Source organism: Choloepus didactylus, chromosome 2 (genome assembly GCF_015220235.1).
Source record: "Choloepus didactylus isolate mChoDid1 chromosome 2, mChoDid1.pri, whole genome shotgun sequence".
Classification (NCBI taxonomy): Eukaryota; Metazoa; Chordata; class Mammalia; order Pilosa; family Megalonychidae; genus Choloepus; species Choloepus didactylus.
In genome coordinates this window covers 98,712,743-98,856,089 of record NC_051308.1, presented here as the reverse complement: position 1 = coordinate 98,856,089, position 143,347 = coordinate 98,712,743, and the positions used below count along the sequence as shown (strand labels likewise).

Here is a 143,347-nt window from a genome sequence, read left to right as displayed (position 1 = left end):
TACTTCTAGCTATTCCAATACATTAAAACTTAAGAGGTGTTATCTATATAGTGCATAAGAATGTCCACCAGAGTGACCTCTCGACTCTGTTTGGAATCTCTCAGCCACCGAAACTATTTCATCTCATTTTGCATCCCCCTTTTGGTCAAGAAGATACTCTCAGTCCCACGATGCCGGGTCCACATTCATCCCCGGGAGTCATAGTCTGCATTGCCAGGGAGATTTACAACCCTGGGAGTCGGGGTCCCACGTAGAGGGAGGGCAGCAGCGAGTTCACCTGTCGAGATGGTTCAGTTAGAGAGAGAGGGCCACATCTGAGCAACAAAGAGGTACCTGGGGGAGACTCTTAGGTACAATTATATGCAAGTTTAGACACTTCTTTGCAATAACGAGCTTCATAAGGGCAAGTCCCATGATCGAGGGCTCAGCACATCAAACCGCCAGTCCCAATGTTTGTGACAACATCAACACCAGTCCAGGTGAGGATGTCCAACACATCCGCAGCTTCCCCCAGATCCTCGGGGCTGGGGAGGGGGAGGCTGTAAATATATTTTTTATTATCTGCCCAAATTACTCTGGGATGCGTCACTATTTCACTCCAGCCTATACTAACCTACCGTATCTCACTTCCTATTCAAAGTTCCATGCAACTGTGGTGTTTGAACAAATCGACTGTAGAGTTGTACCATTTAGAAAATTTTGGTCCTGTAGGTTTGATTCCTTTTTAAAATTGCTATCTCTTTATTGATGTTCTCATATTGTTCCTTCCCCATTTTTCTGATATACTTTAGTTCTTTATCTGTGTTTTCCTTTTTTTATTTATCTTCTTGAACATATTGGAGATCATTTTTTAAAATCTTTGTTCGGTTTATCCAAAATCTGGTCCTCTTCATTGATGGTTTCTGGATTTTTATTGTTTTTCCTTTGGATGAGCCATCATTTCCTGTTTCTTTCTTTGTCTTGTAAGACTTGTAATCTTTTCGTACACACTATACATGATAATATTTTAATGTGCTAACCCTGGAATTTAGTTCCAGGGATGTTTATTCCTTAAATTTGTAGGCAGCCAGTAATACGACAGAGGTTTCTTTGAGTACCAGAAGGTAACAAAACAAAGAAATGCAAAAAACAGCAACCACAAACACACACACACACACACACACACACACACACAAGAAAAACAAAAAACCCACCTTTCACAGTCTTTGAAAATTGGCTCTGTGATGGCTAGTGCTCTCCTTTAGAGTTTAGTCCTCCTATAAAGAAAGTCAGCCTGAGGCAAAAGTGAAGTCTTTTCTGATCCTGCATCTTGTGCTGGATTTGTGCTTGCTTGTGGCCTTAGGAATTCCCCTGTTTTCAGGAATGGGAATGTTAATAGTCCTTTGCTCCAGGCCACTTTGACTTAATTGTTTCTTAAACTGCTTTGGCTGTCTGCAGGCTGCATCTGCCTGCAGGGCAAGTTCTGGGAAGACAAGCCAGAGACAAGTTTCTTGGTTCAGTCTTTCAGGTTGCCATCCAAAAGACTGGTCTCAATGTACAAGAATTCCAGCACGTGCAAAGGAAAACTCTGCTTCCTCCAGGGCCCACAATGAGCACACCGGCCAGTTCACACTGCAGCAGGAAGGGGGTGACAGAGGGGCCAGCAATAGCACTGTGAACTTCTCCTACTGTTTTTAATGCTGCATTTCTTGATCTGGCACTTGCCCAGTTATTGCAAGCCTTTAACTATTTTCCAGAGTTTTGAGGAAGATGCTTTGCATTTTTGCTAGTTGTTCAAAGATTCTGTGGGAGCACAGCACCCAGGAGTGTCTTATGCCACCATCCTGGTTGAGTGGAAATTTCAGTCTCTTTTAATGACTCTTTCTCTTTTCCCTAATCTCTTCATGCTGGAGCCCCCACACTCAATCCTTGATCTTTCCTCTACCTATACTCAGTCTCATGGCTTTGAAGACCATCCAATTGCTGATGATTTTCAAATTTATATCTCCAACCCAGAACTCCCTCCTGAACAGAACCCCAGATTCATATCCAATGGCCAACTCAACCTCTCCACTTGGATGTTGTTTTAGTTTCCTTGGCTGCTCAAGCAAATACCATGAAATGGGTCAGGTTAAACAATGGGAATTTGTTCCCTCACAGTGTGAGTCTGGGAAAAAGACCAAATCAAGGTGTCATCGAGGCCATGCTTTCTTCCCAAAGACTAATGTTCTGGGGCCAGTGATCCTTGGTTCAACAGCAAGACACATGCAGCATCTCCAGGTCTCTCCATTCTCTTCTGGATTCTGCTGATGTCCATCTTCTGGCTGCTCACCTGTGGCTTTCTCTCTGTGTGTCTGAATTTCATTGTCTTATAAAGCACTCCAGTAAGAAGATTATGAGCCATCCTGAGTCACACTTTAACTGAAATAAACTCATCAAAAGGTCCTACTTACAATGGGTTCACACCCACAGGAATGGATTAGATTTAAGGACATGTTTTTCTGGAGTGCAAACAGCTTCAAACCACCACAAAAGTCTAATAGTTGTCAAATTTAACGTGCCCAAGACTGAACACCAAACATCTCCCAATCCTTGCCCCACCTGAAGTCCTTCTAGTTTCTCAGACTAAAACCTTCATGTATCTCATACTCACATCCAATCCATTGGCCCTATCTTCAAACTACATTTAGAAGCTGACTGCTCTAACTACCTCTACAACTACCACCCTAGTCAAACCCACTATCTTCTCTTGCCTGGATTATTGCAGTAGTCTCCTCAATACTGCTCTCCCTGCTTCTACCACTGTCCCCAGGCAGTCTCTTTTCAACACAAGCAATGATCCTTTTAAAGTGTTGGTTAGATTACATTCTTCTTCAGTCCAAAATTTGGTAATGGCTCTGTATCAGTCAAGTTGAGCCTGGTTATGCTATGGTAAAAAACAACCCTAATATTTGAGTGACTTAAAATACCTATCATTTCTTACTCCTGTACCATGTCTGTCTGAAGCATGCGTTAGAACCTGCTCTTCAACATCACTGCTCAAGGGCTTGAGCTTTCAGCTCAGAACACCACCTTTAATGCTTCTGGTCACTTGCAGAGGGGTAAAAAGCTCTAGAAGATTTATCACTGGCAATTAAGTGCTCTACTATGGTGATGTCACAAAAACTTTGTGGCCAAACTAGTCAAGTGGCCTCATTCATCCTTAGGAAAGCCAGAAAGTGTCATACTACTTAGTGCTCAGAGGGAAGTTTGCAAGAAATATGTGGTGAACCCCAGGCTCCCGCTTCTTAAAATGGCCTAAGAAACCCTGCATTACCAACCCTCCCCCCTTCCCCCAGCCCATCGCCTCCTCTCACCCAGGCACAATCACACTTGAGAGCTTATTTCCTCTACCTGGACCTCTTTTCCTTTCAGAAAGTGACTAATTCCCTCACTTCCTACCCTGACCACTTTATTTAAAATTGTAATCCACTCCTTCTCCATTCCTAAGCTGCCACCATGCCCCCCCCCATATACACACACATACCACAATGAAAGCTTCATGAGTGAAGAGTGGATAGGCACTTTGTCTATTTTGTTCACTGATGTATCCCATGAGCCAAGGACAACACTTTGTACATGGCAGGGACTCGAGAAGTATTGGTTGAATGAATGAACCTCAATAGTAGGTCAGGAAAAATACAAATTAAATCCATCAAAGCACCATTTCTCACCCACTAGCAAAAGTTAAAAGTCTGACAATGCCAAGCCCTGCTAAGTTTGCAAGGATATGGAATCCTCCTAGGTTGTTGGAGGGAGTAAAATGTGACAACCACTTTGGAGAGCAATTTGACATGCAGAGCAGTCACATCAAAGAAAGCACACACTCTCGCAGTTCAGTAATTCCACTTCTCAAGCGTTTACTTTGGAAAAGCTCTTCCACATGTGCCCAAGGAGACATGGATAAAGATGTTGATAACAGTATTGTTTATAAGAGAAAAAATCTGAAAACAACTAGAATGTCCACCATCAGGACAAGAGAGGAATAACTGTAATATACAAGGGAATACCATCTAGCAGTTAAAGTGAATGAACTTAATATAGTGTACCATACAAAAAAATCTAAGAAACATAAAGATGAAGGAAAAAGGCAATTTGCAAAAGGATATGAATAGAAGAACACTATTCTGTTTGCTAATGCTGCCATTATGCAAAGTACCAGAAATAGATAGGCTTTTTTATAAAGGGGGTTTATTTGGCTACAAATTTACAGCCCTGTGGCTCCAAAAGTGTCCAAACTAAGGCATCAACAGGAGGGTGCCTTCACTGAAGAATGGCCAATGGCATCTGGAACACCTGTGTTAGCTGGGAAGGCACATGGCTGGCATCTGCTCCAGGGTTCTGGTTTCAAAATGGCTTTCTCCAGAATGTCTCTGGACTTGTCTCTCTTAGCTTCTCTGGAGCAAACTCTGGGCTAGCATCTCCAAAGCATCAGCAATCGTCTGCTTTCAACGGCCGTCTCCAAAATGTCTCCCTCAGCTGCAGCACGGAGCTCCTTCTGTCTGTGTGTTCTTAATAGGATTTCATTGATTTAATTAAGACCCACACGGACTGGGCAGGGTAACACCTCCATGGAAATAATCTAATTAAAGGTATTTCCCACACTTGGGTGAGTCACATCTCCATGGAAACCATCAAAATGTTCTACCCAACAAGATTGGATTGAAAGATCACAGCTTTGTGGGGGACATAATATATCTAAACCAGCACAGACACCATTACGTAAATTATAAAAACATACTAAACAATGCCATATATATTTTATGGATACATACATAGAAAGTGAAAATATAAAAACATTCACTAAAAAGAGCCAAACCATGATGAAAGAAATGAACTATCAAGCCAAGAAAAACCATGGAGGAACCCTATTGCTAAGTGAAAGAAATCAGTCCCTAAAAGATTGGAGATTGCCATGGGTTGTGGGGTAGGGTGGAGGGAAGGGATTAAGAGGTGGAGCAGAGGGCATTTATAGGGCAGTGAAACTGTTCCGTATGATACTGTAACGGTGGATACATGCACTTGTCAAAACCCATAGAACTGTAAACTCAAAGAAGAACCCTAATGTAAACTATGAACTTAAATTACTATGATTGTATCAATGTTGGCTCATCAATTATAACAAATGTACCACACCAATGCAAGATGTTAATAATAGGGAAAGCTATGTATGGGGGTGGGGGGAGAAAGTACATAGAAACTCTTTATACTTTCTTTGCAATTTTTCTGTAAACCTAACATCACTCCAAAAATAAAGGCTATTATTTCTTAAAAATAGTCAAACCAACTATAGGATAGGTTACTTTGAGAGTGGGTGGCAGGGATGCTTCATGAGAAGTCTTTCAGCTGTAGTTGTATACTTTATTTCTTAAAAAAATATCTGAAGCAAATACAAAAGAACATTTTCAGAATCTACTGGTCCATTATTTTCCATTCTTAACTTGTTAATGAAATTTTTTTTAAATAGTCAAGAAAGCAAATAGTAGGGGAAGGATCCTTATAAAATTACAAAAAGCCACTTTATCTTTCTCCTCCGTGTTTTTAGACAAATCCCTGGCACTCAATTCACAAAGAATTTTTCACCAGCGGAGATAAGCTCAGCAACATTAGAGAAGTGACAAGTGCCCTTTACCCAGTAAACACAGTTTTAATTTGCTTTGCATAGGATCTCATATTATCAAAGCTGAATTTAATGGGATTTGAGAACCAGTTTAGCTAACAAGTCTTTCAAATACACCCCTTGTTCAGCACTGAGAAAATTTTCAACTACCCTCAATCCCCAGGAAAAAGGTTTAGGTTTTGGTATTGCTGCTTCTGATGGGTTCTGGATGGACTGTTAAAAGTTGATACTTTTTTTCAACTGATATTTTGACTCTTAGGAGACATAAACATATTAATATCTGCAAGTCTGAATATCTGCAAATCCCTTCTTTTCACAGGTGAGGAAACTGGGGCCCAACGGGGGAAGTGAGCTCCCTGGCTCTCTTACAGGAGGTCCTAAGAATCAGTCCCAGAAGGAACGTTTCAGAGAGGGGTAGAGGCAAGCTGGGGTGAACCAGCCAGTTCCTCTAGACCAGTTACTGCTCTAGACTTTGTTACTTCGTTCAGTGCTTGTCCTTTAAACTGGCTTGTACGTATGTAGCACTCACTTATTTTTAAAAGCGATTTAAAGAGTGTCGTCCACATTTTAAGAAAAACAAATAACCTCTTTTCCCAAACTTCTAAGGCAAAGTTTCTTAATCTGATTCCAAGGGCTCGCAGGATTCCTATGAAGCCCTCTGAAATTGTACGAAGAAAACGTGAGTGTGTGTGTGTGAGAGTGTGTGCATGTGCACGAGGACCTGACAAGCACACTTTTTTTGCAGAGAGGAGGAGCCCCAGCTCTCACCAAGTTTTCTAAGGGGGTCCATGACTCAAAAGAAGGTTACGACCCGCTGTTCTAAGGCAAGGGTCATCCGAGGAACAGCGACTCAGCAGCGTTCCCTCTCTGCTGGATGTGGACTTTGAAATGCTTCTTGCATCTCCCTTTTCTGCCTGGTGGATGAGCCTTCTGCACAGCTGCTGCTCCCCATTGGCGAAGGGGTGGGGTCTCCCGCAGCCTGGAAACTGTCCTTCCCCGTTTCATGACATGAAAACAGATGGGCACGAAACAGCCAATCCTTTAACAAGTCATGCCAAGAATGACCTCCACCTGCGGTAGCCATCGTAGCCATCAAACAAGAGACTAATTCAGGGGTGGAGGAGCGGGGAGGGGAGACTACGATGTACAGAGCTCATTAGCCTTTTTGGTTTCTCAGATTGGCCCGAAAGGACAAAATGTCCGTGCAAATACGAACCCTGTAAAATGACATTCAAAATTCTAAATATTTTAACACTTGGATATATATTGGATGGATCTTGATCGACCAAATTCAGCACTAGGAAATTAAAGTAAGATTTTTTCCCAGTAGAACTAAATAGTAATATATATATATATATATATGTGAGAAAAAGAAAATCTGCTCTTTTTATTCCTCCAACTATCTAAAGTTCAATTTCGTAATAACCAGATTCTTATTTGTCTTTGCATGTTCGTGTTGATTCATCAGTTGCACCTTCTAAAATCACATTATTTTTGGAGGATTCTGAGTAGGGAAAATTAATGGACTGAATTCTCTTTGGAACACTAAAAGTAAGCAGCATAAGAAAATCAATAAAAATTAATTCAATTGAACAGTGTTCGAAATAACTCGTTTATTTTTGTATATTTTGCATTACAATATAAAAATGGAGCAGCCATTTATGAAAAAGGAAATGTATCTTCCGAGAGGTGTATTTGTTCACCTCAAATTCACAAATGCTGAAACTGCCAATGAAAGTTCTTCCCCCAGAGTAGGATTTAATTGCATTCTTCACCAGCTCTGTCCTTAGATACAGTGTTTATAACTTGGAGCAATAAAATGCAGTTCATTTTTAGCTGGTAAAGTATCACAGTTTAATTAAATTATTTTGGTCTGAGTCCAAAACAGTTTCATCTCAATGTCATAGAAGTTATAGGTTTCTTGATGGATGCCAAGACTATTGTGCTACATTATTATGATCACTATACCTTCATGTATTATGTCCATCTATATTTTACTGTTCATTATTTGTGCTCATTTAAAAGGTTAAAGACTTTATAGGATAATTTGGCTGATTTTTAACTTGACTAATTTACAAATAATTTCACAAATATCTTTGTGTCACCATTATCTGTCTACAAAGAGCTGATTAAGGGTAAGGAGTCTTTAGATTATAACTTCTTTGTTGCCTTAACCAGATACCCTTCACCATTTCTTGATATCAAATACTTACCATCAATTTAACAAAGGATTATGAATACTGAATCGTTATATAATTTTCGTTTTCTTAGTTGCTAGGGCACTAGAATAGCTGGAAGGAAATAATTGAAATGGTGGAAATGTAACTTGTAGCTTTCTTTGAAATTTGATCTATAGCTACTTGCTAAATTGTAATCTGAAAGTTATCCCCTTTTTGTATATATGTTATATTTCACAATTAGGAAATAACTGAAACTATGGTGCTGTGACTCATAACATTTTTGGAAATTTTCTATGTGACTACTTGTTAAATTGTACTTTGAAAGTCAAAAAAAATTACTTATCATCTTATCAAAATAAATGTGATACATATTTGTCATGTGGTAAACATTATTTAAATCACTTTGCCTTCATTATAAATCTGAGAAACCAGTAGTCTAAATTGTATCTCCTCGTCATTAATGTACATTAAAAAGAGTCTTCATATAAAAAAGGAAAGGCAAAGAAATGGAAAAACTGTAAAAGACATCATCATAAAATATTATGTGTTTCTAATGGGACTAATTGAAAGCACAAAAATTCTAAAAGGATTATATAAATGTGAATAAATTATTCCAAAAATTAAAAAGCATTTAATGTTCACAGAGCTGTTTCCTGCACTAGGGGATCCAAAAGCCAAATCTCGGTTTACCTATCCCTTACCGAGGAACACAGCAATTTTCATTCAAAACAACAAAGTTATTCTTTCATTCACATCTGAAATTAAAATTTAAGCCTTTTCATTTATTAACAAAGAATAAGAACATCAAAGTTATGTGTAATGATTAGGTCACCATGGAAATATTTGTTCCCTTCCTATGCAAGATTTTGCCTGGGAGCACAGTATCACTTTGAATTTATCAAGCACCTTAGAAGCCCCCATAATACTTCATATTTCATTGATGGCATAACATTGCTTTGAGGTTGGTAAGCAGGCTGTGATTTCTGAGAACAGGTTTGAATATGTCATCTTGAATTACTTCGGTCCGGTAGTGCCATTTTGCCAGTGAAGCCCTGGATACATGGCAGAATGGCTAATCAACAGTTATCAAGCAGGGGATTAGATCAGGAAGGGCTGCTCCCAATAAAACAGCTATGTACTGCGACTACCTGGGGTGGGGAATCAATGTAGAACCTAACTTCTCACTGTACACAAAATAAATCTTCAATTATTTATAGAGCTAAATATAGTACATAAAGCCATTTAAAGAGAGGGGGGAATGTAGGTGACTGCTCACCTTTTCAGTCTTCCAACCCCCAATGTTGGTTCAGCCGTCAGCTCTCCTCTTCTCCCTACACTCTCTGTTTGGATGCCTTGTCTTGGCGCCCAACCTTAAATGGACCACCATGCTGGCAACTCCCAAATGTGTCTACAGTCCAGATCTCTTTCCCCAATGCCAGACCCATAGTCTAAATGCCTACATGGACATTGTTCTAGTTTGCTAATGCTGCCAGAATGCGAAACACCAGAAATAGACCGTCTTTTATAAAAAGGGGGTTTATTTGGTTATGCAGTTATAGTCTTAAGGCCATAAAGTATCCGAGGTAAGGCATCAACAATCGGGTTCCTTCCCTGGAGGATGGCCAATGGTGTCCAGAAAACCTCTGTTAGCTGGGAAGGCATGTGCTGGCGTCTGCTCCAAGTTCTGGTTTCAAAATGGCTTTCTCCCAGGACTTTCCTCTCTAGGCTTCAGCTTCTCTCCAAAATGTCACTCTCAGTTGCTCTTGGGGTGTTTGTCCTCTCTTAGCTTCTCCGGAGCAAAAGTCTGCTTTCAAAGGCCATCTCCACAATGTCTCTGTAAGTTGCAGCGCCTCTCTCAGCTTATGTGCGTTCTTCAAAGTGTCCCTCTTTGTCGGAAATAAAGCGGTGCCTGTAAGGGAATAAACGCTCTCTCGGTTCTGGAGGAGAAAAGAATTTATTTACAATCTTGCAAGATGGGGCGTCCAGCCAAACACGCGGGAGGCTGGCGCGCCAGAGGAAGAGAATGGCGATGTTTAAATCCCCTACTCCTAATTCGCAAGTCCCTCCCCTGTTTCCCCATTGACTGGGTACTACAGAGGTTACAGCCTATCCGAGAACACTAACTAATTCATCTTTTGAGATTTTAATTTGTACAGCCAATCCCAGAGAGCCAACTAGCTCATTATTGAAATTTTGAACTGATTAGCCAATGCCCCCCAAATTTTTATTTTTTGCTGTGAGTTCCCGCCTCTGATACTACCTCATGTCTCTTTACATCAGGCAGATTCTCTCTTCTCTTTGTCTGGGGCTTGTTTAAACTGGTTTTGCCTCCATTTCCCTTATTCCATGCTGTCTCTATGTGAAAACGAAACTTATTCCTTTCTTACACTCTTGGCTGTAGCAAGCTCACTCCTGTCTGAGCTTACATAGTGCTCCAGTAAACTAATCAAGGCCCATGCTGAATGGGTGGGGCCACACCTCCATGGAAATTATCCAATGAAAGATCTCTCCCACAGTTGAGTGATCACATCTCCATGGAAACATCCAATCAAAAGTCTCCAACCCAATCAACACCAATATGTTTCCTGCCCACACAAGACTGCATTAAAGATAACGGCATTTTGGGGGACATGATACATCCAAACCAGCACAGACATCTAATGGATGTCTGAAACTTTTGGTTTGCTAAACCGCCAGAATGCAATGTACCAGAAATGGTTGGTTTTACAACGGGGATTTATTAGCTTACAGATTTACAGTTCTAAGGCTGTGAAAATGTCCAAATTAAGGCATCATCTGAAGACAGGCTGCTGGTATTCAGGGCGACTCTGTCACATGAGAAGACAAATGACTGGAGTCTTCAGGTCCTTCACTCCCGGGTTTTATTGCTTTCAGCTTCTGGCTTCAGTGGCTTCCTCTCACCTCCTCTGTAGGTCCTCTCTTAGCTTCTCTGGGACTTTTCTCTAAGCTTCTCTGGGGCTTCTCAGCTCTCAGGCTTTCTCTGTGTGTCCTTTATCCTTTTTATAAAGTACTCCAGTAAGTGGATTAAGATCCATGTTGAATGAGTTGGGTCATATCTCAACTGAAATATCCTAATCAAAAGTTCCTACCCACAATAGATCTGCACTCACAGGAATGGATTAAAAGAACATGGCCTTTCTGGGGTGCATAAAAGCTTCAAACCAGCACACAGGTCTAAGACCAAACTTCTCTCCCTCAAATCTGCTCCTTTCCCAGAGCTCCCCGTCTCTGTTGATGACAGCTACATCCTTCCAAGAACCTCACAATCATCCTTGGTCCCCTACTTTAACATACCTCACACCCAATCTGTCAGCAAATCCTATTGGTTCTACCTGCAAAACAGATCCCAGACTGACCACTTCTAACCACCTTCATCGCTACCTCCCTGATCCAAAAAGCCATCCCCTCTGATCTGGTGGTTCTGTGAGCTTCCTCACTTCTCGCCTCACCCTCTGACGGCTCGTTCTCAGTACAGTGAGCTGAGCGATTGTTTTAAAACTAAGCGATTGTTTTAAAACTTAAGTCAGATTTTCCTTTCTCCCCTTGAACCCTCCACAGGCTCCCATCTCCTTCAGAGCAAACCCAGAGAATCTGCCAGGACCAATAAAGTCCTACGTGAATTTCCTCCAACTTCATTCCCCAGGACTCTTCTCTTGACTCATTTTGCTTCAGCCCCGTTGGCCTCAGGGTTGTTACAGAGCCACATCTATCCTGCTCTCACCCCTGGGTATTGCCACTTGCCATCTTCTGCCTGAAGATCAAATGGCCTGTCTTAGTTTGCCAGGCTGCTATGACAAATACCACACATGGGGTTGGCGTAAACAACAAGTGTTTATTGACTCACAGTTTAAGAGGCTAGAAGACCAGGAATTGGGCGTCGGCAAGGCTTTGCTTCTCCCAGAAGTTTGTAGCGTCCTGGTGCTGGTTTGCTGCAATCCTTGGGGTCCCTGGGCTTACATCTCTACATCCCATCACCTGGCGCTGTCCTTCATCTCCTCCTGTGTCTTTCTCTGACTTCTGGCTTTTTATACAGTCTCTAGTAATATGGATTAAAATCCACCCTGATTCAGTGATGTGAAATGAGTCTACACCTTAACTGACAGAACAACTTCAAAGAGACCCATTTACATAATTCATTTTGCCACCCACCTCCGTCTAGGAGGCCTCATGCTGTCACTTAGTAAGTCAGAGGATACATTTGTCATATGATAAATTGATTTTTAAATCATTTTTTCCTTCATTATAAATCTCAGAAATCAGTAATCTAAATTATAGCTCCTTGTTATTAATGCACACCAATAAAAAGTCTTCATATAAACAAGGAAAAAATGGAAAAATTTGAAAAGATATTTTTCATAGTAAAGTACTTAGAAAGCAGCCTGCCAGGGCTAACCTGTCCTCAGGTGCCCCAGCTCCATTCTTCTCTCCTGCCACAGCCCAGGAGTCTCCCAAGGCCTCCAGCAGGGGTGGAAGGGGATCTCCTCTTTCCCTATTCTCTTTCCAGTTCTCCTAGTGTGATATAAATGCTGCTTTTCCCCGGGTTTTCCCTATTGAGTCACAAAGAAAGTGGATATCGATTGCTTCTTGACCTTTACGTTTTCCCTGTGGCCCTCACACTCTTGAAGCAGTGTAGATGCTTCTCACTAGAGGGAGGAATCCCAAAGGAAGCGGGTGGGAAAGCACGAGTATTGATAGTTCAAGATTTTCAGGATATTATCTTGCTTCCTAACTAGCGGATGAGTCAGGTTCACCCAAAGGCAATGCTAGAGAGAACTTAACCTTAACCCACTCAGAAAAACCCAACCTCAACCCATCTTCTCTCTCCTATCTTCCACATACCATTCCTTCAGCCAGTCTGCCATGAAAAAGAAGCAAAAAAGACAGGAACTTATGATATCAATGGGATAAGCAGGATCAAGTAATAGAATGGACTTTTTGTGCTGCAAAGATCTGAGCTAATGTAAGTCATCCTGGCTGATGTAACCGGCTCCGAACCTCTGGCTCCCAGCTCTGATGTTCACAGTTAGTGTTGGTTACAGGGATGGAGCCACTGCCGCTCACCCCCCTACCCACTGCACCCCCTCTGTGGGGTGATGGCTCTGGTAGCAGAGGGCTGCTGGCAGGCAACAGGTGGAAAGCTGTGAAGATGGCCACAAAGACCAACAATCGGAGGGACTGAGGGGTGAGTCCTCTCGTGGGAAGTGTTCCAGGGACTGACACAGAGAACTCGGCAAGGGAGGACCCTTAGTGATGGGGAACGGAAGGTTGATAGCATCAAGAGAAAGTGAGAAAATGAGTCATTATATACAGAGAATCACAATACAAGTAACAGCTAATTTCTTGTTATAAACAATGGAGGCCAGAAAGACAGTGGGATGACATTCAAAATGCTGAAAGAAAAAAAAATCAACCAAGAATTCTATATTCATATCTAATAAAATCATCCTTTAAAAAGGAAATTGAAATGAAGCCATTAACAAATAAACAAAAACTGAGAGAACTTGTTGCTGGCATTGTCAGACTACTAAAAAGCAAGATTCACTATATTATGCCCAAAGACACACTCAGGATTCAAATGCACAAATAGGTTAAAAATAAAAAGATGGAAAAATAAGTACTATGCAAACAATAATCATAAGAGAGCCGGAGAGGCTATATCTGTATCAGGCAAAATGTATTTTAAGATATGGAATATTAGTAAAAACAAATAGGGGTATTTCATAATGATAAAAGACAACATATCCAAAGTTATAACAATTATAAATGCATATGCACCTAACCAATGTGTCCCAAAATATATGAAGCAAAATACTGACAGAATTGAAAGGTGAAATAGACAATTCAATATTTTAGTTGAAGATTCCAGTGGCCAGGAAAAGCACCGTAAAGACCTCCTTGTACAAGGAACGTAATTTACCAAGGGCCCCAACAATGTGCTCTGAAATCAATTGCTTAATTTGCCCCTTGGCCATGCTTCCCATTGGCTATTCCCAGTCCATGACTCAGTGTAGTCAGGATACTAAGGCATTCCCATTCCTGGGAGATACAGGGCTCTTCTAATAATCAAAAAATTTGATTTGAGGACTCTCAACAGCTTGGCTGAACCTTTTTTAAAAATATATATATATTTTTAATTAGAGTTATAGGTTTTCAGAAAATTCATGCAGAAAGTACAGAGTTCCCATATACTTCCTACTATTAACACCCTGCATTAGCATGGAACATTTGTTTCAATTGATGAAAGAGTATTATTATAATTGTACTTTTTAGTCCTTAGTTTGCATTAAGGTTCACTGTTTGTGTTGTACAGTCCTATTTTTTAAAAAAATTTATTCTAGTAACATATACAACCTAAAATTTCCCATTTTAACCATATTCAAATATATAATACAGTGCTGGTAATTATGTCCACAGTGTTGTGCTAAACTCACCACCAATCATTATCAAAACTTTTTCATCACCCCAAATTGAAATTCTGTACCATTTAATCATTAACTCCCCATTCCCTACCCCACCCTGGCCCCTGGTAACCTGTATCCTAGTTTCTGAATTTCCTTGTTGTAATTATTTCATATCAGTGAGATCATACAATGTGTTTCCTTTTTTATCTGGCTTATTTCTCTCAACATGATGTCTTCAAGTTGCTGAACCTTTCTTAATCTGCACAGTAGTCTAGGATGCTTCTATCCAACCTTCCTTGCTTTTCTCCTTCACTTGGAGTTAGGCCTATATCGCAGTCTGATGGCTCTCCTTGGTTTCTGCAGCTCCCCTTATTTCCTCTCCCCATCATTTCCCATAATAAAATCTTTGTATGTTTAATCTCATCTTGGATTTTTCCTCTTGGGGGACCCAGACTCATCCAGTTTGCTAATTCTACCATTATGCAAACTACTAGAAATGGATTGGCTTTTATAAAGGGGTTTTTTTTGGTTACAAAGTTACCTTCTTAAGGCCACGAAGTGTCCAAGGTAAGGCATCAACAACAGGGTACCTTCAGTGGAGAAAGGCCATTGGCATCCAGAAAACCTCTGTTAGCTGGGAAGGCATGTGGCTGGTGCCTGCTTGCTCCCAGGATGTGTTTCAAAATGGGGTTCTCCAAAATGTCTCTGTGTCAGCTTCTTGGGGCAAACTCTGGGCTAGTACCTCCAAAGCATCAGCAAAACTCTGCTTTCAACGCTATCTACAAAATGTTTCTGTAAGTTGCAGCAGCAAGGTCCTTCTGTTTAAGCTCTTATATAGGGCTCTAGTAAACTAATCAAGGCCCACACTGAATAGGTGGGGCCATGCCTCCTTGGGAATTATCTAATCAGAGTTATCACCTAGAGTTGGGTGGGTCACATCTCCATGGAAACAACCCAATCCAAAGGTTCCAACTTAATCAACACTAATACATCTGCCCCAACAAGACCATCAAAGAACATGGCTTATTCTGGGGGACATAATATATACAAACCGGTACACAGACTAACACAAGTGATACCAGGAGTGGTTCAAGAAAACAATGGTAAGATTGGGATTTGAGGCTGGCTCACATACTGCCCAGCATATGAAAAGGATGCTGTCCTGATTGAGAAGTGGGACATGGAACAAGGTTGCAACTCAATTACTAAAAATTGACCTGGGAGATTGTCCTTATTGGAGGAGAATGCTGTGTCAGGTATAATGTTTCCGGCCTTTCAAAATGCCTGCAAACACAGTGGTGTTGGTTAGTTGCTATTTAGTTGTGGTGATAACTTCACAGAAGGATAATGAGAAACTGAGGGCTATTAACAAGCAGTGAATAGTTAAGTGTGAGAGCCGGAGAGCCTCTGTGGTAAACCTCTTAAAGTAGAAGGGCAGACACATTTAAGTGGCAGGCTGAAAACCTAATTGTTAAGAGTAGCTGTTCTGTGGGGAGGCCTGTAATATACACCATTCACCAAGGCCACTGGAATTTGTTGCTAAGAAAGGCACAAGCATCTGTTATAAGTTTGATGGTGGCTCTCCTTTGCAGGTCAGGGCTGATGGTAGAAGAGGTCATAGAGCTGGGCTTGTTAACATCCAAAGTAATAGAGGTGCATGTACGTTAAGGAATGGAGGAATGGGGCTGTTCTAGTTTGCTAATGCTGCCAGAATGCAAAATACCAGAGATGGATTGGCTTTATAAAGGGGGTTTATCTGGTTACACAGTTAGTCTTAAGGCCATAAACTGTCCATCAACAAAGGGTACTTTCATTGGAGAAAGGCCATTGGCATCCAGAAAACCTCTGTTAGCTGGGAAGGCCTGTGGCTGGCGTCTGCTTGCTCTCAAGTTGCATTTCAAAATGGCATTCTCCAAAATGTCTGCATCACCTTCCAATGGCCATCTTCAAAATGTCTGTCTCAGCTCCAACTCACTCTGAGCTCCTTCTGTCTGAGCTTATATAGTGCTCCAGTAAATTAAACAAGGCCCAAGGTGAATGGGCGGGGTCACAACTTATGGAAATTATCCAATCAGAGTTATCACCTACAGTTGGGTGGGTCACATGTCCATGTACACTGAACCAATAGGTTCTAATAAAATCCACACTAATACGTCTGCCCCCACAAGAATGCATTAAAGAATATGGCTTTTTCTGGGGGGCATAAATATACAAACCAGCATAGGAGCATTCTTTCTTTTATTTTTTCTTCTTATTATTTCAGGTTATTTGTTACAGATTCTGAAGGTTGAATAGAAAAAGGAATCTGGAGAGGAAAAAATAGGAATAGTCTCTATAAGAATTATTCAACTTTAACTAGAGCTGATTAAGCTATTTAATATTTATTTAAAAACTGAGATTCTTACATTCTATTGTATCCTTATCCTAATTCAATGTAATCTTAAATTTATTCTCTCTTGTGTTCTGCTTTATGAATATCCAGTGTGGGACTAGCAAAAATGCTGTTGAAATGATATCCTAGAACTTTTAGTTAAAAGTATAATTGGGCCTATCATGCTCTTTCAGCTACAATAGCTTGACATTTATAATACTCTCTCTCTTAAGATATCTATATCTTTAGGCCTATAAATCTATATGTAAGTAAATTTTTGTTGTATTTCATTTCTCCAAGCCTGATGACCTAACCAACTGAAGATTTTGCATCTCTCTCAGGAGGTCCTTACAGGGACCAAACCAGTCTCTTCCATCACCACAAGAGGACTTGCTCAACCTGACCCTCAGTCTGGGAAGGCTTCTTGGGGCTTACTGGATTTCTGAAGTTTGACCAACTAAAATTTAATGGCCTTTGTATGACTATTATATTTGGGGGAGGGGGGTACAAAAAACAATATGTTGAAATCAACAAAATTATTAACTTGCAGTAGTGTAATGATTTATAGGTTATAGAGTCCTCTGCCACTGTCTTTTTAATTCTCAGTCTTTTCTCTGCCTTTGCCTATTTCTGTTCCTAATTCCTAAAAATCTCTTTCCCCTCCTAGCATGCTGTTTGACACCTGCTTTTTTATTGAGATACAATTCACATACTGTACAATTCAATAATTTAAATTGTTCAGTTCAATGGCTTTTAGTATATTCACAGAAAAGTACAACCCTCACAATGACCAATTTTAGAACATTCCCCTCACTCCAAAAAGAAACCCTATACTTGTTAGCAGTCACTCCCCATTCTCCCGCAAACCCTCCTGTGCATAGTGTTCTGGTTTACTAGTACTGCCATTATGCAAAATACCAGAAATGGATTGGCTTCTATAAAGGGGATTTATAAGGTTACGGATTTACAGTTCTGAGGCCATAAAGGTGTCCAAACCAAGGCATCAACAAGAGGATATCTTCACTGAAGAATGGCTGATGGTGTCTGGAACACTTCTGTCATTTGGGAAGGCACATGGCTGGAGTCTGCTTGTCCTTTGCTCCTGGGTTGCATTTCAAAATGGCATTTTCCAAAATGTCTCTGAGTCTTTCTTACTGTCTTCAGGGCAAACTCTGGGCTTCATCTCCAAATGTCCTTCTATCCGCATCTCCAAGCATCTCTAAGCATCCCTGTCAGCTCCTAACATTTCTGTCGACTCTCAAGTGTCTCTTAAAGGACTCCAGTGATCTAAATTAAGACCCACCCTGAATGGGCAGGGCCACATCTCCATGGATATATCTAACCAAAATGTTTCATCTACAGTTGGGTGAGTCACATCTCCATGGAAACAACCTAATCCAAATATCCCATAAGATTGGATTAAAACATGGCTTTTGTGGGACATAATATATCCAAACCAGCACACATAGGAAACTACTAATAGATTTACCTTTTCTGAACCTTATCTTTTCATTTTTACTTGAAAGTGCCCTTGGGCATTAGGCGTTCCTAACTCCAAAAACCTAAGTGGTGGGCTTCTGTGATAAATCAGAGAGCTGTGTCCAGATTAGGAGGGGAAGGGAATTGATATTTATTTAACAACTATTATGTGCTAATGCATTTTCATTATTTTCACAGCCATCCTATGAGGCAGGTATCATTTAACAGTTGAAAAAGGGAAGTTTATAAAAATTAGGTAACTTGTCAATGGAAGTGTACTGGTTTGTATATATTATGTCCCCCAGAAAAAGCCATATTCTTTGATGCAGTCTTGTAGGGGCAGACATATTAGTGGGGATTAAGTTCAAACGTTTGGATTAGGGTGTTTCTGTGGAGATGCGCCCCACCTAACTGTGGGTGATGACTCTGATTGGATAATTTCCATGGAGGTGTTACCCCACCCATTCAGGGTGGGTCTAAATTAAATCAATGGAGCCATATAAATGAGCTGACAAACAGAAGGAACTCAGTGCAGCTGTGAGTGACATTTTGAAGAGGAGCTACAGCCAAGAGGGACACTTTGAAGAATGAACAGAAGCTGAGAGAATAGCTGCAGATGAGAGACAGTTTGAAGTCAGCCGTTGAAGGCAGACTCTTACTCCGGAGAAGCTAAGAGAGGACAAACACCCCAAGAGCAACAGAGTGACATTTTTGAGGAACTGCAGCCTAGAGAGGAACATCCTGCGAGAAAGCCATTTTGAAACCAGAACTTTGGAGCAGACGCCAGCCATGTGCCTTCCCAGCTAACAGAGGTTTTCCGGATACCATTGGCCATCCTCCAGTGAAGGTACTTGATTGCTGATATGTTACCTTGGACACTTTATGGCTTTAAGACTGTAACTGTGTAATCAAATAAACCCCCTTTATAAAAGCCAATTAATTTCTGGTGGTTTGCATTCTGGCAGCATTAGCAAACTAGAACAGGAAGTAAACTTTGATTTTCTGACTAGAGCTCATTCATATTCTTTCCACTAGATCAGGACTTCTCAAACTTCATTGGGCACCTGAATCACCTGGATGCCTTACCAAACAGATTGCTGGGCCCCACCCACAGAATTCTGATTCACTATTTCTGTTCACTATTTGCCTTCCCAGATGTTGCTGCTGCTGGTCTGGGGACTGCCTTAATTATGCTGCCAAACAACATCTGAGAACATGATTAATTAAGAGCACAGAGCTAGTTGTTGAAGCACCTTTTATATAATCTGTTTATCTTTTCAGAACAGTTCTTATGACCTGTCAAAGCAATTGCTGATTGATAAAAAGTGGAAAGTAGTTAGGACAGAAATAGAGTTACAATGCTTCAGAGACATGCTGAAGTATGATAACATCTATTTTTTTTTTTTCGGTTGGGAAATTAGATAAACAAATAGAGAATACACCACGGTGCATAAAACACCTGGAAGTAAAACATTTCAATTGGAGGCAAAAATCTAATGTTCCTTGTCTAGTTCACAACTACTCCTAAGCTACTCAGGGGAGAAGATAGGCAAACAAAGGACTGTCAACAGCAATGTTTCTTGTTTGGGGACAGCTGCAATTGTATACTCATGCTGACTTCATCCCTAAACATTAACTGGCCAGAAGTTGGTCAGACTGAAATCTGTATAAAATAATCCATATAACATAGAAGAAAGAAAATTATTATGGATATTGAGAAAATGAAATTCCTTGATTCTGGTCCAACTCTGAATTTTATTGAACACATTTTATTTGTTTCTTAGTGGGAGGAGGAGGACAGCTCAAAATCACAATTCAGAATCTGCAGTGTAATTGCTCTGGTAGGCTCAAATGTGATTTGAACATCGCTAGCTGTGGGATTTAGTGACTAGGCTCCCAAGAGAGAATGACACAGCATAGGGAATAGCACAGGCGGCTTGTCTTGCTTTCCAGAGAGCAGAGATTCAAAAGTCCTTGTTGAAGTCATCAGTGCTGACAGTACTCTTAATAATTTAAATGAACATGTGTACCTTCCTTATGTGTTAGTAAACCAGACCTGGAGATGGAAAGGAGAAAGAAAAAGAGCAAGGTGAAAACAAGGAGAGCAGACTGCAGCTGGATGTCCTTTGCTATTTAGGCCTTACCTTTACATAGAGGGATTTAAATTTTTTTCAGAGCACTTTTATGTATATTAACTTATGTACAGAGGTCGAATATTATTATTAAACAAGGTGCAGATAAGTTTAATGAGTTAGCTCATTTAATGAGTTAACTTATCTGGTTAATAAATAAATGCCCTAGGGCTTGATGTAGACAGTTAACTCTGGACAGTATAATAGAACATTCAGAAATAAGACATGACCACATCAGTACAATCAAGGGAACACCACTGTTCCATCCAAAATTGAAGTGAAGTCTACTATTGGTGCCTTCCTATCTCTTCCATATTCGCTCATTTGTTCATTCATGCATTCAACGGACATATTGAATCCTCCCTGTTAGTCATTCTGCTCAGTGCGTCTTGGGATTGTAGAAATGAGACATGGTTTCTCTTCATTCTTTCAAAAAATATTTATTGAGGGCCTACTATGTGCCAGAAGCTGTTCTGGGTGCTGGGGATATAGAAATAATAATAATAAAAAAACAAGAAATGGATAATCCAGTTTGGAGTAAACCACTTAAAACTAACAAAGCAAAGGGAAATAAGTACTTTAATAAAAACATTGTGATGGATAGAGGGATGGGTAGATGAAAAGATGTGGCATAATGCAAGTACAATATAATGTTACACAGTGGGTGTATGGATGTTCGCTATAAATTCTTTCAGCTTCGTGTTTGAAAATGTTGTGGGAAAAAGTTATAGGAATGGTTAAGGAAGGTGGGCATCTGGGAAGCGTTCATGGAGGATGTGGTATTCTTTTATCCTCTTCTTCCCTTCAACTACCTAATATTTCCATGCTAATCCTTAGCTTTGGGGCCATCAAGTCCCAAATTCCAATAGGCCCTCTCTTGGGCTACAGAGTCCTGCAAAAGCCCTTGAAGACTGTTAGATCTCTTCAGCAGGGAAAAAACTGTTGGGAGAAGGGGCCAACTCAAGGACGAGGTCCTCTCCTATCCCCGAGCCATTTGGTAAGTCGCCCTTCTAGCAAACCTCTCCCAAACATCTCTGACTACCTGGGAGCCACTCTCCCCATCTTAGTTTCTTGTCTGAGCTTCTGAGGAGTTTGGTTTGAGATGGTTATATGACATATTTCAAAAGTGAAAAGAACATTTGTTTTCTGATACTCTTAATTTTCTTCAGTAATTTTTTCAAAATAATTTTGAATTTAGGTAATTAAGATTTAAAAAGAGAATGCTACAGATTTAAGTTCTTTTTTTTTTAGATGGTAAGTCCCCATCAGGTCATTGATACCAGTCTCAGGTTCACTGGAGTAGAGACTGGTAGTTACTACCTCTCTCCTATGTGTACTTCCAAAACTTCAGTTTCCAGTTTCAGCCCTTTAGGAGACTTTTCTCTTCAAATACATACATGGCCTGGACTGGGCCAGGTACTGTTCTCAGGATTTTACACACAATAATTCACTTAATCCTTACAACAATCCTGGGATATGAATACCCTTATTATTCCCATTTAACAGAAAAGAACCTTGAGGCCCAGGGAATTTAAGTAACTTATTCATGAAGCTTGATATGAATACAGAAATCTGGCTCCAGAGGCGGAGGCTGCTCTTAGTCACTAGCTGATACTGCCTTTCTAACCAAGTGACTAATTGCCAATCTCTGAAAAACCAGTTCAGTTGAAAGTATTACTGGGTCAAAATGGCATTAAGTGTTATTTAAATGTTTCCACAAATCCTCACTTCACAGGACCCTCAGTATTTGGAATTTGACTTCTGTGGCTTGGAAGGGCAGCTGGATTCAGATCCTTCAGATACACCCCTAAAATTACCCTTCTCTAGGAAGGTCAGGTCACAGGAGGTCAGGCCTGTTAAGGAGGATGGTGTTTGGGGGTTTCCAAGACAGGAAATATCTAAAACCAGCCGCTGACATATTATTTGGCAAACGAGAGGGGGAAACAGCTCCTTTTCTGAAAATACAAGTGTTTAGGCTGGATAGTAATTAGGTAAATGAGTCTTTGTTTCATCTTAACCTTCTCAGTTTGATCTAATATTGCATTCCCAGAGTATTTGATCTTGCTTTTTCTGCTTTGTTTTTCCTTCTGAAATAGGTGACAACATACCAAATTAAAACAGCATGTTTCTTTTCTCTTCGGTCCGCCTAAGATCGCTCGGGAAAGGGGTAACAACAGGGTTGGAGGAGGGTCGGGCTCACACCTTTCCCAGAGACCTTGGGCGGTGGCGGGGCCAGGGAGGGGCGAAGGCTGGGGCCAGAAGACTCGCCGCCTCCGCCTCGGCGAATAGCAATGCGGTGCCCGCCCGGATTGGAGCAGCAGCATCACGCTGACCTCTGCCTGGGATGTAAACCCGGACGGCCGCTGCGGGGAGAGGCAGGCTCTCGGTTCCTCTGAGAAAGCCAGTACCACCCAGGGCTCCGAGTGGCTCTAAGCGGAGCGGCGGCGACCGCCTCCACCTCAGCACGGCTCGGCGGCGGCTCAGGAAGCCTGACGCGGGCGCAGGCGGGGCGCGTGCGTCCGTTCGCACAGGCAGCGAGGAGGAGGGGCGGCGCGAGCCATGGCTGGAGACAGCGAGCAGACCCTGCAGAACCACCAGCAACCCAACGGCGGCGAGCCTTTCCTGATCGGCGTCAGCGGGGGCACGGCGAGCGGCAAGGTACGGCGTGGCCCGCGGGACCGCGCCGCGCTCCCCCTTCCCGGCCCCGCGGCGGCGGCGCATGTGGTTGCGGCGGGCGCGGGCGCGGGCAGTGTTAATTGCTGCAGCCACCGCGTGGCCCGCGCGCCTCCGCTCCCTGCCAAGCTCCAGCATGGAGCTTTCCCATCGCGATCTCGGGACGCTGTGGTGGGGCGCAGGTGGGGTTTCAGGATATCGAGGTTCCAGGGGTACGCCGGCCGCCGACCACATGGCTGGCGGATTCCCTCTCCGCTCGCCCCACCCCCGCACCCGAGCGGCGGTAACTTGTGGCCGGGGTCCTATGGGGGAGGGGCAGAGAGCAGATGCTTATTGTTTTGCAAGTCCGATGGGGGCCAAGAGTGCTTTAAACAGAATCTTGAATGTGCCCCCGATGCACCCCCTTCCCCCGGCCTCGCACTAACATGTTCGCCCAGCCGCGCGGCCTGGTGCCAAGGGTGGAGCGAACCAGGAAAGTAGACCGCGAGGGCTGCGGGGGTGGCGGGAATCCGCTAGGCGGCGACCGGGGGTTGGGGAGCCCCACCTGGGGCTGGAGGCGAAGACTGGGTTTTCCAGGGGTTTCCGGGTAAAAGTCTGAAAGCCAGATAGGTTCAGTGAGATCAATGAAATTACAATAGCAGCTTCTGGTTTTATTATTTTATTATTATTTTTTACTTCATGGTTTCAGAGGAAACGTGGTCGGCTTCAATGAGAAAGTTGTAGCGGCCTCATGCTCTCCGGTCTCCGGGGCTTATGTGTCATAGATTCATGGAAAGGGGTCATCTTATGGGTGTCTGACTTTCCTAGGAGCATGTCTTTATTTTATTGGCAAAACAAGAAAAGACAGGGAATGACTTAGCTTTACCCCGGGCTTTTTCTGCAGGTGGAGTCTTTCCAGATGGTTTTTCTCTTCGCTCCTCTAACTGCTTTTAAGATGTGGCTACTTATTTCTCCGTTTAACAGTCTCCCGGAGCAAGGGGCTCCTTAACGGGAGCCCGCGAGAGATGGATGCTCTGTGCTGGGTTTGGCGACGGAGGGTGATGCCTCCAACAGCTGGGGAGAGCTGAGCAGGAAGGCTGGTTGGCGCCATGAGAAGCGAGCCACGAGATTTTCTCTCCGGAGCCGACTCTTCCGTAGCCCCTCCATTTTGGTTTTACATTTTCCCTCCAGGCCTGGACTACTTTGGCACAAGGAGCCCTGACGGCCTCTGTTGCTGTGGACTTCTATATTGACCAAGTTAATCTCGTCTCTCGCTCTCAGAGTTAGGATTTTATTACTGCTTTAGATCCCTGAAGTTTATGTTGCGTTTGCCTCCTGGTTGCATGCCTTTTTTTTTTTTTAATCCCTTTAACATGGGAATAATCCTCTACTAGTAATATAGAGCAAAACCGGATGCTACCTCCAGGAATTTTAGTTGTCTTTTAGAATCCTTCTTGCCCACCTGTGTCCATATTTCTGTTGCATGGAACCTTTTTGTTTTTTTGTTTTTGATCATGGTTATAGTCCCATTAACTCCTAGCACAATGCCTAGCATATAGTTGGGACCCAAATATTAACTTACGACCCGAGGTCCAGTTGTCTTAGGGCCGAGGAGACTTAAACTTGCAGCTAAGTGTAGCTTTTAGGAATAAAACGACCTTGGTGATTATCTAAATAATTTAGTCACTACAGAGGTGAAATCTGAGACCCTAAAAGGTGAAATGACTCAGTTCTCCTTATTCTTGTGGGCTTCCCAGTCATCACCTGTTGTCAGTTGATAATCAGTATAAGATTGTGTTATGTAAGGTGTCAAATGGGAGAGTAGTGAAGCATTATAGAAAATCTAACTGCTGTCCCGGTTTCTCATCAAGAAGGAAGGTGTGTGGAAACTCCCAAGAAAGGCTCTGTTTTCAAAGCATGTTGTATATTTTGGGCATATAATAAATACTGTGTCATTGTTTAAGATTATGTTATAATTTTTTTGATTATTAAAAAAAGTCCAAAGGGACCATTAGACTTTTAAAACTGCATATTGTACTCAGTTTGCTGTAATTATGTCCTGATTCTGTTAGTCCAGTCCTTAGTACCTTTTCTCTAAGGAATTCAAAGTTTTTTTTTTTCTTTAGCATGGTCAGCATCAATAAACTGTACCTCATTTGGAAGTCTCAAGCCTGAACACTGACTGATGCAATAGGGTTTGGAAGCAAGGCCTACACTGGTTGTCTTTCAACTTCTGAGTGAAACTTGGTAAAGGAATTTGGGGGAAGGCAAGGGTCTAAGAGCATCATAAAAAATGACAACTTTAAGAGCTAGAAGGAATCCTAGAACCTCTAGAGTCCCATGCTTAGGTTGTGTAATGAAGAAAATAAGGCTGGAGTTAAAAACATGCTGTTCCTTCCAGTGCTGTTTCCTGGTTTTAGAAGTATTGACTAAGATAAGGCATGCAGTGAGAGTAAATGCTTACTTACATCCTGCACTTGGAAAGGGCTGTGGCATTAGTGTTGGGTTCCAGAGGTTCTTCCCTGAAGTAAATGGAAATGCAGATTGCTTAGTACCCACACCAGTGGTATAGATCTTTATTGTTTTCTACCTTCCCCCTCCCACCTTTACAAGAAAAAACTCCTTGTTCAGCTTCTCTTGAGGGAGCTGAGGGCTTTTCCTGTGGCTCTAATTTGTCTCAATGTTGTGGCTGCCCTGAGTACAAGTATTTTATCTCAGACTAAATTATTTTGGTCGCGGGAGGCAAGAATGGTGATTGCAGCGCCATATGGCACATTTTCTAGTTTGTTTTATAAATCAAGATCGATTAGAACTTCAGAAGAAGTTGTGCTCGGTTAACAGGTAGTAGGGTAGATCATTGTTAGAAACTCAGTTAAAAGTTTTAGTGGGTTGAGAAAATTATTCTGATTTGGTTAAGAATCAGATTCTTGCATTTCTTCCTGAATGGCAGGTCTAGGGATAGCAAGAAGTAGCACTGGCAGGAAAAAAAGTTTAAACTTTTTTGCCTGTGTATGCATGGCTTTAGATGCATTCCCTCTCTTCCTTTTCATCTTTGCTGTTACTGTCTTTGAACCCTCTTCTTTGCTGATTAAAATAACATCTGTGTCTGGTCTTGCTTCATGCAGCCACCAGAGTGGTCTTCCTTAGGTATAGCTCTGTCAGTATTTGGAAAACTTAGATGACTCCCCTTTGCTCACAGAGTAAAGGTCAAATACATCAGCACAGCCCACTTTCCCTGGGCCCCCCAAATGTGGTCCTGGACTGTTTATTTTTCCACCCTTGTCTCCCTGAATAATACTCTCTCCCACACCTAAGTTATACAGACACATCTCATTGAAACTGCTTTCACTTAGACTTTTGCTACTGGTCTTCTATTTGGAATGGCCTCTAGTCCTTTTAAGAATCAGCTCTGTTAATACATCTTCCAGGAAGCTTTGTTTTCCACTTCCAGAGCCAGAATTATCTTTTCCCTCTTCTGCTTTCATTGATTTTTTTTTTAAACCACATTTTGCCTTGTATTGTGGTTGATGAGGTCATCTTGTTTGTTTGTGCCTTCATGCCAATGTTTGATGTACAGTTTGTGTTCATTATAATTTATAATGCCCTTCATTTTATTTTTTAATTCATAAGACTGAATTAGGATTTGAAGCTACATTTGAAACCATATTCAATCATAAGTGTTATTCATGTTGCATTGACCAAAAAACACAACATTTCCTCATCCCAGATAGGTTGTTTAGTGTTTATTCAGTGCCTAGAATTTCTTAAGTAGATACTAAACAGGTATTTGTTGAATGAGTGTCAAGGGAAATACATGAGAAGGTCTCTGACCTTAGTATTTTAGTTATGAGCGGTTTTCTTGTCCACTAGGCCATTTTATCTGAAAGTCAACTTATCATGAAAGCTTTTGATCCTTTCTTCCCTTTGAGGTCTGCTGGGCAGGCCTCATCTCCATTTTATAGAGGGAAGATGAGATTAGGAGAACTTTGGACTTTGTAAGGTCACAGAACTAGTAAGTGATAGAACTGGGGTTGGAATCCAGGTTTTTCCTTTTCTAAATCTATACCTGTTTTGAACTTTCTCCGTAAACCAAGACCCACTCCTCCTTTTAGAAATATTTTTAGGGAGGTTGGTCTGTGTATGAATAGTATGGGCCGAGAAACAATTGCACTCCACTCAGAGGTATGGGCCGTTACCTCAGCTCAGCTTGACCATGAATCAGCATCTGATTTTGGTGTGCTCCGGAATGTGCTCTGGACCTGGGCCCCTGTTCCTCAGCAAGTCACCCCCCCGTTGAGCCACATCACTCATCCATACCCTCCTATCAGGTGTCCTCAGAACTGTGGACCTGGTTTGGTCCTTCTGCTCTGTTTTTCTCAGAGCTGGCATTGATGCTTTCTACCACACCAACTGCTGCCGTGGCCTGGCCCGAATGACCTCCTACCACTCTGCCTCTTGCTCTGTCTGTTCTAGCCACACTAGCTGCTTGGCATGCCATTCTTCCCTCCTGCCCACATCCTGTCTAAGTCCATGGTACTTGCTGTTTGATCTGCCAGGAATTCTCTTGTCTTGACTGTGCCTGAGCCTAGCACAGTGCCTGGTAGAGTGAAGAAGAAACAGCAGGTCCTGCAGCCTCCAGTGCTAGTCCCCCTACTGCTGCTGCTGCTTTTCCTCAGGTTATGGTTATACTTAGCTGCCTCCCTTCTTTATTCCGTGTTTGTCTTTGAAATCCGGCTTCTGACGCCCACTCTGTCTTGTGGGTCATCTGACTCCAGCTCACTGTATAGCATTTGCTTAGTTATTCTGCCTAATGTCATCAGTTCTTTGTTGAGTCTTGCTTTTATGAGGTGCTGTACTTGGGGATGGATCGCATTTGGGACTCATTGCTGAGGAGCTGACCTTTTTTGCTGGTGGTCTCTTAAGATAGTGCTGGATGGATCGCATTTGGGACTCATTGCTGAGGAGCTGACCTTTTTCGCTGGTGGTCTCTTAAGATAGTGCTGTTGGAACTGCTCAAGGTCTCTAAATCTTTTAGAACTGGGTTCATAAAATTTGCCATTTTAACCATTTTTTAAGTGTACAATTCATTGCATTAATTATGTCTCAGTTTTTAAAATCAATAAAAAAGCTTTGAGAGTACTCCTAATATGTATATATGTATTATAGAAGTCTAATCCATGTATGTAACTATACAACACAGAAATAGGAATTATAAAAGTGTGAAATAAAATAAAACTTAAAACTTGATTTATTTAGTGATATAAAACCTTTGAATTTCAAATTTTCAAAAAAATATTTTTATTTGCAGTTAAAGAAAGTTTTATTTTTATAAATCTTACTTAGTGCTTGGTGATAGTACAGTCTTGGTGATAATGCAGATCTGAAGGTCTGGTTCTAAGTTTAGTCTTTTGAATATTGTTTGACTGTTATTGACTATCATATTTTACCCCATAAAAAGATCCATACAGGAAAAAACACATCATTTGCAGTGCCTTACTAAATCATGCTATTGCCATTGCCCAGTTATGCAGTGGCTTTTGTTAAAAATCAGCTAGGAAATTTTCATCTTTCCTGTTGTCCATCAGTTTTTGCAAACCAAAGTGTTTTAACTAGTAGATTCAAAACCCGTTGTACATCCTCATTTGGAATATTTTGAAACAGGTTAGAAATTTCAGTTTACAAGTTTTTTAAAGTACAGGAGTTTTAGAGGTATACAGTTTCTGGTAATGAAGTTAATGATGGAAACATTTGCAAATATCTTTTAAACAGCACATTTGATTTTGATAAAATGTATTGTTTCTTTAAATTCTATATAAAACAATAGTAGATCAGAACTTTATTTTTGAAAGGGAAATATTTACATATGAACAAGTAACTGCAAAATTCAGATGAAAATAAAAAGACCGGGATTTCCTGAAAGATTAATTAAAAGATATAACAGTTGTTAGGTGTTGATAGAAAATACTGAAAAGCATGCAGTTCGCATGTATGCAAGAGTTAAAAGGCTAACATGAAGAGTTCACACAGAAAAAGCGCGATACTTACTATGAGCATAAAAAGTAGTATCATCAATAGATAATTTAATACAATAACCTTGGAAGAATATAAAAGAACCATATAAAGCCTTCCAGCATTGGGCTTTCAGGCAGTAATTTGGTTAGATATGGGGGCAGTGACTCAAATGAATTGCATATGCTTTGAGAATTTTGAATGATGATGTGAGGGAGGAAGGTAATTAGAAAAACAGTTTGCTTTGCTAACTGGCCTTTTAAAATATGCTTTCCATGGTATCATGGGGTTTCTTTTAAAAAGCAGTTATTTTCACACGGTTACTCCCTATGACACTGCAGGAAAAGCGTCAGGGTACCTCTGAATCCCCCTTCCTCACAACAGGTGACCTGTGATATCTTTTCTTCCCACGTGGTGCCACACTTCACTTTGGTAGAACATTCATTTTCACCGTTACAGTGATAGAAGGTTTTGCCATGTGCCCTTTCTGTGACGTGTGCTTGTTATTACTGTAAGGCTTTTGCAAAAGAGTTGCCTGTTAAATACAGACTGGGAGTATAAGAAATTTGTGTATGTAGTTGAAGTAGAGTTGTGTTTCCCTATTGCTTTAATCAGTCTATGTATACTTATGTAAGTATGCTCTCTGGTCTGGCATTTTGACATTTTTCCTTATCTGGCGTGGAGCAAGGCGCGATGTCATTATCTTGGCAAATTGCTGTTTGTCTTTGCCATCCTATAGGAAGCCCAAAGATGTCCATAGGATTGTCTCCTCATTTATACTGGAGGGTGAGTACCCTCTTTGTCGTGTGTAGGCTCATAGTCTTGCTCAGGCTTTCTAGAGAGCTGCAGTTGAGTGGCATGATGGCAACAGTGATGACCTGTAATTTTGGACTGTGGTCTTCAAACATGTTTGTACTCATAGCTGCCATAGAAGAATTCTTTATCCTATTTTTAAGTTGACACCATTTTTTTCATAATATGAGTAAAGAGTTGCAAAGGATGTAGTTTGTGATACATTGTAAATATTGGTATTTTGAAATAATGTTTCATTACTCTTGTAAGTGTATCCATTGAGCTCTAAATACTGTCATGACTTCACCTATGCCATCCATTAAAAAATACCTGAACTAGATCTTATTTGAGTCAGAAATGTTCTTAGTTCCTTTATTCTCCTTGAAATCATATTTAAATTCACCTCCCCCCACAACCTTTTCATTTCATTTCATTTATTTTTATACTTGAAAATCTTGATCATTCTCTTGTACCTGTGCAACAAAAATATGTACTATATATTGAAATGATTCATTTCCTGTTCTCATGTCTTTTAAGTGGTAATTTCTTCTGCACTATGTTACTACTATAGTGATTAATATAAAATTAGTCAAAGCAAATAGATATTCTATCTGTTTTGATAAGTAATTAAGCATAAAAAGTGAATTTCGTTGGAAAGCATTTTGATGAGATAGATGGAACTTTTTCCCCAATTATTTCATTATCTGTGGATGATTACTACTTAATGTTAGAATAAGACTTCATTTTTATAGATGTAAACTTTGAGAAAGCCTGTTGACGTAAATGTGTAGAAGGAAATGGAAGGACTTTGGTTATAGCAAGATCACTCAGTTTTTACCTTCCAAGTTATACGTCAGATCTTACGTAGTGTTCTGTTATCAAAGATGATTTTTATGACTCAGCTTGCCACTCACTTCCTTCAGTTTTGTTGAAGGCAGAAAACTGGAAACGACCAAACTTGCAAAACGATATGCTCCCCAGTTATTCCTTTTCTAGTAGCAACACTAGTATTTGAAATCACCCCTTTGTATGGCCTCTGGAGGCCATGCATTGGGGTTAGAGTCAAGATGGAGGAGATGATAGAGGCCTTTCTTTTGTATAGTGGGAGAAGCATGATTGTGAAAGGGGAAGTAGGAAAGAAGACAGCTCCCTGATGTGATCTTGGGAAAGACCACTTTAAGGAGAGAGTACATGTGAAACTTGGAGATCTGGGAATTGGTTGATTCCCTTAAAACAATCCGTGCATGCCCTTATATGCTATGAGAAGTTTTCATGTATCCTAGTTTGAGGATCATTAATTTAGGAAACTTGGGTTCTAGTCTACCTTTGCCAGTTACTTACTGGCTATCTATATATTTACCTATAGAAAGAGAGTCCCTTCAGCCCTTAAAATTTCTCATTTCTATAACTAGCAGTGAATATCCCTTAATTGTTTTCTCCCAACACATACTGAGTACTTCTCAAATTTGAGCCTGCATAACGTGGCATGTGTAAGCTTCTTTTGACCACTAGTCCTGGAAGACTGACAGTCTTTGCCACTTCCCACCATCCACCTCAACTGAATACCAGCTGGATTTCCTGTAGGTTCTTGAACCCTGTGTGCTTAGTCTCACTTCTAGCACTTTGCAGAGGTTTGCCCTTTTTTGCCCAGAGTCCATCTCTCCACTCAACTTCGTTTTCCTTGCCAGGATAACTGCTGCTTATCATAATTTTCATATGCATTCTAGCATAGCCTTTCTTGGGAAGTCTTCCCTGGAACCCCAGGCAGCATTGGGTGTTCCTCTTTGAGTATTGTTAAGGCATCCTAAGCAGACCTTAATCATACAACTTTTCCCCCACTCTATATTTGCTTGTTTAGTCTGTCTTCCTCTCTAGACTGAGCTCTTAGGGTCAGGGACTATGTTTTTCTTCACTTTTTCCAGAGGTTAACACATAGTCTAAAATCAGGTAAGTAGGTTCTCAATAAGTGTTTGTTGAATAACCAAATATTAAGGACCTCTTTCTCAAACTCTCAATATGTTCAACATGCAGCCTTCTCCATCTCAGTTGATGACAGCTTTATCCATCTAGTTGCTCAATCCTAAAACCTTGGGGCTATCCTTGACTACTCTCTCTCACTTGCATTCAGTCCATCAAAAAACCATGTTGGCCCTACCTTCAAAACATACCCAGAATCTGACCACTTTTCACTTCCTCTGCTTCCACCCTTGTCCTCGTCACCATCAACATGTTTAGAGAGGAACCATCTATGCTTTGGGCTGCTTGTGTCAGTCTGAATATGGACTGGACTTGGGAAAGTGCTGAGCAGTACAGCACGGTGGGTTTTTAGCTTCTTACAAGCTTAGTGTGGCTTGTTGGGAATAGGGCTTGTCCTCATTGAATAAGAAACTTTAAAAAGACATGACAGAAACACTTTCCAAAACTGTATGTGTTGTCCCATTTGGATTATCAGTTTTCTTCATTAGCATGGATATGTAATTATATGTATCACAAACTTTAAAGTTTTCTGCTGTAAAGCAGCAGCGTTAAGACCCAAGACAGTGCTATGGTAACATTCCTTTGATTTTGGTAAAAGAAGTGCAGAAACTCTGTAAACTGTGGGGCAGTTACGGTCCTTGCTTTTCTATCCCAGTAAGTTTATGTGGGGTTGATAGCATGAAGTAGTTCTGAGCAGAAATAGAACTCAGACCCAGTACAAATATTGTGGGCTGCACTTAGCCTACCCAGTCTATCAGCGTTGGCATCTCTGCCAACAAGTACATTGAAATCAGCGTGTCGTTTATTGAAGTTACCAAGGCCAGACTATCCTGTGTCTCGGTAAAGAGCTTCTGAGGGTATGTTCTATCGTCTGGCATATTGATTGTCTGAGGGGGCTTTCCAGAAGTTGGGTATGGTGTGGGAAGAGGCTGAGAGGCGTGCTCCTCCTCACTCTGCCTTTTTGGATGAGGCACATCTCCTGGAGACCTAAGAATACTGCGTTGATTTTTCTATTGAGGTAGATTTTTCTCTTGAGGTAGAACGTGCATTTTTCTCCACCTCCTTTGCAGAGAAGTTAAACTTTTGAAACCAGAAGGAGCAGAATGTTGAGAGACTCAATGTTTGAACAAGAGAGGCAGTGAATACGCTCTGGAAGGAAGCACAGGTGGAACCCTGCCTGTCTGGAGACATGAACTGCAGTGTGCACTGGATCGGCCTTTTGGTTTCTGAAGGAAAAGAAATCATGAGACCTCCATCCTTGAGGTGGAAAAGCTTGTGTTTTTGACGTCCTCTGAGAAAAATGACAAAATTCCAGACCTGCCATAGGCTCCATTTGCTGGATCTTGGTGGGATGCAAGGTCTTTTTTGGTGTGATAGGTTGAAGCTATTTGATATCACTGCCTCAAGCCAGGATTTAGGGCCCCTGGTTTGTTTGGAACATTCTTTCTCCTTCCTTTCTTAATTTTTTCTTTACTTTTCTTTTTTTTTTTTTTTTTTTTTTTTTACTGTGGTAACATAGACAACACACAATTCCCCATTTTAACCACTTATATATGTACAATTAAGTTATATCATTTGCATTCACAATACTGTTCTACCATCATCACCATCCATTACCAAAACTTTTTCATCCGGAAAATGCTCTCTGGATGAAGTCCAGACAGCTTGATGGGTGGGAAAAAATGGGCTTTGGAGTCAGCCCAGCTTGTGTTAACCTCCTGGCTCAACCATTTCGAAATCTCGTTTTCTTCTAAAGCTGTTTCTGTGTCTGTGAAAAGGGGATAATATCTAGTTTGGAGAGGTGTCAGGATTAAATAAGAAAATGCATTCAAATGTATATACATAGCAGTGTTTGTGCAGTGGGCAGAAGTCACCCATACATGATTCGTGCTCTGCAGATGTGCTGTCACAACAGGCTCTTTGGTCCATCTTGCTGTCCGATTCTAACCAACACCGTTCCTGTGGTGTGCAAGCCTGATTCATTGTTCAGGCCAAGTGCCAGTGTCCAGGGATGTGGATGGTGATAAGGACCCGCTAGTTAAAGTTTGAATCCCGCTTACTAACTTGCTAGTTACTTAAGGTAGTGATCTTTCTTCTTTGCCGATAAGGCCCATAGGTAGTCAGATTTTGGGCACTGTCTTCTCTGGTTGACCCTGCAGTTTTCTCATCCTTTTGTTAGCAGCTTGCAGTAAGCCTTAAATATCCTTTTCTGTAGATGTTAAGTTGGCTCTTTTTCTTTAAAATAGTTAGGGTGACTTGTTTTATAATGGGTAGTTAGGGGAAGAAAAGGTAGTTTATTACTTAAAAATTTTTTAAATCTTTTAATTAAAAATAGAGCACATAGAAGAGTGAACAAATTTAGATGTGTGGTTCAGTGAATTATCACAATGTGAGCATAACTATATAACTACCATCCAAGTCAAGAAATAGATTATTACCAGCACCAGAGAAGGCCTTCTCTCCCAATCACATCCCCTGCAATAGACTATTTCTTGATACCTGCTAGAGACAAGGCAGTGTTTAATAGCCTTACTTTAGGAATAGTCGGGTATAGGAGAAACATATATATGAAAATAAAGTCTCCATGTGCCTAGCAAAATCCTCCTGGTCCTTTCACCCAGATAACAGATCATCCCCTCTGAAGCTTTCGTCCTTCTCTGTCCCTGAAAGGAAAGGTCCATGTCTTCATTTATTCACTCGTTTATTCAGTCAATATTGATGATTTGCAGTGTGCCAGGCACTCTGTAGGTGCTGGGAATACAGCAGTGCATTAGATAAGGCCCCTGACCTCATGGAGGTTATATTCTAAGTCTAACTAATCTTTGTTTACCTAGTGCCTAATGTAGTACCTGACCACATAGTGGGTGCTTAAGAGATGTCTGCCACAACTGAGCTAAATATACTACCTTTGCTGTTCTCCTGTGTAGATGTGTAGGTGAATGTGTAGCAGTCAGTCTTTGTATCATGGTCACCTGCTTACGCCTCTGTGCCGGTTTGAGTGTATTGTGTCCCCCAAATGCCATTATCTTTGTGGTCTTGTGTGGGGCAGAAGTTTTGGTGCTGGTTGGATTTGCTTGGAATGTGCCCCACCCAGCTGTGGGCGGTGATTCTGATGAGATGTTCTCATGGAGGCGTGGCCCCACCCATTCGGGGTGGGCCTTGATCGGTGGAGCTACATAAATGAACTGACTCGGGGGCGGGAGGAAGAGAGTGCAGCTGGGAGTGATGTTTTGAAGAGGAGCAAGCTTGCTAGAGAGGAACGTCCTGGGAGAAAGCCGTTTTGAGGCTGGAGCTTTGGAGCAGATGCCAGCTGCCTTCCTAGCTAACAGAGGTTTTCTGGAGGCCATTGGCCATCCTCCGGTGAGGGTACCCGATTGCTGATGTGTTGCCTTGGACGCTTTGTGGCCTTAAGACTGTAACTGTGTAGCGAAATAAATCCCCGTTTTATAAAAGCCAATCCTTCTCTGGTGTTTTGCATTCTGCAGCATTAGCAAACTAGGACAGCCTCTGACTTCTGGATTCCAGGGTCCTATCTTCGTATCCCTAGTGCCTTGAATAGGGAGGGATTCAATCTGTATTGGAGGAGTGGGAAGTGCCAAGCAAGTGGTGCACTCAGCAGATGCTGTCATAGGTGCAGAGGAGTTGGTAGAACGTGTTAATGGCCCTGGTAAAATTTTTCCTGCTGAAAGTCACCAATATTCTTCTAGTCATTAAATCCCATTAGAGCTATTTGATTCCGTATCTTGCTTTTTTGTAACATTTGACAGTGGCCATTTTCTCTGGGTAACTTCTTTTCTTTGTTTCACCACTCTTGGCTGGTTTTGTTTCTACTTCTCTCTCGCTGTTCTTTCTTGGTTGTCTCTCTGAGTTCTTCTTCCGTGCAGCTTTGTGTCATCATGCCAAGAAATCCCTTCTTGTTTCACTGGTTTTCTCCTCCATGCTCGGGATCTCCCTCCATTTGTTGATGATCACCCAGTCAGTTATTTCCTTCTCTGAGTCCTTTCCTGGGTTGCTTTCCCATGTATTCAATTGTCTCCTGGATATTTCCACTTGATATTTTTGAACTAAGTTTATCTAGAACTAGACTTTTAATACCCAGCCTTCCCCTGCTCTCAACCACAGGTCTGCTGAACAATCTGTATTTTCTCTCTTTCCATCTTTTTTTTTTTTTTTTATTGTGGTAGAATATATACAGCACAACGTTTCCCATTTTAAATACTTTTAAATATACAATTCAGTGATATTGAGTACATTCACAATGCTATGCTACCATCATCACCACTGTATTTTCTCTTTACATGGATGTACAGGACAGAAACCTTGCATCATCTCTGCCACATCTCCCATGTCCTCCCACATCCATCCAGACTCCTGGTCCTGTTGGTTCTACTTTCTGAATTTCTCTGCTACTTCTCTCCTATCCTGCATTCATCATTTCTTGCCTGGATAACTCTCTAATGGCCAGTTTCTGACCATCCATTTGGACCTCCTCCAAAACATTCTCCACGTTGCTGTTGGAGTGATCTTTTTAAAAAATGCAGCTCTGGTCATGCCTGCTACTTCCCTAAAATTCTTTTAGTGGCTCTTCTTTGCCTTCAGCCTTGCTGTCAGCATTGCCTCTCAGTTAAACCATATTTAATTTCTCCAGCCTCATCTGTCACTCTCCTTGCCATCCTTTCCCACCCTTACTGCCTACTACTTCCAGTTACCTGATCCCAGAGAGAACTTGCCTCCACCTTTATACATCCCACAGCTTCTGCTTGACATGTCACCCCCTCCCCTTTGGTCTGGTGCATTTTTTTACTCATCCTTTAAAACCCTTTTCAGCTGTCCCCTCCTCTAGGACAGTCCGCTGCCATCAGAATTGGGGTCCCCATCCTATGTTTTTCTTCCTCTACCACCCTCTGCTGCTTTCTGTTTGTCTTCCTGGTGCAACTTGAGTTTTCAGGACAATGTCTTATCTCTGTCCATTATGTCTAGAATAGGTTCTCAAAAATAAAAGAATGTCATGAGATTTTTTTTTTTTCTTTGCCATGAGCACAGGATCAGAGCACGTGGGAGTTCATCTGGGAAATTTTTTTCTCATTGTAACATTGGAGTTTGAGGTCTGGAAAAGTTATTCTCACATGTGTTGTCTTTGGTTGATAATGGTATTTGTCACAAGAGTTGCTCTTTACGGAAGGGAACATTAGACTAGTGTTGCTAAGACATGTCCCTGCAGGAGGCACACTTGATTATGATGATGGATAAATTTTCCCCTCTGCCCTGCCTTCCCTGGTATTGGGCCATGTGGGTGGGCAGGTGTGTTGGAGGGTGGGAGGAGTTGGTACAGGGAGTATGGACAGCAGGTGGACTGTGAAGTGATGTCTTTGAACAAGGGACTAGTGCAGAATACTGTACCCCATGAGTTTAAAAACTACTAGTTTGTCAAGGTTTATTCTCTGTAAGTGTGGAAAAGCCAACTTTAAATAAACCTTGAATTTATAGCAAAACTGTTGCTTTTCTATTGAGCTGTAAGGCAGATGCTTGAGTTTCAATAAGTAGTTTGGCCAGTTTTTTGGGGGAGTAGCATGGATTTTTATTTATTAGAAAGAACTGTTATTACATGGGAATATTATTGCATGGGAATAGTTTTTTTTCCCTTAAAAGTACATGCCCTGTAAAATATGGAAATAGTAGTTAGAGCGCCTACAATCACTTCTGTCCTTGCGCCTTATTTTATTTTCCTTACATCACTTAATATTACCTGTGTTTATTACCTGTTTTCTTTAGTAACAGTAGTAATGATAACAGTATTTCCTGAACACTGACTATGGGCTGGACACAAAGTATCTTACCTGTGTAAGCTCCTTTAACTCCTCTGAGAACCCTGTGAGGTAAGTTGGTAGAATTACCCCATTTTGCAGATGCGAAGACAGCACTCAGAGAAATGATGTTGAGATGGTGTTCTGGTTTGCTAATGCTGCCAGAATGCAAAACACTAGAGATGGATTGGTTTTTTTTTTTTTTTTTTCAATTGTGGAAAGATATATATAGCCTAAATCTTCCTCTTCCACCCCTCCCTAGCATTCCCTTAGTGGGATTAATCACACTTAGAATGTTGCAATGCTGTCACCTTCCGACCATCCATTTCTAGACGTTTCCCTTTACCCCAAACCAAAACCCCTACTCTCATTTCTTAACTCCCCATTGCCCCTTCCCCCACTTCTTGGAACCCCCACTCTACTTTTCATCTCTTTGATCATATTCTCTGATACTTTCTTTGTGTTTACCATGGGGCTTAAATTTAACCTCTTAAATCTATAACAATCTTGTTTTTCTTTGATACCAACTTAACTTCAATAGGACACATAAACTGTGTTCCTATACTCCTCCATTCCCCCACCTTTATGTAGTTCTTGTCAAGAATTACTCATTTTACATTGAGTCCAAAACCACCGATTTATCATTACAGTTTTTGTATTTTAGATCCTGTAGGAAGTAAACAGTGGAGTTATAAATCAACAATACAGTAGTATTGGTCTTTATATTTACCATGTGATCTTTACTGGAAATCTTTATTTCTTCATGTGGTTTCAGTCAATTGTTTAGTGTCCCTTCCTTTCAGCCTGCTTAGGATTGATCTACTGGTGATGAAGTTCCTCAGCATTTGATTATCCGGAAATGTTTTCATCTCCCCCTCATTTTTATCCTTCAGGTGTTTGTGAATTCTCCAAGTCTCTGATGGTTATTGACTTCTATTTGTATTCCATTGTGGTCAGAGAATGTGCTTTGAACAAATTCATTTTTTTATTTTTTATTTTATTGAGGCTTGTTTTTATGTCCCCGCATACAGTCCATTCTGGAGAAAGATCCGTGATCACTAGTGAAGAACGTGTGTCCCAGTGACCTGGGCTGTAATATTCTGTATATGTCTGTTAAAAGTCTCTATATCTCTCTCTCATTTCTTTGTTTCTCTGTTGGTAGGGCTCGCTTTAGTATCTGAAGTAGGGCAGGTCTTTTATTAGCAAACTCTCTCCGCATTTGTTTGTCTGTGAAAAATTTAAGCTCTCCCTCAAATTTGAAGGAGAGTTTTGCTGGATAAAGTATTCTTGGTTGGAAATTTTCCTCTCTCAGAATTTTAAATATGTCATGCCACTGCCTTCTTGCCTCCATGGTGGCCGCTGAGTAGTCATTACTTAGTCTTACGTTGTTTCCTTTGTATGTGGTGAATTGCTTTTCTCTTGCTGCTTTCAGAACTTGCTCCTTCTCTTCAGTATTTGAGAGTCTAATCAGAATATGTCTTGGAGTGGGTTTGTTTGAGTTTATTCTATCTGGAGTTCGCTGGGCATTTATGCTTTGTGTATTTATATTGTGTAGAAGGTTTGGGAAGTTTTCCCCAACAATTTCTTTGAATACTCTTTCTAGACCTTTACCCTTCTCTTCCCCTTCTGGGACATCAATGAGTCTTAATTTGGATGTTTTTTTTTTATCTATCATATCCCTGAGATCCATTTCAATTTTTTCAATTTTTTTCCCCATTCTTTCTTTTGTTCTTTCATTTTCTGTTCTGTGGTCCTCGAGGAGGCTGAGTTGTTGTTCAGCTTCCTCTAATCTTGTATTATGAATATCCAGAGTCTTTTTAATTTGGCCTACAGTTTCTTTAATTTCCATAAGATCTTCTATTTTTTTATTTACTCTTGCAATATCTTCTTTATGCTCTTCTAGGGTCTTCTTTATGTCTTTTATATTCTGTGCCGTGCTCTTCTTCAAGTCTTTTATATTCCATGCCATGCTCTCATTGCCTGTCTGTAGTTCTTTGATTAATTCTGCCAGGAACTGTGTGTCTTCAGATCTTTTGATTTGAGTGTTTGGGTTCAGGTTCTCCATGTAGTCTGGTTTTATCATACGCTTTAAGATTTTCTGTTGTTTTTGGCCTCTTGGCATTTGCTTTACTTGGTCTTTAATTTGTTAGAATTGCAGCTTGGTGACATACACTTTCTCTAACTAACCAGCAGACGGTGTCCGTGAGTCACTTATTCCCCTGAAGTCAGTTCTCCCCAACTTTGCGGTCCAATTGGTGCACTTAATTTGGGTGTGTTGTCGGTGCTGTCTGCCCTCAATGAGGGGCGTGTGCCTGAGCGGTTAGGGAGGAAGGGCAGGTTTAACAATCAAACCTCCCAGGTGTTCCCAGAGATTTAAGGCTGTTCTCTGCCGCTGACACAAAAGTTCTTGGTATTGGAGTAGGTTCCCTGGGATTTCTGAGCAGTTCCCCCCTCCCTGCTGTGCTTTTCCAGGACCTCTGCTAAGGGGGTAGGGCTGTGCCACGTCACAAGTGAGCGCCGGCCTCCAGGGAAGCCCTGGGCTGCCGGGCTGTGTAGGGGCGTTCCCAGCCCGCTTCAAAGATGGTTGAATGGGACGCGTTAACTTCCCCCTTTCTGCACAGCTCCGCTCTCCCAGCTACAGGACAATCATCCGTGGGTGTATTCAAGGCCACTGTTCACGGCCGATATTGTGTCGTGTGAGCGGTGCTGCAGGAAAGACTCCCTGTTAGGCTCAGTCCTTTGCTCGGCTCTGTGTTCTGTGTTTGGCCCCGGGCAGGAGTAGCCCCACCTGCTGGGGAGACGGCTGCAAGTCGTGCATCTCCCCTTTGCTCCCCTGGACCCGAGACAATCAGCAGTGGGTGTGGGAAGGGGTATCCTCCACCCCAGACACCGAGGCGTTAGTCCAGACCGCTCCCGTCTTATCTGCAGCTGTTCCCGGGCTTCTTTTATTTTTTTAAAATCTCCAACCCACCGTTTCCCCCCAACACAGCGTGGCCGAGGGATTCAGCCTACTCACTCACTCGTTTCAGAATGCAGACTCCTGGTTTCACCAAACGCACATTCCCTGTGGCTTTAGCAGAACTTGTCTGGCTGGTGCTACTCTGGAAGTGGTGTTCTGGGTCCTTTCTGGTTTTTTATCTAGTGTTTTCCACGGAGTTGTTTTTTTCTCTGTCTCACCTAGTCGCCATCTTAGGGTCCCCTCAGATTGACTTTTATAAAAGGGGGTTTATTTGGTTACACAGTTACAGTCTTAAGGCCATAAAGTGTCCAAGGTAACACATCAGCAATCGGATACCTTCACTGGAGGATGGCCAATGGTGTCCGGAAAACCGGGGAAGGCATGTGGCTGGCATCTGCTCCAAAGTTCTGGTTTCAAAATGGCTTTCCCCCAGGACGTTCCTCTCTAGGCTGCAGTTCCTCAAAAATGTCACTCTTAATTGCACTTGGGATATTTGTCCTCCCTCAGCTTCTCTGTAGCAAGAGTCTGCTTTCAATGGCCGTCTTCAAACTGTCTCCCATCTGCAGCTCCTGTGCTTTCTTCAAAGTATCTCTCTTGGCTGTAGCAGCTTGCTCCTTCTGTCTGATCTTATATAGTGCTCCAGTAATTTAATTCAGACCCACCCTGAATGGGCGGGCCAACACCTCCATGGAAATTATCCAGTCAGAGTCATCACCCACAGTTGGGTTGGGCATATTCCATGGAAACACTCAAAGAATTACGATCTAATTAACACTGATAGGTCTGCCCACACAAGAGTACATCAAAGATAATGGCGTTTGGGGGACATAATACATTCAAACAGGCACAGATGGTGAGACTAGAATTGAAACCCAGGCAGCCTGGCTCCAGAATATGAAAATCTCACTCTGCTATGCTGGTTCTCAGTGTGGACTTGATGAAGGCAGGGGCTCGCATTCTCTCTTCCTGCAGAATGTGTGTACCCGGAAAGGTGCCTGGCACGCAGGCGGCCTGCAGTGTGAGTGAAAATGGAAATGACCAAGTGAAAAAGTGAAAATAGCATCTTTCTTCCGCATCTTTCCTCAGGGGTTAGTGCAATTTGGTTGTTTTCCTCATAAAGCTTTTTCTTTTCAATTACTAACATTGACTTACGCATGTAGGTAATGCTTTTTTCATAAACGCCACTCCTCTTGGGAAGCACATTTTCTTCTCCATGACTCCTTGGGGACCATGTCCCTTGAGATGTAACATTAGTTTAGCTATGTAACAATTAACTGTATCTGAGGTTGTTGTACATTAGTAAAATGCCAGTCACCTTGAGATTTGGGAAAAACTGTAGCCTCACTCACCAGCAATGGGGTAGGGGGTTATTGGTGGTCACTACTGCAGATGGCTGCTGCCACCCATTTTCTGTTGATTCTTAATAGAAGATGTTAACCCCTGAAAAGAAGGAACGGTAATGCTCCTAAATTCTTAGGGTATATGTTATTTGGGGTTTTGAACATCCTGGTAACTGACTATGGTCTTTTCCTACTCTGTAACTGTACTGATGAGAAAAGACTGCCTTTTTGTTTTTTAAGTATCTGGGATTTGGTTAAAGTCATGTCTCCTTTTATTCCCCACTAGTGGGAGCAGAGAGTTGCCCTAAAGGGTTCTTAAATTATCTAGGTCCATTGATGGGCTCCAGAGGGGCCATGCATCTCTTGAAACTGTATGTAGCATTTTGTAAATGTGCACATTTTGCTGGGGAGAACAGCCCATCTCAGGCACTAGCATGAGGACAACAAATGGCCCAGTTTGATATAGGTATTAGCATAGTGTTGGTTTCCTTGGCAACAAGGCTCTTGGAAGCTGCCTTGATTTAGTGATTTGAAATGTTTTTTTTCTAGTCCTGAAAAATGATGTGGACATGAATAAACCTCCCAAGAGGACAGTTTGGACTTTTCTTCATTATGGCATAGTATTCTCCCTAATTGGGTGGCCATATGTGGTCAGCATACAGAGGACACCTATTCAGATTTAACAGTCAGGCTTTTTAAATGACCACAGTGACCTACCTATTTTTTTCACATTCTGAGCCTTATATCATTTGTAGTAGAAATAGCTCACACTCTCAGCTGGTCATATTTTTTTTCCAGATGCTGCTGCTCTGAGCTGTGTGTGCACATGCATGATTAAAAATTTAATCTGTAAATTTTTACTTCGGTAAAAGTAAAAAAAAAATGAATTATGGTATAAAAAGACATTAAGTGTTGTCTCAGCTCTGCCACTTCCTAATGCAGTGACCGTTGGCAGAATTACTTGCTGTGCCTCAGTTTCCTCATCTGTAAAATGGGGATTAAAATAGACCTTGGTTTCTTTAGAGATCCTTTATTCTCTCTGTTTTGGTCTCTGATCTTCTGAAGATACAGGTTCTCCTGACCATCCTTTCCTATTTAAATGTGAGGCTCTAAAGTGAGTACAAGTCAGTGTGGGCATGGGCTCACAGTGGTTGACCACGTGAAACCTCCTAAAGTCCCTGCCTGTGGAGTTCTTTCTCCTGCCTTCCCCCTTCGGTCATGGGGTGGCTAATAAGCCTGGCTGCCAGCTCTCTGGGGGCCCTTCTGGTACCTGGGACTGGTGGGCTCGCCCTTGACCTCTGCAGACTTGGATGCATTCCCCTTACCTTTAGTGTAGTGTCTCCCTAGGAGTGCTTGGTGTCCCTGCACCCAAAAGGTCTCCAGGGAAATGACTTCCGCACTAATATTTGGGAATAAAATATGACCCTTAAATAAGGGTGTGTGATTTTCACACTAGGTTGTGAAGTCAATTTAACCATATTCAAAAACTGATACTGTTTTAAAATGGCATAAACTAGATTAGAAAATACCAGAGCACATCAAGCGAAGTGAGGGACAATATTGTTTTGTGAAACTTTGCATGTAACCATATACATTTAACTATAAATGTACGTGTGTATTGGGTTGCAGTGTAAACTGGTCTCCTGTTCTACCCTTCCTTCAGAGAGATCTGGTGCTTAACCCTTCTGGGGTTCTGCAGCACAAATTGGCCCATTTCTTTTAGCTTTTCAGTACTCTTAGTAAAATGTGGAAAAAGCAAAAACCAAAAGTCAGTTTAATACCATTCCATCTATTTTTCATCTTCCAGAATTGTGTTTCTGTCTCTTACCTGCTATTACTTTTTCTGTTCTCACTGACCTTATAAATTTTTATCTGTTTTATTCATTTACTGTCCTTTCAGAAATGCTTTTTGAGGGAGCTGAAATGCTGCATTAGTTGATCCATCACATTTTTCTGGAAGCTCTTTTATATTATATGTATATGTGTGTGTGTATATATATGTATGTTTTATTCTTTCATTCTTAAATAAGGGCTAATATGTACACATGATGAATTCAACTATTATAAAAAGGTTTGGAGTGAAATCCTTCCCTCACCCTGGTAACCTCTGTTGAGTTTCTTAGTATCTTTCTAGATAGAAAATTACCCCAATATTAATGTGTACTTGTGCATGTGTCATTGCAGGTTTAGTAGTGAAATTGCTCAGTCAAAATGTATGTGCATTTAAAATTATTAGATATTCCCAAATTGGCCTCCAGAAAGTTTGTTCCAATTTCTACTCCCACCTATAATGTATGAGTACCTCCTTCAGAACACTAGGTGTTCCTGAACATTTTAACTGCTTGCTAATTTGAGTTGAAAAAAATGAATGGGATATTCTTGATTTGTCTTTAATTATGAGTAAAGTTAAAGGTTGTTACACGATTGCTCATTTCTTATTTAGAGATCTTATTTTGGGTCTTCTCATTTTTCTCCTTGTTTTTTCAGTTTTCTCCCTATTGGTTTGTACAAACAATCTGGAACCTTAGAAAGAATTGGTAGATGGTAGCTTCTAGAAGTAACATTGGGCTTTATCCAGTGGGAAGATTGGAATAGAAATGGATGACCTGTAGGTACGTTGTCAGCTTTTATGCTAGCTACTCTTCTTGTCTTTAACCTCTTAGGCTAATGTCATTTGTGGATTGAAAACCTTAATTACTTTCCAAAAATATGGTGGTTCACATGAAAGCACAAAGATGGGAATGTCTAATTGGATGTGGAACAAAATGAGCCCAATGTGGGAAAAGGCAAATTAATGTGATTCTGAAAAGTAAGTGAGAATGATAGGGAAAATCAGTCAGAGTTTTCTTGAATGTGTGCTTAACAAAAGAATTACGCAGATTCTTGAAGTTGTATTGTCAATATTGATTTACTTTCACTTGATATAGTTTGCCCAGGTTAGGGGGAGGGGCAGAGGGTAAGGAAAAAGTGGGAGTTATCGTTTTGTGGATCTCAGGTGGTTACCAGTGGATCAGATAGAGTCTAGTGGAGTCCCCCTCTGAGAATCACAACTGGCAGCAAAACTTGGTCTTTGTGTCATGCATGGCAGAAGTGTGGGTTCTGGATCTGAGAGAGGCAGGGGAAATGCAGAACCAGCTCAAAGCTTCTAATGTCAGAGGCTGCAGCTCATGTACTATTCCTGAAGTGATCTAGCCTCTGAAATTTAGAGGGAAGGGGGTCAGGGCAGGGCCAAGGGGCTGGGGAGGTGAAGACGTGAGATAAGGAAGCCTTTTCTTCGAACTGAAGTGGCCAGTGTTTGAGTGCTAATTATAGTTTTATATAGAATGATAATATCTGGCATTGGTAGAGAAACCTGAGATTTCTGCTTAAAACAGAGTTCCTTTCCCCATCTTTAGCTTTTTTGGGTAGCAGAGGCATCTGGAAAACCTGTGAAAACTAGAAAAGCTAGTTTTAGAGCAGGACAGCTTGTCTCTTGGAGTGAGTAACAGAGGGTTTTCTTGTCTGAGGTTGTTTTTTCTTCCTGTACCCTTCTTGATGCGTCACATAACTCCTCCCATTTTCCGTTCTGCCTTTTCCAGGTTTTGCTGAGTAGCTACTGGCAAGTCATAAGCCTCTGTGACTTCGTCATCTTCTAGGTAAAGTAGGTACAGTTAATGACACCCATTACTCAGACTTGGACTGGAAGAACAGGTAGGTGATTTGGCTAGTGACCCAGAACTAGTGTGATAGAGTGAAAAGAACCTTCCTCATGTGTCAAGTGAGGGGATTGGGTTAAGATGGTCTTCAAGTCTCTTTCAAATCACACAGCCTGAATCTTTGGAAGGCAAATACAAGATTCTCTTCTCCCCCACCCCTGTTTTTCATCTCATACTCTGAGATCACTGCCCCCAGGGAGTAGCAGGAGAGAGAGAGAGAGGGTGCCAAAGATGATATTGTGATGATCTTTGGTTTCTTGGCTCTTTCGGGGTGACCTCAGCCTGGCCTGGCCCAGACACCTGGTATGGTTCAGCGTACTTTGGGCATTTTGATGGGTCCTCCTATAGACTGATGAGTAGTCAGGGGAGAGTAAAAATCAAAGTGGTAAAGCTGCTGCTGTGGCTCTGCCTTTTTTGCTTCAGGTATTTATTAAATGGCAAACCTCTCAGGACAGGCCTGATGCTGCTTATGATCTTTTAAAGGCTCATAGGGCAGGGGGCCCATATGTTAATTCCATCAGATCCCATTACCTTCCTTTGATCATGTCATCTGTCCCGATGGGGATGGGGCCTTTCTCCTGGACTTGGAAAAGGAGGAGGCTGGTTATGTGGGTAGGAGGGAGAAAGAATGGATGATATGTGGACAAATTGGGTGGGAGACAGATGGCATGGGAAATGTTACCATAGCTCTCTGGAAACCCCTGGGAATGTATGTGATTAGTGAATGATTTGATATCCCAGATATCAAAGGGAAGTTTTGGTCTTCAAGGTTATTGGTCCCAAAGCCTAGCCCCCTCCCAGGGCCTTGGTGTGCATGTCTTTTCTTCCACGTTGCTCCTTTTCCTTGTAGCTTATTTGTCATAGAATATCAGGGCCCGAATCCTACCTCTCAGTGGGGGTTGAGGAGCCATCTTCCAGCAGTTTCTCAAGACCGCATGGCCATAGAGAATAGGCTTTGCAGCTGCGCTCTGCTGCCAGGCTTCCGGGCTGGGGCCAGGAGGCACCAGGGGGAGCCGGCCCACTCACCTGGTCTCTCTTCCTGGACCCAGTCAGGCAGAAAGCAACTCAGGGTAGAGCAGATTATCTCAGTGATTTTGATGTCCTCCTGCATTTGACAAATACAAGAAAGATGTGCCCCTATTGTATTTTCCATCCTTAATTTGTCAGGTGTACTTATGAGTTTTTTTTTGGGGGGGGTCATCATAAGAAATAAACAAAATATGCCAAATATATCAAATATTTATTTTCTTACAAGTATGCCAAGTATTAGGTCTGCTATATTCAGTGGGTTCTCTTTTATCCTACCTCTCTTCTCCAACCAGGTATTTGCAGCAATGATCTTTATCAAAAAAGGAATGTCACACATCAGAGTTAAAGTGCTTTTGCTTCACCTTCATGACTCTCTGAGTGTCATTCCTTTGTCAGAATACATTTCATAGCTATTGTTTCTTTGCTTCTCTGTTGCTCTGCTTTGGAGCAAATTACCAGTGAAAATAATGGAAAGTCTTTTTTTGTTTGTCTTTTTGTTTTGGGGGGTTTCCTAGTATTACCAGGTTTATGTACTTAATGGTATGGTAGAACTTGTTCATTCTTATCTCCACACCATTCTTGAGTATTTCACAACTGGGGACAAGTGAGTTACTTCCTTGGAAGCTCTGAAGTTGCACCCAGTATAAGACTGGAAAATGCTCAGGGCTTTTGGAATTTCTATTAATGGGCAGCTGTATTTAGTTACTTGAATGTAAAGCTCTCATCTTCCGCATTGTCTTTCTTAGCAATTTTAAATTCATGGGTGCTGAAGTTTCCCAGTCTCCTCAGCCAGAGGTGTGTAGTCAGAGTAGGAAAGCTGAAGTGCCATTCATATCTCCCTTGATTTTGGGGTTCAGGCGGAGGGGCAGAATGCCCATCGAGAGTTCCTGAGGGAGGGAGACGGTGGGCAGCCTGCAGGTAGCTCCTGGCAGAGGTATCTGGAATGGCTTCACTCAGGCACCTTGTTGGGGCCTGGGGTGGTGCTGGCACTGAGGATGTCTGTATGATCCCACACAAACTTGGCTCTGCCTCCCCAGCCGCTCCTGCTGCTGTGTTATCTCCTGTTACTGAATATTTGTCTGGTGTGTAGTGGTGCCACAGCAGGGAAGGATGGAGAACAAACTGTCTGCTTCTTGCATGTTAACTTCATCCCAGTGATTTCCAGGAAAATAAACCTTGGTGTCTCTGGTTTACCTGTAGGTTCTGATTCCTCAAAAAATACAGAGAACTACCAGACAGCGAAGGCCCCATTACCAACCCAATCTCATGTGTGGCCTTTTCACGAACTGTGCTCCCCTCCCCTAATGCCAACCCCATCTCTTTAGAGTTGCGTTGCTAACTCAGCCTTTTTACAATTTTTAAAAATCGTTTTAATCTCTTTAGATTAAAAAACAAAATCTGTATTTGATTTTCCCATGCTTATGTCCTGATTTTTGTTTGTTTTTTACCTCAGTCCTTCAGAAATCCCTCACCTTTTCCACTTAGCTCTTCATTCGCCATATCTTTTCTAGTCCATAAATTCTTCCTTACATTATTTAATCCAGCCTCAAACTCTTTTCTTTGTACTTCTGTTTTTCTTACAGATACCAAGACTAACTGAACCCTGTTTTAGGTGAACATAATTGAAGATTTAAAAATTTACTGGGTTTGAAAAATTTTCCTTATGGAAGTGTAACTGATTTAAAAATTTACTGGGTTTGAAAAATTTTCCTTATGGAAGTGTAACTAACAGTTTGCTAGGTTCTTTGCACAAGTGGTCACTGAAAAGAGAAGGGACAGATTCTATAAAGTAGCTCACCGGGGGGGGGGAGGAATACCATTGCCACTTTTTCTGCTTTAAACAATAGTGTAGAATGTATGCCAGCCTATTTTTTTCCTCCCTTTTTTAACCTATCTTATGCTAGAGGGATGAATATTTGAAAATTAGGTGAAGTGGACCTTTATCTCTGGAATGACAGGAATTGACAGAGTCCAATGAGTACTCTTCAGTACATCTTTCTAAAAGTACAAGGCCTTACTATGTGAAGGTTGTTGCAATATGAGTCCCAAGCTTTCTGAATTCATTCCATAAATACCTATTCCTAGTTCCATTTATTTTGCAGCAAAAATGTCCCAAAATAAGACACCTATAGAATAGATCCAGTTTGCCTTGCATCATGTTTTAGAACAGCTCAAGACAGTTTATCATGTTTCGATAGGCAAGGAATCCACGGTGGTGGGAAGTAAAACTTTTTACATCTGTATTCAGTCACTTCCCATTTATTGCATTTTCTCTTGTAAGTTCCTTTTGTCCTGTCCTACCAGATCCATGTATCCTCTGTCAGCCGAATTGCACATTCCAAGGTTTCTTTTCTAGTCCATCAATTCTTCCTTACATGATTTAATCCAGCCTCAAACTCTTTCCTTTATACGTCTGTTTTTCTTACATATACCAGGACTTACTGAACCTTCCTAACACTTCAGCTTTGAGTTATCTAGTGAACCAGAATGCTTTCATAGGTAAATTAATTGGAATATACTTCCAGAGGTAAATGTCACTCTTGGCAGCTGCAGATTTCAACTGGGACAAGTATTCAGAGCCTGTGAATGCAAATTATGCATTAAATACAACCCTTGTAACCTTTGGAATTTTCTTTGGTAAAGTGAAGACACAGATGAGACTCAGAAGGCAGTCACACATGTGCATGCCACTTTATTTGCAGAGAGAACATTTTAGGGGATTGAGAAGCGCTAACAGTTACAGACTTATATCTGTTAACTCAGGTTGATCCTGAAGTCAACAATAATCTTATAAGGAAGATGGTATTATTCCCTCCCACCCCCTTTAATAGATGGTAAAACTAAGGTTCAGAAATAAGTGTCTTCCCTCAGCTCATACAGCGAATAAATGGCATAATCAGTATGAACCTGTTTTCCCTGAATCCTGGTTTCTTCTAAGTTGATCAAGGTCCATTGCAGCATTAGACAGCCTATGATACTGAGTACTGCCTGAGTCATTAATTTATTCAACGGCATTTAGTTCTTGCTATATCCTTAGTACCTGGCATACAAAGATGAATAAAGCAAAAGGAGAAGACAGATAACTGATATAACCGATGACAATGTAATTGAATAAGTGCCATGATAATGTAGTGCATGGGAATACCCATGGAGGAGATGCAACTGCCTTGGGTGGGGAGTTGGAGAAGGTACACCAGGGGAGGTGATGACAGCTTGAATTCGAAGGATGAGCAGGAGTTCACCATACTAGAAAGGGGGATAGGAGCATGTGCAGGGCGGCTTTCCAGACAGAACAATCTGCAGAAATGCAGAAGTGCAAGGGCTCAAACGGCCATGTGTTCTCTTGCCTGGTCCATGGCAGGATAGAGGCAGGAAGAGCAGTTTGTGGCCAACCTGACAGTCCTCTGTGCCAAGGTGATTGATGTCCCATAACCACTGTACATCATGTCCTTCACCTGCTGCTCTGGCTTCATCTCACCGTTATTCTGCTCCTCCCTCCTGTTGCCTTTCCCCCTTTTATCCCTCTCAGCTTTTTTTTTTCCTTTGCCTTAAACTGTCAACCCTCACACGTTAAAGGAAAAGATGCTCTCACCAGACCTGATCTGTCTTCTAGGAGAAATTTCCCTGTGTCTTATCTACTGGAGGGATTGAGAGAGTGGTAGAGGGATTTTGAGAATCTTGGCATCTAGAATTACCACTCTGAGACGGTAGTAAGATTGGAGATAGGTTTGTGGCATTCAGGCTATTAGAAAAACTCATGAGTTAAGGGTGTGTCAGTTAGGTGTGTGAGGAACCACCAGCATTTTTAGAGTGTTCTAGCCACTGTGCAAGGTATACAACAAGTTTGATAGCTCCTTTATGTCTCATGAGGTTGGAGGTATTTGTCCTCTGTACAGAGGAGGGATTGGAGGCCCAAGAGGTTAAGTAACCTTCCCAGGGTTGCTCAATTAATAAAAGGATGGAACTGAGGATTCACATGTGGGTCTTTCTGTGCTCTCTGCCTCCCACATGTGTAAGTGGATCTGTTGGTCTGTCTCCAGGTGTCACAGAATGGCTGTGGCTCCCAATCTGATCTCTTGACAGCCTTGCCTACATTAATTTGCTGACCAATAAACAAGCAAGCAGCCAACTGCTCTGATATGCCTGGGAACTTATCTCTGGAGAGAGTGGTCAAGTTCAGGAAGGTTACACCAGGCCTTGCAGCAGAATGTCTGGACACGTCCAGGAATCTGCTGAGCCAGCAGCAGCACACACATCATATCCCATTCTGTAGAGTTTAGAGGTATCCCTTTTGTGCACTCCCTGCCCGGTGCTCATATCTCAGCCCAGGAGAGGCCCAGTTGGAAGAGAGTTTCAGCAACTTTGGCACCTGTACCATAGGAAGTCTACCTTCCATTCATTTCTCTTTTCCAAGAAGAGGTTCACAGTGGCCAGCCAGGGACCATGAAGCAAGGCTGTGCGCGACTAACCATGCATTCCAGTTGTGTACAAAGCTGTTTTATTTGTTCATTCTGAGGCTGTCAGGGATTGTTTTGGTAGCCACACAAATGTTGAAGGGGCTGGGTAAACTATGAATAAGATTCTCTGGACTAGCATCTGTTGGCTAAATCCTCTGCAAGATGAATCCTGCCAGGATTGCTTTTTGTTACTACAGCATGTTTAATAATTGTGTATATTGAGGAATGAAATAGATAAGACAGTTCACTGTGGTGCAAAATTTATTACACAGGGACTGGAGGGCTGTAATTCAATCTACGGAACAAGGCCATGGTTTCCACGTGTACTTTGAACTTTCCTCTGAGTGGGAGCCATCCTCACATCTTCCCTTCCTGAGGAGGCTGTCAGCAACTGGAGAGTGGAGTTCAGCACCAGTTGTTACACCTGAATTTTCCTAATGTCTAGAAAAGGAATCCCTCTAATCCAGAGCTATCTGCTTTCCCCTGTGTTGAAGATTCTAATCACCACTGCTGCGGCTGTCTGAATTGGTTAACTTAAGCTGGACCTCTGCTGTGATCTCTTTCTTCCTCTCCTTGTTACATGGATTCCGGCTCTTGGTGAAGTGTCATTCTGCCCTCTTTGCACGTGTCCCTGAACCTTCCTCTGCATCTTGGACCTCAGTAGCTCCCTGTCAACAAGATCAGTTGGATTAAAAATGAAAGTTGCCTCCCAACTTCAGTCTGGGTAGAGGCCCCCATGCCTTGTTGTGAACACTGCTGCCCTCCCCTGCCCACCCTGCCTTGCCTGTCACAGCAGGCCTCCCATTCAGGCCTTCTAGTCCACCGCAGCACCCCCTACTCACCCTCCAGTCTTCCTATGGGTGACCAGTTGCTGCTTGGGGCCAGGACCTTCAGTGTTCATTACTCACAGCTTGAGGGCAGCTCAAGTCGCCATCATCTTGCTGCAACTATTACAGACTCCTCCTCTCCCACAGGATGCCTGGACTTTGATCATTTCTCCGCCCCTCCCTTAACCTCCTGCATTGCCCTAGTTGATTCCTACTGTATGTAGGTCCAGTTTGAGATGTTCACCCTCTGTCCCTATGTCTGTTTTCAGGCTGTGTTGACCACATGCCTTTGCTTCCCCTTCGGGATCAACTTCCCAGTTGCTTTTTTTATCTGCCTTTGTCTTTGTCCCCCTCCTCCTTCAGCACTGTTTCTGAGGTCACATACCTCCACCATTTTGAGCCGCCTTTTTCTTGAAGTCTTCCCTTACTTTCCACTCTTGATAAAAGGACAGGGAGACTGTGACCATAGGACTCTAGCTCCCATCCCTGCAATTATGCATGACATATATGTAAATTAAGTTCTTAATCTTATCTAATATCTACTCTTTTACTCCCTTGTTCCTTGTTTCTGTTAATATCCTTGGGGCTGTGATGATAAACCCAAGAGAGGAAGAACTATGCCTACATAATTTGCTTCAAATGCCTAATACTTTACCAGTCATAAGTAGGTGCTTGAAACTGCTTTTTGTTTTTTTAGAAAAAAGAAAAGGGGGAAAGAGGAAGAAAGGGAGAGAGAAAGAAGAAAAGGAATTTCATGATAGTACTTTCATAATTTCAGTACATTATTTCATCATTGTCAGTAAAATGACAATTATTAGGTAGTCCTTGAGAGACAGTTCTGATGGAGGCCCTCATCATCTTTATGTCCTTTAATGATTCCTTCTTGAAAAGGCTTGCTTATTGAAAAGAGAATCATTAGTTCTGTTATCACCCCTTATAGAAATCTTGACAATGTGCTTGACTGAGCTTGTTGAAGCCACCTGGTTAGCACTCATAAATTTCTTTGTTCATATTCATGGTCTCTTAATCTCTGTTTTCCCTTCCCTTTGGTATGATTTCATGATAAATCTCTGAAGCTAACACCTTCATATGCACTCTGGAGAGTCTTTTCCTGCTGTGAAGTTGCCTTTCTTAAGCAACCCAGCTGGGACAGTGCTGCATCAGAAAATATCCCTAGGCCTGCAGTTCATGCAGCTCATCGCTGCCCAGAGTCTTAACGCATGAGATCATAGCGAATTGAGGTCACTGCCTGGAACCTCAAGATTACCAGTGTTTCAGCAGCCCCTTTTAAATTGCAACACTTGGAAAAACTCAGTTTAGAGCAGAATTATTGAGCACGCCTTTGTTTACTTAAGGAGCAGTTAGTGAATGAAACTGCTATGATCTTATGTCAGTTTGTTAACTTCCTTAAAAGTGTAGGTCAGGTGTCTCCTGGCTGCTGGTGGTGAATCTCCTCCACTGACTTTAGAGCCAGTCAGGTGGGGTCTACTTTCAGCTCACTCGGGCCATATGTCCTTGCTGAGTGACCTTGACCAGACACTTAAACCCTTAACATCCTCTTGTAAGTGAGAATAAAAAAGTGCCTGGTACAGAAGCACTCAACAAATGTTAGTTACTCCCCTTTCACTTCCTGTTTTATGGTTTTTGAAATCTGGAAGAGAAGCTTGTTATACTTTGCATGTATAAGTAAAAAGTAAACTATGATTGAGGATCTCCCTGTGTAGAAAAAGCAAAGCTCTATTTAAATCGGGTTTGGAATGGTGGATGGCTTCTTAGAGATCATTTTTACTGTTGGGGTTTCGGCTGTCCCCAACCAGATTAGGAAAATGGAAAATGTGATTTTGTGTGAGCCTGTGGTCCCAGAGAAAAATGTACAGCTGTCCCGATGTCATTCTGGAGGGCGGGTACCACCATCTCCCCATTGCTGGGGGCCTAGGTGTGCTAGAGATCTGCTTTGCAATTGATCTTAGACTTATGCATTTGAGGACTCATCTCTGGGGACACACAGTGGGGCAGAGAAGTTAGAGTAGAGAAGTTGGAGGGGGCGGGCAGGTTGTGTGTTGGAGAACAAGCCACCTGGGCTGTTTTCTGTGAATGACGTTAAGAAAAAATCTTGAAACAGGCCTTTCTATATCCTTAAGCACCAGCATTTGCTCAATTATACAGGTATTCTTTTGCTTAAATTTTAAAATTCCAAGAACATTGTTTTCTCTTTTCAAAACACTATTTCATCGGCAGTTTGGGTTAATTTGGCATTGGAAGCTGTGCTGGAAACCTCATCCTCACTCGTTTCTTATGGGAGAATGTTCCCAGTTTAGCTCAGCCGAGGAACCTTTGGATGGCAGTGTGTTTGTAAGTTGGGGACTGCCTGCAGGGTATTTTGTAGAGAAGGCACCATTCTTTTCAAGCCTGGGGCTTGAGTTAAGGAGAGTTGTCATTGGAACCAGATGCATGCTTAAAATTAATTTTGGACTTGACCTTAGTACAGTTGAGCCTCAATAAGCTGCAGAAGAGTGTTGTAAGAAATATGAATCTTAGTAGCAGAGCCATAGTGATCATCTAGTGGTCCTGATGGCTGGTTTGCAGCCTGGTTTGGTCTGTGATGGTGGCTTTGAAAGTTTAAAAAGAAAGAATATATGATATACATCAGTACACTAGGTATGTTATATATGGCAATCATCTTAAATTTTTTAATAGTTTCTGCCTAATTTTCTAACAACCACATTAGTGACCCCATATCTCAGGGTCCTGGATCTGCCACCTCTTTGAACCTTCTTTGGCTGTTGTAGTGGTTAGACTTAGTGCCAAGAGAGGATAGGAAACCATAGAATTATTTTCCATTTCTGCCTGAGCATTACTTGTTTTAATGATAAGGGATTTTAAACATCACTGAGTGCACAGCTTTTCCTCTTAGCAGCCATTTTTAAGCACCATAAGTAAGACTGACTTTGATATTTCACAAATAAATGACATCTCTTGTGTGGGTTTTTGGTTGGACCTCTTACTATTGGGTCCTTATTATTAGGTATATGAAAAATAATTAGGGTAGTGTAGAGAAGAAAACAAAATGATTCATACTTCTGTCACCCAGATATAACCATTTTTAATGCTTATATTTGTCTGAATTTCTTTATATATGAAAGTCTACAGAACTTTTGTTTTTGGACACAATTGAGATAGTTTATGTAGTTTTGTGTTTTTGCTTTTTTCACTTAATGTATCCTGAGCATTTTTCTGTATTACCAAATATTCTTTGCAGAGTTGACTTTTGGCGCTTGTATAACATTACCTTATATATGTGATGTACCAAGATTTATTTAACCAACCCCCCCTCCCCCTACCAAATTGTTGACTATATAGGTGGTTTTCAGCTTTCCGGCAGTGGTGGAAAATCTTCATAAATAAATGTTGTGTTCCACTTTAATTATTTCCTTAGGATAAATTCCTAGCAGTGAAATAATTGGTTAAAAGGATGAACACTTGTATAATTTTGCCAAATTGGTGGGCACAGATTTTTGATGTTGGCAGTGTTGTGAGTAGCTTCCCAGGACACCTGTGTCCCAGGTGCAGCGTGTGTTGCTGGCGAGGCGGTGTTGTATGGGTCCCAGTAGGCCTGATGAACGCAGCAGCGAGAGCTGCAGTAGGAAAGCTGTTGTTCGCAACATCTTCTGCTCTTGCCTTTTCCGCCCTTTTCATCCTTTGGGACAATTGGTATTCTTTCTCACTCAGCCTTTATATTTTCCTTATGTTTTTTCCTTGGGGATATCATTTATATTATACTTGTCCTTTTTAATCTCTCTCACACCCAAAAGAGCCACTGACAGGCTGTCCGTTCCATTTCAGTAGGAAGCTCTTCAAACAAAGGATCTGCCATGGAGGACAGTAAAGGGTGATCTGAAGTGATCTAGCTCAGTATCTTGATGAGTGAGCATGGCAAGGGTGGGGGGCTAACCTTAACTAGGTTAACCACAGCCATAATGACTAGTTACAGAACAACACCCATTTAACCAGCCTTTACTTCCATCAATAGTGATAGAACCCACTCCAGGCTTCTTGAGTGTATAAAGAGGTGAGACCAATCCTAATTGCTCGCTGCCTGCTTCACAGAAAGATCTAGTTCTTCTTCACTAACTTGGGCTTTGTTATTTTGTGCCAGAAGGGCTGCTGGAAATTGAGTGGTAGGCCAGTCTGGGGAGTAGGGAGCAGAGGTGTACTATCAGGGAGCATTCTTTTAAATCTTACTGGAAGAGGAAGTTAACTTGGGAAGACTGGAGTATATGCTGTGTTTCGAGCATATACTAGGAAGTAAGCAGCTCTTAAGAGCCTGGCTCGAAATCGGTAACTAGTAATGCAAGCTATTGATTCTTTTTATTAAGTATTTATTAATGAGTGAATTGAGTTCTATAACTGACATGCAGGAGGGTTATGTGACAAGGATCTTGATTTCAGGTGCTACTTTGAGCAATCTAAACCTCGAAGACATCCACCTGAGAAGTGTCACTTAGGTTCAATACACTCTTATTTGAGGGCTTGGCACTGGGCTAGGTGTACAAAGATAAATAAGATAAGAGTTCCTGCCCTTGAGATTATGGGGTTTAGCAGTGGAGAAGGGAGCAGTAATAAAAGTAGATACTTTTAATATAATATGAAAGGAGATGCTTAGCTCTGCTACTCACAAAAGAGTAATTGAACTAAATTCCCTGGCAAGAAGGGTTCTGCTTGAACTATACAGGAAGTAGAGATTCAAGCCTCTCACTTGGTTATGGATAGACTGCACACTACAGGAAACCGTACTGAAGGAACTTTCCCTACTGTTTCCTGGAAATCTGCAGGTAGCTTTTTATGTGAGATGGGGGAAGGAGAAGGGGATTATCAAGGTGGAATTAGAAACACATGGTATTTAATGGGCTTTGTAATTTCCTGTCTCCAAATTTTGTGTGTGTATACACGTACGCACACACACACACAAGAAACGAAATAATAACAGTAAAACTATATATATATAGTTTTGTTTTATATTATTACTGTTATTATTTTGTTTAAGAACTGTTTGTTTGGACTGAAATTCCCCATTTCTCTCTCTCTTTTTTTTTTTCAAACTTTTTATTCTGAAATACTTTCAAACTTACAAGAATAATGCTACCCCATACAGAAAACTCCACCATACCCCTACTCCCCCAGATACCCAACAATTTTAACATTTTGCTACATTTGCCATATCATTCTATCTGTCCGTCTACCTACCTACCTATCTATCCATTGTTCTGAACACTGGAGTGTAGGTTGTATATATCATGCTCCCTGAACACTTACTATCACCATGTACCTTTCCTAAGAACAAGGACATTCATTTAAGTAACCACCTTAATTGCAGTTATCAAGTTCAAGAAAGGTAATGTTCTCATAAAGCTTGGTCTATATTCCAATTTTTTCCTATGTTCCAATAATGTCCTTTTTTTAAAAATTCAGTTTTACTGAGATATATTCACATACCATACAGTCATCCATGGTGTACAATCAACTGTTCACAGTGCCATCCATTTCTCTTTTTTATTATTGTTGGTGCTTATTTTTTAGTTATTTGTCAGGGTAGGGAGAAACACAATTTCATACTCTTAACGAAACTTATTTTACCTGGGGTGCAAAATATGTTTTAAAGAAAAATACCCTTAAAAATGGCCTTCCTCTGTGCTACAAACTTGTTGATTTCGGCTACAAAGCCTGATCATCCCTTAGGATGTGTACAGCTGTGGACCAGAGGGTTGAAAGCAGATCCTGTGTCTCTTTCCTGATGAATTCCAGAAGAAACACAGCTGCAAGTTTTTCTGAAGCTTTTTGTATACACTATACACAGGAAGTTTCTTACCACCCACTCCCTTAGATCTCATTTCCTTTCAGCTCTTTGCGCTCAGTACTCCCCGGGTGTCTGCTGTCATTTCAGGGTTCAGAGAGCTGCTGGATTGGTGCCCTCTTGTGGTCCTCCTTTGATCTGGTCAAAATCTTGGGAATTTAAGGCAAAGAAAGAGAGCCACAGGAGAAAAGATGGCATGAAACAGAGAAGAAAACATAGGGAATTTATTAAAAATCTCTGTTAGGAAGTCCTTTCTAAATGTAAGGTGCTAACAGCATTAGGAGATTATTAATCTAACTGCTTACAAATAGAAATTTTCTTCAGGAAATATCACTTTAAAATAAAAAGACAGTTAACTGGAAAGACTATTTGTGATATGTGTGTGAAAGGGCTGGTTTTCTTAATATATAAAGAGCTTTTGTAAATCAGTAAGAAATAAATCAGTAAGAAATAAAACAAAGAAATAGGCAAAGGATATCAACAGACCAGTTTCAGAACAAGAAAAACAGACACTTTTAGGAGTATGAAAGATGTTCATTCTCACTTAAAAGTGCAAAAGACAAATTAAAATAATATGGGGAAACAGGCTAACTTTTGAACTACCTTGTAAAGGGTAATAGAGATAAGAAAAATTATATTTATAAAGGGCTACATTAATAGCAAAAAGTAAAAATAAATAGGAAAAATACCCCTGCAAAAAAATAAACCCAGAATTTCATCTTGTGTTTCAGAGCACCAAGATTTAAATTTAACAGTGAAACATGGACAAATCATAGAATTCTGAGATAGTGAAAAATGAAAATTTACTTATCTTTCTTAAAAGAAGTCAGTGCTGTGACCACATCTCAGTGGAGGAATAGGTTGACCTTACAGGGAGGGAAGAAACTGCAGCCACCTGTGGAAACAGGCTACCACATATGCATATAAAGAAGTAAGGGGAAATGTTTGCCTGAATATTGACCAGGTTTATCTTGGGTGGTACCATTTAGCCAGTTGTTTCTTTGTTTTACTTATCTGTGCTTTGCTTTATAGTTATTTTGCATTACTTTTTTTTTTTTTTTTAATCATCATTTTATTGAGATATATTCACATACCACGCAGTCATACAAAACAAATTGTACTTTCGATTGTTTACAGTACCATTACATAGTTGTAGATTCATCACCTAAATCAATCCCTGACACCTTCATTAGCACACACACAAAAATAACAAGAATAATAATTAGAGTGAAAAAGAGCAATTGAAGTAAAAAAGAACACTGGGTACCTTTGTCTGTTTGTTTGCTTCCCCTACTTTTCTACACATCCATCCATAAACTAGACAAAGTGGAGTTTGGTCCTTATGGCATTCCCAATCCCACTGTCACCCCTCATAAGCTACATTTTTATACAACTGTCTTCGAGATTCATGGGTTCTGGGTTGTAGTTTAATAGTTTCAGGTATCCACCACCAGCTACCCCAATTCTTTAGAACCTAAAAAAGGTTGTCTAAAGTGTGCGTAAGAGTGCCCACCAGAGTGATCTCTCGGCTCGTTTTGGAATCTCTCTGCCACTGAAGCTTATTTCATTTCCTTTCACATCCCCCTTTTGGTCAAGAAGATGTTCTCCATCCCACGATGCCGGGTCTACATTCCTCCCCGGGAGTCATATTCCACGTTGCCAGAGAGATTCACTTCCCTGGGTGTCTGATCCCACGTAGGGGGGAGGGCAGTGATTTCACCTTTCAAGTTGGCTTAGCCAGAGAGAGAGGGCCACATCTGAGCAACAAAGAGGCATTCAGGAGGAGACTCTTAGGCACAAATACAGGGGGCCTAGCCTCTCCTTTGCAGCAACCGTCTTCCCAAGGGTAAAACTTATGGTAGAGGGCTCAACCCATCAAACCACCAGTCCCCTATGTCTGTGGTCATGTTAGCAACCATGGAGGTGGGGTAGGCGAATACCCCTGCATTCTCCACAGGCTCCTCAAGGGGGCACTACATCTTTTTTTTTTTTTTTTCCTTGTTTGTCTTTTTTCTTTTTTTTTTTTTTTTTAACTTTCCCTTCTTTTTTAAATCAACTGTATGAAAAAAAAAGTTAAAAAGAAAACAAACATACAATAAAAGAACATTTCAAAGAGACCATAACAAGGGAGTAAGAAAAAGACAACTAACCTAAGGTAACTGCTTAACTTCCAACATGTTCCTACTTTACCCCAAGAAAGTTACATAATATAGCAACATTTCAGTGAACTTGTTCCTACTACATCCATCAGAAATTAACAGACCATAGTCATTTCTGGGCATCCCCAGAACGTTAAATAGCTTATCTGTTCTTCTTGGATTATTGGTCCCCCTTCCTTAATTGCTCTCTACTGCTAGTTCCCCTACATTCTACATTATAAACCATTTGTTTTACATTTTTCAAAGTTCACATTAGTGGTAGCATATAATATTTCTCTTTTTGTGCCTGGCTTATTTCGCTCAGCATTATGTCTTCAAGGTTCATCCATGTTGTCATATGTTTCACCAGATCGTTCCTTCTTACTGCCGCGTAGTATTCCATCGTGTGTATATACCACATTTTATTTATCCACTCATCTGTTGAAGGACATTTGGGTTGTTTCCATCTCTTGGCAATTGTGAATAATGCTGCTATGAACATTGGCGTGCAGATATCTGTTCGTGTCACTGCTTTCCGATCTTCCGGGTATATACCGAGAAGTGCAATCGCTGGATCGAATGGTAGCTCTATATCTAGTTTTCTAAGGAACTGCCAGACTGACTTCCAGAGTGGCTGAACCATTATACAGTCCCACCAACAATGAATAAGAGTTCCAATTTCTCCACATCCCCTCCAGCATTTGTAGTTTCCTGTTTGTTTAATGGCAGCCATTCTAACCGGTGTTAGATGGTATCTCATTGTGGTCTTAATTTGCATCTCTCTAATAGCTAGTGAAGCTGAACATTTTTTCATGTGTTTCTTGGCCATTTGTATTTCCTCTTCAGAGAACTGTCTTTTCATATCTTTTGCCCATTTTATAATTGGGCTGTCTGTACTATTGTCATTGAGTTGTAGGATTTCTTTGTATATGCAAGATATCAGTCTTTTGTCAGATACATGGTTTCCAAAAATTTTTTCCCATTGAGTTGGCTGCCTCTTTACCTTTTTGAGAAATTCCTTTGAGGTGCAGAAACTTCTAAGCTTGAGGAGTTCCCATTTATCTATTTTCTCTTTTGTTGCTTGTGCTTTGGGTGTAAAGTCTAGGAAGTGGCCTCCTACTGCAAGGTCTTGAAGATGTTTTCCTACATTATCTTCTAGGAGTTTTATGGTACTTTCTTTTATATTGAGATCTTTGGTCCATTTTGAGTTAATTTTTGTGTAGGGGGTGAGGTAGGGGTCCTCTTTCATTCTTTTGGATATGGATATCCAACTCTCCCAGCCCCATTTGTTGAAAAGACCATTATGGCTCAGTTCGGTGACTTTGGGGGCCTTATCAAAGATCAGTCGGCCATAGATCTGAGGGTCTATCTCTGAATTCTCAATTCGATTCCATTGATCTATATGTCTATCTTTGTGCCAGTACCATGCTGTTTTGGCAACTGTGGCTTTATAATAAGCTTCAAAGTCAGGGAGTGTAAGTCCTCCCACTTCGTTTTTCTTTTTTAGAGTGTCTTTCGCAATTCGAGGCATCTTCCCTTTCCAAATAAATTTGATAACTAGCTTTTCCAAGTCTGCAAAGTAGGTTGTTGGAATTTTGATTGGGATTGCATTGAATCTGTAGATGAGTTTCGGTAGAATTGACATCTTAATGACATTTAGCCTTCCTATCCATGAACATGGAATATTTTTCCATCTTTTAAGGTCCCCTTCTATTTCTTTTAGTAGAGTTATGTAGTTTTCTTTGTATAGGTCTTTTACATCTTTGGTTAAGTTTATTCCTAGGTACTTGATTTTTTTAGTTGCTATTGAAAATGGTATCTTTTTCTTGAGTGTCTCTTCAGTTTGTTCATTTCTAGCATATAGAAAGATTACTGACTTATGTGCATTAATCTTGTATCCCGCTACTTTGCTAAATTTGTTTATTAGCTCTAGTAGGTGTATCGTTGATTTCTCAGGGTTTTCTAGATATAAGATCATATCATCTGCAAACAATGAGAGTTTTACTTCTTCTTTTCCAATTTGGATGCCTTTTATTTCTTTGTCTTGCCGGATTGCCCTGGCTAGCACTTCCAGCACAATGTTGAATAACAGTGGTGACAGCGGGCATCCTTGTCTTGTTCCTGATCTTAGAGGGAAGGCTTTCAGTCTCTCACCATTGAGTACTATGCTGGCTGTGGGTTTTTCATATATGCTCTTTATCATGTTGAGGAAGTTTCCTTCAATTCCTACCTTTTGAAGTGTTTTTATCAAAAAGGGATGTTGGATTTTGTCAAATGCTTTTTCAGCATCTATTGAGATGATCAATTGATTTTTCCCTTTCGAGTTTTTAATGTGTTGTAATACATTGATTGTTTTTCTTATGTTGAACCATCCTTGCATGCCTGGAATGAACCCCACTTGGTCATGGTGTATGATTTTTTTAATGTGTCTTTGGATTCGATTTGCAAGTATTTTGTTGAGGATTTTTGCATCTATATTCATTAGGGAGATTGGCCGGTAGTTTTCCTTTTTTGTAGCATCTTTGCCTGGTTTTGGTATTAGATTGATGTTAGCTTCATAAAATGAGTTAGGTAGTGTTCCATTTTTTTCAATGTTTTGAAAGAGTTTGAGTAAGATTGGTGTCAGTTCTTTCTGGAAAGTTTGGTAGAATTCCCCTGTGAAGCCATCTGGCCCTGGGCATTTATTTGTGGGAAGATTTTTGATGACTGATTGGATCTCTTTGCTTGTGATGGGTTGGTTGAGGTCTTCTATTTCTTCTCTGGTCAGTCTAGGTTGTTCATATGTTTCCAGGAAATTGTCCATTTCTTCTACATTATCCAGTTTGTTGCCATACAGTTGTTCATAATATCCTCTTATAATTTTGTTAATTTCTTCAGGATCTGCAGTTATGTCACCTTTTTCATTCATTATTTTGTTTATATGGGTCTTCTCTCTTTTTGATTTTGTCAGTCTAGCTAGGGGCTTGTCAATCTTGTTGATCTTCTCAAAGAACCAACTTTTGGTGATATTTATCCTTTCTATTGTTTTTTTGTTCTCTATGTCATTTATTTCTGCTTTAATCCTTGTTATTTCTTTTCTTGTACTTGGTTTAGGATTGGTTTGCTGTTCATTTTCTAGCTTCTTCAGTTGATCCATTAGTTCTTTGATTTTGGCTCTTTCTTCCTTTTTAATATATGCGTTTAGTGCTATAAATTTCCCCCTTAGCACTGCTTTTGCTGCATCCCATAGGTTTTGGTATGTTGTGTTCTCATTTTCATTCGTCTCTATATATTTAGCAATTTCTCTTGCTATTTCTTCTTTAACCCACTGATTGTTTAGGAGTGTGTTGTTTAACCTCCAGGTATTTGTGAATTTTCTAAGTCTCTGATGGTTATTGACTTCTAATTGTATTCCATTGTGGTCAGAGAATGTGCTTTGAATAATTTCAATCTTTTTAAATTTATTGAGGCTTGTTTTATGTCCCAGCATATGATCTATTCTGGAGAAAGTTCCGTGAGCACTAGAAAAGTATGTGTATCCTGGTGATTTGGGATGTAATGTCCTGTAGATGTCTGTTAAATCTAATTCATTTATCAGATTGTTTAGGTTTTCAATTTCCTTATTGGTCTTCTGTCTGGTTGATCTATCTATAGGAGAGAGTGATGTGTTGAAGTCTCCCACAATTATTGTGGAAACATCAATTGCTTCCTTTAGTTTTGCCAGTGTTTCTCTCATGTATTTTGTGGCACCTTGATTGGGTGCATAGACATTTACGATTGTTATTTCTTCTTGCTGAATTACCCCTTTTATTAGTATGTAGTGGCCTTCTTTGTCTCTCAAAACATCCCTGCATTTGAAGTCTATTTTATCTGAGATTAATATTGCTACACCTGCTTTCTTTTGGCTGTAGCTTGCATGAAATATTTTTTTCCATCCTTTCACTTTCAGTTTCTTTGTGTCCCTGTGTCTAAGATGAGTCTCTTGTATGCAACATATTGATGGTTCATTTTTTTTGATCCATTCTGCGAATCTATATCTTTTAATTGGGGAGTTTAATCCATTTACATTCAACGTTAAAACCGTGAAGGCATTTCTTGAATCGGCCATCTTATCCTTTGGATTATGTTTGCCATATTTTTCCCTCTCTCTATTAATATCCTTTATTGTACCCATACCGAATCTCTTTAGTACTGAACCTTTCTCCAGGTCTCTCTGTCCTGTCTTTGTTTCTCTGTCTGTAGGGCTCCCTTTAGTATCTCCAGTAGGGCAGGTCTCTTGTTAGCAAATTCTCTCAGCATTTCTTTGTCTGTGAAAAATTTAAGCTCTCCCTCAAATTTGAAGGAGAGCTTTGCTGGATAAAGTATTCTTGGCTGGAAATTCCTCTCACTCAGAATTTTAAATATATCGTGCCACTGCCTTCTTGCCTCCATGGTGGCTGCTGAGTAGTCACTACTTAGTCTTATGCTGTTTCCTTTGTATGTGGTGAATTGCTTTTCTCTTGCTGCTTTCAGAACTTGCTCCTTCTCTTCTATGTTTGACAGTGTGATCAGTATATGTCTCGGAGTGGGTTTTTTTGGATTTATTCTATTTGGAGTTCGCTGAGCATTTATGATTTGTGTATTTATGTTGTTTAGAAGATTTGGGAAGTTTTCCCCAACAATTTCTTTGAATACTCTTCCTAGACCTTTACCCTTTTCTTCCCCCTTCTGGGACACCAATGAGTCTTATATTCGGACGTTTCATATTATCTATCATATCCCTGAGGTCCATTTCGAGTTTTTCAATTTTTTTCCCCATTCTTTCTTTTATGCTTTCATTTTCCATTCTGTCATCTTCCAGGTCACTGATTCGTTGTTCAACTTCCTCTAGTCTTGTACTATGAGTGTCCAGAATCTTTTTAATTTGGTCAACAGTTTCTTTAATTTCCATAAGATCATCCATTTTTTTATTTAGTCTTGCAATGTCTTCTTTATGCTCTTCTAGGGTCTTCTTGATTTCCTTCATATCCCGTAGTAGGGTCTCATTGTTCATCTTTAGTTCTTTGAGTAGCTGCTCTAGGTGGTGTGTCTCTTCTGGTCTTTTGATTTGGGTGCTTGGGCTTGGGTTATCCATATCGTCTGGTTTTTTCATATGCTTTATAATTTTCTGTTGTTTTTGGCCTCGTGGCATTTGCTGAACTTGATAGGGTTCTTTTAGGGTTTGTAGACCAGTTGAAGTCCTTATCTCTAATTTATCAGATCTACAGCTTCGTGGAGTACACTTTCTCTAACTAACCAGCAGGTGGCGTCCACGAGCCACCTGTTCTCCACAAGCCAGATCTCCCCTGCTTAGCCTTTTTGGTGAGTGGGGGAGTGAGTCTTGTGGGGCCCAATTGGTGTACCAAGCTTGCGTGTGTAGTTGGTGTTGCCTGCCCTGTATGTGAGGCGTGTTTCTGGGCAGTCGGGGAGGGGGGGTGGCCCCAACAATCAAATCTCCCTGATGATCCTAGAGTTTTAAAGCTGCTGCAATAGTCTAATCCTTCAGTTCAGTCCTGCCACAGTTTGTCTCTGCCACTGACCCACAAGTCTTTGGTATTGGCGTATGGCTCCTGAGACTTGCAAGTGGGCCCCTCTTCCAGGCCGTGCACCCCGGGTCCTCTGTTGAGGGATGACTGTGCTATGTCCCAGGTGAGTGCTGTCCCCCCAGGGCAGTTCTGGGCTGCTGGGCTGTGTTGGGAGGCTCCCAGTCTGCTCAAATGATGGCTGAATGGGGCTCTGTTAATTCACACTGCTCCCCCTTCCCAGCTCTGGACATTCAGCTGAGGTTGCAGGGAAGGCTATTGTCCACGCCCAGTTTTGTGGTGTGTGCCTGTTATTTGAAGCACTTCCGTCACACTGGGTTGTCTGGGGCAGCTCTGGGCTATGGGGCTGGCGATGGGCAGGAGTGTTTCCTGTCCACCAGGATGGTGGCTGTGAGCGGACACCCCCTTTTCTTGGGAAGTTGTGTTGTTTAGTGAATTTTCTCAGCCACTGGATTATTGCCTTTTGTCTCAGAGCTCTCTTAGTTCTGCTCTTGACTTGACGTGCCCAAATTTCAATTCTTTGAAGCTTTCTGTATTGAGCTTCTTAGAGTAATTGTTTTAGAAAAAGCAAAAAGGATTTAAAAAAAAAAAAAAAAAAACGGCCCTCCTCAGAGATCTAATGGGTTATTGAAATGCTAATAGACAAAGCAAGCAGGGCCATTAAGGAAAGGTGCACAGGGCAGAGAGATCAGCTTTGCTTCGGGATTTGAATATGCGCCTCAAGGCCTGATCTCCGCCCTTCCCCTTTCTGTGTTCACCAGAACTCCAAAAATCCTCTGCTTTTATTTTGGAGTTTTTCGTGTTGTTTTTTTTCTATGCCTGTCTCCTCTCTGCTGGGCTGGCTGCTCTCAGAGTCTCTGGTGTCTGGTCTCAGTCTATCTATGGTTGGAGTTTGAATCAGTAGAATGAGTTTCCGATAAGAGCAGCCACTGCAATTCTTCCTTCTCCTTCCCGGAGCTGACAGCCCCTCCTCCCCCGGGACTGAGCCTGGCAGGGAGGGGCGCGGGTCCCCTGGCCGCAAAAACTTACAGATTTCGCTGATCTCAGCAGTTCCACGTTTTCATGAGTGTTGTATGAAGTATGCCCAAAGACAGATTGCTCTGTGGTGTCCAGTCCACGCAGTTCCTGGGTTTTTACCTACTTTCCTGGAGGAGTAACTAAAACATACAGCTCACCAGTCTGCCATCTTGCCCCGCCCTCTGCATTACTTTTTATAAGCTGCTCTTTTCCAGTGAATTCTTTGTATCTTTTGTAGTCTTCCACCCTTCCCAGAGTGGAAACCCTCTCATTTTGCCTCTTGGTCTAGCATCAGTTTAAACACTCCTCCCTACCCCCATGTTCTCAACCTGTTCCTTTGCATGTTCTTTTACTCACCTGCTTTCCCCTGATTTCACGTTTGCCCTGCAGCCAGCCCTTAAGAGGAGGCTCTGTTTTCTTTCCTTTCGGCCTGGAGGTGGGACTGGTGCTCTCTCCTGGCTCCTTCTTGTTACCTTCTGCCCATTCTCCCTCCGTGCTTAAAAGCCCCAGCTTCAAATCTCAGATCATTAGATTATAGCAATGCTACCCTCCTTGTTGCTTTCTGTTGGCCTGAGTCATTCTATATCATTTCTCCATGATTTTAACTCCTGCCTTGTTTCTTTCCAGTATCACTCCTGCCTGTAATTGTTGGCAATTTCTATGTAATTTCCTCTACCTCAGACTTTGTCATTACCATCGTTATCAATCGATAACTGTCATTCCTTCATAACGTCAGTTCTCATTGCATTCCATTCTCTGAGCACAGCCTTCTGTCTTTCCTATTTACTTCTCTCTAGTATCTTTGTTAAAAAAAAAGGAAAAAAGATGGGCCTGTGTGTGGGTGGCGGCATAAGTTCTGTGATTACTTTTCTGCCCTCTTTAGTGGTTCTCAAACTCTCCAGTACTTCAGCATCATCAAAGGCCATTGTTAAAAATGTGGTTTCCTGGGCCCCATCTGCTTCTGAACAGAATGCTTTGTGACTTGATTATATGTAGAAAGATTTTTTTGTTGTTGTTTAAGAAGTCCTTTTCTCCCCGCTATGTATTGTTTAATGGAGGAGTCCAAGCAAAGTGCTGAATGGCATTGCCCTTACTTGGTAGAAGTGGCGTTAGAGGAGAGGGTTCTTGCATTGAGAGGTACTGGCTCCTGCCCAGGTGTTTTCTCAGGTGACTGCCCCAGGAACATTGACTACAAGGGAGTGGATAATAATTCTTTCCTGGAACAAAAGATATAGTCACTGGTGTGCTTCTTTTCGCTGTGTAGTATGGTTCAGTGATGTGATGCAGTTTTGTACAGTTAGCTGTGAAGAAGGAAAAAAATGGAACATCCATGAATTGTGACCTTTTCCAAGTGAGTTATAAAAAAGCCTTCCAGTGGAGTGTTTGCAGAAGATTGGTATAAATGAAACTTTAGGCAGTTTTAGAGAGGAGAATCATTTTTGTTGAACGTCTGTTTTGTGCTAGCCACTGTCTTAAGCGTACTATCCCAGTAACACATTCAGCATCTTTGTGGAATGGTTACCATTACATTGGAGGATAGCAATGTTTTAAGAGGTTGAGTTGCCTGAGATCAAACTCAGATGTGGTAGGGTCAGGAATCAAGCCAGGACCTGTTTTCCCAGCCTGATTCTAAAGGGCCCATATTTAAGCTTTTAGGACTTTTTGGTAAGTAGGTAGTTTTTTTCCATCTTGAGTGTTTCCTTTTTTTCATCCGTGTTTTCTAACGAAATCGGAAAGCCCTATTAAATGGTACCTTGACACAGTGCAGCCTAATCACTGCCACTCATTTTGAAGAACCTGAGGTGCACACTGCTGCATCTGGGGGCAGAATTTCTTGGTCACCAAGGAAACAGTAGATTAAATCCCGTGCTCAGTGTAGTTTTATTTTTAGGCATAGTTGAAGTCTCTAAAAATGCTTGAGTCTGTTTAACATGAATGGTAATTATTAACCAGGATATTTGATGAAATAGACACAGCCACATGCCAGTTATCAACAGTTAACTATTAGAGCAAATAAACAAACAAAAAAAACCACCAGGGAAAGTTCTCCAGGAAAGGTTTGTAAAATGGAATGATACATCTTTATGGCATATATCCTCTGGAAGGAGTTTAAAAATGTGTGTACAGGAGTATGCATAAATAGAAATTGAAGAAAGAGCTCATGCTGTCTGTGATTCAAAAAAAAAAAGTGAACTCACCCATCAAAAAAAATGCCAGGTGTTATTACAACGTCCTAGGATTGTTGTAACAAATCAGCACAAACTTGATGGCTTAAAATAGGAGAAATTCATTCTCTTACAGCTCTGGAAGCCCGAAGTCTGAAATTGAAATAGTCAGCAGGGTTGGTTCCTTTTGGAGCCTCTGAGAAAGAATTTGTTCCATGCCTTTCTCCTAGCTTCTGGCGGTTTCACAGTCATTGCCATTTCTTGGCTTGTAGATGTATCACTACAATCTCTACCTCTGTCTTCTCGTGGCTTTCACCCTGTGTCTTCCTTTTTCTGTCTCTTATAAAGATACTTGTCATTGGTTTTAGGGCCCACCCTAATCCTGGGTGATCTTTATCTTGAGATCTTTACCTTAATTGCCTCTACAAAGACCTTTATTCCAAATAAGGTTAATTTTGAGGTTCTGGGAGTTAGCACATGGACATATAATTTTGGGGCCACAGTTCAACCCACCACAGCCCATCCTCTGGCCACCAAAAGTTTATGTCTGTCCCTTGTGCAAAATCCATTCATCCCATCCCAATTAATGATTAATTAATAATACTTTTTGAGGAAAAAAGAATTATGAAAGGTGAGAGGTTGAATTTCTGGAATATTTATAAAAGAGAGGGACCAAATAGCAGAAGATGGGTGGTCATTAATCTTTTTTAAAAATTAAACAAGATAATTGTAGATTCACATGCAGTTCTAAGAAATAATAGAATCCTTTATGCCCTTCACTCAGTTTTCCCCAATGGTAACCTCTTACAAAACTAGAGGACAAGTTCACAACCAGGATGTTGACCTTAATATTGTGAAGACACAGAACATTTCCATCATCACAGGGTCACCCATGTTGTCCTTTAATAGCCACCCTCACCTCCTTCTACCACTGCCATTCCATCTTTTTCCTAACCCTGTCAGTCACCAATTGTTCTCTGCCTCCGTAATTTTGTTATGTCTAGAATGTTATATTTATGAAATTATATGGTGTGGTACCTTTTGGAATTGGCTTTTTTCACTTGGCACACTTTGCTGGAGATTCATCCAGGTTGTCGTGTGTAACAGTTCTTTTTGATTGCTGAGTAGTGTTCCATGTGTGGGTGTAACACAGTTTGTTTAACCATCACCCCTTGAAGGACATCTGGGTAGTTTCCCATTTGGGGCTATTATGAATAAAGCCACTATGAAATATGAGTACAGGTTTTTGAGTGAACATCAGTTTTCAGTTCTCTGAGATAAATGCCCAGGAGTACATTGCTGAATTGAATGGTAGTTGCATATTTAGTTTTTAAAGAAACTGCTGATCTGTTTTCCATAATGGTCGTACCATTTTACATTCCACCAGCAGTGTAGGAGTGATCCAGTTTCTCCACATTATCTTTGGCATTTGGTGTTGTCCTTATTTTTTATTTTGGCCACTCTGATATGTTTGTAGTTCTTCTTGTGGTTTTAGTTTCCATTTTCCTAATGGTTAATGATGCCAAACATCTTTTGTGTGCTTATTTGCCATCTGTTCATGTCTTTTTCCTATTTTTTAGTTTTTTTTTTTTTTTTTAACTGAGTTTTGAGATTTCTTTATATATTTAGGATACAGGACCTTTGTCAGATATGTGGTTTGTAAATATTTTCTCCCGGTCCATAGCTTGTTTTTTCATCCTTTTTGAACAGAGTGTTTGGCAGAATGAGTTTTAATTTTGGTGAAGTACAGTTTATCGACTTTTCCTTTTATGGATCATGTCTTTGATGTCAAGTCCAAGAACTCTTTGCCTAGCCCTAGAGCCTGAAGACTGTCTCCCATATATATATATATATTTTTTTTTTAATTCAGTTTTATTGAAATATATTCACATAGCATACAATCATCCATGGTGTACAATCAGCTGTTCACAGTACTATCATATAGTTATGCATTCATCACCACAATCTATTTCTGAACATTTTTCTTACATTAGAAAGAATCAGAATAAGAATAAAAGTAAAAAAAGAACACCCAAACCATCCTCCCCCTCCCACCCTATTTGTCATTTAGTTTTTGTCCCTACTTTTCTACCCATTAGACAAAGGGAGTGTGATCCACAAGGCTTCACAATCACAATGTCACCACTTGTAATTCTCCCATATTTTTTTTTCTAAAAAGCTTTAGTTTCACATTTTACATTTAAGTCTGTGATTCATTTTGAGTGAATTTTTATATAAAGTGTGAGATTTAGGTTGAGCCTCATTTCTTTTGCCTGTGGATGTCCAGTTGCTCCACCGCCATTTCTTGAAAAGGCAAGGCTATCCTTTCATTGACTTGCTTTTGTACCTTTGTCAAAAGTCAGTTGGACATATTTGTGTGGGTCTTAAATTAAAGTTTGGCCTGTATCTGCTGTTAGTTGCGTCAGTGTCACAAATTAGTAAAAGAAAAACATTGTATTCAAAGGATATTTGCTTTAAACTCTGCCCCCAAGATTAGATTAGCCCTATTACTGTATGATGGCATCCGGTGTGGTAAACTCACCAGCCTTTATATAGTAACATGGTCTGTGTGAAGGCTACTTCGAGAGTTCTTTTATTTATTTTTTATCTTCTGATTCCAGAGTGAGTTTTGAGGCCTAGGTGGCAATGAATGAATCAAGCTAGCAAAATCTAGAAAGAAGCATGTAAGGGAATTAAGGCTGCTGACAGAGCGTTAAACCCCAATGTCTACAAATGCTATGAGGAATAATTAATAAATTGTGTTTTCAAAGATAGAATAGGCTCTCAAAAGGAAAGGGAAGTGGCCACTTGGCACATGCTTTTGGTTTCCTGCCCCTGCTGCTCTCTAGTTGGGCATTAGACATGGGTGTTGGAGATCTAAAGAAGAAATAAAAAAAAAAACCCAAAACTTGATAACCAGATATTATTCACCCCCCCCGTGGTTTATTTTTATTATTTTTGTGTTTATTGATATTTCTGTTTATATTTGTTTTTATTTTATTTATATTTTTATTGACATTTTACTTTTAGAGCAGTTTTAGGTTTACTGAAAAATTGTTGGAAGTATAGAGTTCCCATATACTTGTGCTGCCAAACCACCCACCCCAGTTTCCCCTATAAACATCTTGCATTTGTTTGTTACAGTAGATAAACCAGTACTGATACATTGTTATTAACTGGAGCCCACTGCTTACATTAGGGTTCACTGTGTCAAACATTTCTATGGGTTTCCACAAATGACAAATGCACCATTATAGTAGGGGACAGAATAGTTTCACTGGCCTAAAAAGCCCCATACTCCACCTATTCTTCCCTCTTTCCCACCCCCCCACCCTCCCTGTACCCCCGTCAGCCACCCATATTTTTACTGAGTCTACAGTTTTGCCTTTTCCAGAATGTCACATAGTTGGAAGCATACACTATATTGCCTTTCACTTAGCAATATGCATTTATGGTTCCTTCATGTTTTTTTCGTGACTTGATAGCTCATTTCTTTTCATTGCTGAATAATATTCCATTGTGTGGCCGTGTCACAGTTTGGCCATTCACATCTTGGTTGCATCCAGTTTGGGGTGATTATGAAAAAGCTGCTATAAAAGAAACATTTGTGTGTAGAAAGTTTTGTGTGGACCCAAGTTTCCAACTCCTTTGGGTAGATACCTAGGAGTACAATTGCTGGGTTGTATGGCAAGCCTATGTTTAGTTTTGTAAGAAACTGCCAACTGTCTGTGCCAGTGGCAAAGTGCTTTACCACTTTGCGTTCCTGCCAGCAAGAGTGAGAGTTTCTGCTGCTCCGTATCCTCGCCAGTACTGCCTGGTTTGTAGGGGTCTCTCATTGTAGTTTTGATTTGCGGTTCCCCCTAATGACATGATGTTAAGCATTTTCTCATGTGCTTTTTGCCGTCTGTATATCTTATTTGGTGAGGGTCTGGTCAGAACTTTTGCCCGTGTTTTAATTGTTTTTCTATTGTTGAGTTTTAATTTACTTTGGATGCAAGTCCAAGTTTTGCAAATAGTTTCTTCCAGTCTGTGCCTTGTAACCAGATATTCTTTTGATATCAAATCTTTTGATAGCCAGGTATTCTGACTTCTGGTTTTCCACAGTTTGGATACAGATTATTGGAAGAGTTAACTAAAATACACCTTGTAAAATAAAACACTGTTGTGCTGTTAAGTCCACACGAAATGTTTACCCATGGGTGGCCTTCAATTTGGAAAAGATTCAGTGGAGGATCCAACTGGTACATCATGGTTTTCTTTTTTTGTTGTTCATTTTTTTTTTTTTAAATGAGAAAATGTCAGCTTTCTTTTTTTGTCTCTTACCCGGAACAACTTCAAGTCCTAGACCATTATTTCTGTAATAGGCATATTACCCTTGCTCAGAAGGCCACACTGTAGCAGGTGGGCGGGTTTTGGTATGCCCCCATTCTGGTTCAAGGGGCTTGGTTTGCTGAGCATCACCCTCCCAACCTGCCCCTTCCCTAACCCTCAAGTACAAGGGAAAGGAAACGGGTCCAAACTCACCCCTGGGTGCTCTTCCAGCAGGCCTCCTCTTCTCTTCTACTTTTGGGAGAGGAGTTCATAAGCAGCAAACTCACCAAAGCTAGCAATAAACCCAGATTTATTCGTTTGTGTGTGTGCATGTGCCTTTTGTGGTTGTCCTGTGGAGAGTACAAAGAAGTATCCACAGATGCCACATTCAGGTTCAGATTAAGCAAGAGGATGATGAAATTAATCATCATTTTATAGAATGATTTAAATTCAGTTGTGAGACCTACCATCTTCACTTGAATACCAAGCACAGCTCCATCTTGATGTTCTACCTTTGGCAACTGGGCTGTGGATGGACGTCAAGATTTGCTTTACATGAGGGGTATGCTGCCACTCCCCCTTTTCTGTTAAAGATATGCAGAAGAGCTACAGCACTTTTTATTTTCCACCAGTGTACCACATGCAGTATTTCCTCCTCCCGTATCTTTTTTGTGGTTGAAGTCATAGTATACACAGCAATTTATATTCTTCCTGTTTCTCTTGCATGTTTACTTGTATTTCTGTAACCTTTATTGTAAGTTTGTTACTTGGTAAGACAGTAGGAATGTTGTTAAGATTCTTTTCTATACTGCTTTCTAAAAATTTTGCCAGAGCGTACAGCAACGGCTGGTATGAGTGTACCAGTTTTAATGTGGTGAGGTGTTCTTTTTTTTTAATGTGGTGAGGTTTTGAAGCATTTCTTTGCTCATTTCTCCTCCCAGACACCTGCACTGGGCTGCCCTGTTTCCTGAAGCATATACTTACTCACCATTTTCTCTCAAAGAATGAGTAGTAGGGCATCAGAAGTGAATTGTTATCTTACTGTTTGCCTGGTAGAATATTTATCAGAAACATTTATCAGGACCTGCAGAGAGTATAAATAGCAGTCTTGCTGAGCATCTTCTGCTCCAGGGAGCTCCTGTATATTCAGATTAAACATTGTTGGCACTTCATCGCTGATGTTTTTAGGGTCGTTTGTGGCTCTTGGGAGGAGAAGAGGTTTCTACCTCCCTCTCGTGTTGTGTCAAGGAAAAGCAGGCAGTATGTATAGTGCTTAAGCTTAAGCCCAGCAGCCTTACTAGCTGGGTGATCTTTCTTGGGCCAAGTCACTTAATATTACCTTCCTGTGCCTCAGTTTCCTGCTGTGTAAAATGTGGGGTAATAAGAATACGCACCTCATATGGTTTGAGGATTTCAAGTACTTTATACTATACATAAAGTACTTAGAACAGTTCCTCACATAAAGTATGCTCTGGGTAAGGATGAGCTATTGTACGTTATCCCTCAGTTGATTCTGAACCAGTCTTATTTCATGAGTTAGTCCTCTTTGGGGATTTCTCATAAGTGCTTGGTGACTCTAAAAGAGCAGAGCCAATCATGTAATTTTATGAACCCAGAAGTGAACTTTAAAAATGTCTTTCCTAGGAATAGAGCTTAATGAGATTAGTAATTCACCTGTATAAATCCTGGAACATGTTTATGTTGGGAATTGTTGATCAATCCGAATTTTTCTCAAATGCAGTCTAACACTTGGATTTTTCCAGGCTGGACTACATTTGCAGCCCCAGCATATGGATCAGGAGTTACAATTAAGGGCCTCTGTTGTCCAGAATTTTAGATCTTATACTAGCTATGGTTCTTCTTTTGTCTTACCGCTCCTTCCCCCCCAAGTACTGCTTCCCCTGGGAGAATCTGGCCTAAAGCACAGGCTAGTGCTGAAAGGTGGGGAGGGAATGTCTAGTTTACTCTGATGCTTTAAGGAAAATACCTGTAGGCTGGCAGGTAGGTGGCAGAGTGCCTAGCAATCTGGAGATATTGAGCCCAGGCAGTGTTCCTCATCCCGCCTTTTAAAACTTACATGGAAATGAATTGGCTGATGAGTTACTTGTGGTTCCCTTGATGAATTATCTGGGACACAAGGATTTTCCCACTTTCAAGGGAACATTTATACCCGGAAGCTTATACCAAGTTATGCTGGATAAGTAGATGTTAACATCAATCAGTATTAGTTAGGATTACTTCAGTTGAAAGTGACAGAAAAACCTCAAATTACAGGGATTAAACAAGCTGTTATAGTTACCTCATTCCTCTCTCATGTTCCTTTTACTTAGCTGCTCCTCTCCTCTTAGCATGATATCGGTACTACAATATGGCTGCTGGAGTTCCAGCCATCATGTCTTCATTCCGTTCCAACCCATAGCTAGGAAAAAGGTCAAAAGAAGGGACAGTTGTCCTTTGAGGAGGTTCCAGGAAGCTGCCACTCAACACGCCTGCTTATCTAATTGGCCAGAACTTAGCATGGGCATAACTAGCCACAGGGGAGCCTGGGCAATATAGGCATGTGCCCAGCTAAAATTCAGGGACTCTTGTACTGAAGAGGAAGGAGAGAACTGAGGTTTGTTTGTGTATACAACTACTTGTCCCTGGCCAAGTATCTTATGTACTTTAGGATGGAATCCTTGGGAAAGTAACCTAAATCAAAGCTGATTCTAAGAATGGACAGGGCAAACTATATCTTTGTAATTCCAGATTTGGAAAAAAAAGGACTTCTGGTGGATTCAGACAATTTTCTGTGGTAGTCTGTTAAACACACATTTGAGTGAGACCCCAGCTGCGAAGTTCTGGGAATAAAAGCTGAGTCACAATTGGTCCTTGTGTCTTACGTTATTGAAATGACCTCTGGCTACTTTTTGGTATCTAAAACCCTTATATAGCAGTTTAGTGAGTTTCCATTTTAGCACCTTTTTATTATTTTTTGTTTGCATGTGTTTAAGTGGTGGGTGGTAGATGTGGCTGGAACTCAGTGGTGCATGGGTTCTGGGGCCAGCCATGACTCCAGGAATAGATGGTCTGGCAGATACTCCCAGGGAAACATTTGAGTGACAGCTTTCTGAGAGTTGATTGAGAGTTGTCAGCAGGTTTGTGCTTTCTTTTCAGTTTGACCCAGGGCATCTTACTGGTGCTTTGGTTTTTCTCGTGCCAGCTCCCAAAGGAGTGATGCAGTGTTTGGGGGGACTGGTGGTTCTCCTTTGAGATAGACCCCATATAACTTAGTGGTGTGATTATTATTTAATGATAGGGACAAGGAAAGCCACTGTCAGGTATAATTGACGTGACTTGGTGCACAGTCCCAGCGCAGAGGGTCTAGATAGGGTTTTCCATTTGAACAGGCTAAGCTAACATCTGGCCTTCTTGCACTATTAACTGCTGGGGTGCAGAGTTCAGGGCAGGTGTTAAATGAAGTTTACAACCTCCTGCCCTGGAGCTGGTTGGCTGTTTTAAACTCTGGACTGTGTAGTTGTTCCTCCATCTGAGGAGCCTTCCATCTGATTCTGAAGCAACTTGTTCAGGGCTGAAAGACAATAGGATGGAATCCTGAAATGTTGGGCAGCATGGCATTTAGCCTGCACATTCCTCTTACTCTCATTTAGAAAAACCAGTGTATCTCAGACTGAAGCCCGCTCAAGGGCTGAGTTATGCTCCTCTGAGCTGTCCAACCTTGTGCTTGGTCCAAAGAAGTTAAATATTGGGAGTGAGGGGTGTATGGCAGAGAGGCAGTGAGGTCACAGCTGCCCCGTGTGGGTTGGTTGGTTGGTTGGTTTCACTCATTTAGCAGTATTGGAATTGGACAAGAGCATTTTAGGATAAGACCTGGAGGCACGTGCCCTAGAAATAAATATCACGGTAAGATGGCGTTTAGACTGAACCACCTTCCATGTGAGAATGATTTTAGGGAAATATACTTTTTATAGCAGTACAGGAACCTACGCACACTCACCAGCCGCCCTTTTGGAAACTGCTCCCTAGGAGGCGCTTTTTGATGAGATATTGATTGCTTGCGGGACTTCCTGAATGGGAAATGTCTGAAAAAGTAGCATTCATTGTTTAGCGCATCTGGTGGACTGGGCTTTACTGCGAAGTGGAATGTTGGCACGTTCTCAGAATTTCAATGCTGGAAGGACTCCTATAGTCATTTGTAAGTTGCTTCTCCTCATCATAGATGTTTGTGAGGCTTAGTCCTTCAAGTTTTTCTTCAAAGAATTTACTGGACTCCCTAGTTACTGATTCCTAACAGCTGGATTCTTTTGACTATAAATTTGAAAACCTAGAGCAGTTTTTTTTATTTTATTATTTTTAGCTTATTTTTGGTATACAAATCCCCTTGCCTACCTTTAGTTACATGAAATTCTATGAAATTTAACATGAATATTGACTTTTAATGAGGCAATGGGACAAAACGGTATTGTATTTCCAACCAATTCCTTCCCTGCCTCCCTTCCCCATCATTGTTGTCCAGAAATATAGTAAATTATGGATAATATTGGGCTAATGCCAAAGCTGCTTCAGCTGTGGTATGGTGAAAAGCATTGTGCATTTGGTATCCTGACCTTGAACTGAGACCCAACTGTGTGACCTTGACCAAGTCATTTAACTTGATTGATTCTCTGAGCTTTATAAAGTTAAAAAAATAACGTCTTGTATGGAATTAAATGAGATGTCTTCAAAATGGCATGTAAGTGAAGAAATTATAAATCACATTCACTAAATTTTTTTTTTTTCTTTTTTCCAAAGACAATCTTATAATGACTTGGTTCTAACTTTCTATGGGACAGCAACCCACTGTCCCAACAGGCCTGCCTCCTCCATCCCCCCTTCAAAGAAGTGCTAGATGTGGCGGGGACAGAATATATTCTGGATATTTTGCACCAAATATGGAGATAATTATGCAGAACTATGTAAGCTTCACTCCAGCTCCAGTAGGGAAGGTCAGTTTGCCTTTGAGGTGGTGCAGGTAAGGGGGTGGGTTCTGGAGGTGAGCTGCTTGGGATGGAATCCTGGCTCCACTGTGTGCCTTGGGCTGATCATTTAACCTCTCCCATCCTCAGTCTTCACCAACTGTAGAGTGGGAATAATAATATTACAACCTTATATGATGAATATTATTATTCGTCCCACTCTACAGATGGTCAACACTGACCCTTATATGATAAATAAATGAGAATGTTAAAGTGCTGAACCCAATACTCAGCACATAGGAATAATCTCCTCATTAAATGTGAGCTCTTATTTTGTTTTACCCCACTGTAGCAGTTGCACCAAGTCCCATCTTTAGCATTCTGTAGGATCAAGATTTTCTGCCTTCTCAAACCCAGTCACTAATTATTTCCTTCCACAAGGGAACAGATGACCTTTTGCAGCCCTATTCCCTCCTTTTGAAGAGGGCAGGATTGGGAAAAAGAGAAACACCCAAATTAAAGTAGAGGAGACAGAAAGGAAAGCATTAAGTAAGGAAAAGACCATTCACTCATGGCAGAATGGGGCTTGTGTAGGGTTCCTTCTTTCCCTCCTCCTTCCCTCCCTTTCTCCCTGTTTCCCTCCCGTCTGTGTAAAATTTGAAACCTACACAAAAGTGGAGAAAAAGATTATAATGAACTCTTACCTATTTGTCACCCAGGTTCAACAGTTAAGATTTTTTAGGGCCCATATCTCACAGGGTCCAGGTGGAAGAAAATACTGGAAAAATCTTGGATGGTGTAGAGGCAGGTGCTTCTTTGCTTGTTTCTGCAGTGGTGTTTCTCTCCTGCGTGATAAAGGGCTTCTCCCAGCTTGGCACTTCTTAGTATGTTTAGGTTGAGGAGAAGGAGCCAGGGTTGCATGATTTTAGGCATGTCATTGGACTTGGTTTCCTCATCCTTGAAGCATAGCCCTTGTGTTCTCTCAGGGTGGTCATTACAGAGTTTGTGGACATCTAGTAAGGTAGTTAAAATTTTAGCATTTGTTGTTATGTGTTTGTGGAAGGGAAGGGTCACCAACCAGGCCCCTGAAACATAGGACTGAGACAACCAAAATAGCCGTACTTTCTCCTTGACAGAATTGTGACAAGCACTAACTCTAGAATTGTACCTGCTGTTTACTCAGTAACTGAATGGCCTGGGTTCAGAGAAATGATAGGTGGGTTATCTGCAAAATTAGATAATGTGGACTAGTTTTTCAAAATTCCCGCCACCATTTTGGTGCTGGTGGGGTTACTTTTTTACTTAAATTGATATCATTCGTTTAAAAACATTTAGTGGGTTTTAACTTTAACAAAAATGTACCTTGATTTGAAGAATCATAATAGATTATATACATCTGACTCCAGGATCCAAATGAAACATAGATCCCTCTTTTCATTTCTGTTCTTTGAACTTTTAGAAGGGATTCTGTTTCTGCATATAGGCCACATGTCTAGACTGTGCCCTCCTACATACAGTCTTAGGATATGGGAAGCAGATGGAAGTTAGGAATAAAAGGAGATTATGGCTCTACAGATTTTTAAAAAAATTATAATACATAATTATGTAGAGCTTTTGATTTTTATTCTATCATTTTAATTTCTGAATCTAGTCTGAGTCAAGTGCAAATTTTACCTTCCTGTGATTTTTGTGCGGGTGTGTAGCAAATCTACAGTTCCAAAAATCCAAAGTAGTTTTAAAATACATTTTTGTTTCAGTATGCAAAATTGTCATAAAAGTAAAATAAAATAAATTTTCTTCAAATAATTAACAATTCCGTCAAAATAGTGTTCCTCGAAGGATCCTTATTTAGTCATGTGTCAAAACTTACAGTCCAAAAGGGCAGGTTGCGCAAAACAGTTTAATTTGCATTGACTAGTACAACAGGAATGGCCATTTTCCTTATATTTGGCCAAAGAAGTATATAGCTTTATGGGAATGGTAACCTTTTAAAATTTCCTGTTTTTTTCTCTTAAATTAATTTGGTAAAATAAGTTCAAGGGTAAATTTCCCAGGGTTGAGCCCCCAAGAAATTTCTACGTATGCTAACTTATCCATCTCTTATATTTAGGTCATCCAGTTCTATAAGAAGACTTTGGTAATGGATTCTAGAGTTTTTGTAGATATTCTTATTTGTTAATTAACTTTTCTGTCAAATAAAAGCATGTTAAGTATGAGTTCATTCCTAGGAACTGGCTTCCCCACTCTTCCTTTTTCTTAGTGGGGTGTCCGTAAGTTGTTTGGGTGGTGGTAATGTTTGTCTCACATCACTCTGACCCTATATGTGGTGGCACACATATGTGAAAAGGCCATGTGGTTTACTGTGAGGGTGAAGAACTCTATGGCTATGGACTAAAGCAAAAGTATCCAACAAATGTAGGGTTAAAGCCATGATCCTGGGCTTACTGCTAACAAGCTGAGCTCTCTGGCTATGAGTTTTGATTCAGTTTGTACAAAAAGAAGGGCAGGGGCTGAGGGTTTTCCCGTGGATGCCCCTCTACTTCTTCGTTAGCTAGAGGCCCATTGGTCTGTCAGCACGTCAATGTGCCCTCTTTATGCTCCTTCCTTTGTGTATCTGCACCAGGGCAGAGTAAATTAAATTAGTGTCACCAATTATAAGTGGCTTTGGGAAAGGTTTTTTATGGAAGAGGAGGTAGAAGTGGCTGTTGCCATGGCACCGCCACCCCCACCCCCACCACTGCGTATACCTGAGTATGGTATGTTGTGTTAAGGAAGGTACTTCAAGACCCTCACACTTCCCTCTCAGCAAGCTCATCCTTCTCCCTTAGCTTTCTAATCCTTTATACAAGGTGGTAGCCTTTGGTTTCATCCTTTAAAAAGCCCTTGCTTAGGGCAGGGTGCATCTCCTTAGCATCTGTGACCTGCCTTTATACTTCCTCTTTCTTATTCCTTGGCGTTCTCTTCTCTCCTTACAGTCTTCTGTTTGTGCTAAGATTGTGCAGCTTCTGGGACAGAATGAGGTGGACTATCGCCAGAAGCAGGTGGTCATTTTGAGCCAGGACAGCTTCTATCGTGTCCTCACATCAGAGCAGAAGGCCAAAGCCCTGAAGGGCCAGTTCAACTTTGATCACCCGGGTAAGTGGGAGAACCGAAGGGGTGGGGAAATGGGAGGTATTTTTGATCTGCTCAGGAGGGGGTTGCTTAACCTCTTGAGTCTCTCTCCCCATCTATAAAATGGGATACTGTTAACGACTGACCTCACAGGGTTATTGTGGGTTATTGAAGTGCATCAGGAGTGCTTGGCTCATTAAATACTGATGGAATCTGTGCCTGATCAAAGGTGACTCTGTATGAGCCTGTTTCTTGTGATGGGCCAGAACATAATTCTGAAGCAGCTTGAGCCATGCCCTCCTCCACCCACCTCATGTGTGTGTACCAGCATGTGTGTTAAACTCGCCAACCAGTAGAAGAGGGCAGAATGGTCTGGGGTGGCTGCCTGGATGGTTTTTGCGCTGACAGTCCCAGAGTGCTCCACTGCTCCTGTAGCTGGTTGGGCTTTCTTGTTGGTTGGAATCAAAACCTTTTGGTATGGTGCTTGTTGCATTCCCCTAGTCATGAATTTGCTTGGGGCAGGGTGTGTCTCCTTAGCAGGCTAACATATGCCAACCCCAGGATGACCTGAACTTAGAGGAAGGAGAAGGATGCCTCAGGCCAGAGATGGAATGTCAAGGGAGAAGAAAGGCAATTGGTTGACCAGAAGTCACTCATAAATTCCATCTTGGGGATTCAAGAGTTTTCATTTGGCTCCGGGTTGAAATACAGCTTTCGGGGAAATGCTTCTCTAGGGTGTGATATACACATATGAAATACAGGTTGGTGGGGCTGCCCTGTGCAGGAGCACAGGAGAGATCATTTTAAATTTAAGAAATGCCTTAACAGTTTAATTTCCTTCAGATGCCTTTGACAATGAACTCATCTTCAAAACACTCAAAGAAATCACCGAAGGGAGAACAGTCCAGATTCCCGTGTATGACTTCGTCTCTCATTCCCGGTAAGTGTGCTCTTCAGGGTCAGGGATTGCTACCTTTTGCTCCTCAGACAGTGCCCTCAGAGCTCCAAGACCCCTCCCACCATCACCACCACCACCCGATGACACGGCAGCCTGTCCATGAAGGGAGGGCAGCAGTGTGCCCCGTGGAGGAGCTCACCCAGGCCCTTCCTTGATCAGTTTGGTCATCACATTTCCTTACTGAGCAATGGGTTCATGATTTTGGGCCTGGGTGAGGTACTGAACAATTGTTCTGATCCACATCCCTGAGCCGTTGTTCCTGGAACAAGCAGTAAAGGGGGCGGGATAAAGGAAGGGTGGGGAGAAGAACAAAGAACACTGTCCTTTCTGTTCTCCTGGTTTTCTTGGGATTGGAAAGCAAGGAGAGGTCGAGGGCTCTGAGGTTACAACAGACATGGAGCTCAGAATTAGCCAAATCTTCCGTTTACCTATCCCAGTCAACTCAACTCGATCCTTTCCAGTAAAACTTCTGTCTTCGTGATCCTGATTTGGAATAGAGGAGTGGCTTGACCTCCACCGTCTTTCTTCCCTGTGAGTGGTGGGAATAGGCCCCTGGCAGCCTCCACTCCTGCTGGCTAGACTCCGAGTGCCTGCTCAGTTGCTCCCTTCAGAGCTGTACAGGACTCTCTGCTCACTCTGTTTTCATTTTAACATTAAATCTTTTGGGTCTTCCCAGACGGATTCTAAAAATTCCTAAGTAGTATACACCACTATAGTATATAGTGTGGTTCCTTGTATTATTCCAGGCTAGTAGTTGCTCACTAAATGTTTTTAGCTGGGGGCTCTTTTGCACATTTCTACCACCTGCTTTCTAATTCTTCCGTCCTGGTCTCTTTATCTCACTTTTATTTTAATTTCCTTTTTTAAAATGAGAGATTAGATCTCATACCTCCTCTCCTGCCAGATGTTTCTATTAATTATAAACCCAGTTTTTATCTCCCAATCTGCCTTTAGTACAATACACCACATACATCCTGTGCTTTTTTCATGAACCAGAACTGGAGAGTGTGGGAAAGATGTGGCTGGAGGAGGAAGAGGGAAGCACGCAGCGATGCAAAGCGGGGAGGCCACTCACTTCACCCCTCACCAGTGTAACTGATGCACTTCTTATTAGGTCCTATTGGGGATTGACTCAGGCCCCTGACAAAAGGCATGTTCAGGTCCCAACCTGCGGTCCTGTGGTGTGAACCCATTGGAAATAGCATCTCTTGAAGATGTTTCTCCAGTTAAGGTGTGGCCCAACTCAATCAGGTTGGGCTTTAATCCGATTTACTGGAGTCCTTTATAAGAAGGATTTTGTTAATCCATTATGTTCATGGATTAACAAAAGAAAACCCTGCCAGGATTCCTGGAACAGAGGTATATTACTTTCCTGATCACTCTCACAGCTTGTTTTAAAATCGTTCCCCTTGTATTTTTGAACCTTACATTTTAAAACCAGATCCCATCTCTTTCTATGAAATTTCTCACCACTCTAGACCACAGCAGTCCCCCTACCGCCCAGCCTTGTTTTCTGAGCCACTTACTGTGCACCCCAGCTATGCAGGGTTAAATGACTCCGTCTATGCTGGTTTGGGTACATTATGTCCCTCAGAAAAGCCATGTTCTTTAATGCAATCTTGTGGGGGCAGACTTATTAGTCTTTTGATTAGTGTGGAGCCTTTAGATTGAGTGTTTCCTTGGAGATGTGACTCACCCAACTGTGGGTGAGACCTTTGATTAGATTATTTCCATGGAGGTTTGGGCCCCACCCATTCAGGGTGGGTCTTGGTTAGTTCAGTGGAGTACATAAGACAGCTCAAGAGCTGACACAGATGCTGATGCTTGGAGATGTAGATGGAAGGATGTTTGGAGATGCTAAACTAAGAGAGGAAGCTCAGAGTTTGCCCTGGAGAATCTAAGAGAGGGCCCCCAGATGCTTAGAAACACCCTGGGAGAAAGAAGCAAGGACACCCAGGAGCTAAGGGAGAGGAGTGAAGACATTTTGGAGAAAGCCATTTTGAAACACGGCACGGGAACAAAGGACCAGCAGACACCATCGGCCATTCTTCAGTGAAGGTATCCCCTTGTTGATGCCTTAGTTTGGACACTTTTATGGCCTTAGGACTGTAAATCTATAACCTAATAAATCCCCTTTATAAAAGCCAATCCATTTCTGGTATTTTGTATAATGGCAGCTTTACAAACCGCAGCCTCAGTCCACTGTGGGCCTTTGATGGTGAAGACAGGATGTTGTACTGAGGCTACGAAGATGCCTACACACTGCAGACACCCTTCTCTGGTCTTCCCCTTCCTCATAAACAAGAAGGTTGGATTAGATTATCTCACATACCCCAGCGAGCTCTAATAGTCTAGGTTTCGTATCTGGACTTCCCAGCCAGACTCTGATCACCTGAGTGTTATATTCCTCCAAGTGTGGTCCCATGCATATTTTGGACGGGTAGTTGCTCAATAAATGTTGTTTTTAGCTCTGAGCTGTTTTGAAATTTTCTCCCACCTAGGGCAGTGATCAGTCCAACTTCTTGGAGCACCAACAACAAACCAGGCAGTTATGTTTTCCTTACTCTCCCAGGATTGAAGGGACTCTTCTGCTATGTCAGAAGACCATCTGTTCCTTTCTTGTTATCAGTTCGGCGTGCTGATAAGCACTTGATATAATGTCAGTTTATGTAAACCTAGTACAGTCGCTTTTCTCTGTTAGTGTGGTTTTCTTTTTTGAAATGGAACCCTAGGGATCCCACCAACAGTCTCCTTGTTCCCAACGGAGCCCTTCCACCCTGGCCTGCACTGAGTTGCTTTGAGTGGCTCATTTCACTCACTTCTTTGTCCTTTTTTCATCTGTTTCCCTTCTGAACTCTCCCAGCTTGATTCCTTATCCTAAACCACAATAGACAACCTTTTTTTGGCACCAACATTTCTCTGGAACAGTGATTCCCAACCATGGTTGCACATTAGAAATACCTGGGGAGCTTTTTAAAAATCTTAATACCCTAGCTCCACTCCTAGAGTAATTAAATCAGAGCCTCTCATGGGTAGGTCCAGGTATAAGTGTTTTTTAAAAAGCTCCCCAGGTGATACTGATGTGTATCCAGAATTACACCACTGTTCTACAGAATCTCTTAATCTTACTTATGTTGTCCTTTTCTGCTGTCTTCCATCCCCATATTCTGCACTTTGATAGCTGTCCCACCAATGCCTGCCTTAGAATTTAGACACCAACCCAAGGGTCCAGGCTAATAAGTAATCAAAGAGTATTTATAGGAGAGAGTTTGAACGGGAACCTCATTCATTGGCCGTGGCTACTGACCTCCATGTGTTTGCACAGATAAATCTATTGTCTTAAGATACCTTTTGATTTTATGCACAAATGTTGGCTAATCTACTGGTCAGGGTGCGTAGTAAACCTTGCAGTGGTAATCATTACCTACCTTTGAAGTTTGAGTAAGAGGCAGTGGGTGAAACACATAAGGACCGAGTCAAAGGATGAAAATACAGTACAGTCAAAATTGAGGCGAGGCAGAGCTGGGCCTGAGCAGGTGCCATCTTTGAGGGGCACTTAGCAACATTTCACCCCGCTGGTTGTTGAGAAAGTCATGCTTGCATGAGTGTCTGCCTCTGGGTAGGTAGATGACCTAGAGCAGATCCCTCCAGGGAGCTGAGGTGCTGACCCTGTCTCTGTGCCGGCTTACGGTAATAGGCCAGAGCAACAGAACTCAGGATTCTTGACTTCCACTTACATGCTTTCTCTTAGATCCCCTTTTCCAAAATACTTTTTCCTCCCTGCCTCAGGACCATGGGAAAGGGTGAGGTTGTTGAGATAACACTAAGTTTCTGTTTCCGAAGTTTAACATTTCAAGAGTGTTAGGCTCCATAGATGCCAGACATGAGAGCATTCCTGTGGACGCCCTCGGAGAAGAAAAAAAATGCCATGTGCTTTTGTCATTCAGTAGCAGGTTTTTAATTTCAAGGAGAAGGATGTCTGCCCTCTCTTTCAGTTCAGAGGAATCCCATCAAAGGAGACCTTTGCTGCAGCTTGTGGCTCTTCAGTGGTGGTCTGAGGGCTCACTGAGGCTGTGTGAGCTGAGCCCTTTCACCCCTGCTTTAACTAGGGAGGCAGGCGAGCACAGCAGGTTGGATGCAAAGAAGGAACTGTGGGCAGGGACCTACACTCCCAGCCAGCTGTGCTAGCTCTTGTTCTCATCTCCCTTGCTAACCCTTGCCTTGCTCGACTCATCATCTGCTCTGTGCTTTTCAGCAAGGAGGAGACAGTTACTGTCTACCCCGCAGACGTCGTGCTCTTTGAAGGGATCCTGGCCTTCTACTCCCAGGAAGTACGAGACCTGTTCCAGATGAAGCTTTTTGTGGATACAGATGCGGACACCCGGCTTTCCCGCAGAGGTGCGTTATCAGAGTCACAGGTGGCCCTATTGGTGGCTATCTTGGGGTGGGGTGAACTGAGAGCTTTTGGCTGGCCCGTGCCCATACTGAGTCTTATGCCTGTGCCTTCCCTGAGGTAGCTGTGTGTGGCAAAACCCTGCTGCGTACATCTGCCTCAGGATGTCCTGCTGTCCAAATGTTTGGTGACATTTGAGAAGGGATTAGTCACTTACCGTTTTGGATAACAAAAAGCTCGTGAAGTCATTGAGATGAAATAAGAAGTTGACGTTCTAGTCTCACTGGAAAAACCTTTGGTTAAATTTTGGGTTCCTTATGAATTTTCCACCAGGGCATCAAAATCAAGACAGGAAATTAATTGTAGGACATCTGGGGCAAGAACACCCTGGAGTGCTGGGCAGCTCTGCCTACCAGCCTGCTCTTCTAGCCCTTTGTTTTCCAGAAAGCTTTATGGAGCCTCTGTCATTCTTTCCAGCTAGCTCAGGAGCAAAGCCAGCTTACTTTATTGAGTGTGTGCCCAGCCAAGGCCTTCCAGTCTGTGTAGTATTGAGGCAGAAGAGCTTTAGTCAGCTGGGGAGCTGTGCCTGTGAATTAACTATCTGGGACACTGAGCAGAGAACCTACCTCCACTAGGAAACATCAGGTGGCTTCCTGGAGGAAGCAGTGTTGGGACTTAGATGTGGTGGGGTAGGTCGATAAAGTATTACCAAGTGGGTGCTTAGTGAAAAGATAGACAGACAATGGCTTGTTCTGAGAGTAGCAGGTTACTGGAGCTTATAAGGGATTGTACAGAGACACTAGAAAGTAACTTGGGGTCAGATTGTGGGGGACTGAAGATGCCCAGTTTGACTCCTGGTAGGCAGGGGAGAGAGGGTGGCCACCAGGGATAAAAGATTGGAAGGTTATTCTGACAGAGGAAATGTAGTGAAGACTACGGCTGGGGAGGCCAGTTTGAAGAGTTGTGCTGACTGGACTGGAGGGAGAGCTGTCATCCTTGGATGGTGGGAAGAAGAGGTGGGAGAGATGAGAGAGGTATTGGCAGAGTTAGAATTGGCAGGACCCAGCAAGGACAGTGGGTGGAGATGTTGGCTGACGAGGAATAAAAGGTGACTTAGGTTTCAAATCTCCCATTGTACGGGTGATGGAGTGAGACACACAGAATGACAAGGTTAGCTCCTGGTCACAGAGTGAATTATTTGCAGATTCAAATTCAAATAAAGCTCCAATCCAGAGCCTCCTGACCTCAGAGTCTGAAATTCTCTCCTTGGGGCTGTCATGACAAGAACTGTTCTGCAAATGGAACCAGTAGAATGTAGAGAAATAAGCCCCAGGTTTTGCTTATTTGAGTTGTAATATGATCAGCATTCTCTGTAAGTGTTGAATGGATGCTTCTGATCCCAGATTGGAGGCGGTGGTGATGCTTTGTAATGGAAAAAAGTATTGGAACAAGGCCTGTGTTCTAGTCCCAGCAGAGTCTCGAGCTAGCTTTGTGACCTGCAGTGGCTCTTGGGACCTCGCTGGGCTTGGGTTTCATAATGGGTGATAAAGGGGAGACAGGCCTCCTGTTTAATGTCACGACTCTGGCTGGGTCTTTTTTTTTTTTTTTTTTTTTTTTTTTTTTTTTTTTTGTATACACCGTATTTCAGATTTTTATTTATTTTGAGATAGTTAAAAACCATCTAAAGTCGTTTGAAAGACAAACAACATACTGGAACAATATTTACAAAATATATTATGATCATCAAAGGACTGATATCCCTAATGTACAAAGAGCTCTCAGAAATCAATAGGATGACCAATTAATAGAATTGTGGGGGAAAGATACAAACAGGTAATTAATAAAATAGCAAATATGGCGTCAAACATATGAAAAGTGTACAAACCTACTAGCAATCAAAAGTGCAGATTGAACCAGCAGTGGTATATTATTTCTTAGCAACTGAAATTTAAATGATGACAAATAAAACAAAATAATACAAAAAATCACTAATACTGATGATGGTGGGAATAAGCAAGCACTGTAATGTAGGTTTTCTCAAACTGGTGAAGGACCATTTTTTCCCCACTCTGTTTTTGACTGATATGTTGGCAAAATATAATAAAAAATGGATAACCAGAAAAATAACGTGAAAAAAAGTACAAAATAAAACTTCAGATATTATTATTTAAAATATCCATAACACATAAAGTTATTCTGTCAAATTGCCATGAAAGTTTCTAAATGTCTGCTCCCAGTTTCTGGACCTCTCTCATGTGGACCAGCAGTCAACCACTTGCACTCTGGAGCATTCTGTAGACCACTCTTTGAGTTGCACTGTTTTAAGGTATTTTTGGTGAGAGCATAGATTGGTTCAGAATATCTGAAGGGATGATTGGCAGTACGCAGAAGATTTTTTAAGTGTTATGTGTTGTCAAGCATAGAGATGATGATAACAATCATGATCATTTTAAGATGCAAATGCTTCTCTTTCTAGGAATTTATTGCAAGACTTTAATGAGAATTGTGTAAGCATATTTACTTTAGCACTTTCTGTGATAGAGAAAAAAAATGGAATCAACCCAAATTTGCTTCGGTAGGGTAAAGGTTAAATAGTTTTAGTAGAGCCAGGCTATGGAATACTGTATAGTTATTACAAGTAATCAAGCAAATGCATATTAAAATTTTTTATTGTAGAAAATTCAAATATATACCAAAATCGAAAGAACAGTATACCGAATCTCCAAACAACCGTCACCCAGCTCATGATCAGTCATCTGTACCCCTCCACCCTCCTTTTCCTGCCCCTTTGCATTAGGTGTATATTTATTAATGTGAAAAATGATCATGACTTTTTTTTTTTTTTTTTTTTTTTTTAATCATCATTTTATTGAGATATATTCACATACCACGCAGTCATACAAAACAAATTGTACTTTCGATTGTTTACAGTACCATTACATAGTTGTACATTCATCACCTAAATCAATCCCTGACACCTTCATTAGCACACACACAAAAATAACAAGAATAATAATTAGAGTGAAAAAGAGCAATTGAAGTAAAAAAGAACACTAGGTACCTTTGTCTGTTTGTTTGCTTCCCCTACTTTTCTACACATCGATCCATAAACTAGACAAAGTGGAGTTTGGTCCTTATGGCATTCCCAATCCCACTGTCACCCCTCATAAGCTACATTTTTATACAACTGTCTTCGAGATTCATGGGTTCTGGGTTGTAGTTTAATAGTTTCAGGTATCCACCACCAGCTACCCCAATTCTTTAGAACCTAAAAAAGGTTGTCTAAAGTGTGCGTAAGAGTGCCCACCAGAGTGATCTCTCGGCTCGTTTTGGAATCTCTCTGCCACTGAAGCTTATTTCATTTCCTTTCACATCCCCCTTTTGGTCAAGAAGATGTTCTCCATCCCACGATGCCGGGTCTACATTCCTCCCCGGGAGTCATATTCCACGTTGCCAGGGAGATTCACTTCCCTGGGTGTCTGATCCCACGTAGGGGGGAGGGCAGTGATTTCACCTTTCAAGTTGGCTTAGCCAGAGAGAGAGGGCCACATCTGAGCAACAAAGAGGCATTCAGGAGGAGACTCTTAGGCACAAATACAGGGAGGCCTAGGCTCTCCTTTGCAGCAACCGTCTTCCCAAGGGTAAAACTTATGGTAGAGGGCTCAACCCATCAAACCACCAGTCCCCTATGTCTGTGGTCATGTTAGCAACCATGGAGGTGGGGTAGGCGAATACCCCTGCATTCTCCACAGGCTCCTCAAGGGGGCACTACATCGTTTTTTTTTTTTTTTTTTTTTTTTTTTTTTTTTTTTCCTTGTTTGTCTTTTTTCTTTTTTCTTTTTTTTTTTAACTTTCCCTTCTTTTTTCAAATCAACTGTATGAAAAAAAAAGTTAAAAAGAAAACAAACATACAATAAAAGAACATTTCAAAGAGACCATAGCAAGGGAGTAAGAAAAAGACAACTAACCTAAGATAACTGCTTAACTTCCAACATGTTCCTACTTTACCCCAAGAAAGTTACATACTATAGCAACATTTCAGTGAACTTGTTCCTACTACATCCATCAGAAATTAACAGACCATAGTCATTTCTGGGCATCCCCAGAACGTTAAATAGCTTATCTGTTCTTCTTGGATTATTGTTCCCCCTTCCTTAATTGCTCTCTACTGCTAGTTCCCCTACATTCTACATTATAAACCATTTGTTTTACATTTTTCAAAGTTCACATTAGTGGTAGCATATAATATTTCTCTTTTTGTGCCTGGCTTATTTCGCTCAGCATTATGTCTTCAAGGTTCATCCATGTTGTCATATGTTTCACCAGATCATTCCTTCTTACTGCTGCGTAGTATTCCATCGTGTGTATATACCACATTTTATTTATCCACTCATCTGTTGATGGACATTTGGGTTGTTTCCATCTCTTGGCAATTGTGAATAATGCTGCTATGAACATTGGCGTGCAGATATCTGTTCGTGTCACTGCTTTCCGATCTTCCGGGTATATCCCGAGAAGTGCAATCGCTGGATCGAATGGTAGCTCTATCTCTAGTTTTCTAAGGAACTGCCAGACTGACTTCCAGAGTGGCTGAACCATTATACAGTCCCACCAACAATGAATAAGAGTTCCAATTTCTCCACATCCCCTCCAGCATTTGTAGTTTCCTGTTTGTTTAATGGCAGCCATTCTAACCGGTGTTAGATGGTATCTCATTGTGGTCTTAATTTGCATCTCTCTAATAGCTAGTGAAGCTGAACATTTTTTCATGTGTTTCTTGGCCATTTGTATTTCCTCTTCAGAGAACTGTCTTTTCATATCTTTTGCCCATTTTATAATTGGGCTGTCTGTACTATTGTCATTGAGTTGTAGGATTTCTTTGTATATGCAAGATATCAGTCTTTTGTCAGATACATGGTTTCCAAAAATTTTTTCCCATTGAGTTGGCTGCCTCTTTACCTTTTTGAGAAATTCCTTTGAGGTGCAGAAACTTCTAAGCTTGAGGAGTTCCCATTTATCTATTTTCTCTTTTGTTGCTTGTGCTTTGGGTGTAAAGTCTAGGAAGTGGCCTCCTAATACAAGGTCTTGAAGGTGTTTTCCTACATTATCTTCTAGGAGTTTAATGGTACTTTCTTTTATATTGAGATCTTTGGTCCATTTTGAGTTAATTTTTGTGTAGGGGGTGAGGTAGGGGTCCTCTTTCATTCTTTTGGATATGGATATCCAACTCTCCCAGCCCCATTTGTTGAAAAGACCATTATGGCTCAGTTCGGTGACTTTGGGGGCCTTATCAAAGATCAGTCGGCCATAGATCTGAGGGTCTATCTCTGAATTCTCAATTCGATTCCATTGATCTATATGTCTATCTTTGTGCCAGTACCATGCTGTTTTGGCAACTGTGGCTTTATAATAAGCTTCAAAGTCAGGGAGTGTAAGTCCTCCCACTTCGTTTTTCTTTTTTAAAGTGTCTTTAGCAATTCGAGGCATCTTCCCTTTCCAAATAAATTTGATAACTAGCTTTTCCAAGTCTGCAAAGTAGGTTGTTGGAATTTTGATTGGGATTGCATTGAATCTGTAGATGAGTTTGGGTAGAATTGACATCTTAATCACATTTAGCCTTCCTATCCATGAACATGGAATATTTTTCCATCTTTTAAGGTCCCCTTCTATTTCTTTTAGTAGAGTTATGTAGTTTTCTTTGTATAGGTCTTTTACATCTTTGGTTAAGTTTATTCCTAGGTACTTGATTTTTTTAGTTGCTATTGAAAATGGTATCTTTTTCTTGAGTGTCTCTTCAGTTTGTTCATTTCTAGCATATAGAAACATTACTGACTTATGTGCATTAATCTTGTATCCCGCTACTTTGCTAAATTTGTTTATTAGCTCTAGTAGGTGTATCGTTGATTTCTCAGGGTTTTCTAGATATAAGATCATATCATCTGCAAACAATGAGAGTTTTACTTCTTCTTTTCCAATTTGGATGCCTTTTATTTCTTTGTCTTGCCGGATTGCCCTGGCTAGCACTTCCAGCACAATGTTGAATAACAGTGGTGACAGCGGGCATCCTTGTCTTGTTCCTGATCTTAGAGGGAAGGCTTTCAGTCTCTCACCATTGAGTACTATGCTGGCTGTGGGTTTTTCATATATGCTCTTTATCATGTTGAGGAAGTTTCCTTCAATTCCTACCTTTTGAAGTGTTTTTATCAAAAACGGATGTTGGATTTTGTCAAATGCTTTTTCAGCATCTATTGAGATGATCAATTGATTTTTCCCTTTTGACTTGTTAATGTGTTGTAATACATTGATTGTTTTTCTTATGTTGAACCATCCTTGCATGCCTGGAATGAACCCCACTTGGTCATGGTGTATGATTTTTTTAATGTGTCTTTGGATTCGATTTGCAAGTATTTTGTTGAGGATTTTTGCATCTATATTCATTAGGGAGATTGGCCGGTAGTTTTCCTTTTTTGTAGCATCTTTGCCTGGTTTTGGTATTAGATTGATGTTAGCTTCATAAAATGAATTAGGTAGTGTTCCATTTTTTTCAATGTTTTGAAAGAGTTTGAGTAAGATTGGTGTCAGTTCTTTCTGGAAAGTTTGGTAGAATTCCCCTGTGAAGCCATCTGGCCCTGGGCATTTATTTGTGGGAAGATTTTTGATGACTGATTGGATCTCTTTGCTTGTGATGGGTTGGTTGAGGTCTTCTATTTCTTCTCTGGTCAGTCTAGGTTGTTCATATGTTTCCAGGAAATTGTCCATTTCTTCTACATTATCCAGTTTGTTGCCATACAGTTGTTCATAATATCCTCTTATAATTTTTTTAATTTCTTCAGGATCTGCAGTTATGTCACCTTTTTCATTCATTATTTTGTTTATATGGGTCTTCTCTCTTTTTGATTTTGTCAGTCTAGCTAGGGGCTTGTCAATCTTGTTGATCTTCTCAAAGAACCAACTTTTGGTGATATTTATCCTCTCTATTGTTTTTTTGTTCTCTATGTCATTTATTTCTGCTTTAATCCTTGTTATCTCTTTTCTTGTACTTGGTTTAGGATTGGTTTGCTGTTCATTTTCTAGCTTCTTCAGTTGATCCATTAGTTCTTTGATTTTGGCTCTTTCTTCCTTTTTAATATATGCGTTTAGTGCTATAAATTTCCCCCTGAGCACTGCTTTTGCTGCATCCCATAGGTTTTGGTATGTTGTGTTCTCATTTTCATTCGTCTCTATATATTTAGCAATTTCTCTTGCTATTTCTTCTTTAACCCACTGATTGTTTAGGAGTGTGTTGTTTAACTTCCAGGTATTTGTGAATTTTCTAAGTCTCTGATGGTTATTGACTTCTAATTGTATTCCATTGTGGTCAGAGAATGTGCTTTGAATAATTTCAATCTTTTTAAATTTATTGAGGCTTGTTTTATGTCCCAGCATATGATCTATTCTGGAGAAAGTTCCGTGAGCACTAGAAAAGTATGTGTATCCTGGTGATTTGGGATGTAATGTCCTGTAGATGTCTGTTAAATCTAATTCATTTATCAGATTGTTTAGGTTTTCAATTTCCTTATTGGTCTTCTGTCTGGTTGATCTATCTATAGGAGAGAGTGATGTGTTGAAGTCTCCCACAATTATTGTGGAAACATCAATTGCTTCCTTTAGTTTTGCCAATGTTTCTCTCATGTATTTTGTGGCACCTTGATTGGGTGCATAGACATTTACGATTGTTATTTCTTCTTGCTGAATTGCCCCTTTTATTAGTATGTAGTGGCCTTCTTTGTCTCTCAAAACATCCCTGCATTTGAAGTCTATTTTATCTGAGATTAATATTGCTACACCTGCTTTCTTTTGGCTGTAGCTTGCATGAAATATTTTTTTCCATCCTTTCACTTTCAGTTTCTTTGTGTCCCTGTGTCTAAGATGAGTCTCTTGTATGCAACATATTGATGGTTCATTTTTTTTGATCCATTCTGCGAATCTATATCTTTTAATTGGGGAGTTTAATCCATTTACATTCAACGTTAAAACCGTGAAGGCATTTCTTGAATCGGCCATCTTATCCTTTGGATTATGTTTGCCATATTTTTCCCTCTCTCTATTAATATCCTTTATTGTACCCATACCGAATCTCTTTAGTACTGAACCTTTCTCCAAGTCTCTCTGTCCTGTCTTTGTTTCTCTGTCTGTAGGGCTCCCTTTAGTATCTCCAGTAGGGCAGGTCTCTTGTTAGCAAATTCTCTCAGCATTTCTTTGTCTGTGAAAAATTTAAGCTCTCCCTCAAGTTTGAAGGAGAGCTTTGCTGGATAAAGTATTCTTGGCTGGAAATTCCTCTCACTCAGAATTTTAAATATATCGTGCCACTGCCTTCTTGCCTCCATGGTGGCTGCTGAGTAGTCACTACTTAGTCTTATGCTGTTTCCTTTGTATGTGGTGAATTGCTTTTCTCTTGCTGCTTTCAGAACTTGCTCCTTCTCTTCTATGTTTGACAGTGTGATCAGTATATGTCTCGGAGTGGGTTTTTTTGGATTTATTCTATTTGGAGTTCGCTGAGCATTTATGATTTGTGTATTTATGTTGTTTAGAAGATTTGGGAAGTTTTCCCCAACAATTTCTTTGAATACTCTTCCTAGACCTTTACCCTTTTCTTCCCCTTCTGGGACACCAATGAGTCTTATATTCGGACGTTTCATATTATCTATCATATCCCTGAGGTCCATTTCGAGTTTTTCAATTTTTTTCCCCATTCTTTCTTTTATGTTTTCATTTTCCATTCTGTCATCTTCCAGGTCACTGATTCGTTGTTCAACTTCCTCTAGTCTTGTACTATGAGTGTCCAGAATCTTTTTAATTTGGTCAACAGTTTCTTTAATTTCCATAAGATCATCCATTTTTTTATTTAGTCTTGCAATGTCTTCTTTATGCTCTTCTAGGGTCTTCTTGATTTCCTTCATATCCCGTACTAGGGTCTCATTGTTCATCTTTAGTTCTTTGAGTAGCTGCTCTAGGTGTGTCTCTTCTGGTCTTTTGATTTGGGTGCTTGGGCTTGGGTTATCCATATCGTCTGGTTTTTTCATATGCTTTATAATTTTCTGTTGTTTTTGGCCTCGTGGCATTTGCTGACCTTGATAGGGTTCTTTTAGGGTTTGTAGACCAGTTGAAGTCCTTATCTCTAATTTATCAGATCTACAGCTTCGTGGAGTACACTTTCTCTAACTAACCAGCAGGTGGCGTCCACGAGCCACCTGTTCTCCACAAGCCAGATCTCCCCTGCTTAGCCTTTTTGGTGAGTGGGGGAGTGAGTCTTGTGGGGCCCAATTGGTGTCCCAAGCTTGCGTGTGTAGTTGGTGTTGCCTGCCCTGTATGTGGGGCGTGTTTCTGGGCAGTCGGGGAGGGGGGGTGGCCCTAACAATCAAATCTCCCTGATGATCCTAGAGTTTTAAAGCTACTGCAATAGTCTAATCCTTCAGTTCAGTCCTGCCACAGTTTGTCTCTGCCACTGACCCACAAGTCTTTGGTATTGGCGTATGGCTCCTGAGACTTGCAAGTGGGCCCCTCTTCCAGGCTGTGCACCCCGGGTCCTCTGTTGAGGGATGACTGTGCTATGTCGCAGGTGAGTGCCGTCCCCCCAGGGCAGTTCTGGGCTGCTGGGCTGTGTTGGGAGGCTCCCAGTCTGCTCAAATGATGGCTGAATGGGGCTCTGTTAATTCACACTGCTCCCCCTTCCCAGCTCTGGGACATTCAGCTGAGGTTGCAGGGAAGGCTAATGTCCACGCCCAGTTTTGTGGTGTGTGCCTGTTATTTGAAGCACTTCCGTCACACTGGGTTGTCTGGGGCAGCTCTGGGCTATGGGGCTGGCGATGGGCAGGAGTGTTTCCTGTCCACCAGGATGGTGGCTGTGATGGCTGTGAGCGGACACCCCCCTTTTCTTGGGAAGTTGTGTTGTTTAGTGAATTTTCTCAGCCACTGGATTATTGCCTTTTGTCTCAGAGCTCTCTTAGTTCTGCTCTTGACTTGACGTGCCCAAATTTCAATTCTTTGAAGCTTTCTGTATTGAACTTCTTAGAGTAATTGTTTTAGAAAAAGCAAAAAGGATTTAAAAAAAAAAAAAAAAAAAAAAAGGCCCTCCTCAGAGATCTAATGGGTTATTGAAATGCTAATAGACAAAGCAACCAGGGCCATTAAGGAAAAGTGCCCAGGGCAGAGAGATCAGCCTTGCTTCGGGATTTGCATATGCGCCTCAAGGCCTGATCTCCGCCCTTCCCCTTTCTGTGTTCACCAGAACTCCAAAAATCCTCTGCTTTTATTTTGGAGTTTTTCGTGTTGTTTTTTTTCTATGCCTGTCTCCTCTCTGCTGGGCTGGCTGCTCTCAGAGTCTCTGGTGTCTGGCCTCAGTCTATCTATGGTTGGAGTTTGAATCAGTAGAATGAGTTTCCGGTAAGAGCAGCCACTGCAATTCTCCCTTCTCCTTCCTGGAGCTGACAGCCCCTCCTCCCCCGGGACTGAGCCTGGCAGGGAGGGGCGCGGGTCCCCTGGCCGCAAAAACTTACAGATTTCGCTGATCTCAGCAGTTCCACGTTTTCATGAGTGTTGTATGAAGTATGTCCAAAGACAGATTGCTCTGTGGTGTCCAGTCCACGCAGTTCCTGGCTTTTTACCTACTTTCCTGGAGGAGTAACTAAAACATACAGCTCACCAGTCTGCCATCTTGCCCCGCCTCCATCTGGCTGGGTCTTTTTTGATGGATAATTGAGGCCTGAGCTTGACAGTAGCCTCGAACCTGGCTTGTTACCTTAATCCACAAGCCCAGGTCATAGGTTGGCCCATCTGCTTGGTGTCCAGATTAGCTGGCCCAATCAGGGAGGTTGTATGTTGTGTGGCGAGAAAACACGGGCATTTGGAGTTGGGTGGACTGGACTTACATCTTGGTTTCACCACTTACTAGATGCATGACCTTGGGCAAATTGTTTTCACCTCTTTGCACCTAATATGTTCCTATTAAGTGGTGATGCTCACCCTAAAGATTAGCAACCCTGCAGTATTTGTGAACATTAGAGGTAATGCCGGTGAAATGCTTGACTTAACACTGTGGCAGAACATAAGGGTTGTCAATAAATAATAATAAATAATCCTAGAATTATAAAGAACATGGTAGATTTTGAGGGTCAGAAATCTGCTTCCACTAGGGTGGTAGGTGTCCTTCTGTTTTTCTGAGTTTGTCAGTACCTCTGAGTCAGAACCTCTGAGTGGGTCTGTTCTGGTCATGTCCTCTGGAGATGGTGACACCCGGGCCGATAACCATCATCGCAGCAGGTGATAAGAAGTCCCCAGGGATGCAGTGATGCTTGAGGGTGATGGTGCAGGAGTGAGTGCAAGATGTTGCTCAAGAAATTAGAATTAAGTTTTGAGTATTGGCACCAAACTTGGAAATAAAATGGCTCTTGGTCTCTAATTCAAACAGATGATCATGGTATAGATTAAACAGAGAATTCTCCCCCTTTTTCTTGAATTTGGATCTTTAGGAAATGGAGGAAATACCTGAGGTGATCTTGGGCCTCACTGGGGGTATCTTGGAATTGGTTCTGCAGCCCTTGCCTTCCCTGACTCTGCCTTGGGCATAGGTTGCTGCTTTCTCTTTTCAGGCCTACTGTCTTTATGTGCCACCCACCAGCAAGTCACTCTCCTGGTAGACTTTTGGAACTTTTCCATATGCTGTTTCTGCAAACTCATTCTTTCTCCACGGAGGACCAAAAGCATGCATGGTGGCATGTGCTTGGGGGTGGATGGTGGGGTGGGGTTTGCAGGCTGAGGAAGAGGAGGTTAGTCAGGAGCAGCTGTTGGGCATGAGAACATTGCTGGAGACCTGAGTCAGCTCTGTGGTTTTACCCTCCTGTGTGCCATACCCTCTTGGGCATATGACCCTCCCAGTCCAAGTAATGCAGCCCTAGAGAGACTTACCGCCTTCCCATTGGGACTCCTTGTACTTCCAAGGAGCTGGTTTCCAGCAATGCTTGCTTCCCTTCCCTCAGCATGCATTGCTCACTACAACCCACACTTGAATACAGGGACAAGGGAAGAACTGGGGTGGGGAGAGGTGGGCTTAGTCTAACCATGAATCGTGTGCCTAGTTTCCATAGAATTAGGGTTGCAGTAGGCCTTTGGGGATATTCAACTTGTTCTTTTATAGGGTAACAAGTTTCCTCACCTAATTTTTAAAGTATGTTGACTTAACCATCAAGGATTTGTCTTTATTCTGGGTCCTTCTAAATTTTGTTCTCGGCCTTTGGCTAACCTGAAAGATTTGGAAGACCTGAAGTAGAAGGCCAAGCAGGGATGTGGGTAGATTTGTAGCTCCCTGCCCTTTACCCTGTCTTCTAAAAGGGCATATCCTTGCCAGGCCCATGTACTGGGGTCAGATTGGTGGAGGAGCTGGTTTCCAGGCCCTAAAGTTTCATGTTTGGGCCAAGGCCTTGTTCTGACTCAGTCCCAGGCTTGGCCCTGTTTCCTGACTGGGCCCGAGGAGGAGGGCGCTTCAGTGAAGTGAACTGCTGGCTGCCTCTGTGTTGTCCTTGGCTCAGGGAAGGGTCCCACTCTGTTGAAGGTGATAACTTTTGAAGGCCCTTGGAGAGCAGAGTAGGAAATGCCTTTTAGTTTTGCATGTTCCCAGTGTGTGAAACATTCTGATCCATTTCCTGTTTCCTTTTCCAGGGTGGTCACTGTTTCTCCCTGTCCACTTAGAGCTTTCCATGGGTTTGTGTGACCTGCTGTCCCCTTGCCCACTGCACGCAGCCTTTCCAGCTGCTCTGCAGGACTCCTTTCCTCTCTCTGCTCCCCCTGCTCAGCCAGGTCGAACCTGAGTTTATGGTTTCGGGCTCACCACTGGGTTGGTCTGCTCTATCAGGAGAACAGTCTCCTAAAGCTTCCTCAGATCCTGTTGTCATAATCGTCATATAAACTGTTTATATGCCAGCTATTGTGCTGAAGAGTTTTATTTGCATCTTCCCATAGTCCTAATAATAATTCTACAAGGAAGGTACTATTATTGTTTCTATTTTATAATTAAGGAAGTTGAGATGCAAAGAGGCTAGGTAGTTTGTCCAAGTTTACTGAACTGGTATTTAGTGGGGTCAAGATTCAAGTCCAGGTCAGTGATCCCAGGGCCCATTCCCACTATATGGCAGAGCAAGGAGTGGCTTTTGGGCTACAGGACAGACTCAGTGTGACTCATTTCCTCCACCTGCTTCTTCCATGACCAGTGTCTTGTCTCCAGTGACACAGTAGGTGAAGCTGCCAGGTCTGGCAGGATAGGGGGGAGCTGAAAGCCTGGGCTTAGGGCAGTAGGGGAGCTATGTGAAAATAGAGAGAGAGAGAGAATGTGTGTGAGTGTGTGTGTGTGTTGGGAGAATGACAAGGGCTCCTGTGCTGAAGCCTCAGCAGTTCTGTGAAATGCATGTCTTGCGAAACAAACCTGGCATCGGGTTTTTGCAGGGCTTTTAAGTAAAAGCTGCCCAGGCATGGGTGTGTGTGTGTTTTCTCCAGCTCTGATGCCTTTTTGATCTGATTTCCTTTTTTCTTTTGACTTTATCTGGAGACGGGTGAAGAACTAGAGGCCACACTTGCTGTGTGCTTTGGCCACGTTGAGCTGCTGACTGCATGTGTCAGAGCTCTGGGGGCTGTGGGGGAGAGCCACGTGGCAGCTCTTCAGGGCTGCCTCTTGGCTGAGCCTCCCCGGCAGCGCTGCCGGAGAAAGCCATTTCCTGGCCGGAGAAGGGGCAGGCAGTTAGGAGAGGTTGTGAGGCGAGTCCCGACACATTAGGGACCAGCCAACCATTTTATTACCAGGGCTCACATGGAAAACGCTTTGTAAATTGAAGTGCTGGTGTATAAGTCAGGTGGGAGCATTATTATCTGACTCTATGGGAGTAATTTTCCTGGCCATTTTCTAGCCTTCTGATCTTACAGACTTAATGTCACCACTCTGAATCATAACTGGCTACCTCTCCTGCCCCTGCCCGCCTGTGTGTGTGTGTGTGTGTGTGTGTGTGTGTGTGTGTGTGTGTGTGTGTGTGTGTGTACAGGATTATTTAGAGACATGGCTTTCCAGAAATTTATTCACAAGTCTTCCCTGTGTTTGTTTACGATGATCTTTACCTCCTGCCTGAGACATGGTTGAGAGGAGTCAAGGGGCTGTCACACCGTAAGTGATTGTAGCTAGACATGGCAGTGTTTGGGGTGAGGATGAAAGATTTAGCAGCTGTGGTAATAAGACTTAAAATGACATCTGTAGGAAGGGGATATCTTGATTGAGAGCATCTCCTTCCAAACCCACTAAGGCTTTGCTTTTTTCCTGTTGTCCTTTCCTACTTAGGGGGAGACTGAGACTCGGGGAGGTTGGTGTACAGAGGCAGAGCCAGGGTTTCCAGTCCCTTATGTGATCAGTCCTTTTTCCTTCTCTTGCTTTCTTTGTTCTTCTTTTTCTTCTTTTTTTTTTTTTTTTAGCTAAAAGACTCTAATAAAAATGTTTTGTGAAAGCCTCTGAATAAAACTGACCAAGAAGAGGAAGGTAAAGGATAGCAAGTTGGCACTTTAGGTCAGTTTGGTTCCTAAACCATTGTTTTCTGTTTGCAAAACTCCGTGCTTGAGGTAGGCAGGAATAGTGGACCCCTCCCTCACCTCCCCACCCCCCCCACCAGAGGGGCTGGAGTGTGGTGGCAGCAAGGAGCTAGCAAATCAGCGGTAGATTGTCCGACTTCTGAACACAGGTGAGTAAGTGCAGGGGACAGGATCCAGGTGAACAAGGGAGAATGTCTCCTAGCATCCTGCCCCCTTTGCCGGGAAGCCCCACCACCTCTCTGGACTCAGATGCTTCCTTGTCAGCCCTTTATGTTGACACTGAAACTGTTTGTCCTAAGCTGTAAGCCTTTTGTTTCAGAGAACATTTTGTTGTGGCAGAATTTGACTGTAGTAATGCACAAAAATGTAACTCATTTTTTTTGAAGCTGCTGCTGACCTGCTCTTGCTCAGGAGTCCAACTTGTGAATTATCCAGAGTAATTGTGGAGCTGAATAACTCCTGGGGGGGTGTGGGATGAGGTGGGGTGGGGAGGGGGGCTAATCTGCCCTGTGAAGGGCAGGCATGTGTTGGCTCGTGCACCATTTTCTTGATGCTTGTTTTTCCTTCTTTTACAGTATTAAGGGACATCAGCGAAAGAGGGAGGGACCTTGAGCAGATTTTATCTCAATACATTACGTTTGTCAAGCCTGCCTTTGAGGAATTCTGCTTGCCAGTGAGTTGTGTTCCTGGTTTGTTTTATTGAATTCAGAATTTAAAATTTAATCATACAAATAGAGATATGCAAGTCCTCAGCTTGAATCTCGCTCCTCTTTCTGAGTGATCCTCTGTCCTGAAGTCCTGAGAAAGGGCAGCCTTTGGTGCTGTGTGTGCTGCCGCTCTTTTCTCAGAAAGCTCTAGCCTGCCCTTCTTTCTTGGGCTAGCCTTTTAGGATCCTGCCAGCTCTTAGGGTGGTTATTCATCTCCCAGCAAGCTCTGCCCTTCTTGTGTGGTGGGATCATGGTGGGAAGCCCTTTTCTGAGGGTGTGTCATATCGAAGGTAGGACTCAGCCATTTTGGACCATAAAAAGGTCTGTGATAGTTGGGATGTTGCTGCTGGAGGGGCTCTGCCTGCCACAGAAGTTCCCTTCTGAACTTCTGCCACTGCAGGTGAGCCCTGCTTGGAGCTCATCTTTAGCCCTGCTTAATTTCCTACTGGGGGAGGTGTCACACCAAATCGGAATAAACGCCTTTGCTTCCTCCCTGGCTCAGACTTCTCAGCGGTCCCCCTGGCAGCTGGGAGTTCTCCAGTGGAGGTGGCTTTCAGAGAGGGAAGGAGGAGAAGAGGGGACTTGTCAGCTTTTAGTGAATCAACCCTCAGCCTAAGAAACACTCCTTTCCGGGGAAAGATGGAAAGGTGAATGACAAGGAAAGAAACAGGAGGGAGGGGTGTGGGGGGATGTGGAAGGAGAAGATGTGGGAGAGAGCCCAGTTTTGGAAGGAGAAGTATTTAAGTCAAAGGAATCCTACCCCTTGGTCATCGTATTTTCTCCAGTGTGGCCAAACCGCAGTCTAATTTCCCTAATTATTTGTATTCCAGTTCTGAGAGGGAGGGAGGGAGACACTGAGACCGAGCTCAGTCCAGGGTAACGTCTTTTAGGAACCTGGAATCTGTGAAGTCGTTGAGCCTACGTTTAGAGTGAGACTGAGAAGAGGAATTTCTCTTTCCTAATAATTAACTTCTTTTTTTGCCCTCTGCTCCTGGAAAAAATTGATCCCAAAATGCCTCTGTTTCTGTAAGCCTGTTGTGGGTACACTGGCAACTACCTACAGACTTAGGTTTCAGACCAGGTGCAGGTGGGCTCTCTGAGTCTGCCTGAGTAACCGTAATGCCCGTTCATTCCCCTGGAGAAGATTGAGTTACGAGGTTAGGTTTCTGGTGGAAAGCTGGAGAGGACTGAGGAGCCAAGAACTTCTTTCTATCTGAGGATCTCTCCTACTCTTCCTAACTTAATATTAAGGCACAAAGTGAACTTTATCCAACATAAATTACAGTTGACTCCATTTTCTGCTTAATGAAGCTTGAAATCCTGGACAAACATTTTCAGGCTTATTTCTCCTTATTATCACCTCCTACTTCCCAGCCACACTGTACTCAGGGAAGGCCAGCTCGTTCCCTCGTGAGCCAGCACCTTGGACCTGATAAGTTAGGTTTGGGCCTGATACTGTTACATTTCAACAGTTCTGGTGTGGGAGCTGCACCGAGTAAGGCTGCCCAGGTATTTAAGTCGTTGTTTATATGGTCTTAGTCTAAAGTCAGATTATAAACCAGGTCACAATAGACTGGTCCACAGAACTGCGATATATATCTACATATATTTTTTAAATTGTCTACTTGTAGCCTTTTTTTTAAAAAAAACATAATAATAAAGCCAGTAAAAATGGTTGCCATTTTTCCTGGGTTTACTCTTGTGCTAGAGATGAATGACATTACCTTTCAGACTGTGTGTAGCTATCCAAAGTGAACTGCTCCCTTTTTAAATTTGGATTTTTCTAATTCATATTTTTCCTGGTGGTAAAGAGGAAGTTTGGTGTCAAAGACCATGCTCTCTGTGCAGGTTGTAAGATGAAACAAGTTAAGCATAAATAATGAATTTAGGCATATTGGAAGAACTCAAAACAAAGCTAATTTAATTTAGATAAAATGGATAAAAATCCATGGTTGATAATTAAAAGTGGAATTATATATTGGTTTTGAACTAATCACTCTATCTGGACCACTTGCCCTTGCTGACACATGAAAATACTCCATATTCTATAATCTGTAAATCTTCCTCATTTTCTGTGTTGTTTCCTGTCCTATCTCCCTGTTTCCCTTCTTCCATTCACATTTCAATTAAACAAAAGGCACTTTTTAGATTTTCCTAAATTTCTAGATGCCTTCACAAAGAAGTGTGTAAACAAGACTATTTGATGCTTTAAACTGTCACACTGTAGAAGTGGTAGTAGGAAGGCTGGCCCTTTCCCCGTATTCTCTTAGTGAAGGTCTCTGGCCAGTTTATCTCGGAATGCCTCTGTTAATGCATTGCAAATATCTTTCTCCACAGACAAAGAAATACGCCGATGTGATAATTCCTAGAGGTGCAGATAATCTCGGTGAGTCCCCTTGGGGTATCATTCTGTAGTGGCCAAATGTGTGTCCCTTGTCAGTCAGGGGTCAGACAGGCTCTGTAGCTCTGGCTTGCACGCTAGTCTGCTATTATGAGCCAGAAAGGGATTTCCACCTACATTACAAGTCTGGACTGGGGACAGGCTTGTGTGTGTGCACAGATGTGTATGTGCATGAGGCAAATGTGAACTCATGCTTCTTTGCAGAGTCCTAGGGGCTATAGGGAACCTTCTGCTGTCCCTCCCCAATGATGGGACTTGGACACCTTACCTCTGAGGCCACCGTTTAGCAAAAGCAGATACCCTTCTCAATTTAGAGTGACCTGCAGCAAGATAGCCCTACCTAAAGGGAGCTGATTGCCACCATTACTGAATTTATTCACATACTTTGGCGTGTCCAGAAAGCGTGTACATCTCTGGACTAGGCGTAGCAGGGCAGAGTTGATTGCTAAGATGGGACTCTGTCTTCTCATTCTATTTATAATTTATTTCATTTTTCCTCCATAAAAAAAAAAAAGCTTACTGTTTTTGCTGAGTCATTTGGGAGTAAGTCAGAGATAAATATTTCAGTGTCTGTTTCTTAAGAACAAGGACAGTCTCATTCATAACCACAGTGCAATCATCAAATTCAGGAAACATTAATAGAATCTACCTTAACCTGGAAATGTTCCTCAGCCTTTCTTTGTCTCTCATGATACTGACATTTTTGAAGAGTTCAGGTCCATTGTTTTGTAGAGTGACACTCAATTTGTTGCTTGTTTCTTCATGATTGAATTCAGATTATACAATCCAGAAGAGTACTGCAGCCAAGATGCTATGTTGTCTTCTCTGTGCATCGCGTCAGGAGGCACTTGATGTCAGTTTTTTCTGTTATTGGTGACATTAACTTTGGTCACTTGGTTGGAGGTAGATAATTCATTTCCAATGCAAATAATAGGGAGTCCACCTCATATTTTCCTTAGAGGAGAGGTCCTTCTCTGGGATCAGCTCTAGCTTGGGATTGGAAGCTGATAGTTTCCCTCGTGGTAGATTTTCATAGCTAATTGGTGGCATCAGAACTGTGGCTAGTCAGCATGTCTCCAGACTTTTGTTGATGCTTTATCCAGTGGTGACTCTACCTACTGATAAGAAACCCATTCATTAGGGGCTTACTATATGCTAGGCATTGTCTCTTACCCTTTAGCTCTCTTCTGTGAAGGAATTAATATTAGCCTCGTTGGAGGCACTGGGAGGTTGAGTGACTGGCCCATAGCTAAGCCAGTAAGTGGCAGAGCCAGTAACCTGGAAGAGACTTTAGCCTCCAGTTCCTGGTTGCCTCCCTGCATCCTAACACTCTGCTGGTCTCTGCCCCACAGTGGCCATCAACCTCATCGTGCAGCACATCCAGGACATCCTGAATGGAGGGCTCTCCAAACGGCAGACCAATGGCTGTCTCAATGGCTATACCCCTTCACGCAAGAGGCAGGCATCGGAGTCCAGCAGCCGGCCACATTGACCCTTGCCTCCTTCAAACCCTAACCCCTATCTCAGACAGACAGGAGGAGGGGTCAGGAGGCACTGTTGATCTGTACATATTGTTTCCTATGACATTACTGTATTTAAGAAAACACCATGGAGATGAAATGCCTTTTTTTTTTTTTTTTTTTTTTGTACTTTGGAACGGGTGAAATGATACAGAACTTGACCCTGAGCTTAAATGACAAACTGTGCCAACTACTACTGGTGATGCCTAATTATGAATCCAACATGTAACCGGTTATAAATATACACACACACATACACACATATATATATAGAAAAGGATCTATTTTTGTGTACATGTACAAATAATGTAAAGCTGTTTGCCATAAGTATTTTGCAGGACTGCCTGTACTTGTGTTTTGGGACTAGAGTGGTTGCTTCACCAAGGGGAAATTGCCTGTTGTATTCCAGGTGAGGCGGCTCAGGCATCTGTCTTGGAGCTGGGGAGTGCAGGAGGGTGGCTCAGGTCACTGCAGCCTGAGCACCTGTGGAGCGCTGATGGGAAAGGGGTTTGAAACCCTTGAGTGCTTCCCTGGCAGATGCCACCTTGGAGCTGGACCTCAATGATATGATGATGAGAGAGAAGATGCTCTTTTGTTCTTGTTTTTGTTTTTGTTTTAGTTGAAATTAGGTAAGATCTCAACTCAAACTCAGGGAAGAGGCCCATTGAGGAGAACAAGTCTTCTACATTTTCTTTTTGCCCTACTCCCCGCCTCTGGCTGCTTGGATGGCTCAACGACTTCTTCCTTCACCATTTTTCTCAATCTCTCCAAGCAGCCAGAGTTACCTCTCTTTTCTTCTTGGGCAGGGATTTTATGAAATCATTTCCTGTTACCATAGAGAAGGAGCGAGTTATATTGTGCCTGTTTTAGTGTCTAAGGAAGCACTGGTTCCTTCTGCCTACCAGGGAAGTAATTGACCAGATTCCTTGGGACTTTTCCCATATTACTGAATACATGGCAGCCTCTTGGAGTCTGGACTTTGGTGGAGGATTTCTGGTAAGTGACAGCTGGCTGGTGGCCCTTCGCAGGGTGGCAGGAGACCTTCGCCTTTGTAGGGGACTTTTATAGCCTTTATTCACCAAGATGTGGGCATTTACAGTGAGATGTGAATAGCATGCCCCTCCCATCAGGGATTTTCACTAGCAACATCATAACCAGGCTGATGTCCTTATTTACTATTCCGCTGTGTGAGTACAACAGCTGCTGGGCAATAAGGGGCCAGGAAAAGGAAATAGGGTATTTAATTCATGAGTAAATTGATTATGGAGTCTTGGGTTGAAAACTTGTGGAGCAGGAGACGTTCTTCTCAGTGGAAACTTCCTTCTCTGGCACCAAGTACACATTCCAGATTGATTCTTGGTGGAGGGGTGAAGGAAGTAGGGTGTACCTTGATGAGGTGTGATTCATATAGAGTCCTAAGCTTCAGCTGGTAACTGCAGAATAGCCAGAGTTTATAAAGATCCTAGTGCTAGGCAAGCCATGATCTTAGTTATTCCATTGTGGCTACCATTGCCTAAAACATTTTGGAGAACCCTCTCCCTTCAATTGCTTTCAGAGCCCGTTTGAGCCATTCAGGTAAACCTGTCACACCTAATTTTTCCTCCATAACTCCAAGCACCATCCTGTTCATTTCTCCTTTTCTGGACTCCATTTGACTGTAAATCTGTTTTGCTGTTCAAAAAGTCAGACTGAGCTCCTGACAGTGCTTTGCCCCCTCTGAGACATTCAGAAAACTGGGCTGTGGGCTCTGGAGGGAGCCCCCAAAGGCAGCACCAGCCTAGCTGGAGCAACGAAGGCTCTCAAGGTCCTACTTTGAAGGCCAGTGCTCACTGGGATAGCTAAGTTCTGGAGTCAATCTTGATTATCTTCCAAGTTATGTCTTGCAGAATTCTGAGATGAAAGGTGGATGGTAGGCCTGGGTTAGGATTCTGAGATCACAGGCTCCCTGTGTTTCAACGGGCCTGTCTGTGCTCAGGTGAAGCCCACGTCTTTCTGGGAGCGCCTTGGCCTTGCAGTGGATAGCATGCTCAACTTTACTTGAAGCTCCCAGGTGCCAAACCATTTAGTGCCTTGGCTGTCTATCCCACTGCCTTGTAAGATGGATTCTTCTCATCTCTGAGCCTTTATTTAGCTGCTTCCTCATCTACCTGTGGTGTTGGGACCAAGCCTCCAGCATCTCTGAGTAGCCCACTCCTAGCTTGGAAACAGCTCTAGAACTGCCCTGCCCCTTTGCAAAACAGCCACCAGTCCTTGGTAGTTTGGCTCAGAATGCTGGGCAGTACTTGCTGGGCAATTGGCCAGGTTGTAGGCAACTTCCCCTATTCGGTGGCACACTGCGTCTGGGGAAAGAAGGGATGGGAGGCTTTATCCCTCACTGGCTACCCCAGCATTTAATCCATTGAGTATCTCTGAACTTGAGCTTTCTATATGAGAAATCCTGGTCTTAGGTGATATTTGAAGAGCCATTGGATCTCTGTCCCAACTGGCAAGGCAAGTCAGGGATAGAGTTATTAGACTGGAAACCACACATTTGTCATCTGGGTACCCTTGGCTGTCCAAGGAGGAGACACAGATGAGCAGGGTTGGGTAGTGTTGGTCATTTGTGTGGGAGTCCCTTGGCTTCAGAGCCACCCAGTGGTGCTTGCTTCTCCCTCCCTGCCCAGGTATTGTCCCCAGACCAAGTGTTCAGGAATCAAGTATCTGGGCTGGGTCATGGAAGGCCTGACTTCCTACTCCTTTACTTTAATGGGGCAATCGGAGACTGGTACGAGCAGAGAGATGGGAGCCTGTGTGAGGAGGATGTGAGTGTTGTGACCTTTGGATGTCCTTAGATTTGGAATGGATGGAGCAGACCCTCTAATAGGCGATAGGACAGGGCAGGACAGAGTGGTAGGGCTGCCACATCTGTAAAGGTCTCCAGTTCACTTTCCCCAGAACTAACTCAGTCATCGCTGCTACAGCTTCTGTGGAAATTGGCTTCCTGCCTCTCCTGGGCTTGGGACGAACACTTGTTCCCATACCCAGGTGACTTGCCAGTCTCTGTTAGGCCAGTAGGTCAGTCTAGAGAGTCATGTGCTCCTTAGAGCACTGGGAACTGGACCCCCATTGGTTTGTATATTATCTCCCTTGCTGCCCCAGTGCAGCTAACCTGATTTAGTGACGTTGACTTGCACTGAAGTCCAAGGCTGTTGGAGGGAAGTAGCCTCTTGGGGGTAGTTTCTTCTGCTCTAGTCTCCTACTTGCCTGTTGACAATTCCAGCGACAAGGAACCGGGCTGGTTTGGGTGGAGATGAGTCTGGGTTCTGGGTTACATAACTGTGCTGCTGGGAAAGACTAATGAGACTTCACCCTCCTTGGTGTGAGAAAAAACAGGGATGATAATCAGGTTGGGAAAGGCAAATTTGGGGTGAGACTGGAGCTCAAAATCCTCAATTTTTTTGTCTTTGGGCCTTCTGCTGCCCTCGGTACCAGGAGAATGATGATAAAGATCAGCTTTTTTTGTTGCTTTTAGAGACAGTGAGGGCCTAGCCAGTCCTGCCTCAGAAACAGGGTGAGTAGCTAAATAAAGATTTAGTTTATTGTTTTTTTCTTTTAAATGCTTGCTCTTTCCCCTTTTCTTTCTACTGCTCTGCCTTTATTGTTGTTAGTTAAAAAAATGACCACATATTATGTGCTTTCCTGTAAATAAAGACTGAACAAAAAAGATCCAAGTCGTGCCTTCTTTGTGGTGCTTGGTCAGGAGCAGCAACTGAGGGCAGCTGCACCAGCGTCTGAAGTGGCTTAGGGAAGGGCAGTTCTTGGCGTTTGTGGAGTAGGTACCAGTTTCCCTAGTCTCCTGTTGTGAAGGCTCATAGTCCTGGAGGAGCGTATGGGGTGTTGGCCAGATCTCAGCTGGGCTCACATACGGTAAGATGAGTGGACTTGTATTTTTCCTTGTCAAGCTGAAAGCTCATGCCAAGGTTTCTGGGGCACTTCGGTTCTCAGGGACAGTTGTGGCTCCGTCTCCTACTGATGTCATCCAGTTACGCAGTCTGCTTCCGTACTGCCTTCCCTGGGCCAGTCACCCAGCTGCTTTCTCCACTTCCATGTTAAAAACCATAACAAAACTTTCTAAATAAACTTTTGGAGGGCATGTAGTTGGAGCAAAGTTTACCTTATAACAGTGCAAACAATTTCAAGTTGAGAGAGAGAGAGTGTGTGTGTGTGTGTGTGTGTGTGTGTGTGTGTAGTCTGGGATACCTATATCCATCTGTTCTATCTACCTATTTATGTAGTCTCCCTATTTTTGATTAGTTTTCCTACTACCCAGGATTTTTAAGAAAATTGGCTTTTGTGCTGCTTGTAGCACCCTGCTCTCCCCATTCCCCAACTTCTCCCCCTCTTTCTCAGCTTCTTTTCGTCTCTTTGTCCCTTGCCTGCCTCCCTGGCAACAAATGATTCTCATTAACGTGCAGAACCCTTCAGCTCTTCCCAGCCACTTGTTCCACTTTGACAGATGCAAACTCATCAAGGAATTTGGTAGAACCAAAGGAACTCTCATATAATAGGATCCACCCTCACAGGCTGCTGTGTTTTTAAATAACACTTAATTGCCTCTCCGGGGACTGGTGTTATCAAGCCTAACATCTTTTGCCAGATGAAGACATTGTGAGTCACAGAGTGAGTGACTTGCCTGATGTCACACAAATAGTGGTTGTGCAAACTGGTACTTAGCTGTGATCCATTTTTTCTCTTTGCCCTTTTCTCACATTTCCCTGCCCCATGTGGTCTACCACTGGAATTCAGTGCTTGTTTTGGGGCTCAACTCAGTTCTCAGAACTCAGTTCTGCTCCTTTTGTTGAATTGGAGGATCATTAGTGCTGACCAGTGAACCCGTGGTGAATTTGCTTCGTGTTTTCGCACGCATCTGTCCCATCCTGAGCCAGCCCTCCAGAACCAGGAGGAGGCACATGTTTGACTAGTGCTGCTTTAATCAAACCATTTATGGGGGCAGATTAAAAGAAACCTGTTGGGACCTGCTTAAAGTTTTTAAATAAAATTTAAATAAACTTAAAAGTTTTAAATAAGGCATGGGGAAGGAGACCTGGAATGTGGGAAATTATGCTTTGAGAAGATGGAACCAGAGAGATGGATTGCTATCATTTGATGCTGGGGGTTGTTTAGGCTTGTACTTTAAAGCAGAGTTTAATCAGGTCATTTTCTAAAACTCAAGAGTGGAGTAAACCCATTCATTAAATCTGGCTATGTCTGTCTATACTTCAATGTATATTTTCAATAAACCATGAATTAAAATAATATAAAATAACCAAGTGAATCACTTTGAGCTAGGACTAATCCCAGGTATGTTTTCTCCAGTAACTGAATGGAGGCAAGGAGTGGAGTGGAACATGAAATTGTGCCTTACACAAACTCGTTTTTCATGCAATCAAATCCAGGCATGGCATTGCTCATGTGATGAGCATTTGTTTGGACTAAATCCAGTAGCATCTATGCTGGGTTGCCCAGAGCGAACATGGCATGTGGTGCCGTGTTCATTGAGTGCCCACTGTGTCGTCTGCCTAAATACCTCACCGTGCCGTGGTGGGGTTTTAAGCTGAAGAGCCCAGGATTCACTCACACATAATAAAATTAGTTATTGATGTTCTCAAGATTCTTCTTTATCACTGTTGTTCTTTGACAGTTCTGAAATTTACATCTTTCATTGCAATATTCATGTAGGGCTTTTCCAGCCTTCTATAGGCTTTTACTTTTGCTTCATTTTATCCTGCAAGGTATGTAGGAAATGTGAACATAGTCCTCAAAGGCTGCCCAACATGTGCCTGCCATCTAGTGGTGGGATTCAGCTCTCAACGGGAGGGTTGCCATGAGTTGTGGACTACAGTCATTTTCTCGGCCACTGTGGATTCTAAGGAGTTATCAGATGATTCCTAGAGGTCCAACTACAAAAGTGGCTTTTCATTTTTTTTTTTTTCCTTTTTTGGAAACTTATTAAAGACTTCACTAGGACAAATAGGGGTTGACCCTCTTAGTTTTTCGGTTGCTACAATCTATTGCAGTGGTTTCCACAAGCTGGTCAACTGGTGCCTGGCTAGCTTCATAAGAATCACTTGAGGAGCTTGTTAAAACGTTCTTGTGATCCATTCCTGAGAATTCTGATTCTGCAGGGTTAGGGAGAAAAACTTTTGAAGCAAACTACAAGTGAATCAGATGCATAGGTTCGAAACCAGAGATTCTGTGTATTTAATCATGTAGACGATTAAAATCTGTGGTGTTCATAGCATTGGGGACACCAGTTCTCCCAGAAATGCCTTATATGCTGGTTCAGGCCCTCCTTTGCCTGCACAGAGACTAGAAAAGGGTTTTGAGGCTGTTTTGCAAATGCAGTCAGCTCCAGCACTGCTCTTAGGTTGTCAAACTCGAGGAGTGCATCAAGCAGCGGTTGCCTTGGGAAGGATCCTTAGGATGTCTTTCAGAACTGGATATGCTTTCATAAGTCATCCAGTCCAGTGACTTTTATACATATTTGGTCATGGAGCCCTTCATGAACTCTTACCTGGAGCCTCAGTTAGAAACCAGATAAAAGCAGAGCTGTTGTAGTTAAAGCTGGTGAGGGGGAGTCTGGAGCCTCACTCCAGCCTGTCCTTTGAGAATTCTCAAGATTTCTTTGAAACCATTTAAGCCCAAGCACCTCACTTCACTGATGAAGGAACTGGGGCCCAGAGACCAAGCGACTTGGTCAGGATACTCTTGATGAGCTCTAGGTCTCCAGGGGGCTGGGGTAGGGTTTTAAAAAAGTCCTTCCTGTACATCCTCTTGCAACTTCTCCAGGTGCAGGTGGTGGCAGGACCTTCATGAACTGGGATGGACCTCTGTTCTTGAATTGATGCTTTTTGGCAACTATTGGAAGAGGTACATGGGTAATATACACTTAGTTGGTGGAAGGAAGGAGAATGAGAAGAGGGAATGGAACACATTTTAAAAATTATACCTGTTTAATTGGTGTCATGTCAACTTAGCTGAGTTCTGTAAAAGGGGCTACATGTTCTGCGTAAGGATTTCAGTGTTGGCTGGGCCTCAGCTGAAAGGGGAGGCAGCCTGTTTAGGGAAATAACTGTGGAGTTGAACAGACCTAGATGAAAAACTTGGTGTTTTAGTTTCCTAGGCTGCTAAGCAAATGCTATGAAATGGGTCAGGTTAAACAATGGGAATTTATTTGCTTGCAGTTTTGAAACCAGAAAAATGCCCAAATCAAGGGATCATCTCCCCAAAGACTGGCATTCTAGGGCTGGCTGCTGGTGATCCTTGTTCTCTGTCACGTGGCAAAGCACATGGCGACGTCTCCTGGTTTCTTCTCTTCTGGCTTCAGCTTCTTGCCGCCTCTGCCCTACCCCGCCCCTCAATTTCATTCTCCTATAAAGCACTCCAGTAATAGGTTTAAGACCCATCCCCTGCAGGAATGGATTAACTGTAAGAACATGTTTTTCTGGGGTACATAAAGCTTCAGTCATCACACTTGATTTCATCACTTGATAGCTGTATGGTTTGGGACAGGTTGTTTGGCTTTGTGGCTATATCCATAACCTGGGGACGATACCCCTGCTTTGCAAGTTCTTGATACTGAATGAGACCCTGTGGACAGATTGGTGGGAGTCTGCCTGAGCACAAGAGTTGCCCAGTGAGCAGGAACTGTTTCTGTGCCCTGAGTGTACTGTACTGATCGGGCTGTGTGGACAAGGCTGAAGGCCTTTTCTTTGTAGCTCAAGGGATCTGGGAGACGCTAGCTGACCTGGGGAAGAACCCTTAAGCCACATTTTTTGGTAGCCGCTGCTAGAGCCCTGCCCCTAGGCCAACCTCAGATGATGCCAGAAAGGGGCTTAAAACAAAAAGCCAATAATATTTTGGTGCAGATTTGGTTTTAAAGACTTTCAGCTTAGAATATGTTTTACCAAGTACTAACCCTATTGACCAACCAGTTCAGAGCTTTCGCCCACCCAAGGTCAGGAGCCTCCCAAGCCTGAGACACATCCATTTCTGGGCCTCTTGCCAACCTTGACCCCAATCCTGGGGTGTGACTCTGAGATGGCAATTGGGCTCAGGTATGGAGTAAGGAGAATTACTGCACATATTATTTAGTAATTTAAAATTGATCCTAAAAATTAAAAGGTGTGCTTCTTAGGACCTCAAAGTTGTGACTGTCAGAAAGTCCTGGCATCAAAACGAAGGCCGCAAATGTCATGCCCTCTGGTTCTGCAGCTGAAGGGTCTCCCGGGGGTCAGACAGGCTGAGTGGAGCTGGCGCCTTTAGTGGGTATCCTGCTCTGTGCGTGGCACCCTCTTCAGGGAGGGACAGAGTCCCCTAAAGCCCTGGCTATAGAAAACCCTTCAATTGGGGTTTTTAACTTTTTTTTCTGCCATGGACTCCTTTAGTTGACTTCTCAGAATAATGTTTTTGCACACATGAAATAACATCCAAAAACACACCAAAGGAAATAAAGCATATTAAAATAAAGTTACCAAAATGTAAAGACAAATCTGTGACATAATAAATGTGTTCTCTTTGTTAACACATCAAATAACAAGACTCAGTGTCAGGTCTAATAACTACCAAAATTCTGTGGAAGTGATGCATGTAAATGGTATTTTGATATTATACAAGAACTATACTGTCTTATGAAAAGAACTGATTTCTACTAGTGACAGGGCCACCAGTACAACTGATATTCCTGTGATTTGTTGCCTATATTCATAATGGAAGGAAATGCTAAATTTCAGTTAGAGGCTAGTGAAAATAATAAGGGAAATTTTTTTCCTCATCCAAGTTCACAGACCATTTGGGTGCTCTCCAATGACTTCTAGAGGGTCAGGAGACCTCAGATTAAGAACCCCTGTTCTAGAACCACCTGGTGACTAAGGTGGAGCAAAGGTGCCTCCTTTGCTCCATGTGGCTTGAATGAGCCAGGTCTCAGATTCCTTTCAAACCAGGCAATGGTGCTGCACTTATTGTGAGATAGCTCTACTAGTGCTGTCCAATAGAAACACAATGACTACCACAAATGTAATTTAAAAATTTCTTGGAAGTACGTTTAAAAAAGTAAAAAGCAAGTGAAATTAATTTTAATATTACATCTTAACCCAGTATATCCAAAATATGTCCACAAGTAATCAATGTAAAATTATTGATTAGACATTTTGCTTTTTTTGGTACAGAATCTTTGCTAGGTATCTTTTGCATCACAGTACATCTCAGTTGGGACGAGCCACATATATAGTGGCTTCCATATTGGACAGCTCAGGTCCATCCATACAGTTAAAATTATATTGTGTTAAGGCTAGGCAAGGGCCCCTGTCAAATTCTCTCCTTTTTCAAAAGGAGAGAGAGGAATTTACTTGCGAAGGTCATGACTAGCTAATTAGAGAGCAGGGCCTTGCTGAGGCCTGGATTGGCTGGGGTTCTAGCGTCACGCTGCCCTTGGGTAAAGGTTACATTTTTCCAGCCCTTAGACTGAAGACTGAGTCCTTCAGGAGAGGCCCGGGCCGTGAGGCACCTTCTCTGAGAGTCCAGTGAAGAGCCATGCCAGGAGGACAGCCACAGGGCTGAGGCGACAAAATCCTGGAGAGGGTAGGGCTCAAGGGGTTTTCAGTAATGAAGAAAGGGATAGCTTTAGAGCAGGGAGAATATATGCTGGTTAAGGGATGGGTGGAGATAAAGGGTTTTTCAAAGCATTCGGGGTGTGGGGAGGAAGTACAAAGAAAGCAATCAGTAAGGAATGTAGTAAGACAAAATCTTTGGGATGATATTGAATAGATGAGACACTCACACACAAAAAATCCATTTATCCCACAGAGATCAAAGGGAGATGATTATGAAATGGAAGGTGGAAATTATTGGTAACCAATGAAGGAGAGGAGAACTTTCCAGAATCCTCTAGTTCTTTCCTAAAAAAGGTAAGGGAAGACACCCAGGGAATTGTCTTTTTCACTGCACAGCAGTCGTCTACATAGAGATGCCACACTCCTGCCAGCATGTTTGTGCATGCTACTGTATGTATGTGTTGTCTCCTCTCCTAGACTGGGAGCCCCTTGAGAGCTGACAATGTCTGGCTCCTCTTAAAATCCCCACCCCCTCGCATTGTTCCTGACCCAGAGCAGGTGCCTGATAAAATTTGAAAAAAATTAAAAGAATAAGTGAATGAGGCAGAGCTGTGCCTGCTGCACAGGATGGGGCACAGTTGGGGAAACCTTGTTCTGGGCTGAACCCCACTCCTTCCTTGGCTGGGAAATGCTGGTGTTCACCTCGCTTCTGCCAGTTCTCTTCATCTGTGAAATGAGAGAGCAATCCCTACCCTCCTCAGTTTGGAAAATGGCTTAGTAGAAGATCAGGTAAATCATAGATGAAACATGAGGTAGGATCAATAAAAACTATAATGCAAACATAAAGGGTGTTCCTTAGGCTCAGTAGAAAGCGCAATTGGGCTAAAGTGGCATTAAGAAATGACCAAATTGGATTCAGGCCAATGTGTCAAGAAAGTAAGATGTCCACACAAAGACAGAAGGGAGATTACAACAGATGAGAAAAGCAAAATGAATCCAGGGAGTCAGAGCCCACAGCTTGGGGCAGTGTCTGTGAGCCAGCAAAAAGCAGGAAGACAATGCTCATTTTTTTACCTCTGGCCAAAGTGTCAGCCTGTCAAAAGATCTAACCTCACCAATGTCTGAGAAGTAGTGCTGCCATACTAAGACGTATGGAAACTCCTATCAGCTTGGATTAGGTTCATTTGCTTATAACAAAAACAAACAAAACTAAAATACCTGGCTTAAGCAAGGTAGAAGTTTTAATTTTCTCAAGAAGTCTAAAATAGTAGGCAATCCAGGCTAATATGGTTGGTTCCATGATGTCATCAGGGACCCAGTCTCCTCTGTTTCTATACACAGCACTAGGTTTATATTTTCAAGCCTACTTCATCGTCCAAAGAAGGCTGCTGGAGATCCAGCCAACAGATCTTCATTCCAGACAAAAAGAGGAAGAGAAGAAGGGCATGCCTTCGTTCTGTTAAGGAAGACTTCCAGAAGTGCCACATGACACTTCTTCTTAGTCTGTGTCTACATCTACCTTCTGGAGAGACTGGGAATTGTGGTCTTTTAGCTGAGTGCATTCCTACTTTGAGTAAAATGAGAAATATGTAAAGACAATATAAAAAGCAACAACAACAACAACAAAACCCCAACCAACCAACCTGTTCTAGTTTGCTAATGCTGCCTCATGCAAAACACCAGAAATGGATTGGCTTTTATAAAGGGGGTTTATTTGCTTACAGAGTTACAGTCTTAAGGCCATAACGTGTCCAAGGTAAGTCCTCAAAAATAGGGTACCTTCACTGAAGGATGGCCATTGGTGTCCAGGAAACCTCTGTTAGCTTGGAAGGCACGTGGCTGGCATCCACTTGCTCCCAGGTTGCATTAAAATGGCATTCTCCAAAATGTTGCTCTTGGGGCATTTTGTCCTCTCTTAGCTGCAACTCCTCTTCAAGATGTCACTCTCAGTTGCTCTGTGTCTGGGCCTGTGTGGCTCTTTTTAAAGTACTCCAGTGATCCAATAAAGACCCACCCTGAATGGGTGGGGCAACACCTCCATGGAAATAATCCAATGAAAGGTCTTGACCACAGTTGACTGAGTCACATCTCCATGGAAACACTGAACCAAAAGGTTCCAACTTAATCAACACTAATGTGTCTGCCCCCACAAGATTGCATCAAAGAGTATGCCTTTTTCTGGGGAACATAATAGATACAAACTGTCACATAACCAAAAAAAAAAAAATAAAACAAACAACAACACAAAAAACATCCCCCCAAACCCAACAACAACGTTTAAGCATGGCAAGTGCTCAATGAAAGATAGTTCTTTTTTAAGAAGAAAACAACTTTATTGAGGTATAATTGATATACAGTAACCTGTACTTAAAGTGTAAAATTTGACAATTTTTGACATGTGTATATACCTCTAAAACAATCACCTCAATCAAAATAGTAAACACATAGATCACCCCCTAAACGTTTCTCTTGCCTCTTTGTAGTCCTCCCTCCCATCACCCACCCACCCCAGGTGATCATTGGTCTGCTTTCACACTGCGGGCAGGCCCCGTTTTATTGTGCTTCACTTTATTGCGCTTTGCAGATACTGCATTTTTTACAAATTGGAGGTTTGTGGCAACCCTGTGTCCAGCAAGTCTGTTGGCACATTTTTCCAACAGCATATGCTCACTTCATGTCTCTGTGTTACATCATGGTAATTCTCGTGATATTTTAAACCTTTTCATTATTATATCTGTTATGATTTGTGATGAACGATCTTTTGATGTTTCTCTTGTAATTATTTTGGGGCACCATGAACCATGCTCCTATAAGATGGTGAACTTAATTGATAAATGTTATGGTTGTTCTGACTGCTCCACTGACTCTGGCTGTTCCTGTCTCTCTCCCTCTCCTGGGGCCTCCCTATTCCCCGAGACACAACAGTATTGAAATTAGGTCAACTAATAATCCTACAATGGCCTCTAAACGTTCAAGTGAAAGGAAGAGTTGCACGTCTCTCACTTTAAATAAAAAGCTAGAAATGATTAAACTTAGTGAGGAAGACATGTTGTAAGCTGAGATACGTTGAAAGCTAGGCCTCTTGTGCCAAACAGTTAGCCTAGTTGTGAATGCAAAGGAAAAGTTCTTGAAGGAAATTAAAAGTGCTACTCCACTGTGCATGAAGAATAAGAAAGCAAAAAAGCCTTATTGCTGAAATAGAGAAAGTTTTGGTGGTTTGGATAGAAGATCAGTGCAGCCACAACATTCTCTTCAGCCAAAGCCTGATCCAGAGCAAGGCCCTGACTCTCTTCGCTTCTATGAAGGCTGGAAGAGGTGAGGAAGCTACAAAAGAAAAATTTGAAGCTAGGAGAGGTTGTTTCATGAGGTTTAAGGAAAGAGGCCATCTCTATAACAGAGAAGTGCAAGATGAAGCAGCAAGTGCTGATGTAAAAGCTGCAGCAAGTTATCCAAAAGATCTAGCTAAGATACGTGATGAAGGTGACTACACTAAACCACAGATTTTCATTGTAGACAAAACAGCCTTCTATTGGAAGAAGATGCCATCTAGCACTTCCATAACTAGAGAGGAGAAGTTAATACCTGGCTTCCAAGTTTCAAAGGACAGTCTGTCTGAATCTCTTGTTAGGGGCTAACACAAGCTGGTGACTTTAAGTTGAAGCCAATGTTGTTTACCATTCCAAAATCCTAGGGCCCTTAAAAATGATGCTAAATATATTCTGCCTATGCTCTATAAATGGAACAACAAAGCCTGGATGACAGCACATCTGGTTACAGCATGGTTTGCTGAATATGAATATTTTAAGCCCACTGTTAGGACCTACTTCTGAGAAAAAAAGATTGCTTTCAAAATATTACTGTTCTTGACAATGCACCTGGTCATCCAAGAGCTCTGATGGAGATGTGCAACGAGATGAATATTGTTTAATGCCTGCTAACACAACATCCGTTCTGTAGACCATGGATCAAGGAATAATTTCAACTTTCAAGTCTTTTAATAAATACATTTTGTAAAGCTATAGCTGCCATAAATAGATTCCTCTGATGGATATGGGCAAAGTCAATTGAAAAGCTTCTGGAAAGGATCCACCATTTTAGATGCTGTTAAGAACATTCATGATTCATGGGAGGAGGTCAAAATATCAACATTCACAGGGGTTTGGAAGAAGTTGTGGATGACTTTGAGGGGTTCAAGACTTCAGTGGAGGAAGTAACTGCAGATGTGGTAAAAATAGCAAGAGAACTAGAATTAGAAATGGGAGCCTGAAGATGGGACTGAATTGCTGCAATCTCATGATAAAACTTAAAACAGATGAGTTGCTTTATGGATGAGCAAAGAAAGTGGTTTTTTAAGATGGAAACTTCTCCTGGTGAAGATGCTGTGAACATTGTTGAAATGACAACAAAGGATTTAGAATATTCCATAAACTTACTGGCATTGCATGCCACAGAGAAATCTTTTGTGAAAGGAGGAGTCAATTGATACAACAAACTTCATTGTTGTCTTATTTTAAGAAATTGCCACAGCCACCTCAACCTTCAGCAACCACCATCCTGATAACTCAGCAGCCCTCAACATTGAGGCAAGATCCTCCACCAGCAAAAAGATTATGACTTCCTGAAGGCTCAGATAATGGTTAGCATTTTTTAGCAATAAAGTATTTTTAAAGTATGTTCACTGTTTATTTAGACATAATGCTATTGAACACTTAGGAGACCACAGTGTAGCGTAAACATAACTTTTGTATGTACTAGGAAGCCAAAAAATTTGTGTGACTTGCTTTATTGTGATAGTTGCTTTGTTAATCCACAATATCTCCAAGGTATACCTGTATAGATTAGTTTGCATTTTCTAGGGTTTTATATAAATGGAATCATATGGTAAGTACTCTTTTTGGGGGGGGGGGTCTGGATACTTTCATTCAGCATAATTTTGAGATTCATCTGTATTGTCTGTCACATGTATCGGAGTTTGACCAATTTCTTTTTTTTGTGTGTGGGGGATTGTTTTCTTATTGAATTTTGAGAGTTTTATACATACATATATATATATATATGCTAGATACAAGTCCTTTTCATATATATGCTTTCAAATATTTTTCTCTCATTCTGGAGCATGCTTTTTTTTTTTCATTTTATAACAATATCTTTTAGAAAGCTAACTTTTTAAATTTTAACAAATTCTGATTTATCAATTTGTTCTTTAATAGATTGTGCTTTTTCTGTCATGTCATTCACATAACCTAAGAACACAAAGATTTTCTCCTCTGCAGTATTTTTAAAAATGCTTTTTATTTTGAAATACTTTCAAACTTACAGAACAGTTACAAAAATAATATAAAACCCATATAGAAAACTCCAACATAACCCTTCCCCTTCAGATATCTAGATCCACCAATTTTAATATTTTGCCACATTTGCCATAACTTTCTCTTTCTCTCTCCTCTCTAGTTATCGATTCATTTGCTGAACACTTGAGTGTAGGTTGTATATATCATGCTCTTTGAATACTTAGTACTGTCATGTGCATTTCCTAAGAACAAGGATATTCACTTATGTAACCACCTTAAGTGCAGTTAAGTTCAGAAATTTAGCCCTGATATAAAGCTTACAGTCTATATTCCAATTTTTTATATGTCCCAGTAATGTCCCTTTGAGTTTTTCCCCTCCCTAGTTCCCATCCATGCATTACATTTAATTATCATCATCTCTTTAATTGCTCTCTTTTTTAAAATTCTGGAAACATATATACAACATAAACTTTCCCATCTCAGCCACACCCAAGCATAGCATTCAGTGGGGATTAAGCACACTCACAATATTGTGGTACCCTCACCATCTTTCATTACTAGACTTGCCCATCTCCCCAAACAGAGACATTAAACCATTATGCATTAACTTGCCATTCCCTGCCCCCTGCCCTGGCAACCTGTACTCTAATTTCTGTCTCTGTGAGCTTGCATATTTTCCAATATCTTCTTTGTAGTTACCATGGAGTTTAAATTTAACAATCTGAATTTATAACAATCTTGTTTGCTTTGATACCAACTTAACTTCAATAATGTACACAACCTATGTTCCTATACCCCTCTGTCTCCCCACCTTCATGTAGTTCTTGTCACAGCTGACATGTTTATACATTATGAGTCCAAAACCACTGACTTATCATTACGTTTTATGCATTTGCCCTTTAGATCCTGTAGGCAGTAAAAAGTGGAGTTAAAACCAAAAAATACAACAGTACAGGCATTTATAGTTACCCATGTCATTATCCTTATTGGAGATATTTATTTTTTGATGTGGCTTCAGTCTATTGTCTATTGTTATTTTCCTTTCAACCTGGAGAACTCTCTTTTAGCATTTCTTGTAGGGTTGGCATGGTGGTGATAATCTCCCTCAGCTTTTGCTTACCTGGGAATGTCTTATGTCTCCCTTATTTCATTTATTTATTTTTTTGAGGCCATCATAATCTTTATTTGCTTTTCTAGTGATTCCCTTCAGCAGATATTAACCAATTTTATAAGCCATTAAAGGCAAAATTAAAGGACACTATCCATAAAACAGAATAATTCCTATCAGTAACAAAGTGATGTGCATATTATCTTACAAATTATATGGCCATACAAGGTGGCAATGTAATGAAGTAAAGATGGTAATAATCAAATGCCTGGGGCAAATGCTAATATGCATTTAATCACACAGCAAGAAGCCATTTGTCACTACAGTTGAATGCATGTGTACATAAAACACATGAGTCACATCCTTATTGTTATACTATATCAGCGTCAATTTCACACTATCATTTCACGTAATAACATTTTGTAGGCTTTAATATTAGCTAAAACATTCAAAGAGTATAAACAGAATTGTCAACAACTTTAAAATATAAAAGAATTTTTCAATAATTAAGACTTTTTTTTCTAAAAAGTCTTTGTTAAGGAGCTATAACTTCCAAGTTTCTTTTTTTTTCCTAAATACCCTATAAATTGGTTTCATCATATTGCCTTTTATTCTTAGGAATCCTCTTATGAATTGAACTGAATGCCAATTCAGTTTTATATGCATATCTCTTTCATAAGTAATTACTAATATAAGGCTTAAGTATAAAATATGGATGATGTCATAAAATGTGAACCATTGTGGGTAAACTGTATTTATTAACTATACACTAGCTGGTATATGTGTAGATTGAAAAAGAATGAGAAAAAGTTACAAAACATGTTCTAAAAATATATAAACACCATTTTATTATTTGACCTTGGATGCTGCAAATTCATTGGGAAATTCCTTAACTCCAGACCCCTTTTAATCTAATAGTATTATAAATATATGTTTCTTAATATTTCATAAATATTGCATTTCTGAACCTCCTCTAAAAGTGAAGGACCACAGGTTCTTTTATGACCCATATAACACAATGCTAGACTGGAACTGATTACATTTTGTTCTCATATTCTATCTTGTGCAAGCAATCGCCCTCATTTTGAAAGACAATTTTGCTGGGTGTAGAATTCTTGGTTGGCAATTTTTTGCTTTCAGCACTTTAACTAAGTCACCTCACTGTCTTCTTGCCTCTGTGGTTTTAGATGAGAAATTGGCACTTAAGCTTATTGAGGGTCTCTTGTATATGACACATTGCTTCTCTCTTGTGACTTTCAGAATTCTCTATCTTTGGCACCTGACATTTTGATTTTAATATGCTGTGGTATGGGTCTATTTGGGTTTATCTTGTTTGGAGTTTTTTGAGCATCTTGGATGTATATTTTCAATATCTTTTGTTAAACTGGGAAGTTTTCAGCCATTATTTCTTTGAAAATTCTCTCTGCCCCTCTCTCTTTCTTTCTTCTCCTTTGGGGAATCCCAGTGCATTTATTGGTATGCTTGATGGTGTCCCACAGGTTCCTCCAGCTCTGTTCACTTTTCTTCATTCTTTCTTTCCTCTGAATTTTGGGTTTACATTCAGGTCAATGATCCACTTTGAGTTTGTTATTTTGCATATAATATCCAATTGTTCCAGCACCATTATTGAAAAGACTATTTTTTTCTCCACTGAATTGGTCTTTGCACCTTTGTAAAAAATCAGTTGTCTACACGTTGTGCATCTGTTTCTTGACTGTTCCATTGACCTGCTTGCCTCCCTTGACATCAATATTAAACTGTCTCGATTATTGTAGCTTTATAATGAGGTAGTGTTACCTCTCCTACTTTCTTCTTTTTCAAAATTATTTGGATTATTCTAGGTTGTTTGCTTTTCTAAATGAATTTTGGAATCAGCTGGTCAATTTCTACAGCAAAAGTCTGCCAGAACTTTAATTGGGATGGTGTTGAATCTATAGATCAATTTGGGGAGAATTAACTTCTTGACAGTGTTGTGTCTTTTGGTCCATGAACAATGTGTGCCTTTCCATTTATCTTGGTCTTCTTTAAATTCTCTCAGTAATGTTTTGTGATTTTCAGTATACAGGTCTTGTATATCATTTATCAGATTTGTTCCTAGTATTTCATATTTTTTGATCTTATTGTAAATGGTATTTTAAAAATTCCAGTCTCCAATTGTTTGTGCTTGTATATTGAAATAGAAATCCTTTTTTCAAATTTTTATTTTTATTTTCTGTATATTAGCCTTGTATGCTGAAACCCTGCTAAACTCACTTGTTGGTGTTAGTATTATTTCAGGATCAATTAGAGATAAACACAGGTTTAATCAACACTGTTTAGTGCTTCTTGAGAATTCTATATTCACTTTTATTACCTCTAGTGGTTTGGAAATTGTTATATTTTTCTTATTTTGGTGGTTCCCTTTTACAATTAACATGCAGACTTGACAAAATCTGAAGTTAGTTGACAATCTCTATCCTTTTCCCCAAACAGTGAAATGTTTAGAAAGCTTGACTTCTGATCACCCTATCCATTTTTTTTTTCTTTCCACATTTGGGCAACAAAAGAGGTTCTCTGGAGGTGACTCCTACACATAATTATAGGTGGGCTTAGCCTAGCAATCTTATATGTTAGTGTTGCTACATATTTTGGTTCCACCTGGTTTTTATATCCCCTAAATTAGTTATGATTATTGTTTTATGTGGTCAATTCTCATTCAGATTTATCCAGATGTTTGGCAGTGCCTTTGCTTACCATTTCATCTTGCATCATCCTTTTTCCTTCTGGGTTAACTTTTATTCCTAAAGTATAAACTTTAGTGGTTCTTTCACAGAGGGTGTCAATGGTACACTTTGTTGGAAAATATTTCTATTTACGCTGACTCTTGAATGATAATTTAGCTGTGTATTTTCTCTCAACATTTTGAATATATTATTCTATTGTCTTCTGTCCTGTTTGTTTTTAAGACTTCTCATTGTCTTTGATGTTCTGTAGCATGCTGTGAAGTGTTGAGATGTGGATTTATTTTTATCTTACTTGGGCCTTGTGTGTCCTGATTGGCAACATCTATGTGTTTCATCATTTCTAGAAAATTCATAGCTATTACTATTTCTAAGATTGCTTCTTCCCTTTCTTTCTATTCTCTCACTCTATAGAATTGCAGTTACATGTATGTAGGGCTCTTCATTCTTTCCTCTAAGTCTCTTATTCTTTCATTTTATTTTTTCTCTGTGAAGGCGACATATTAACAGATCTCCACAGATCTATTTCCAATTCAGTCATTTTCTCTTCAGCCGTTTTTTTAAATCTGCTATTTAACTTATCCATTGAGTTTTTAATTTCATTGATCGTATTTTTAGCTTTTTGAAAAACTATTATTTTCCAAACCCACTTATTGATTTTCTACAGTGTCATATTCTTAAGTTTTCAATTCCTATTCTTGGCCCCTGTGATATTTCCTCGTTTTCTTATGTGCCCATCTATGCGTTAAACAGGAAATTTATTGTATTTGGTCTAGAATTTCTAGGTATTTTGTAGCAGGGTGGTTTTCTGGTCATCTGAGTCACAAGAATGAAAGAAATAAAAGTGTCCTACTGGTTTTCTCAAACTTTTTTCTCTAGAGAAATTCTGCTTTGTCTTGAGAATTCTAAAACTTCGGTTTTCTAGATATGTGAAGTATATTAGGATGCCTGGGGCCATGGAGTGTTGTCACTTCAATTCAAACTGTAGGTCTTTTAAGGTCAGGAAGTATAAAATGTGTGTTTCCTGTATCTTCTGTATATAGTACTCATCCATGTAATTGATGCCTGATACATAGTTAATTGATTCCTTTATTTGACTTCTTCTTGGAGCCAAGCATTGTGCGAGAATGAGTTGCACATATATTTGTAAAGAGTTTCATGATATCTGTGCCTGAGATGTTATTGACCAGAAGGGTGGGCCATGGCCTAGGTGTGGGAAACTCAGCCCCATCTGTGATCTGTTCTTAGAACTGGCCACTAGATGGTGGGAATGAGCTGCAGCACAGGCAAGTCCAGCAAGAACCTGCAGATCAGCTGGAGCACAGTCAATGCAAAAACATTATTGAACACCTACCATGTGCCAGGTACTGTGTCGAGCCCTCCCCACCCTCAAGGACCTCATAAATGGCCAGTGGCTACTCATGTATAGCTATAACTCTCATACAAGCCAGAATGGAAGGTGTACAAAGAGGTATATTTCCAGTTTCTAGACCCTAGGGCATCTCAGTTGGGAGGAACTGTGGATGACACCTTCCCTGGTCAGCCTGTAAGAAGAAAACCTGAGGGATCTGTGCCACCCACCCTACCAGTGCACTGGGCGGTGTTTCATATGGTTGTTTCATAGGCTAGTGCTCCCATCAGGCTTTCCTATTGGAGGCCTCCTAGGCCTAGTTTTGCAGTTGACCAGCTGTGTAACCCTGGATTAACTACTCTCCAAGCCTCAATTCCTTCATTTAAGGATGCTACACCTGTCCTTACCACCTTATAGTGTCAGATTCAAGTAAAAGTGCCGTAGGTTAAAGTGCATTGAGAATTCAAAAGTGCCATATACATATGACACATTAAAATATTTGTTAATATGATTTTCACTAGAATTTCCTCAGAGCCTAGGAATGTTGGGTCCATCTTTGGCATTTGTTGAATTGATTAGAATGTACACCCTTCCAGAAGAGGAGGCCCACCCCTGGTTAATGTACACCAGGCTGGCCGAGACACTCCTCAGAGACCAGGAAACAGCTGGTCATTAAAGTACTAGGCTGAGCCTCCTGGCCTGACACTCCCTGGGGATGAAGCAGCCTGGCGTCTGAGAAGGGATATGTGACGTAGCAGGAGTGCCTGTCTCAGGCCCTGTGGCTGGCATATTCCTCAGCCTGGGGAGGGGGCTCCTTTCCTTCCCCACAGAGGCCTTGAGAAAGAGGCAAAGGAAGAGGGTGGAGTCAGGCTGCATGGGTGAGACAAGCTCCCGAGATGATCGCCACTGTCACTTTTCAGGACTAATGTGAAAAAGGAGCTGGATGGCTGGTGGGCAACCATTCATTGGCCCTTTCTCCCTGCACTCACACACACAAAAATGCAAACAAGAGAAAAATCCCCAGATCTGCGTGTATCCCCCACTCACTCCTGAGGGAGGGGGCCTGACCCCTCCTCCAGCTGGTGGGAGACTTAAAGCTTCTATCCATTGTCCAGGGGCACTGGGGAGGGGAGGACGGACTGGGAAGATGTCACCAACTCCTGCTGCACCGAAGAACCCCCAGTGAGATTTTAGGCCCCTTTTCCTTCAGAATCTATTGAACAATATAACCGGTGTTTTAAAAACCTCAGTTAAAGTGAGATTTCCACATAGACATTTTGGGTTTTGTGTGTGTGTGTTTTCTGGTGGCGTGGGGGGAAGGGGGGAGGATGGGCACTAAAGGCTACCTCAGAAGAGCACTTCCTCTGAGATAGTTCTCATCAGTTTCTCTGACTGCTGCTTTATGGTAGTGCTTTATTTATTCCCACCAAGATCGCTCTGTCAGCAGCAACACTTTTTGGTTTGCTATTAAACGTTTTATAATAGAGATCTTGGGTATGGCTCTGGACACACTCAGATCTGGGGATTTTTCTCTTGGTTGCATTTTTGTGTGTGTGAGTGCAGGGAGAAAGGGCCAATGAATGGTTGCCCCTGTTTGCTGCTATAGCAGCAGGGAGGCTCAGGCAAAGGTGGACTCTGTGTGTGTGTGTGTGTGTGTGTGTGTGTGTGTGTGTGTGTGTGTTGGTCATGTTACATGCCTCCTGAATAATTCATTCTCCAAAACAAGATGGAAATTCCTCCCATTCATCAACCGTTTATCTAGTTGGCCTCTAGAGTATGTGTCACTGAAATACATTATTTTGTTTTAATCCCCATTTGATTATACCATCCCACTTTACTTAAAGGGAATTGAGGTTTAGGAGAGGCTGAGTAAATTATGTCAGTAATACATGCAGAAGCTGGAATGTGATCCTGTATTCTTCTTGATTGCAAAGTTAAACTCTGTATCTTGTACCATGCTTCCTCTGCTGTGTCATGCTATCTTAAAGATTGGGTTCTTTGCTCCCATGTGCCCCCCACCTGGATCTTTGCAAGTGCCCTGTTCTCCACCAGCCAGCCCTTGGAAGTCACTGTTCACCTGACCAGCGGATGACTACCTTGGCTTCCTAGTGTTGGCCTCATGTTCCCTTAAGGCATCCTCACTGGAGATTTTGATGTCCATAATTGCATTTTAAAGGCATCCTCACTGACTTCTCCAACTCAGACAATAAGGAAACATCCACATTTCATTTTAATTGGCTCTGGGGCTTGGCCCAAGTCTCCCTAAAGGTGGCTCCTAACAAACTCACAGTAGCTTTGTGGCAGAAGGCTGCTGCATTGGAAAGAAATAACCTACTAAACTGTTTCCAACCAAGATCACTCTTGACGGGATTCTCAGGTATGAAGAAGGGGGCCTTGATGGATGCTGCCTGAGAAAATCAGGGGTTGATCTTTGTCCCGAGTGAGAGGACACAAGAAAAATAAGATTTGCAGACAGGAGAGGGTCAGCAAAGGTCTGAATCATGGAATTCTGTTTTGAAGATTTTGCTAAAATATTGCAACTGAGGGGTGGGCAGCAGATGGGTTAGGACTTCTGTTGCTTAGGACTTCAGAGGAACCTAAGCTAATTACTTTCTCGGTAAAGTACGTGCTCATTTTTTGTTTTTGTGTCAGAACACAGCACGGGGTGGGGACAGGGTGGGGGTGGGTAAGGGGCAAGTCTTAATGTCCAGTTGACAAACTGGAGTCTATATTTATATTTATATTTATATTTATATTTATATTTATATTTATATTTATATTCTAGAGTTTTCTTTCACATTGTTGAGGAAAGGAAAATATTGAAACCCTTAGCTTTGAGAATATGGTTAAATCTATTCAAGGACTCTGCTCAGGGCTATTCATTTGCTCTCTCCAAAAGGACACACTTGTCATTAAATCATATTTTACTAAAGGTCAGTTTTAATTGACCTTCAGTCTAGTGCAAATCCGTTTCACTGAGTACAGAAATGGAATACTTTAGGCTGGATGGATGTGCTCCCACACTTTTTTCCAGAGGTTCTGTTTAGAGCCCTCACCTATATCCCATTAGCCACCGAGGAGACTGTAAGAAGAACAGCATAGAATGGGATGGGGTTGGGGAAAACAATCCGGACAATTGTGTGCAGATCCAACCAGACTGGAGAAATCCATCCACCCTTTCCTGTCCCCTCTAAAAACTTTGGTCTCTGGATTCCAACAGAACTGAGTGCAAATTTCATTTCCCAAAACAAATCTATGGTTACCTTTGGGAAGGAGGTAAGAGAAGGGATTGGGAAGAGGCATGAAAGGGTCTTCAGAATGGTAAGATTCTGTTTCTTAACCTGGGTGGTGGTTACTGGGTGTAAAATTAGGGATAATTTATCAAGCTGTTCACCTAGGATATGTGGGGTTTTTTGTAAGTGTTGTATTTCAATAAAACATTTATTTAAAAAAATCCAAGTTTCATCTTTTATTAGTTGTATGACCTTGGGCAAGTAACTTCAGCTCTCTGAGCTTCAGCTTCATGCTCTCTGATGGGGCTGTGGTAATAGCCGTCTCACAGTGTTGCGAGGATTAAACGAGCGGATGCCTGTAAGTTCTTAGTGCGGGGCCTGACACACTGCCCAGTAAATACTAGTCGTTTCTGCTGCAGCTGTTGTCACTCAGGTCACAGTAGACTACTTCCTTCACGGGACTACTTCCATGTCCCTGCGTGTTCTCACCTGCATGTCTCTGCTCGCACGTTGTCCTACCTGACTGTCCCTCCCTCCCCAGTGGCACATTAAATCCTACTCATCTTCAGGGCACAAGCTGAAGGCCCTTTCCTCATCCCCAGGCCCTCCTTTGCTTCTTCTCCCATGTCCCCAGAGCTACTGGTGGAGAGACCCGCCTGCTCCTCAGTTTACACCCCTTTCTCCCCAACAACAAGCTAAGAGCACAGTCACCTGAAATATACAACTTGGTTCCCCATCAAGCACCTGGATTGAAAGGAAGTGTCAGCAGCTTCTCTGTGGGACAAACTGTGTGGCTCCCTCAACGGGAGCAATTAGAAATGCCTCCCCTGAGTTGCTTCCTTTGTTCTGCCATCTTGCATTGAAGTGGCATGCTGTGCTTTCGCTGCTGGGGAAATGTCATTTGAAAAATACACAGCAGTGTTGTGTTGGCTGGTGCATCTGGCCTACCATCTGACGGGAGAGGGGCGAGGAACCCAGGATGGCTCAGTGGCTGGTTCTGGGCCTTGGGTTGGACATGTTGTTGTTACAGCACATCCAGCGCGAAGGTCCCTGGTCAGGGGTCCGGGAGCTGCCTCCAGAGCAGGCACAACTGTCATTAACTGGTCACCTCACACACTGCAAATTCACCCTTCCCTTCCTGTTCCTGAGGATAATACCCACCCTGCCTCTTTCACGGGAGGGTTTGGACGATCACAATTCTATGGACTCTATCTTCAAGATAGTTCCTGAATCCAACTCAACATCTCTACTGCTTTCCCCCCTGATTTAAGCTACCATTACTTGTTATCTGAAATAGTCTAACAGCCTCATGACTGGACTGGGCTCCCTGCTTCTACTCTTGCCCTCTCTAGTCTATTCTCCCCACAGCTGCCAGAGCCATATTTTTAAAATGTAATCACATCAAGCCACTCACTTGCTCCATAATGCTCCAATTCTGGACATACCTAAGAATAAAATCTTTCCTGTGACCAACAGGGTATATATCATGTTCCCTCCTCTCACTAACCCTACGATCTCGCCTCCTACCACACAACCCCAGCTCACTCCTTTTCAGCTGTAATTCCTAGTTGCTGGTCCTTTCTCACTGTATCAGTCCCTTCTTGGAATCTGCTTTGCCTGTTCTTTCTGCTAGGAACATTTTCCCCAATATTCATATTTTCTCACGTCATTTGGGTCTCTGCTGGAATGTGTCCTTCTTGGGACAGCCTTGACCATCTGTCTCTTCATTCTATATAATATTTTCATTGAATTTACCTACATCTATACTTATATCATCTATAGCTATAGCTATAGCTGTAGCTATATCTTTATATCCATTATCTTTCCCTCCACAGGTAGTTCTTTTGAGCCTACCTGCTCTCTAGAAAGCAAGGTGTGTGTGGACAGAGACTTGGTGCTGCTCCCCACTGTTTCCCTAGTCTTGAGGACTGCCTAATGCATGAAGATGCTCAATAAATATTTATTGAATGAATAAATGAATGAAATGAGATCATGAATGTTAAATACCCATGAAAAATATACATATTACCCTTTGGTTGGTTTGATGGTTTGAAGCTGTATGTATTCCAGAAAAGATCATGTTCTTTTAATCCATTCCTGTGGATGTAGATCTGTTGTGGGTGGGACCTTTTGATTGGGTTATTTCAGTTGAGGCATGGGTCTTAATCCTCTTACTGGAGTCCTTTATAAGAGGATAAAAGACAGAAGACACAGAAAGAAGCCCCAGAGAAGCTAAGAAAGCCAGAGAGAAGCTGAGAGACAAGTACACACACAGAAGGTCAAAGAAGAAGCCACTGAAGCAGAAGCTGGAAGCAACGAAACCCGGGATTGAGGGGAGAGAACAGCAGATGTCTCCCGTGCCTGGCCACCTGACAGAGAAGTTGAAGATCGCAGGTAGCCAGTCTTTGGGGAGAAGATATTGTCCTGTTTATGCCTTGACTTTGACACTTTCATGGCCTGAGAACTGTAAACTTGTAAGTTAATAAATCCCCATTGTAAAAGCCAACCTATTTCTGGTATATTGCATTTCATCAGCTTTAGCAAGGTGAAACAGTGGAGACTGTCATGGTCCTGTGCCCCTGCCCCCAGCTGTAGGAAAGTCACTTGCCTGTTAGCTGGACCCAGGTTTCCCCTAAACTAGTGGTGAGGGCCTGGACTTTGGAACCAACTAACTTGGGTTGCTATCCTAGTTTACTAGTTGTATGAGCTTATATAAGTCACCTAATCTCTTTTGGCCTTAATCCCCTCTTCTGTAAAAAGTGATAGCCACACATTGCTCAATTTGTGATTGAGTGATTATTGGTGACAGAAATGGTGCACTCCTCGGCCCAGTGTACCACTCATGAATTCCTTCATATCTGCATTTTCATGTGCACAGTCTTACTTGAACTTCATCACACTCTGTGATGTAGGTAGGCATTGGTTTTTCTCCCCATTTTACAGGTATGTAAAATGAGGCTTAGCAATGACCTGTCCTGAGTAAGGCCATATACTTTAGCAAGTGGCAGAGCTGAGAGTCCCACCTGAATCACTTAGCTCTGAACCCTAGGCTCTTTCCATTTTACTGTGTGTGTGTGTGTGTGTGCGCGTGCGCATGTGGGGTGGTGGTGGGGTTGTGTGCTGATGGGATATGAGCATTACAGGTATGTGTGTATGAGGGGGGCAGTGGAGCACAAGAGCATCAACTCTGCTCTGGAGCTCGCAGGGGTTTACACCAAGGCACTGGAATCTGAGATACAGAAATCCCAAGCGGGGGTTGTGGGGATGGGGTGGAGGAGGGTGGCACAGAGGCAGGGAGGCAGCAGAAAGGACATTTGGGACCCCTCAGTAGCCTGGGCTGGGGAAGAGCTGAGGAAACCCATTAGCTCAAGCCCTTACCTAATTAGAAGCCCCAACAAAGGCTCTAAGCTGCCTTTCCAGAAAAGACACAGGCCGGGGTGGGGGGCGGCTTTTACTGCAATAGAAAACAAATGAGAAGCAGCCTTCGTGGAAAGGCTTGAGTAAGAAATGAAAAAAATAGCACTCGGGGTGTAAAGAAATTTTTCTGGGTCTAGGAAAGGCCCTACGTCTCTCTCTCTCAAATATGTCTCTCTCTCCCCAGTGTGGCAACTTGAAGGTGGCTGTTCAAATGCAGTGTGACCCAGGAGGGCTGACATCTTACACTGCTACTGGCTGTTAGGCTGAAACTTGCTTTAGTCGGCCAGATTAGCTTCAGTCAGCTCCTGGAGAAAATCTTGGAGAAGAGTGTACTCTAGAGACCAGCTGTCTGGAGTCGGAATTGGTTAGTTTGGACTTCTGTGCTCTCATCTCAGAGTTGCTACCCTGATGGGGACTGTAGTTCTGGCCAGGAAACACTTGACTGTTTCCACTCCCACTGCTGGCTCAGGCTGGGCCTTACTGCTTGACCTCTTTCTCTAACTGCTTCAGCGACATCCCACAGACAGGGCTTTGGAGGGGCGGGGCAGGGGTGAAAGTGAGGGAGTAGGTTCATGCAGGTATCAGGAAAGCCTCTGATCTTCAGTTCCTGTTTCACTCTTCCCCCTCCCCTGACTCTCACCCAAATTTCATCCGGAAGCCAGGCACATGGAGGGAAAGGGTGGCTTCTCATTGGATGGTTTCTGCTGGAGTAGTTCTCTATCTTCCCATAAGGGGTAATGGGACAAGTTTAGAGTCAAGAAATCCTGACTGAGTGAACCTTGAGAAAGTTCCTCTCTGACCTATAGATTTTCTATGTGTGAAAACTGACCTAAATAATATCTATTTCTTGGGGTTATTGTGAGCTTAGCAGTCCATTGCAGTAGTAAATAAATGTCTTCATCTTCCCATATCTTACCTTTCACCCCCCTAATTTTTTTCCGGAGTTCTTGAAATTTCCGTATCTGCCATTTCCTTGGGTTCACAAATAGTGTCCAGGAGATCTATAGAAAAAAAGTTAAATATATGTTTACTGCATCAGTGTTGCAGGGAGGAGTGACACTAGCCAGTTGGCATAAACAGCGCCCATCCCTTGGGAATAGTTTATCACATTTAATTAGACATTAACAGCAGGGAGTGGGGTCAAGAAAAAAAGGGATGCAGCCTGGGTATGCATTGAAAGGTGTGGACAGAAAAGGTCCAGACCCAGTGGGTGCTACCATGGGGTAAGGAGGTAACAGGGAGGGGAAGTCCAGCGGGACCAGGTAGACCTCTGAAAGAGTCGTGATGGAGGAGAGGAGGCAGATGAAGGGCAGGGCTTGGCTTAGGGCTGTTGGTCCCTTGAGCTGAACCTGTGGTGTGGGACCCTAGAAGCTCTGGACCAAAATCCTGTGTTGACCAGCCATGAGCTCACAGCCATCTTCCAGAAGAAGCCTTCCTCTGGGATGGACCCTTCAGGCCCTTGTCCGTCCTGGGCAGGCTCTGGGAGTTTGCTGCCGAGCCAATCTCTCAGCATCATTCTCTAAGTGCTGCTGTATCTTCTGTGCCCAGTTCAGTGCCTGGCACAAAGGGGGGCCCCTCTACTTTTTTTTTTAAATTCAGTTTTGTTGAGATATGTTCACATATCATACAATCATCCATGGTGTACAATCAGCTGTTCAAAGTACCATCATATAGTTGTGCATTCATCACCCCAGTTTATTTTTTGAACATTTTCCTTATACCAGAAAAAGTAAAAATAAGAATAAAAAATAAAAGAAAAAAAGAACACCCAAATCATCCCTCCCATTCCACCCTATTTTTCATTTAGTTTTTGTCCCCATTTTTCCACTCATCCATCCATACGCTAGATAAAGGAAGTGCGATCCATAAGGTTATCACAATCACACTGTCACCCCTTGTAAGCTACATTGCTATACAATCGTCTTCAAGAGTCAAGGCTACTGGGTTGGAGTTTTATAGTTTTAAGTATTTGCTTCTAGCTATTTCAGTGCATTAAAACCTAAAAAGGGTTATCTATATAGTGCATAAGAATGCCCACCAGAGTGACTTCTTGACTCCATTTGGAATCTCTCAGCCACTGAAGCTTTGTTACGTTTCATTTCGTATCCCCCTTTTGGTCAAGAAGATGTTCTTGTTCCCATGATGCCAGGTCCAGATTCATCCCCAGGAGTCATATCCTGCATTGCCAGGGAGATTTACACCCCTGGGAGTCAGATCCCATGTAGTGGGGAGGGCAGTGAGTTCACCTGCCGAGGTGGCTTTAGCTAGAGAGAGAGGCCACATCTGAGCAACAAAGAGGTGCTTTCTACTTTTATTGCATTGTTGAACAAGACACAGTCGTTCCCTCTGGGAGTTCTCAGTTGATGGAGGTTCACCATCCTTCAGTTCCTGCCCGATAGGACCAGGTTTCTGACACCAGCCAGCCTCACCTCTGGCCTGGGCCACCCTGGGTTACTTTGTCTCCTGCATTGTACCACTAAGGGTAATGAAATAATCATAATGAAACCCTTAATATTTAAAGCTCAAGGAGCCGCAGCCCTGCATAATCCTGGAGAAGGCCTCATTGGGCTCTGTTTTCCCTGCTTCTGCTGCCTTGGTGGAGCTTTTTTTTGTGTGTGTGAGTGGCTTGGAGGCTTCTTTAGACAGATGTCTTAGGAAAAGCACCCACATTAATTTTCCTTGGATAAATTCTACAAAACTTTTAAGGGCCTATTGTGAGCCAGTAGGGCAGTATTTTGTCTGTTTTGTTCACTGCTGAAGCCCCGCTGTTTATAATGGTGCTGGCACATAGTAGGGGCTCAATAACATATATTGCTTCATGAATCCTATAGTGGCCCTGTGATATATTTGTGTCATTCTCATTTACAAATTGTTTACCAAAGCTTAGAGAGGTGAAGTGATGTGCCCTAGGTCACACAGCATGGTGGGCAAACTGGAGATGAGAACACAGGTATACATTCTAAGCTCATCTTGATTTAATTGGGGTAGTTTACACTTGTTTACAGGAGGGGAAAGGTGATGGCACTGGGGAAGAGTGGCTGGGGTGGGTAGTCACATTGTATGCTGTCTCAAGGGCTCACCAAGATGTCATCCCAGACAGCCTTTTCCTATTAGCCGTTTTCCTGTGCATCATTCTAATGTCTAATGAGTCACTTGTGGGGAAAAAAAATGGGGGAGTGGGATAAAAGCAGGGTAGGCTGTCCTTCTGATACCTTGCTTTTAGCCTTAGGAGAAGGAGTATCTCTAGTTTATTTCAAAAAATGGATTAATCTAAACAAGAGGTGAGGTTTATCAGGAATATTCTCAAAGATGGAGTTGTCTCCCCACCTGCCTTCATCTTGCCCATTAACGCTGCCCTATCTCGAGGTCTAAAGCTGTCACAGAGGAGCGTTGTCAGATCCTACCCTGGAATCAACAAGTTCTGGCTGTGTTGAGGTGTTTTAGAATGAGGTGTTGCTGCCTCCTGTGTAGGGGCAGTCGGAAGAGCGAGGCATGCCTGAGCTGCGAGTATCTTAGCTGTCATCATACCAGTGGTTCTCAAAATACTATTCTGGGACCAGCAGCCTTAGCATCACTGGGAGCTCAATTCCCGCTTCAGACTTACTGAATCAGAATCTCTGGGGGAGGAGCCCAGCAATCTGTTTCAACAAGCCCCCCACTTGATGCTTATGCACACTAAAGTTTGCGAGCCACTGATCTAGACCAGGGTTCCTCAAAAATGACACTACTGATGTTTTGGACAGGATAATTCTTTTTTGTGGGGGGCTGTCATGTGCATTACAGGATGTTTAGCAGCATTCCTGGCCTCTGCCCACTAGATGCCGGCAGCACTTCCTTCAGTTATGACAACAAATAGTATCTCCATATACTGCCAAATGTCCCCTGTGGGGCAAAATTACCCCTGGTTGAGAACTACTGATCCAGCCCCTCACTTCTTGAATGTGAGCCACAGCCCAGTAGCATTGGCATCATCTAGGAACTTGTCAGAAATGAAGACTCTTGGGCCCCATCTCAAATCTACTGAATCGCAGTCTGCATTTTAACAAGATCCTCAGGTGAGGTGTACGCAGTTAGAGAGTGATAAACACTGATCTAAAGCAGCCTCCTCACTACAAATGAGGCGTTGGCCTTCCAAAAACTGCAACACCTACTGCCCAAGGTCCGGCACTGTTGTGGTAGGAGAGTGTCTCCTGAGCCCTGTGCTTTTTTGTCTTAGTATTCCATTGCAGTGGTTATTTCTGAAATTAGAGCTGTCCACCTGGATCCCGAGGCCAAGATTTTTGGAAGTCCTCAGTAGTAAGGGACTCACAGCAGGGAGCCAGAGTTTTCACACACCATGTGGAAATGGCAGTCTCCGTTGTTGGCTAATACATAGGTTCGTTTTGAGGACTACTCATTAGGTATTTTGTAGATGTCCTGCAATTGGGATTTGTCTGATGTTTTCCTCATAATTAGACTGGGGTTATATGATTTGGGAGGAGGACCACATAGATAAAGTGCCATTCTCATCACATCATAGGGTAGTTTTCATTTCTTCCTGCCCGTAATTGATTATATTTTCCTGAAAATAAAATGCTCAGGTACCTCACTTCAAGCTAACTAGCCAGCAGAGCAACTTTATTTTACCTTGTTTAACGCAAAGTAAATCTTGTTTAATAAAGTGCTTTTGAACTGTTCCGGCTTCTCCTGCCCAGAGTCTCTTATGGCCGATAAAACCCAGCCAGGCATTATTAGAGCTGAGATTTGATGCAAAGTCCCACCTTTCTTTTATTAATGGGGAGTGATAGGCACAGCCCTTCTCTAATGAGCAGCCAACCACACAGCAATTTTCCTATTATGGTTCCCATTTCTGATCGTTGCAGCACCCTAATTAGTCAGGTTGACAGCAGGCTCCTGGAGAACAAAAACTGCAGCCACTGATTCTAGTATATAGGAAATGCATGAGATATTAAAACCTCAGAAGGAGTTAGATGTCTGCTTGGTCCATTCTGACAATTCTTAAGGCACTTAGGTCTGACTCCCATCTGGGATATAATATTAAAAGCCCAGGGAATTCTCTCCATTATAACAGGTTGTTGCCTTATGATAAATTTCTGAGTACTCCAACAACTACTCCTTACAACACCCTCCTGCCTATACCCTGCAACACATGAACACACACCTACACACACACACACACACACACACACACACACACACAAATATCTCCCCTCCTGGCCTGTTGGATTTTATAAAACTTCTTTTGTTGGAAGAAACACCACTAATTTAAGTTAGTAGAGGTCTTTGTTTAAGTGCAAATGTTGTGTAAACCTGGCATTTTAGTTTCCTATTGCTGCTGCAAAAAATTACCACAAATTAAATGACTTGAAACAATGCAAACTTAGTATCTTACAGTTGTGGAGGTTAGAGGTCTGAAATGGACCTTTTTTTTTGTTAGACAATTTGTGGGTTTACAGAACAATCATGCATAAAATACAGGATTCCTGTATACCACCCCACCACCAACACCTTGCATTGATATTGAACTTTTGTTACAATTGATCATAGCAAAGTTTTGTAATTGTACTATTAATTAACAACCATGATTTAACTTAGGGTTCACTGTTTCTGTAGTGCAGTTCCATGGATTTTTATAAAATTGTTATTCTGTCACCACATACACAATCTAACATTTCCCTTTTAAATCATATTCAGATATATATATTTCAGTGCTGTTAATTACATTCACAATGTTGTGCTACCATCATCACCATCCATTGCCAAAACATTTCCATTATTCTAATAGGAACCCTGTACATTTTAAGCCTTAACTTCCCACTCCCTATCTCCACCTAATCCCCTGGTAACCTGTATTTGACATTCTGACTCTATGAATTTGCTTATTCTAATTGTTTCAAATAAGTGAGATCATACAATACTTGTCCTTACTTCATTCAGCATGATGTCTTCAAGGTTCATCCATGTTGTTGCATGTATCAGGACTTCATTCCTGAGTAATTAGCTGAGTAATATTCCATTGTATTTATATACCACATTTTATTTATCCATTCATTGGTTGGTGGACACTTGGGTTGCTTCCATCTTTTGGCAATTTTGAATAATTCTGCTATGAACCTCAGCTTGCAAATATCTGTTCAAGTCCCTGCTTTCAATTCTTCTGGGTATATATCTAGTAGTTGGATTGCCAGGTCATATGATAGTTCTATACTTAGATTTCTGAGGAACCAACAAAATGTCTTCCACAGCAGCTGCACCATTTTACATTGCCACCAGCAATGAATGAGTGTCCCTATTTCTCTACATTCTCTCTAATACTTATTCTTTCTGTTTTTTTTTTTTTTTAGTAGCAGCCATTTTAATGGATGTGAGATGGTATCTCATGGTGGTTTTGATTTACATTTCCCTGATGACTAATGATGTTGAGCATTTTTTCATGTGCTTTATGGCCATTTGTGTATCTTCTTTGGAGAGATGTCTTTTTCCCATTTTTAAATTGGGTTGTTTATCTTTTTGTTTTTAAGTTGAAGGATTTCTTTATGTATTCTGGATATTGATCTTTTATTGGATATGAGATTTCCAAATACTTTCTCCTACTAGACTAGTTTGTCTTTTTACTTTCATTATAAAGTCCGTTGAGGACCAAAAGTTTTAAATTTTGATGAAGTCCCATTCATCTATTTTTTTTCTTTTTTTGCTTGTGCTTTGGGTGGGAAGTCTAAGAAACCATTGCCTAATACAAAGTTTCTGGAGATCCTTCCCTATGTTTTCTTCCAGGAGTTTGATAGTTCTAGCTCTTACATTTGGGCCTTTGATCCATTTTGAGTTGATTTTTGTATATAGTGTGAGGCACAGAAACTCCTTTTTTTTTTTTTTTTTTTTGCAAATGGAGATCCAGTTTTCCCAGCACCATTTGTTAAAGAAACTATTCTTTCCCAATTGAGTGGTCTTTACCCCCTTGTCAAAAATCAGTTGGCCGTAAATGTGAGGGTTGATTTCTGCACTCTCAATTCTATTCCATTGGTCAATATGTCCATCCTTTTGTCAGTACCATGCTGTTTTGATTACTGTGGATTTGTAGTAAGTTTTAAGATCAGGAAGTGTAAGTCCTCCAACTTCATTCCTTTTTTTCCAATATGGGTTTAGCTATTCAGGGCCCTTTATTCTTACATATAAATTGGATGGTTGGCATTTCCATTTCTGGAAAGAAGGTTGTTGGAATTTTGATTGGGATTGCATAGAAAATAGGTCTTTATTTCTGCCAACTCTAATCTGCTCTTGAAAACCTCCTGGGCATTTTTCATTTCAGTTATTGTGGTCTTCAACTCCAGTAATACTGTTTTGTTCCTTTTTAAATTTTCTATCTCTTTACCAAGACTCTTATATTGCCCATTCGTTATTTTCCTGATATCTTTTAGTTCACTCTCTGTATTTTCCTTCATCTCCTTAAGTGTTTTTTAAGATCATTGCTTTAAAGACTTTTTGGTATGTCCACATTCTGGTCTTCGTTGTTTTCTGTATTTGTATCCTCTTCCTTTGGATGGACCATCATTTCCTGTTTCTTTATCTTTTACCCGTTTATTGCACACTGTACATTTTAGTATTTTAAAATGTTAACTCTGGGATTTACTCCATGGGATGTGTGTTTCTTGGTTTTGTAATCTACCAGTGATAAGACAGAGATTTTCTTGAGCTTCAGTCTTCCTATCAGCAAATCTGCCCAAGGTGAATGCAGAGTACAAGGTTTTCCTTGTCTTTCTGGGCCTCTGTCTTTTCCTGGGATTTGTTTGTTAGTTGTTTTGGAGTTTCCCTGTTTACAGGAATCTGGTTGTCCCCTCTGTTTTCCAGGGGACAGACCTCCCTTTCCCAGGTATTTGAAGCAGGCAGGCCTTTGTCTCAGACTATCAGCCTCTATAGTTTTTTAAACTCCTTTCATTGTCTCATGGTGCTTTTTCCTGGAGGGCAAATTCTGGGAAGTCACTCCAAGAAGACTTTTCCAGCCCAAACAGGCCAATGGGGTGCTGACTGGCTCCAAAGTGCCATGGGGAGGGGATTAGGGAAGGCCCCCAATTCTTCTCCAACAGCTTCCCCAAACTGAGCTTTCCTGGCCTGCTCAGCTAACTGTCCCCCGCAGCCCTGAGGAAGCACTGTGTCTTTAAATCACTACAGCCTCCACCCCTTTCTGGGGAGGGTTGAAACAATGGCTGCTACATCCTTTGTCTGGGGTGGGGTTGAAAAAATAGCTGCCCTTGGAGCCAGGTCCCAGCAATCCAAATTTACTAATCAAAAGCCATGATCAACGATCAGCCATGGTCACCCCTGTTCTTGGGGAAAAGGGTTTTTATGACCCTTTCTGTCACCAGCCACTAGCCAGGGACTGGTTCCCTGGCAACATGCTGCAAGAATGGGAGATGGGTGCTGGCAGCCACCTCACATGGAGAGAGCAATTTACAGTTTTGTACTGTAATTTTTCAGTCTGATCTCTCTGCTCTTCCCTGGATGCTATAGAGTGTTCTTCTGGCCTCTGGTGTTTAAAAATAGTTATTTCAGACAGTTCCTATCCATTTAGTAGTTGTTTTGGTGGAAGGACTGAGTCTTGAAGCTCCCTGCTCTGCTGTCTTCCCCAGAAGTCTGAAATGGATCTTACAAGCTAAATCCAAGGTATTGCCAGAGTTATTTTCCTTCTGAAGGCTTTAGGGGAGTGTTCTGGTTTGCTAAAGCTGCCAAAATGCAGTATACCAGAAATGGATTGGCTTTTATAAAGGGGATTTATTAGGCTACAGATTTATAGTTCTAAGGCCATAAAAGTGTCCAAACTAAGGCATCAACAGGAGGATACCTTCACCAAAGAAAACCAATGGCATCTGGAGCATCTCTGTCAGCTGGGAAGGCACGTGGCTGATGTCTGCTGGTCCTTTGCTCCCAGGTTGCATTGTTTTCAGCTTCTGATTCCAGTGGCTTTCTCTTTAAACATCTGTGAGTTCTCACTTAGCTTCTCCTGGGCAAACTCTGGGCTCCATCTCTTAGTTTAGCATCTCTAAACATTTTTCTGTCTGCATCTACAAGCATCTGAGTCTGTGTCAGCTCTGAGATCTGTGTTGGCTCTCTTAGCTCTCTTAAGGACTCCAGTAAACCAAGACCCACCTTGAATGGGAGGGGTCACATCTCCATGGAAATAATCTAATTAAAAGTTCCCACCTACAATTGGGTAGGTCACATCTCCTTGGAAACAACCTAATCAAAAGATCCCACCTACAATAATTCTATACCCACAAGATTGAATTAAAGAATATGGCTTTTCTGGTGTACTTAATAGAGTCAAACCAGCACAGGGAGAATCTTTTTTCTTGCCCTTTTCAGTGTCTACAGTCTACCTGCATTCCTTGGGTCATGTCCCCCTTCCTTCATCTTCAAGGGACATCACCCTAACCTCTGCTTATAACATCACATCCTCTTTTACTTTGATCCTCCTGTCACCCTCTTTTTTTTCCAATTTAGTTTTATTGAGTTATGTTCACATACCTACAAACATCCACAATGTACAATCAGTTGTTCACAGTACCATCATATAGTTGTGCATTCATCACCAAAATCAATTTTTGAACATTTTCATTACTCCAAAAAATAAAAATAAGAATAAAAATACAAGTAAAGGACACCCAAAACATCCCATCCCCCCATACCCCTTATTATTCATTTAATTGTTGTCCCCATTTTTCTACCCATCTGTCCATACACTGTATAAAGGGAGTGTGAGCCACAAGGTTTTCACAATCACATAGTCACACTGTATAAGTTGCATAGTTATACAATCATCTTGAAAAATCAAGGCTACTGGGTTGCAGTTCAACAGTTTCAGGTATTTCCTTCTAGCTATACCAATACACTAAAAACTAAAAAGGAATAGCTATATGATGCATAACAGTACCCTCCAAAGTGACCTCTCAACTCCATTTGAAATCTCTCAGCCACTAAAACTTTATTTTGTTTCATTTCTCTTCCCCCTTTTGGTCCAAGAAGGCTTTCTCAATCCCACGATGCCAGGGCCAGGCTCATCCCCGAGAGTCATGTCCCACATTGCCAGGGAGATTTCTACCCCTGGGAGTCATGTCCCACATAGTGGGGAGGGCAGTGAGTCCACCTGCCAAGTGGGCTTAGAGAGAGAGAGAGGCCACATCTGAGCAACAAATGGCCAGTTGATTTTTGATAAGCATACTAATGCATGCAGTGGGGAAGAATGGTTTCCTCAACAAATGGTGCTGGGCAAACTGGATGTCCACATGCAGAAGAATGATATTTGACCTGTTCCTCACAGTACATGCAAAAATCAACTCAAAATGGAGCAAGGAACTAAATATGAGAGCTAAAACTATAAAACTACTAGAAGATAGCATAGGGACATATCTTCATCACCTGGGATTCAACAATTGTTCTTAGATATGGTACCAAAAGCACAAGGAACAAAAGATACAATTCATATATTTGATTTCATCAAAATCAAACATTTTGTGCATCAAAGGAAATTATCAAGAAAGTGAAAAGACAAGAATGGAGGAAAATAGTTTCAAACCACATACTGGATAAAGGTTTACTATTCATAGTTTATGAAGAACTCCTACAACTCAACAACAAAAGGACAAACCCAATTACAAAAATTGGCAAAAGACTTGAACAGACATTTCTCCAGAGAACATATACAAATGGCCAATAAAGACATGAAAAGATTCCTGCTACCCTCTTAAAGGACTTCTGTGATTATATTGGGCCCACTCAGTGAATCTGGCATGATCTTTCCACCTCAAAATCCTTAACATAGTCATATCTGGAAAGTCGCTTTTGCCATGTAAAATAACATATTCATCAGTCCCAGGGATTAGGATGTGGACATCTTTGGGAATCAGGGCATTAATTTGGCCTACCATGCCCAGTCTACTCTTCTGTTAAATGCAGATAATTGTATCTCTTGTAAGTACTAAATTGGGAGTACTAAATTAGATAATATGTGTCATTCACTTGGCACACAGTAAGCTCTCAGTAAATGTTAACTAGTGTAAATGTTAACTAAATGTTACTCTCTTAAATTGTTACTTTGTTATGATTAGCCAGCCATTTGGAAAGGCCAGTAGGTGATCAGACATGGAGTGGGCCTGGTTTGTGCTGGGAGTTGGGAAGGATGGAGGAGGTTGAGGATATGGGTGTTGTCTAGTGGAGG

At 41.8% G+C, this 143,347-nt stretch overlaps 1 protein-coding gene across 3 annotated transcripts; it reads left to right on the top strand.

Moving 5' to 3' along the window:
- Positions 1 to 22,546: 22,546 nt before the first annotated feature.
- On the top strand, positions 22,547 to 105,527 carry UCK2 (uridine-cytidine kinase 2). 3 transcript variants are annotated; one of them, XM_037825448.1, is made up of 7 exons: positions 22,547 to 22,880; positions 80,716 to 80,875; positions 81,695 to 81,791; positions 86,065 to 86,207; positions 101,376 to 101,473; positions 103,845 to 103,893; positions 105,261 to 105,527. In XM_037825448.1, the coding sequence occupies exons 1-7, from the start codon at positions 22,782 to 22,784 to the stop codon at positions 105,398 to 105,400; spliced, it is 786 nt and encodes a 261-aa protein (XP_037681376.1). In that variant the 5' UTR covers positions 22,547 to 22,781; the 3' UTR covers positions 105,401 to 105,527. The 3 variants fall into 3 exon arrangements, with proteins under 3 accessions (XP_037681376.1, XP_037681378.1, XP_037681377.1); XM_037825450.1 differs by lacking the exon at positions 22,547 to 22,880 and adding an exon at positions 77,702 to 77,740; XM_037825449.1 differs by lacking the exon at positions 22,547 to 22,880 and adding an exon at positions 77,702 to 77,770.
- The last annotated feature ends 37,820 nt before the right edge of the window (positions 105,528 to 143,347 follow it).

Bases quoted from the DNA above. Each gene is read 5' to 3' on its own strand.
- UCK2 (XM_037825448.1), top strand. From the start codon at position 22,782: ATGGCTGGAGACAGCGAGCAGACCCTGCAGAACCACCAGCAACCCAAC. The intron at 86,208-101,375 runs GTGCGTTATCAG...CTTCTTTTACAG, and splicing joins CACCCGGCTTTCCCGCAGAG to TATTAAGGGACATCAGCGAA. The intron at 101,474-103,844 runs GTGAGTTGTGTT...CTTTCTCCACAG, and splicing joins TTGAGGAATTCTGCTTGCCA to ACAAAGAAATACGCCGATGT.